The sequence below is a fragment of the Lontra canadensis genome, unplaced genomic scaffold (genome assembly GCF_010015895.1).
Source record: "Lontra canadensis isolate GAN:19392208 unplaced genomic scaffold, GSC_riverotter_1.0 scaffold1, whole genome shotgun sequence".
Lineage (NCBI taxonomy): Eukaryota > Metazoa > Chordata > Mammalia > Carnivora > Mustelidae > Lontra > Lontra canadensis.
Genome location: NW_022630995.1, coordinates 124,361,991 through 124,506,169, shown reverse-complemented (window position 1 = coordinate 124,506,169; position 144,179 = coordinate 124,361,991). Strand labels below are relative to the sequence as shown.

The window sequence follows — 144,179 nt, the reverse complement described above, 5'->3', positions numbered from 1 at the left end:
AGGGAGTCACCAAATGCTAACACATGAACTGAGTGAAGTAGAAGTTATAGATAGTTGTGCAGTGGGGATGTAGTAAGGGGAATACCTTTTTTTTTATTTTAATTTTCAAGTTTTTTGAGTTATAATTAACAAATAAAATTAAGATATTTAGCATGCACAGTGTGGTTACTTGATATATGTTTTCATTTCATTGTTAAAGGATTACTCCAACTAGTTAATTAACATATCTATCACTTCACATATTTATCCTTTTTTTCTTGTGAGAACATTTAAGTTCCACTCTCTTAACATATTTCAATTATACACTACAGTGTTATCAACTACAAGCATCATCTTATACATTAATCCTCAGACCTTGTTTATCTTAAAATTGAATATTTGTATCCCTTTACCAACCTCTCCCTATATTCCCCACCCTCCAGCCCCAGGCAACTACTTTTCTACTCTGTTTCTATGACTATGAGTTTGACTTTTTTTTTTTTAAGATTCCACATATCAGTGATACCATACAGTATTTGTTTTTCTCTGTTTAGCTTATTCCAATTAACACAATGCCCTCCAGATTCATTCATATCAAGGTTGAATAATATTATGTCATCATATATATCATACATAGGATATATATCTCATACATAGCACTTTTTTTTTTAATCCATTCATGCAATGACAGACACTTGGATTTCTTCCATACCTTGGCTAGTATGAATAATGCTGCAATGAACATGGAAGTACTGGTGTCTCTTCAAGATAATGGTTTCATTTCTTCTGCATACACACCCAAAGGTGGGATTGCCAGATCATATGGTAGCTCTATTTTTAATTTCTTGAGAAATTTTCATACTGTTTTCTGTAATAGTTGTATCAGTTTACATTCCCACCAACAGTATACAATGGTTCCCTTTTCTTCACTTCCTTGCCAACATTTGTTATCTCTTATCTTTTTAATACTAGCTGTAACAAAAAATGAGAGGTGATATCTCATCATAGTTTTGATTTACATTTCCCTGATGATTAGTGATATTGCGCACCTTTTCATGTACCTGTTGGCCAAGACCAGCATGTCTTCTTTGGAAAAATGTTTATTCAAAGCCTGTGCCCAGTTTTTAATCAGATTTTTGGGTTTTGCTAGTGTGATGAATAAGTTCTTCGTATGTTTTGGATATTAACCCATTATCAAATATATGATTTACAAATACCTTCTCCCATTTCATAGGTTGCCTTTTCATTTTGTTGATGCTTTCCCTTTGCTGTGCAGTTGCTTTTTAGTTTGATGTAGGCCTACTTATTTATTTTTGCATTTGGTGTCAAAAAAAAATCATTTCAAAATCATTTCAAGACCAATGTCCAAGTCAAGGAACTTACCTCCTGTTTTCTTCAAGGAGTTTTATTTTTCAGGTCTTATGTTCATGTCTTTAATCCATTTTGAGTTCATTTTGCATAATGATGTAATATTGGGGTCCACTTTCATTCTTTTGCATGTGGCAATCTGGTTTTCCAAATACTGTTTATTGCATAAAATATCCTTTCCCTATGGTATATTCTTGACTCCTTTGTCAAAAATTAATTAACCCAATATACATAAATTTATTTCTGGTTCTCTATTCTAATCCATGTGTCTGGTTTTTTGTTCATTTGTTTGTTTTTGTGTTTTTTCTTATGTGTCTGTTTTTAATGTCAACTTCATATGTTTTATGCTTACTAGAGCTTTGTAATATAGTTTGAGATCAGGAAGTATACTGCCTCTACCTAAGTTTTTTCTGAAGATTGTTTTGACTACTCATGGTCTTTTTTGCTTTCATGTAAATTTTAGAATTTTTTTTTCTATTTCTGTGAACAACGCCATTGGAATTTTGATAGGGATTGCACTGAATCTATAGATCACTTTGGATAGTATGAACATTTTAATAATATAAATTCTTCCAATCCATGAGCACAAAATCATTTTCCATTTATTTTATATTCTTCAATTTCTTTCATCAATTCTATAGTATTAAGTGTATGTTATTTTATTCTTTTTGATGCTGTTATAAAGTGGATTATTTTCTTAATTTCTCTTTTTGATAGTTCTTTGTTGATTATAGAAACACAATTTTTATATTGATTTTGAATCCTGCAACTTTACTGAAATTATTAGTTCTAACAGGTTTTTGGTGGGACTTAGTGTTTTCTATATATAATACTATGTCATGTGTGAAGAGGATCAATTATACTTCTTCCTTTCCCATTTTGATTACTTTTCTTTTTCTGTTTTTTTCTCCTTCTTTCCTTCCTTCACTCTCTCCCTTCCTCCCTCCTTTCTCTCTTTCTCCCTTTCTTTCTCCTTTCTTTCTTTCTTTCTTTCTTTCATTCTTTCTTTCTTTCTTTCTTTCTTTCTTTTTCAATTGTGTGGCTAGGACTTCCAGTGCTATGTTGAAAAAAGTGGTGAGAATAGGCAACCTTGTCTTATTCTTGATCTTACTATTGAGTATGCTGCTAGCTCAAGCCTTGTCATTTATGATCTTTGTTATACTGAGGTATGTTCCCCCTAACACCCAGGTTGTTGAGAGTTTGTATCATGAAATGATGATGATTTTTTCAAATGCTTTTTCTGCATCTTTTGAAATGATCATATGATTTTTATTCTTCATTTTGTTACTGTAGTGTTTCCCATTGATTTCTTTGCAGGTGTTGCACCTTGCCTCCTTTCATCCCTAGAACAAGTCACACTTGATTACGGTGTATGACTCTTAATGTACTATTGAATTTGCTTTGCTAATATTTTGTTGAGAATTTTTGCATCTATGCTCACTAGGGATATTGGCAAGAAATTGTTTCTTTCTTGGAGTGTCCTTGTGTGCTTTGGTACCACGATAATCCTGGCTTTTGTAAAATGAGTTTGAAAGTGTTCCCTCCTCTTTTGTTTTGAGGAGGCTTGGTATTGTTCTTTAAATGTTTGGTAGAATTCACCCAAAGAATCCATCTGGTCTTAAACTTTTCTGTGTTGGAAGATTTTTGATTACTAATTCAATCTCTTTAGTAGTAACTGGTCTGTTCATATTTTATATTTCTTCACAATTCAATCTAAATGACCACTATTTTAAACTCTATATCAAGCAAATCCTTTATCTCCCTTTCACTAACTTCTGTTTCTGGAAATTAATCTTGTTCCTTTGTTTGGTATGTATTTCTCTGTTTCTTCATTTTCCTTGAATGTCTGTTTTGGTTTCTGCATGAAATCCAACAGGCACCTCTTTCAGTCTTGAGGAAGTGGTCTTGTGTAGGAGATGAACCTCTTTAATCATCTTGGCCCAAGTTTCTGGTTGTTCCTCAAATCTTTGTGATTGGCCAAACCACCTTCTTCATTCTTAGTGGTTGGTTACAGTAGTTGGGAGCATGCCAAAACCTATCATTGTCTCAAAGGGGAGCATTAGGTTTTGTACCCAGAGGCAAGCTGATTTGAAGATGGGTCCCTAGGCAGCAGTTGGAAAAGCATGTAGTCAAACCCCTTCCAAGGATAAACTGGGAGATGGACATTTTGGCTCTTCTTTCTGTTCTAGACCCTGGTGTACAGCCATAGAGGGCAGGGAATGTGCTTCTGCACCCGTGATGAAATGCTTCTTTCTTTGCTACAGTTCATGGGACTCATAAATTCAAGTCCTCTTGGTTCTCAAAGCCAGGTGATCCGGAGTCCTGCCCCTCAGACAGCAATCACAAAAGTTTGGGACACCAGACATGCATACAAGCTCTTTCTAGGAAAAAAATGGTGGCTGGGAGTGGGCTAGAGCAAGAAAGCAAGGAAAGGGTCCACCAGCTTCCCCAATCTCCAGGGAGGATCTTAGTCAGCCCCTAGATGTGTGCTAAATTAGATGCCTGGCCCTCAAACAGCAGCTTTTAAAATACCCAGATAGACCTTTTTCCTTTTTGCCTACTTCATCCATGCTGAACCCTGAGGGAGATAGTTGCAGGGAGTCCTCACAGGCGCATAATCAACTTCTTCTTCTCCTTCATCATCTCCTCCTTCCTCTCCCCCAACCCCTCCCTCCTCCTCTTCCTTCTGTGGTTCTGAATCTCCTGGATGCAAGCCTCATTTGCTTTCACAACTAGGTATTTTGGAGACCCATCCCTCAAGTGAGAATCCTAAAAGTTAAGGTCCTAAATATGGATTGTGAACACTTCCCTTTTCAGAATGAAGTGGGGAGTTGGGAGTTCCTTCTCAGTAGTACGGCACTGTGATGAGGATGGGTTTATGGCAAAGCATGTCTCAGGCTTTACCAACCTTTTTGATGTGGGTATTTTTCTCATTCACTCAAAGTATAGGAGTTGCTCAGTTTCTGGATTTCTTTTCATGATAATTGCTCCATGTGTAGTTATACATTCAGTATGTTCATGGGAAAAGCGGAGTTAGGTTCTTATTTTGCCGTCTTGGTTGACTTCAAGAATATTTCATTTAAAAGTAAATACATCAGTAAATGCATGTTTGTAGTCGAAGAATTAACAAGTAATGCAGTGTTTCTAGAATAGAAAGTATAAGACAAGGAGTAACAGAAATAAGCTAGATCATAGTAAGAAATAGGTAGTTTATCCTATAGGAAAAGGAAACCATTTGGAAAGTTATAAGTACAAAGATGAGTTCTTAAGATTTGTATTTTAGGTAGAACATTCTGGAGTCTGTGGAGAATGTATTTGTGGGGAAACATATTGAATGTAGGGAGACCAGGTAGAAGGTTGTATTTCTGGTGGGGATGTTGAGAATCTAGATTAAGAGAATAATCATATGGATAGGAAAAAAAAAAAAAGATTGCTTTCATGAAATATTTAGGATGGAAACTTAGTAGAACCTGTTAGTGAACCTGCATGTCATGTAGGTAAAGGATATGAAGAAAAAAAGACAACTCCTGTGCTAGGCAGAGTTTCCAGGACAATGTTGTCTCACCTCAGGATGAAACGTGTCGTACACTAGAAAGCAGACATATAGGCAAATGATGTGTTCACTTTGGTGCATGTTGGATTAGAGGATCTATGGGATAGAAACCCTCAAGCTATTGCGTTAGCACTTGACCCTGATTCTGATACTTAGGGATGAGGCTTCATCTGAAGTTTGACTTTGAGAAGCATCATCAGCGTGTGATGTTTCATATGACAGTTACTATTTCTTGGAAATGTCATTTAAAACAAAAAATTGAGGAAATAGAAGACACACGCATACCTTTAAAATCTCACTTTCACTTAGTACCGATAAATGCATAATCATTTTCCTTCACTTGGAGTGAGACCAGGCCATTACCTTTACCATGGTTTTCCTAAATAGTTTCCCATTTCAGTCTCTCTAAAATTGAATAAGAATTTAGGAATACGTGTGAAGAAATATGAACACTAAATCTTTTTCATTTTTTATGATTTTTTTCATATTTTTTTATAGCCTTGTTCATTCTTAGCTAGAATAAAATTTTTTACCTACTTGCATTTAGCGTCTGTTTCTAGAACACCCAACATGGTTTTCAACAATTCTCTTTTCACAAGTTATGAATTTACAAAGTATTTTAACCAAATTGCATTATCACAGTATCAAATTCAACTGTCATAAAAAGTTTTTTCTCCTAAAATATACTTGACTCTCTCTCAGTGGGCAACAGCAGAAATTAGAAGGGCAAACAGCTAGCCAAACGTATTCAGCAGGACTCCACTAGTGCTTTTCGTATAATGTAAGGGGGGCAAAAGAGAGAAGGAAAGAAATGGATAAATAGCATAAAACATAGCTACAACAATTTTCAAATCTGTAGATGGGTATGAGACATAAATAGGTACTCGCAGTCACTTTTTTCAAGCATGCTTTCCGTATTCACTTACTTTAGTCAGCACTTCAGTGAGACAGAGTTCTTTACTTATTGTACGTGACCCAAATCTTCATTCCTGCAGGGTCTGAGTCCTTGATGTTCTAGTCTTTTTTGGGGCTTCTGTAGTTTTCTTTGGTCTGATTACTGGACAAGAGAATACTAAGAGGAACTGTAGTGAGTAGCAAGCTTTCTCATATATTCCAGGGCATAGCACATTTCTCCTCCAGTCTAGTAGGTACCCTTTCTATTTTATAATAATATGCTGCTGTGCAGGTATGATTTTATGGTGCAATGGACCAGTTGATGTCATTTCTTCTGGATGGGAAACCAGGTTGTAAAATCATGTGGTATCCTCTGGACAGAAGCTTAATATATACCAGGGCCTACTGGCAAGCTAGAAACTACTTTTAAAATGGAAAAGAATTGCCAGCAGAGGGGAGCAAGGTTTTACTTTAAACCTGGGGCACCTGTGCTGAGATTCCTTTACTGGTACTTGCCATGCTTTCTGTATCAACATATTTGTCTGCCCCAGACACTTCAAATACCATTGTGTCTACTGGGTCTCAAGACTTAAATGTCAGCTTGCACTGCAGCCTGAAACTGCCAATGTAGTTTATTTCTTTCAGTCCAACTGGCAACCTTATAGCTTAATACTAATAAATGTGTCAGAGCAGCATGCCCAAATGTGGTACACATTGCCTGCAAAATCCAGACAAGTCTACCAAGCATTGGTTCTTTCTTTGTGGTGGGTGGAAAAAGCACAATTAGCCTCAGGTCACTGGGTGCTTGAGAAATTCACTTATGAGGCTGACCCTTTAATTTCTGAGGAGTTTATCTCCCACACGCTGTCATGCATATTATAACTAAGGCATCTAAGTGGCTTACTACTTCTTGTTCTTCAGGTCCAATTAACATGGTGTCATCAATATAGTGTATCAATGTCAAGTTCTGCTATTACAGAGGTTATATCCAGAGCAGTCCCCATACCTCTCTTGAGGATATAGTGGGATAAATATTATTTGGGATATAATATAGGGATATAATATTTGAATGTAATTATTGGTATGGAGACAATGAGAGATGTTGGAGTGAGAAAGAATTAGCTTCATCTTGGAAATCAACTATTCCATGCAGACATCCCCCTCCAGCCATAGGGGATGGCTCCCTTGCAGAGTTGAAAGGTTGACTTCTGCTTCTGCTTCTGCTTACACAGCAATTCTGAAGAATTCAGAATTTATAGACTCCCAATGTCATCCAAGTTTGTACGAATGTGTTTATTCAATGCACCAGAATTCCAGTCCTTGCTTACCAACACCATTATATTATAGATAATATAGTCTTTATATTGAGACTATAATATATACTTATAGTTATACCATTTAATATAATATCTATACCTAATTGCTAGAACACCTTGTTGTTTACTTCGGTTTCCTCAAGCCATAAATTCCTTGCTACATTAGGAGAGGAAGGACGCATTCAAAACTTCAAAGAGGCTTTTTGATATTGATACATATTCCTAATTGCATGCTCATTGGCTTTAATTTCTCGTATCTCCTCTGTTTGTTCTCTGGGGCCAGAGAAAGAAGCTGGATGACTCCAATATTACAAATTATTACTGTCGTTTCAACAACAAAACGCCACACATACCCAATTTCCCTCCAGTTCCACTTTATCTTATACTGCCAACAGTGAAAATGTTTATAATCATGGTGCCACCATCTTCTATAATCATCAAAGTCCCATTCCCCCTCCCTTGTAAGAAGTATATCTCTGTTCCTCAAAATATGTGAGCAATCTAATGTTTGAATCCCATTGTAAGGTTCTATCTCCTAGGGCCACTTGCAAACATTGTTCTGTATCTGGGTCCCAGCAGAAAAGAGATGACATATACAAAAAGAATTATACAAAGATATTCTACTTATAAAATGTATGTAAGTAAAGGAAACCACAAAATTTGGTATAATAATTTGTACAATATCCAGGGTAGTAGCAGCAGGGCCACTGACATCCTTAGGCTGAAAGGAATGAATGGAGGAATCCAATATCTGAATCTAGAAAGAGAGAGTCAGAAGAAGGCCATCTTGAAAGAAGACCTGATCTTTGACTGGAGACATAGATCACCTGAAGTGACCCATCAAAAGGAAGACAGAGGAAGAAATATTCCAACCTCACTTTGCTTTCTTCCTCCAATCACCCGACCAGGATCCCTGTTGGATAAAGTCAGTTGAGAGTCAGAGTGAGGGAAGTCACCAATGCAGCTCCTATAGGTCAGCCATCAGGAACAGAAAGCAGGACAGAGAAGGAGACAGTATAATTTGAAGAGGAAACAGAAATATGTGCACATTGGCCTTCTTTATTAAACTTAATGAAGATTCAGATAAATGTTAGGATATGAAATGAGTCACTAGGCAGAGACACCAAAAATTGTGTTTCATAGCAGCTATTGATGGGGAAGACATTGTTTCCCATTCCCAATAGTTGGCAACTTGATGGCTTGGGTGACTTTGCAAGTGTACCTAGAGGAAAGGCAGGGAAAAAAAGACAGTATAACGTCCATCTGACCTGAGTTCACATTACACCTTTAAACAAAGAAGATAATGTAGGAGATGCTTTCACAAGAGTTTCTGTGTCATTTTGGATTACACCCCACCCCAAATCTGCTTGGATCATGACATGTCTATGTCAGATGAAGTTCCAAGGAAGTCTATGTGACTTTGGCAGGTTGAGATTTTGTCATTATGGGAACATCATAGAGAGTACATAGATTTTCTCACAATAGCACCAATATCAAACTTGGGGGTGGGGTGGGGGTACATCATCAAATGGCTTCATTAATATCACATATGATGAAGGACCAGATCTGAAGAACTGTGAGGACTTTTTGTGAGATTCCCAGAAGACAGAGCAGGAATCTGTTGGTGGCTCTTACTGTATTCTATAGGAGGAGACAAGAGCCCAGTAAATTTTGAACAAAACAGGGATTTAAGGCACTGGAAGAGAAAAAACAAGTTGCCCAAATGGTCTGTTATCAAAATCAACTAAGATCTCCAAAATAAGGAAGCCTCAGGGGAGGGAGGTGGCTTGGTTCTGTGTCTAGCTGTGTCCCTGGTACTGTATTTATTCAAAATAGGCTTCTTTGAAATAAAATGCCCCTGTAATCAAAGCTTAAGTCAGGGGCTTGCATTAACAAACAAGCAAAACCTGTAGGGGCTTCCACTATAGCAGTTTACATCTTGAGATCAGTTCTTGGGGATTGGTTTGCTTTCCTGCATGACCAAACTTGAAATTAGTCTGATCTGAAACTGCTTTCTTTTATGTAACTTTATGGATAGGAATACAACCCTAATTTAATTCCTAGGAAAGCCACGAATTTGTTATTGTTTTCAACATCGATTAATAAGAAGTGTAAAGAAATTACCCTCTGGTTAAAGCCTCTGCCTTCAGCTCAGGTCGTGATCTCAGGGTCCTGGGATTGAGCCCTGCATCAAGACCCGCATCAAGCCCCGCATCGGGCTCTCTGCTCAGCAGGGGGCCTGCCTTCCCCCACTCTCTCTGCCTGCCTCTCTGCCTACTTGTGATTTCTGTCTGTCAAATAAATTAAAAAAAAATAAAATAAAAAAAAAAAGAGAGAAATTACCCTCTGGTAGTCTGTCTTTCTGGAATATAGCAAACATAATCCATAGAAAACTTTTTTGTTTTTTTAATAAGGGCAATTGTCCTTAAGGAGGTTTTTTTGTTTTGTTTTGAGATTTAATTTATTTATTTGACAGAGAGAGAAACAGCAAGAGGGAACACAAGCAGGGGGAGTGGGAGAGGGAAAAGCAGGCTGCCCCCTGAGCAGGGAGCCCAATTCAGGGCTTGATCCCAGTATCCTGAGATCATGACCTGAGCTGAAGGCAGACGCTAACAACTGCTACCCAGGTGCTCCAGGAGTTTTAAAAAGCCAATTCAAATCAGATAATATTGCAGTACCGAAGGCTAGGGACCTAATCAATACAGACATTGGTAATATGTTAGATCGAGAGTTCAGAAAGACAATTCTCAAGGTTCTAGCCAGGTTCAAAAAAGGCATGGAAGATATTAGAGAAACCCTCTCTGGAGAGATAAAAGCGCTTGCTGGAGAAATAAAAGAACTAAAATCTAACTAAGTTGAAATAAAAAAAATCGATTAGTGAGGTGCAATAAAAAATGGAGGCTCTTACTGCTAGGATAAATGAGGCAGGAGAAAGAATTAGTGATATAAAAGACCAAATGACAGAGAATAAAGAAGCTGAGCAAAAGAGGAACAAACAGCTACTGGACCATGAGGGGAGAATTCGAGAGATAAGTGACACCATAAGACAAAGCAACATTAGAATAATTGGGATTCCAGAAGAAATAGAAAGAGAGAGGGGAGCAGAAGGTATATTGGAGAGAATTATTGTAGAGAATTTCCCTAATATGGCAAAGGGAACAAGCATCAAAATCCAGGAAGAACAGAGAACCTCCCTCAAAAGCAACAAGAATAGGTCCACACACCGTCACCTAATAGTAAAACTTACAAGTCTTAGTGACAAAGAGAAAATCCTGAAAGTAGCCCGGGAAAAGAAGTCTGTAACATACAATGGTAAAAATATTAGATTGGCAGCAGACTTATCCACAGAGACCTAGCAGGCCAGAAAGAGCTGGCACGATATATTCAGAACACTAAATGAGAAAAACGTGCAGCCAAGAATACTATATCCAGGTAGGCTATCATTGAAAATAGAAGGAGAGATAAAAAGCTTCCAGGACAAACAAAAACTGAAAGAATTTGCAAACACCAAACCAGCTCTACAGGAAATATTGAAAGGGGTCATCTAAGCAAAGAGAGACCCAAAAAGTAGTAGATCAGAAAGGAACAGAAACAATATACAGTAACAGTCACCTTACAGGCAATACAATGGCACTAAATTCATATCTCTCAATAGTTACCCTGAATGTTAATGGGCTAAATGCCCCAATAAAAAGACACAGAGTATCAGATTGGATAAAAAAACAAAACCCATCAATATGCTGCCAACAAGAAACTTATTTTAGACCCGAAGACACCTCCAGATTTAAAGTGAGGGGGTGGAAAACAATTTACCATGCTAATGGACGACAGAAGAAAGCAGGAGCGGCAATCCTTAAATCAGATCAATTAGATTTTAAGCCAAAGACTATAATAAGAGATGAAGAAGGACACTATATCATCCTCAAAGGGTCTGTCCAACAAGAAGATCTAACAATTTTAAATATCTATGCCCCTAACATGGGAGCAGCCAACTATATAAACCAATTAATAACAAAATCAAAGAAACACATCGACAATCATACAATAATAGTAGGGGACTTTAACACTCCCCTCACTGAAATGGACAGATCATACAAGCAAAAGATCAACAAGGAAATAAAGGCCTTAAATGACACACTGGACCAGATGGACATCACAGATATATTCAGAACATTCCATCCCAAAGCAACAGAATACACATTCTTCTGGAGTGCACATGAACATTCTCCAGAATAGATCAATCCTGGGTCATAAATCAGGTCTCAGCCAGTATCAAAAGATTGGGATCATTCCCTGCATATTTTCAGACCACAATGCTCTGAAGCTAGAACTCAATCACAAGAGGAAATTTGGAAAGAACACATATACATGGAGACTAAACAGCATCCTTCTAAAGAATGAATGGGTCAACCAGGAAATTAAAGAAGAATTGAAAAAATTCATGGAAACAAATGATAATGAAAACACAATGGTTCAAAATCTGTGGGACACCACAAAGACAGTCCTGAGAGGAAAATATATAGCGGTACAAGCCTTTCTCAAGAAACAAGAAAGGTCTCAAATACACAACCTAACCCTACACCTAAAGGAGCTGGAGAAAGAACAAGAAAGAAACCCTAAACCCAGCAGGAGAAGAGAAATCATAAAGATCAGAGCAGAAATCAATGAAATAGAAACCAAAAAAACAATAGAACAAATCAACGAAACTAGGAGCTGGTTCTTTGAAAGAATTAATAAGATTGATAAACCACTGGCCAGACTTATCCAAAAGAAAAGAGAAAGGACCCAAATAAATAAATTCATGAATGAAAGAGGAGAGATCACAACTAACACCAAAGAAATACAAACCATTATAAGAACAATACTATGAGCAACTCTACACAAACAAATTTGACAATCTGGAAGAAATGGATGCATTCCTAGAGACATATAAACTACCACAACTGAACCAGAAAGAAATAGAAAACCTCAACAGACCCATAACCAGTAAGGAGATTGAAACAGTCATCAAAAATCCCCAAACAAACAAAAGCCCAGGGCCAGACGGCTTCCCAGGGGAATTCTACCAAACATTTAAAGAAGAACTAATTCCTATTCTCCTGAAACTGTTCCAAGAAATAGAAATGGAAGGAAAACTTCCAAACTCATTTTATGATCCCAAAACCAGACAAGGATCCCATCAAAAAAGAGAATTACAGACCAATATTCTTAATGAACACAGATGCAAAAATTCTCACCAAAATACTAGCCAATAGGATTCAACAGTACATTAAAAGGATTATTCACCATGACCAAGTGGGATTTATTCCATGGTTGCAAGGTTGGTTCAACATCTGCTAATCAATCAATGTGATACAACACATTAATAAAAGAAAGAACAAGAACGATATGATACCCTCAATATGTGCTGAAAAAGCATTTGACAAAGTACAGTATCCCTTCCTGCTCAAAACTCTTCAAAGTGTAGGGATAGAGGGCACATACCTCAATATTATCAAAGCCATCTATGAAAAACCCACCGCAAATATCATTCTCAATGGAGAAAAACTGAAAGCTTTTCCGCTAAGGTCAGGAACATGGCAGGGATGTCCATTATCACCACCGCTATTCAACATAGTACTAGAAATCCTAGCCTCAGCAATCAGAAAACAAAAAGAAATTAAAGGCATCCAAATCAGCAAAAGAGAAGTCAAACTATCACTCTTCACAGATGATATGATACAATATATGGAAAACCCAAAAGACTCCACCCCAAAACTGCTAGATCTTGTACAGGAATTTAGTAAGGTGTCAGGATATAAAATCAATGCACAGAAATCAGTTGCATTTCTCTACACCAACAACAAGACAGAAGAAAGAGAAATTAAGGACTCAATCCCATTTACAATTGCACCCTAAACTATAAGATACCTAGGAATAAACCTAACCAAAGAGGCAAAGAATCTATACTCAGAAAACTGTAAAGTACTCATGAAAGAAATTGAGGAAGACACAAAGAAATGGAAAAATGTTCCATGCTCCTGGATTGGAAGAATAAATATTGTGAAAATGTCTATGATACCTAAAGCAATCTACACATTTAATTCAATCCCTATCAAAATCCCACCCTTTTTTTCCCAAAGAAATGGAACAAATAATCCTAAAATTTATATGGAACCAGAAAAGACCTTGAATAGCAAAGGAATATTGAAAAAGAAAGCCAAAGTTGGTGGCATCACAATTCCGGACTTCAAGCTCTATTACAAAGCTGTCATCGTCAAGACAGTATGGTACTGGCACAAAAACAGACACATAGATCAATGGAACAGAATAGAGAGCCCAGAAATAGACCCTCAACTCTATGGTCAACTAATCTTCGACAAAGCAGGAAAGAATGTCCAATGGAAAAAAGACAACCTCTTCAATAAATGGTGTTGGGAAAATTGGACAGCCACATGCAGAAAAATGAAATTGGACCATTTCCTTACACCACACATGAAAATAGACTCAAAATGGATGAAGGACCTCAATGTGAGAAAGGAATCCATCAAAATCCTTGAGGAGAACACAGGCAGCAACCTCTTCGACCTCAGCCGCAGCAACATCTTCCTAGGAACATTGCCAAAGGCAAGGAAAGCAAGGGCAAAAATGATCTATTGAGATTTTATCAAGATCAAAAGCTTTTGCACAGCAAAGGAAACAGTTAACAAAACCAAAAGACAACTGACAGAATGGGAGAAGATATTTGCAAATGACATATCAGATAAAGGGCTAGTGTCCAAAATCTATAAAGAACTTAGCAAACTCAACACTCAAAGAACAAATAATCCAATCAAGAAAAGGGCAGAAGTCATGAACAGACATTTCTGCAAAGAAGACATCCAGATGGCCAACAGACACATGAAAATGTGTTCCACATCACTCAGTCAGGGAAATACAAATAAAAACCATGATGAGATATCACCTCACACCAATCAGATTGGCTAAAATTAATAAGCCAGGAAATGACAGATGCTGGCGAGGATGCGGAGAAAGGAGAACCCTCCTACACTGTTAGTGGGAATGCAAGCTGGTGCAACCACTCTGGAAAACATCATGGAGGTTCCTCAAAATGTTGAAAATAGAACTACCCTATGACCCAGCAATTGCACTACTGGGTATTTACCCTAAAGTTACAAACGTTGTGATCTGAAGGGGCACGTGCACCCGAATTTTTATAGCAGCAATGTCTACAATAGCCAAACTATGGAAAGAACCTAGATGTCCGTCAACAGATGAATGGATAAAGAAGATGTGGTATATATATACAATGGAATACTACGCAGCCATCAAAAGAAATGTAATCTTGCCATTTGTAACGATGTGGATGGAACTAGAGGGTATCATGCTTAGTGAAATAACTCAATTGGAGAAAGACAACTATCATATGATCTCCCTGATATGAGGAAGTGGAGATGCAACATGGGGGGGTTAAGGGGGTAGGAGTAGAATAAATGAAACAAGATGGGATTGGGAGGGAGACAAACCATAAGTGACTCTTAATCTCACAAAACAAACTGAGGGTTGCTGGGGGTAGGGAGAGGGGGATGGGGTTATGGACATTGGGGTTGGGTATGTGCTATGGTGAGTGCTGTGAAGTGTGTAAACCTGGCGATTCACAGACCTGTACCCCTGGGGATAAAAATACATTATATGTTTATAAAATAATTTTTAAAAAATAATAAAAATTTTAAAAAATCCCACAAGAGAAAAAAAATCAGATAATATTAAAGAATGAATAGTCTAAATTCATTACAAGGAGAATAAGTGGGTAGAATATTTGGGTAGTATTGTGCAAATACCTATAATATTTGGTCAACTTAAATTCCTATATACTTATATTTTTATTTTTAGTGTTCAGTTATGTTTTCATCCACTCAACAAATATTTATTGATCACCAAGGTGCTAAGTTCTAGAGAAATCTCGGTAAGTATGACAGATTTTTGCATTCAGAGAGTTCATGTTCTAGTGAGACAGACAATTGCAGTGAAGGGGTAAAGTGTTATATAAAGTTACTTCTTTTTTTTTTTTTTTTAAGAGAAGGGGCATGATTCAAATGACATAGAAAATAATCTTATCTTTCCACAGAGTCTTATGGAAATGCAAAATAAGACTTCAGTTGCAAAGCCTTTGCCAGTTTTCAACTGCAAAAGTTAAGTCTCAGCTTGGTTAATATTTTATTTAATAGAGCATTTCAGTTCTTGGTTTTACAAAGGGGGATCTACAGCTAAGAAGACGCGAGGAAGGATAAATTTTTTTTTTTTTTTAAAGGTGGAGAGTTGAACATCCAGGGGACACCCAACATAAGTGGGCCAGAAAACAGAGAAGCAAGGAAACACAGCATAACAGGAGCCAGGATCTATAGAGAAGATGGTCAGAAATTCCCTGGAAAGAAGACACAAAGCACTTGTTAAAAAATGGAGGTCTGATATTCCATATTAAGGTGTACAGTTGGGATGTGACCCTCTCCTTCAGCCTAACCTCTAGTGAAACTTTCTATGGGGACTGAGCTCTATTTCTGCATCAGCAGAGTAAATTTACTACAAGGATTTTGGATATTCAAGGGAATATCTACAATGCCATCACACATTTTAGAAAACCTGCTTTTTAGCACTGGATGTGGTGCATAAACAATGAATCTTGGAACACTGAAAAAATTATATTAAATAAGATGTTAAAAAAAAGAAAGAAAGAAAATCTGCTTTTCAAGGGGGAAAACCATAGAACTATTATATTACAGCCTGAAGAATAAAGTAAGAATCAACTTTAATGGCAATGCTTAAATTCTTATATCTGAATGAGTTAGGAAGAAATATAAGTTCCCTTTTCTAAAAAGAGTAATTTTGTTGCTAAATCTATGATGTTTTATACAAAAAGGACAACAGAAATTCCAGCACCAGCTGCCTTAAAAATAAGATAAACATAATCATTCATGGAACTGAAATTCCAGAGTTATAATACGATTTAGTTGGTCCAATCACTGATTATCTTTTGACCAGACAAGATTGAGATTATTTCTTCTTATGGTTGTAGCAACTGGTATTTTTTCCTACTGGAAAGAAAGCACTTTGGTGTCTGGTATTCCAACAAGATGTCTTAAAGCTTATCTGGACTGGCTTGCCTAAGGCACATGGCCAGCTTTAACCCAGCAATTTGTCCAGGAAAGAAGGTATGCAGTGGTTGGATTTGGGACTATTCTGCACAAGAGCCAGGAGTTGATACAGTGCATGGATACTCTTAACAACGGCGAGGAGAGAGACAGAAATATGTAAGCTGAGAGACAAACATGTCCATTAGAATAGGCAGACATGGAAAAAAATAAGGCTAATTCTAATAAAGGAGAAATTCTGTGACTTTATACACAAAAATGCTTTCTTTAATCTTAGAAACCTTTAAATTGATTTTATCACTTACATATAATTTGCTATGAGTATAGTATTCTATTTATTTCAAAGGCTATTGCTTGAACATTGCATAAACTCTATAACACTGTAAACTCAATAGAATAACACCATTTGCTACTACATATACTACTTGAGAGAATTTCAAGGTTATGAAAGTAGTTTGAGGCCCAAATAAACTCTAAATGGCACTGAATGCCTGCTCTGTTTTCAGCAGTTTTATAACATCATAAATATTTTTGTGTCTGATACAGCTAATGAGTTCCATAAAAGAATTTTTAGCCCACAAACATCCTTGTTCAGCACTCTCTTTTTGGCAACAATAATTGGGATTTTTACCTGACTGTGCTAAAATACATCATGGTTGGATAGCTATTTTTTAAAAAATTAAAATAAACAAAATTATATTATGTCATAACTAAAAAAGACAAGATTTTTGTTTTAGTTCAGTGGTTTTCTGCTTGTTTGCTTGCTGGTCCCCACTCCTGCCTTAAAATATCAGTGTCTGACTGCCATTCTATATCATGTATGGATAAATGCAAAAATCTCTCACTGATACTATGCCAGAGAGACATGATTATTTTAATCCTGAGGAGGGGGCAAGCAAATAAACAAACATTTTGTCTTTTTTTGTTGTTGTTATGACATAATACAATTTTGTGTGTTTAACTACTTGCTTTCAATTATGATAAAGTCAATGAACTAGAAGAAGGCTAAGGTTAACTGGAATAAAATTTATACAGCTCAACTTTCTCCAGAGATCAGCAAGAAAATTTGGGTTTAAAGGAGCCACATATATCCATGGCATTCTTTAAGTGGTGTTTTTATATTTCCTATTTGATATATTTGGTGTATAAATGTCAAGCAGCTGTTAAAAATTTAGTAATGTCTCAAAACTATTTTATAAGTTGTCCCAAAAATATGAACAATAAATATTAATATTATCTAGTGGAATGATGGGCAGGTTGATCTCCAGACTCTTATATCTCATTTTAGAGCCAGGAGTTTATTATTCAGATAAATATTTTTTGTTTTCACACTAGTGTGTATAATTGTATTACATAAAGGAATTATACCAATTTACTCCATATTTCTTCTTAATACATAAAAAATATTATATGCTCTAAGTTCCAAAATAGTTACCTTTACTAAGTACTTACTATGTGCCAGATACTATATGTTAAACATTTTGCCTCATTTTATCTCCCTTGTAAACCCTACCTGGCACAATATTAAGGAGGAACAAACTGGGCCCTGGATTTTTAAGTAACCCTGAACTAGTAAGTAATAGACCCGGGATGTTAACATAGATTGTGTCTAACTCCAAGAACCATGTGCAATCCACTGTTTTATAAGACAGAATCATAATAAAAATCATAGGAATGGTAATCAGATGTGATTCTCCGTTTCTGCATTGGGTATTCAAGTTCCACACAGACCAGTCCTCACCTGTGCTTCTTCCTACTATTTCATTCGTCATTTACTTGTTCACCTCCTATTGGTTGAATTCCTCCTCGGAGCCAGTCCAATCAACTGTGGGAAATACAATGGTAAACAAGTCAGATAAGGTCCCTGTTCTCAAGAAGACTTTTATTTAAATTTTTCTTATAATTAGAGACACCAACAATAACAAGTTAATATAGAAGTTTACAAAATACTCATAGGTTTGTGACAAGCAACAGTAACAAAACTCACGAGACACAGTATGATAAAGAAAGAACTGTCTTTTAAAGATTGGTGATCAGAGCAGCCAAGTTGAAGCTGTTCTGTGAAGCAGCAGAAGAAACAACTGCATCTTTCAATATATTCACTTCCAAATTCCATTTTCATGAAATTCCATGTTCATGAAATTCAAAAGACTGAGAGGCACACTCCAAGTAAACTGATGATCTTTTCAAGATATCCCAGTGATCACCCATAACAACAAGACAATGCATTCTTTCCCTCTGACCATATAGCTGTATGATCCCTTTAAAACTTCCTAATGAAAATAGAGAAGAAAACATCAGTGTACACCCTCACTTCTAAATACATGATTAGGCAGAGAATATAGCATGGATTTAAGATGATTTATGTGTAAGATTCTCTGGATAGTGAGGGTGGGAGATGGAGTGGTTAAAAGGACGGGCTTGGTATAATTTACTGTTGTTGTTTTATATTGAAGTAAAACACTTAGAACATTTCAGGGTTATCTGCTTTTCTAAAGCATGGTGTAGAGAATTCTGAGCTGGCATCTGAGTTCAGCAGGAAAGGTGCCAGGACATGCACAATGGAAGTAGGAAGTGACAGCAATGAAGTCAGAAGAGAGCCTGGTGACAAAAGACACCCATTTGCCATCCCTTCTCTAAGGCATAAAGGTTACCCAGAGGGATGACAAGAATTGGATATTATTAGTTAGGTATCTTAAGTCAGATTTCCTAGAAGCAGATCCTGGGCCAAGGATTTAAATATAAGTGATTTATGATAAACTCCCAGGAGAAAGTGAGAAGGGAATAAGAAACCAGAGAGGGCAAGGGAACAAACCAAGGTGGATATGCAACTTCAGGTGAATTCCCAGATTCAATTGGATCCCTAGGAGAGCTCAAGAACATGAGTCCCACTTCAGAGTAAAGGATCTAGATTTCTCTTCACCCATATGGTCAGTCCCTGGCATTCGGCTGCCCTGACTCAGGAAACAATGTGAATTACAGGCACTTGTGGCTCCTCAGGGCACCTCAATATTCTAGAACCATCCTCTAAAGAGCCATCATCTTCAGGCACTATCTTTGCTCAGAAAACACATCAAACCCAAATGGTGGGTCCAAGGAACTGGTAAAAAGACCTGAGGGGACCTGGCAAATAAACAAGTAGGATCTGTGATACTACCTCACAAATCCTTCAGTAAATATGAGTGACCAAGAGAGCAATATAGGAGACAGTGTGGAAAATAGTTTAACAATGAAGTAAAGCTTCTGGACTAAGATGTCAGAGCACATGCCAAAGCATCTTTGCCCAGTGCTCAAAGCAGAGTTATCCCTGTGGAGGATATGAATGGCTCTATGGGGGAAAAGGATGTGTTCTCAAGGGCTCAAAGTTGAAACTGGGAGGGTACACTTGCTGAGTGAAAAAAAATTAAGGTAGAGATAGAGCTACAAACTGAAAATTGTGACTAGATTGATTATTCTGTGGCCTCATTGCCTATAACTACACACATAACTGGGATAGGTGTTAACATGTGAATAAGACGACATGGGGATGATTTTCACAAGGGTTATAAATTCAGTCTGCCTTTGGTCCAGTTTAAATTGGCCGTGATAAACAAGAACCTGGGAATTACCTGAGCTCTCCTCAGTAGTTAGCATTAAGCAAGATAAAAATCCAGAAGGGCAGTAAATTATCATTGCTTTGATTAAAGAACTGGTTGAAGTGAGAATCTTGATTCCCACTAACTGCCATTGCAATAACCCTGTCTAGCCAGTATATTAAGTAGGACCTAATGTAAACAGCAGATTATTAAGGACTAAATGTGATGAACCCTCTGATTCACTCAGTTTACTTGCTAGGTAAAGGCAAAATCATCTTTCTCATCTAGGAATCCTGTTGCTTCCTAATCACAAAGTCGCCAGAAGGAAATTTGAATTTGCCTTGGGCTCTGAGCAGAAACAAGCATTAAAAGAGTTACAGAGAGTGGTGTCACAAGCAATCCCATTGAACTCTTAGGACCTGGCTGCTCTCATTACATTAGAGGTATCTGCAATCAGAATAAATTAGACCTTTGGCATAATTTGAATAAGGTTACTCTGCTGAGGCCTCACGGATGTTGGATCTGAGGACCGCCTGACTGCTGCTAATTCTAGCTTACTTGAAAAGAAAGTGTTGGCTTCTTATTGGATATTAATTAAAATTTTACCCATCACAGAAGGGTCAAATAAATCTAAGGACAGAAATACCAGTGATGAATTAGATGATGTCATAGAAGCATTCTGATAGAATTAAGCTTTCTAATAGCATTCTAATAGGGAGAGAGGACCATGGCAAAGTTCACTTATAAAAATGGAAGTTTAAGGGATGCCTGGGTAGTTCAGTTGGTTGAGCATCTGACACTTGGTTTCTGCTCAAGTCATGATCTCAGGGTCATGGTATTGAGCCCCGAGTCAGGTTCTGTGCTCGGCACGGAGTCGGCTTGTCCTTCTCCCTCTGCTCATTCTCTCTCTCTCTCTCTTTCTCTCTCTCTCTCAAATAAATGAATAAAATCTTTTTTTTTTTTAAAAATGGAAGTTTAAGGACAGCACAAGGTTGAGGGGTATTTCAGTGAGGTATGCCACACACATGAGTGGATTGCCTCACTTTCCATAGATCTTAAGATCTCTGAGGAACTCCTTGTTCCCATTGCTGTGCAGTTAGAATCTTGTTCTCTCCCTACTGATGAAAAATAAGCTTGCTGGTCACTAGCAGGAGTTCCCAAATTTAGGGAATTTTCAATGTTAGGGAGTTCCCAATCTTAGAGCCATAATGCTGTTTGGAAATCAGCCACGATATGCCCAGCAGATGGTAAAACTTTGATGGAAGCAAGCAAGGGCAAGTTCACATACGTAATGAATAGAACTGAGAAATGTTTAATTAAAAGCAGAAGAGGAATTAGACTCAGGTCCTCTAGAGGGTGTTTCAGTATTTATAGACTTGGGTTGTAGCCAAAGACCTTTGCTATATGGTCAGGCAAATGGACTCTAGATGACCAAACAATAAAAAAGTACTGCATATGGAGAATTCAGTTACAAAATTATCTGTGGGGATTTAGAGCAAGAATGAAACTGGGTCATGTAGATTCTCACCAATAAAATACTGTTGCCAGCTAAAAGGGAAATTGGAAAATTAGCATAGATGCCTCACTAGCTCCTGACATTATGAACAAGTAGGCATGTGGGTGTTCAGGACATGTACTCATGGACTGAGATGTCATTTCCTCTGGCACCTGAAGAAATGTCTAATGTAATAAGAAACTATGCCTAATGGCAACTGGAAAGGAATCAATACCTTTAAATCTGATTACACTGAATTTCAACCATTAGCTGCAAGGATCTGCAAATGGTTTTGACTGGGATTGACACAGATTCAACTCTAGGGTTTTCTTTTTTCTTTCTTTTTCTTTTCTTCTTTTCTCTTTTCTTTGTTTATCTTTCTTTAGCAAATATCTTTTTTTTACATTTTTTTATTGTGGTAAAATATATGTATCAAAATTTACCATCCTAACCACTGTTAAGTGTCCAGTTCAGTGGTATTAAATACATTCAAAATTTACCATCCTAACCACTGTTAAGTGTCCAGTTCAGTGGTATTAAATACATTCATAATACTATGCTACCATCAGCACTGTAAATTCCCATTCTTTATCTTATAAAGCTGATCCTTTATACTGATTAAACAATAACTCCCCATTCCCTCTCTCTGGCCCCTGGCAACCACCATTCTATTTTCTGTCTCTGATTTTGACTACTCTAAGTACCTCATATAACTGGAATCATACATTATTTGTCTATTGGTGACTGCTTTATTTCACTTAGCATAATGTATCAAGATTCATCCATGTGCTTTAGAAAACATCAGAATTTCCTTCTTTTTAAAGGTTGAATAATATCCCATAGTATGTATGTGTGTGTGTGTGTGTGTGTGTGTGTATCACATTTTGCTTATCTATCCATCTGTCAATGGATACTTGGGCTGCTTCCATGTTGTAGCTGTTGTGAATATTGCTGCTATGAACATGGGTTTACAAATATGTCTTTGTGACCCTGCTTTCAATTCTTTTGGGTACATGCCCAGACACGAAATTACTGCATTATATAGTAATTCTATTTTTAAGTTTTTTGGAGACCTGCCATGCTGTTTTCCACAGTGGCTATACCATTTTATGTTCCCACCAACAGTGTCCAAGGTGCTCAATTTTTCCACATCTTCACACACTTGTTATTTTACTTTAATAATAACCATACTACTGGATGTGAGATATGTCATGGTAGATTTTGATTTATATTTCCATAGTGATTAGAGATATTGAGCATCTTTTCATATGCTTTTTGCCATTTGTGTATCTTCTTTGAATAAAAGTCTATTCAAGTCCTTTGTTGTTTTGGAAAAGTTTTTGTTTCTATTACTGTTGAGTTTTAGAATTCCTCTATCTATTTTAGATTTAATTCCTTTTCAAGTATTTAATTCACAAACATTTTCTCCCATTCTGTGGATTGCCTATTGTAGGCTTTTCTACTCCTGCAGTACAAACAGCCTTGGAGAAAACAATTAAAAGTTTGGAAAAACAAATTTTCTACCATTTTGGCCCTTTTGGATAAGTAAGCACTTGATTGCTACCAATAAGCAAAATTGGAAAAGGAAGCCTAATATTATAAGATCTATCATATTTAAAATTTCTAATTAGAATAGGTAATGAAAATACTTATTATTCAATACAGATAAAGGGAAACACTTTGAAAGGTTGGCTTAGATGTTTAAATAATTTGGTCCTCAGCCCAATGGTTGAACAGGACATTTGAGCTAAACAATGCTGATCATGAGGAGTGGTAAAAGAAAACAAAGGGTAACAATAACAAATGGAATTGGAATTTATAAGTGATTCACAGTCCTAGGAAAGAATGCAGTCATGCTATTTCCACAAGAATGTCTATTCTTCCCAAGTGCTCTAATACATGGTACTGATTAGTGGCTAATACTGGGAGGAAATTCTGAACTTATTTTTTTTAGAGAAGTGGAAGTGGACTCTTGTTAATATATGAGCTCTACCAATGAATTCCACCTGAAAAATTAAGGGAAAATAGGTGATATAATTTGATAACTCAAATTATTAACTCCAGTTATCATTCAGCTTATTGTTTTTAGAATATGACTCTGAATAATTGAATAATGACTCTAATGAGACTCCATACTTGTCATCAATGATGACAGAGGACTTAAATTCTTACCTAGGAATGACTTTTGGATATTCTAATCATATGGAATCTGATGTGTTTAAAGTTTAGAGGGTTAGTGAGCTACATTTACAGGAACACCGTGGCCAGACATTACTAAAGAATTGGTGGCTTTGTTGTTTTCTCTAATTGTTCATTACCACAAGTAAAAAAGATTTTGTCATTTCTGTGATACAACTAATTAGAATTGAAAAGGTAAAGAAGCAATATAAGATTACCCGTAGAGGGGAAAGATGGGCAGTGTTACACATGGTCAGTGTTACACATGGTCATGGCCTTTTATGTCAGGCTCTGTGAAGAGCTATACCATAAATGAGCTATGGTTATGCCCACAAGACAAGCTGGAATCCACAATTTACTGAACAAAGACCTCCAGTCTCCATCCTAGTTGCTGAAATGTGGCTTCTGTTAGGAAGGAATGAGAATGATATGCAAATTTACTGATGTAAATATACCAGATATTTACAAATGACATGCCAAATATACTCTTAATTTATCTGCTAAAATTGTATAGGTAACAAAGGATTTGTAGGCTAATAGGTAGAATCAAATAAAAACCAAACTTACTATAGATGATGACCTCCAGAATGAGAAAATAGTTTCAGAAGCAGATTTGAAAAACTAAGTGATAGATCACTTTCATAAAAATTTACCAGAATAAAATAAGTGAATTTTTCCTTAAAAATTAAAAATGTATAGGCACTTTTTAATTTGAAATTACTACAGCTAATGTAGTTAAAATTGCTGGTAAAAAAAATATCAAAGAACTGTGAAATGATATGGTTACCAATAGCAAGCCTCATAGAGAAAATTCCTCCTACACATTAAGTGGTTTAAAATGCTGATCAAAGGGGCTTATGAATTTTATTATTTAATATAAAATAGTCCATAAAATAAAACATGAAATTTTATGAAAAGTTTCTGAGAAGTATGTGTCAAAAAGATCTTGACCAAGGCTAGAGAATGGACTGAGAAGGAAAGCCGCAGACCTATAACAGATTCTCTCCTCTTTTGGTGAATGTGTAAAAAAGAAAGAAGACTAATCAAATCTCCTCATAAACATATGAGTGGGAAACCACCTGGAAAATACATTAGTAGCAAGAGTTCTTACCTATGGAATCTTTTTTTTTTTTTTTTTAAAGATTTTATTTGTTTATTTGACAGAGATCACAGGTAGGTGGAGAGAGAGAGGTGGAAGCAGGCTCCCTGTGCGGGGCTCGATCCTAGGACCCTGGGATCATGACCTGAGCCGAAGGCAGAGGCTTTCACCCACTGAGCCACCCAGGTGCCTCATCTATAGAATCTTTTTAGGAAGATGTACCTGGTCTGTATAGAAATCATCTTGGTTAACAAATCCAAAATATATGAATTCAATCACTCTCTGGAAAGTATAATGTTAAGCTATTCAACTATTATAAAAGAGAAATGTTTCATCACCAAATAAGCTTCTTTCTGTGTATATTACAGGACCATGTACTTTACTAAGAGATCTCTTTCATTAAAGCTAGTCCAGTGTACATCTTAATGCATCAAAGGACTACCATTTTGATGATATTTGCTTCTTCGTGCTTCTCTGTGTTTGGGGATTACTTCAGTCATTGAAAAAATTAGTAAACTTGACATTGGGTAATTTTAAACACACAGAAATGAAAAGGACTCTAAGAGTTTCAGAAAGAGAGAAGAGAAGATGGTGAAGCTGTAATTTAAAAGAGAGTAAAATTTTCCCCAAACTAAGAAAGCCAAATCCCTCAGTTTAGAAATCCACTAACTGTTGAGAAGAGCTAAAGGAAAAAATGAGATATCTAGTCAAAATTTAGGGAAGGGAAAAGAATATCCTAAAATCTATTAGCAGGAAAAGACAGATTACCTACCAAACCAAACCAAACCAAACAAAAAAAAACAATGACTAAAAACCAAGACCCAGGCTGACATCACATATTTCATCAGAAACATTAGCAGGAAAATAACTTTAAGTTTTATATACTAAGCTAATATTCATGTAAGAATAAAGGAGCAACAGACATTTTCAAACACATATGAGTTCATAAAACTTACCACAGAATTTCATAACTTGCTCAGGAAAAACATTCTAAATAATGTATTACAATGAGAAGATAGAAAATCTTTTAAACCTAAATAAGTATTTGATTCAATAATAAACATTTCTACTTTTACTTGTATTCTAGGATTAAAATTCCAGGCAATTTAATATAGGAGTTGATAAAGAGATAGTGAAAGAAGGAAATACATGTTAATATTATTATCTTGATCAGAGAACAAATAGAAATAGTTAATACACTTAGACATAGGCGGAAAAAACTTAGATATGTGGTTTAAAAATACTACACATAAAGAATTTAATTTAATAGGGGTGCCTGGGTGGCTCAGTTAACGGTCCAACTCTTGATTTTAGTTCAGGTAATGGTCTCAGGGTCATGAGATCAAACCCCGAGTAGGATTCCATGCTAGACATGGAGACTGCTTGGGATTCTCACTCTCCCTCTGCCACCCTCCCCCCAATGCTGCTCTCTCTCTCTTTCTCTCTCCAAAAAACTAAAATAAAAACATTTTAAAAAAGAATGTAATATACATATTTCTATATGATAGAGAAAAAATAGAATTAAGAAAATTTGACCAAAACAACAGTGAGAAGGAAAGAGAATGGTAAGAATATGCTACAGAAAATGGCAGAAGTATATCCATATATATAAAAAATAAATATTAATGAATTAAACATAGTTTTTAATAGAAAAACTCAATATTTATAAACTGTTTATTTTCAAATAATTTTGTTTATACAAAAGAATTACAAGGAAAATAGAGTTCCAAATACCATTTGCCTGGCTTTCACTAATGTTAGCATATTATATAACCTCAGTATGTGTATCAAAACTAATATATTAACATTAGCACAATACTATTACCAGAACTACAGACTTAATTCTGTTTCCCCAATCTTTTTAATTAATGTCCCATTTCCAGAATCTCATCCGGGATACCACACTGTATTTAGTTACCAAAACTTAGTTTCCTCTGACCACTGATAGCTCCCTTGTTTTTCATGATTTTGACATTTTGAAGATTACTGGTCAAGTTTTCCATAGAATGTCCCTTTTTTGACTTTGCCTAATGTTTCATTACAATTAAGACAGTGTTCAAGTTAGATTCTAAAATAGCTCATATGCATAGGTATATGCAGTTCATAATGGACAACACCAAAAAGATGAACAGGTCAGCAAGGAGGAAGTTATGTGACAAAATTAAAATTAGGCAAAATAAGATATGAAATTAAAGAGGAAATGCATGACATTGAATTAAATAGCAAAAATTATTCAAATAAATGCAATAATCCATCAGATTGTCAGTCTTAGGGAGTTATATATCATATATAGATCTTGGAGGAGGAGAAGGATGGAGAAGGGGTAGGAGACCTTAGTTTTGTCTAGTCCCAGGAATTCAGCTAGATAGCTATCAAATCATTCTGATCACCTGGGAACTCAACCAAGGATCTAAAAAAGAATTGCTGCAATTCTACAGATAGAAAAGTGACCACTTTCTGCAAGGTAATAAATGTGAAGAAGTGAATCCAAGGCGATATATGGGAAGATAAAACACGTGGGAGTGGGGGGGGGCTTCATAAGCTGACACCAGAAAGTGATATAGCAGAAGAGCACAAAATTAGAATTTTTATAAGTCTGCTCCAGTGAAAGACATCCCTGCAATGGACAGATCATCTAAACAGAAGAGCAACAAGGAAACAAGGGCTTTATACGACACACTGGACCAGATGGACTTCATAGATATATTCAGAGCATTCTCTTCTAAAGCAACAGAATACACATTCTTCTTGAGTGCACATGGAACATTCTCCAGAGATCACAAACCAGGTTACAAATCAGGTTTCAAATGCTACCAAAAGATTGGAATTAATCCCTGCATATTTTCATACCACGGTGCTTTAAAACTTGAATTTAATCACAAGAGGAAATTTGGAAGGAAATAAATGCATGGAGGTTAAAGAGCATCTTATTAAAGAATGAATGGGTCAGCCAGGAAATTAAAGAATTTTAAAAACTCATGGAAACAAATGAAAATGAAAACAGAACTGTACAAAACATTTGGGATGCAGCAAAGGCAGTCCTAAGAGGGAAGAATGTAGCAATACAAGCCTTTCTTAAGAAATAAGAGAGGTCTCAAATACACACCCCAACGTTATACCCAAAGGAGCTAGAGAAAGAACAGTAAATAAAGCCTAAACCCAGCAGTAGAAGAGAATTAATAAAGATTATAGCAGAAATCAATGAAATAGAAACCAAAAGAACTGTAGAACAGATCAATGAAAATAGGAGCTGGTTCTTTGAAAGAATAAGATCAATAAACCCTTAGCCAGACTTAGCAAAAAGAAGATAAAGGACACAAATTAATAAAATCATGAATGAAAGAGGAGTGATCACAATCAACACTGAAGAAATACAACAATTATATGAATATAATATGAACAACTATATGTCAACAAACTAAGCAGTCTGGAAGAAATAGTGTATTCCTAGAAATATATAAACTACCAAAACTGAATCAAGAAGAAATAGAATACCTGAACAGACCCATAATCAGCAAGGATACTGAAGCATTAATCAAAAATCTCCCAACAAACAAGAGCCCAAGGCCAGATGGTTTCCCTGGGGAATTCTACCAACCACTTAAAGAACTAAGACCTATTCTGAAGCTTTTTCAAAAAATAGAAATGCAAGGAAAACTTCCAAATTCATTCTGAGCCCAGCATTATCTGATCCCCCAAACAGACAAAAATCTCAACATAAAGGAGAATTACTGACCAATAACCCTAATGCACATTCATGCCAAAATTCTCACCAGGATACTAGCCAACAGTGTCCAACAGTACATTAAAAGGATTACTCACCGTGACCAAGTGGGATTTATTCCTGGCCTGCAAGGTGGTTCAATGTACACAAATCAATCAGTGTGATACACTGCATTAATAAAAGAAAGGACAAGAACCACATGATCCTCTCAACAGATGCAGAAAAAGTATTTCACAAAGTACAGCATCTTTTCATGATTAAAACTCTCCACAGCATAGGAATAGAAGGAAGATATATCAATATTATAAAAGCCATATACAAAAAACCCACAGCAAATATCACTCTCAGTGGGGAAAACCTGAAAGCTTTTCCCCTAAGGTTAGGAATATGGCAAGGATGTCCAGTATCACCACTGCTGTTCAAGGTAATACTAGAAGACCTAGTAATAAGAAAAGAGAGAAAGAAAGAACCAGAAAGAAAGAAAGAAGAAAGAAAGAAAGAAAGAAAGATCATCTAAATAGGCAAAGAAGAAGTCAAATTTACACTCTTCACAGATGGCATGATATTGTATGTGGAAAACCCAAGAAACTTGACCCCCAAATCACTAGAACTCAGCAAAGTGGCAGGATATAAAATCAATGCACAGAAATCAGTTGCATTTCTATACACTAACAATGAGACATAAGAAAGAAATATTAAGGAATCAATTCCATTTACAATTGCACCAAGAACATAAGGTAACTAGGCATAAACCCAACCAAAGAGGTAAAGGATCTATACTCAGAAAACTAAAGAGCATTCATGAAAGAAATTGAGGAAGACATGAAGAAATGGAAAAATGTTCTATTCTCATAGATTGGAAGAACAAATATTTTTAAAATGTCTATGCTTCCCAGAGCAATCTACACATTCAATGCAATCCTATCAAAATACCATCAACATTTTTCATAGAGCTGGAACAAATAATCCTAATATTTGTACGGAACCAGAAAAGACCCGAAATATCCAAGGAAAGTTGAAAAAGAAAACTAAATCTTGTGGCATCAACAATTCCAGACTTCATAATCATTAAGACAGTATGGTACTGGCACAAAAACAGACACACAGATCAATGTAAAAGAATGGAGAACCCAGAAATCGATTTTCAACTTTATGGTCAACTAATCTTCAACAAAGCAGGAAAGAATATCCAATGGGAAAAATGCAGTCTCATCAAGAAATGGTGTTGGGAAAATTGGACAGCCACATGCAGAAGAATGAAACTGGACCATTTCCTTATGCCATACACAAAAATAGACTCAAAATGGAAAAAATATCTAAATGCGAGATGGGAATCCATCAAGATCCTAGAGGACAACAAAGGCAACAAACTCTTCGACCTTGGCCGTGGCGACTTCTGGCTAGACACATCTCCAAAGGCAAGGGAAACAAAGGCAAAAATGAGCTATTGGGACTTCATCAAGATTAAAAGCTTTTGGACAGCTCACAAAACCAAAGACATCCTATGGAATGAGAGATTTTTGCAAATGTTTTATCAGATAAAAGGTAGTATCCAAAATCTATTAAAAACTTACCGAACACAACACCCAAAGAACAAATAATACAGTCAAGAAATGGGCAGAAGAGCTAAATAGACATTTCTCCAAAGAATATGTACAAGCAGCCAATAGACACATGAAAAAAAAATGTTCCATATCAGCTCGTCATCAGGGAAATACAAATCAAAACCACAATGAGATACTAATTTACTCCAGTCAGAATGGCTAAAATTGACAAGTCATGAAACAAAAAATGCTGGCAAGGATGTGTAGAATGGGAAACCCTCTTACACTGTGGATGGGAATGCAAGCTGGTACAGCCACTCTGGCAAACAGTATGGAGTTTCCTCAAAAAGTTAAAAATAGAGTTACCCTATAATCCAGCAATTGCCCTACTAGGTATTTACCCCAAAGATACAATGTAGTGAACCAAAGGGACACCTGCACCCTAATGTTTATAGCAATAATGTCCACAATATCCAAACTATGGAAAGAGCCCAGATGTCCATTGACAAATGAATGGATAAAGAAGATGTGTGTGTATAACTACATATATACACAATGGAATATTACTCACTCATCAAAAAAATGAAATCTTGCCATTTGTAAGGATATGGATGAAACTAGAGGGTGTTAAGTGAAATAAGTCAATCAGAGAAAGAAAGTTATCATATTATTTTATTCATATGTGGCATTTAAGAAATAAAACAGAGGAGCATAGAGGAAGGGAGGAGAAAATAAAACAAGATGAAATCAGAGAGGGAGACAAACCAAAAGAGACTCTTAACCATAGTATACAAACCGAGGGTTGTTACAAGGTGAGGGAGTGGGTAAATGGGTGATGGGCATTAAGAAGGACATGTATATAATGAGCACTGGCTGTTATATACAACTTATGAATCACTGAACTCTACCTCTGAAATTAATAATACACTATATGTTAATTTAATATAAGTAAAATATTAAAAATTATATATATATAAAATATATACACACAGGGATTAATAGAGCCTTAAAATATAGAAGGTGAAATCAATAGAATTACATGGTAAAATGTCAGTTTTTAATAATTTTTGTCAAAGATTGTGTTCATCAATCACATTTAGTAAGATAAGAAATCAATAATGAAATGATGGTCAAAACATAGATGTTCCTAAAAAAATGATAACCAAATATCCTGTAAATCTGGATAGTAGAACAATTCTAAATAATTTCATATCACAGAATAAATTAAAAATAGACTTAAAAATACTGATAACTAGACCTCAACAAAAAATGTATAGAAAAATATGTGCCATGCAGCAATGCCTACAGAGGAATTTGTAACTTTAGATGCATCTATTGGAAAATAAGAATAGCTAGGAAAAAAAGGACTGAGCATTTGAATCAAGAACTTTAGGAAATAACGATAAAATAGACCCAAACAAAATTGAAGAAAAGAAATACTGAAGACAAAAGGAGAAATTAGTGAAGGAGTACACACACACATACAAAATAAGTCCAATGGTACTGGTCAAGAAAGAAGTAAACTAAAAAAAAAAAAAAAAGAAAGACATAAACTGATTTTCTGATAAGACTAATAGAATTGAAAATCTGTATAAGTGCAATTAAGAAAAGAGATAACAAAAAAAAAGAGATAACATAAGTAAATATCATTAGGATGAAAAGCGATACAGATTATAATAGCGATTTTTGACACCACAACACATTATTGTATGCATGATCACCAATATTTTAAAAATCTAAATACAACAGATAATTTCCTAGAGAAAATATAAATTATCAAAATTTATCTAACAAGGGAAAAGTGTGAATAGACCAATACTTCTTTTGTTTTCAAATGTCCTCAGATTCATAAATGTCTCCCAATGGACCTTCAACAGCATAAGACTGGATTTGTTTTTCGTGGAGTTCTAGAAAAACTCAACCATTCATTCTGGGTTTATTTAATTTCTTCTAGAGTTTAGAAAGAAACAAAAAGATACTCAACTCATTTTATGAAACCACATAAACAGAATGTGGATGACATAAGAAAATATTATTTTGGCCAATCTCACATATAAAGACAGATACAGCAATTTTACATAACTTTTAAAAGACCATATTAAATATAAAAGGAATATGCTAAAAACAACACATCACAAACAAAAACAGCTCATCTCAGGAATACAGATATTATTTTGAGTTAAAAAAATCTTTTAACACAGTAACTACGTAATAGTTTATAGAAGAAAAAAATACAATATGTCAATAGTTACAAATTAAAACAATGAGTATACTCAGCACCTTAGTTTGGTAAATTTCTTAAAGTTAAATTCTGACTGTATCACTTGCTGAATGGAGGATGGAAATAAGTTCTTTCATACAATCATGGCAGGTGTGTAAATTGATAAAGCTACCCTATAGAAAAATTTTGCTTTATAAGTTAATTTTTTAACACTATAGATGTTCTTTGTATAGTTATCTACTACACAAAATAATTCTCACATAAATACTAGGATATATCCACAAGGATGTTTATTTCAGCATTATTTGAAATAATGAAATTTTTGAATCAAAATAAATATTCTTAATTAAATAAAATGTGATACATGCTTATGAATGAATAATCTGGTTACGTATGAATAGCTTTAAAAAACCCTAAAGTTGTGAGTAAAACATATGGTTACATATCATTTATGTACATTTAAAAACATGAATATTTGTATATTGTTCCTTTAGAATATTAAGCAATAATTTTTGAAAAAAGTACCAACTAACTGATAATCATAACTGCCTCCAGGTATAAGTGCAGAGGATCAAGAGGTGGTGACTATTTCAGTTTTATCCCTTAGGGTCTGTTAGCCTTAAAAATAAAACTGCCAGTTATTTTACCAGCAAAAAATGGGTTCATCTGGAAATAGCAGATACTTGCAATTCAGGACAAACAAGCCATGGCAAGTCATGGACAAGTCTGGAGAACAAAGGAAAAGTATGCTTTTTTATAGAGGAAGGAGATTTCTATAGAAGGCCTGTTATAAACAAAATATAAACAAGTTGTTTATATTATAAAAAGCCCAATGGTGAAAACTGGGTTTGAAATATGGTGGCTTTTCACTGGCTGAGTTGTGACTGTCTCTCATTGGCTGAAATGTTGCTGGGGAGGAACAAAACCTTTCTTCCTCCTGCTGGGTAGTAAAGAAGTAGCTAAAGTATTGTCACTTGCAAGGTATATCTCTTCCTGTTGGCTCTGCAAGTGAAGAAAAGTGGGCCCAAGAGTTTTCCCCTTCTGGCCTCCCAACTCCTTTTAGTGAAGTTTCCTTTCATTAATTTTCATAATTCTAATTAAAAGAACAAATAAGACAAAGTACTTTAATGTTACTTACCAATAAAATGAATAAAAGAATTCAAATCAAATATGCTAGAAAGTTAAAGCGATTTAATTCTTAGTGTTGGAATATAGGTAATTATTATATTTCCTTTTCCATTTTTCTGATTATTTTCTATTCCCACTGATACTTCTCATTCTCAATCTCTCTCATTCATTGATACACACACACATACACATGTTTAAAATCATAAAAAAAAGTTCAAGTTTCAAAAGAAAGAAGTTAAAAAAAAGGAGTTTTGCACAGTGTAGTGGTGTGTAATACTGTGAATGTTTGTGCCCCGCCAAATTCATGTTGAATGTCGAAATCCTAATCCCAGTGTGATGGTGTTTGGAGACTAGGCTTTGGGGAAGTTAATTAGATCATGAAGGTGGAGGCCTCATGAACGGGACTGTTGCTCTTACAGCAAGAGGCCAGACTATTCACTAGCTCTGCTCGCCCTGTGAAGGCACCACGGGAGATGGCCCCCTCTGAACCAAGAAGAGAGCACTTTCCAAGAACAGACATGCTGGCCCCCTAATCTCAAAATCAGACTTGAGAATTGTGAGAGATAAATGTTTGTTGTTAAAGTCACCAAGTCTATGGTTATTTCCTATATTAGCTTCAACAGACTGAGACACATAGGTGGAGAAGGAATCTGCGAAATTATTAGCAAGAAAGATGCTTTATTCAAGTCTCATACCCTATATATGGTGAGAGAAAATAAACAGAGCCCACCTGAAACAGATACAGTCCGACAGCTATTTCACAATTTGATATTGAACTTATACACTTCTCTGAAGAGCTCTGATTAAGTACAGGCAAGGTAGGGGAAGGAATAAAAGAAAGGTTAAGGATGTTCAGGTTTCATTTATAATGGCATGGGCATCCCAGGGACACAGAGAAAACATGTGGAAACATACAGAAAGGTGGGAACTAGAGGAGGTTAAGCCTCGGAAGTGGAGGATTGAGAGAAGAAGAGCTGGGATTTGAGCTGGGATGAATGATGATGGCTCATGAGTAGATACCAAGAAAGGGTATCCTACGAAGTAAGATAAGATACTCTGCAAGTGCCAAAACCCCCTGGAGGACAGGACTGACCTAGCCTATGTGCAAGGAGTTAGATTCAGCCTGAATTATGAGTAAACCCAAAAGAATTGGACAAAGTGAATAGGGAGGCAGCTGGGTGTGTTCCCTTCCTGAACCATTTTGTACACAGAAAACAGAAGTTTTTCTTGAAGTATTCAGTGATGGGGTGGGAGAGGCATATATAGTTCCTTTTATGAGGTGGGGCAGAATGAACCTGGAGTATATACAAGGATGGGAGTGTTTTTTCAATGAATAGCATACAAATAAATAAATGGAACAATCTGTTGAGACTAACTTTTTCTCTCTGGGCCATCTGGTTCATATCAATTAGCACACGCTTGTTTTATTTGATCCTTAAGTAACATTCTCTCAAAGAACTCCTAATGTAACCTTAATGTGAAACTGTTCCCTATATATATAAAATAGGTACCCTTTAGTACTTCTAAATGGGCAAAAAATAGTATGTCTTAATTGCAAATAAAACACCAATTGTTATTATACTGTGTGTGTGTGTATGTGTGTGTGTGTGTGTATTCACATACACCTATACACACACACACACATATACACACACGCATTTTTTACTTTAGTATCTTTCTAGCATTATACTTGTCAGGTGCAAAGTGTTTAACAAGTATCTTTTCATAAATGCATAAATATTATGGCTATAATATACAATATGTTGCCTTAAGAAGATTTAAATATAATTTTGTTACTTAGAGGTTGGCCTCATACATTTTTAATATGAATTCAGAATGCAACACATTATCATTTATACAGAAGTGAGTTAGTTGGATATTTTGATTGAGACTAACCATTATGGTCATTACATATTTGAATTACTGATTTTCAAAGAATTAAAGTACAATAAAATATATTAACACAACAATTCTACTGAATATTATTTAGTATTCCCTCTAAGTTTTAGAAAGAATTTCAGAATCATGCAGTTCTCTAGGAAAATCATTATGAGCATTAATTATCTTTTATTAGATCTTTAATTATCTTTTATTACCATACATGCACGAGTTATTAGAGATTGAGTCTAATTTGAACAATATGGGTAACATATCTAGGAAATCCTTCCTGTATTCTTTTTAAAAAATTCTGAAATATTCTCATTTATCTATTTTTATAGGATAAATGTAGAATATGACCCTTAAATATGTGGATTCTGAATTTTTGGCATTATTGTATTCTGTTGCTCACAACCTAATGTTTAAATTATGGACTTCCAAGTAAATAGTCCAAAGATTCTTTTCATACCTACCAATAATATTTTAATATACAAGTTATAGTTTCTGATATTGTTTCTATCCTTAAATTACTTTTATTTTATATTCAAAATCAATCTCAATGATTATGGATGTTAAAACACCTAACATGCAGAAGTAATATGTGCCTCTTGTCAAAATGTCAGTGTATATTTTAGCCAAACACTCATTATTTTAATTAGGAAATTTTGAAAAAGGGCAACTTCCTTAGTGATAGGTTTAGTGCTAGAAATACTGTAGTCATATTAGTTAGGGGTAAAATCAGATAAAAATAACCAATAATTTTTATTGCATGTACTATGTGCTGGGAACTCTGCTGAGCACTTTACATATAATAATACATTAAATCATCACAATAACATTGTGAGATTGTTATTGTTACCCATGTTTTAGAAATAGGGAAACTGAGGCTCATAAATGTTGAATAACTTGCCAGATATACACTAGTAAATAGAATTCTAGCATAGATTATGTGTTTCCAAATCCTTGCCTATAACGAGCTATAAAAGGCAGACTTACATGTCGTAATTGGTCATTCTTGCATTATTTTTATTCCTTCTTTAAAAATAGAGTACTTAAGAAAAAATTCTTAGACCAGGTTTGCAGGACTGTATATGGCAAACCCAGGTCCTATTACTTCCAATCTAAATGGTCTTTCTAGTACCCATCCCTGCCTCCCTGTAAGTTTCCATACGATGCTGCCTTTTGTCTTAGGACCCTGAGATTACTTTTATATCACGCATGTCCCACACGTAGTCTTCAGGAGATTTCACATTTTCATTTAGACATTTAAATTCATTCATCTAGAAATTTGAACGCTTCTAAGATGCCAGTGGACTGATTGGAAACTCCAGTGATTTTTGAATGAAAGGGCTTTTGAGTATACAAATGAATGAACCAGACAAGTGCAGCTGTGTTTAGAATGAGGCTTTATAATAGTCCAAGGCAGAATTTATTAGGTATTCCCTCTTAATGAGTTCCATATAATTCTTTCAGTTAATAAGTTAAAGATCATCTTTGTAGCTGAGGAGCCTGAAGATTCTGACTTGGATTTATTAAAAATGCTTACGTTTGGCTGGTAAAGTAGGCAGATATGATGCTGCTATTGTGTGCTAACTTCCCGTCCGAAGGAGAAGATCCCTAAAAGCTATATGGCATAGGTTGTAGTCCTTAAAGAGAAGTGAACGGGGTGTTTATTATTGTTAAATGCCATTTTCCTCCTGCTACACTTCCAACTCTAATAAACACTTGAAAGAACATCCCATGGGAACATACAATAAACTGAGCTGAGCTTTTTCAAAAATTAAAATCATTTGCCTCTTCATCTTGTTTACCATTTCACAAAATGGGGTTTCTGTTATGTGTCATCAATGGCATAGGGTGAGGCAATGCTAATTGACTAATAAAATCCCTATTTGATGAGGTAATTGGGAAAGGACCTGTAGTTTGACTGCATTCTTGCTAAACGGGGGCGGAGGGCTCTGATTCCTTTTGACCGCTTTACTGTGAATGATATTAATTGAACTGCAATTGCCTCAGGCTGCAAATTGGGATTTACTGAAAAATGTTTCAAGTTATAGGATTAAGATCAGATGGGAGTTTTAGTTAAGAGGCAAACATTAGGTAAAGGGCATTACATCATCAGCTCAGGAAACTTTCCTTTACTGTTCATTATTTCCTCAGCAATGTTAACTAGGAAATAAAATACAAATAGCACTTTAACATTTTTAATTGCAATGTTTCTACACTTTACATATCATCATTATTTTAGTTAATATCTAGCTTCAAAATTCTACAATCTATGGTAAAAGAGAGTTTACCTAGCTATATTAAACTATTTCTTACTTTTCTTGAAAACAGGTCTTTTTCTTTTAGACAAATGAGGTGGTTCCTTCTCGTGCTTTGGTAATGTGCATAAAGCATTCTGGTTTGTATAACAGTGATCTGTGTATTTAGCATATCTATTTCCTTCTCACACTATTGACTCTCATTTAAGAAGGGGGTCCTGGTCTTTACAGTTTTTGGCTAACACAATACCTTTAGCATATAAAGTACCCAATAAGCATTTACTGATGTACAATTTTTTTTCAGTATTCTATTCTTAGAGGGCTTAGAGAGAATGGTTTGGGCGTGATATGTGAAATTTGAGGAATTTTAAAGTATTTGTGGAAACGTAAATGCATTTATTGTTTAGAATATAGAAATTTCAATTTTCTCATTGTTCTTCTTGGGTAAGAACAAAATATAATAATATATAGGCATGTGTAATAATATAGGTGTAAAAATAGAGAGAAAATATAAAATGTATTAAATATAAAATATAAAGTTTATGCCTATATGTATATATACTCACTAAGGGAGTAACCAATCTTGAATATGGCATCCATATTCCATTAATATTAATCACAAGAAAGTCTGTTTAGTAAATAAGGGGAGGGTAGTGAATGCTAAATTATTGATATGCTGTGTAAACATATGCATTTAATTTGAAAATATAATTGGAAAAAATCTGCTCTTCTAAAGCATAGCATAGCAATAATAGTCTAACAAGAAAGCCTTTAGGGAGCCTGGGTGGCTCAGTTGGTTAATTGCCTGCCTATGGCTCCGGTCTCTAATCTCAGGGTCTGGGACCTACGTAGGCCCACATCAGGCTCCCTGCTTGGTAGGGAGCCTGCTTCTCCCTCACCCTGCTGCTCCCACTGCTTGTGCTCCCTCTCTCTCTGACAAATAAATAAAATCTTAAGGAAAAAATGTCGATTAAAAGTTATAAAAAATACTTTATTTCTCATCTTAGGCTTGGTACTTTAAAATTTTATATGCAACTATTTATGTAAACAAACTTTCAGTAAATAGGGATGATAAACTGAGTTGTTTTTAGAGCACCTTAATTTGAACACTGAATATGTAATAGGAAATATTTTAACATCGTTTTTCAATAGAGATGCAGCCATATGACTAATAAACAATATTGGAGGAAAAAATTTTAGTTAAAATGAGTAAAGACATGACATCCAAGAGTGGCACACTTAAAATAGTGAAAGATAAACCATTTCCCTAAAAGGTAAGTTACCTGGCTGAACTTAGCACTCTAATCAGTGCTAAACAGGACACATAAAGGTCAAAATCAGTTTGGTTGGAGTTTAAGATGTGAGGAGAGGGGTGGTATGAGAAATAGCTGCCGAGACTAGCTAAACATTTAAAAGGAGAAAATTTCATGTCAGAGAGAGGACTTTTTACTTAGTTCACTGGGCAGCACAAGATACACCAAAGATGTTTGAGCAGAATGCCATGATCAAGCTTTATTTTGAAGAATTTAATGTCATGATAATTAAGTGAAATTTGTGATACTGGATTGGATCTTGAAACAAACCAAAAAAAGTGGGGCAAATGGTAAATTTGAATAAGGTCTCTAGATTATAGACTTGGATTAATGTTTATTTCTTGATATGGATAACTGGTAGTACTGTGGTACCGTCTCCTTGTTTAGGAAATATACACTAAACTGTATAAAGGTAAAGAGACATCATATCTGCAAATTTATTTTAAATGTTTCAGAAAAAAATGTCTCAAGTGCACACACACATACACACATACAGTAGGAGGGGAATAAGTAAGTATGGTGACATATTAACATTTGGGGAATCTGTATAAGTGGTAAACAGGAATTCTTTGGAATATTTTCACAAGCTTTCTAAAAGTCTGAAACAATCTCAAGAAAGCTTTTAAAAAGAAAAGTAGTGTGTCAGTGACATAAAGTAGGTTTAGAGATGACTAGGTTGTGAGAGTTGGATATATCATCATGAAAATCAATATTAGTAATTTTTTGGAGGGAAATCTGGGAGAACACCCCCAAATTTAAAATGTACACATCTTTAAACTCAGCAACTCCATTTCTGACATACGACTCATGGAAGTATACTCATGTGTGCACAAAGATACTTAGTGCAATACTATTTTGATTAGAAAAGTAAACCAATCAAAACTTTTGCTTAAGAAGCAGCTACATTCAAGCACATTCATGCTTTAGAATAATCAGGAGACAGAGGATAGATTTATAAATGTCCAATATGTCCTCAGACAGAAAGATCTCCAAGACACAGTAAATAAAAAATAAAGAAGTTGCAAAACTATACATATGGTAAAATCCCCATCATGTTAAATCCCATTGAATTAAACTATCTTTTATACTTAAACCTGGATAGAGTTGTAAATTTACCTAGAGTAAGGCGATAACCTCTGGGGAAAAGAGAGAAGAGCTTGAAGAAAGATGGCCATGACACCAATGTTTAGTGCTCACTCTAAATACATCTTGCTTTCTAATATATCAGGTGTTCATATCTTACTTGGATAATTTAAAAAATTAATATCTCACAGTTAGTTCAAAATAAGCTGAGTTGGGGCACCTGGTTGGCTCAGTCTGAGCGGGACACAATGCTTCATTTCAAGGTCATGAGTTCAAGCCCCACATTGGGTATGGAAATTACTTAATCAAAATAATAATAATAATAATGATAATGATAGTAATAATTAGCTGAGATAGAGTGGAGAGAGATTAAAAACTGCTGTAGCAGTCTGAAAAAGAATGGGAAAGGCAACTGAATTAAGGTTGTGTCAGCCGAAATGGAGAGGAGGCAGTGGTAGGGGTGAGAGGGAAAATCTCTATTCCTCCTGAAAGGGTGAAAAACGAGAGAAGGAAGGAAGATTTAATATGGCTGACTACAATAGCGACATCTTTAACAAGAACAGGAAATAAGGAAACCTACTGATTTGTGAAGAGAAGATCATTTTTATTTTGGAGACACTGAATCTAAGATACTGATATCCAGGTAGATATACTGCAAGTCTCCCAGAAAGACATAATATTTAGAGACACAGACCAGAACTACCATGGGGTTAAGCAACTAAATCTTTGAGGTAACAATTATAAAACAACTGTAAGTGGACACAGATTGTACTTCTTTGTTATGATCACGGTCTAATGTTCCATTTGATGTTCATAACACACTTAGTCCTGGAACAGGACATATTTATAGTTGGATATTAAAATTAATCTTAAGAGGTGACAAGACTATATTACATAAAGGAATTCATTCACATTTCTTTTTTCAATAAATTCTTGCATAATGAAACCTGTCTTCCATTTGGTACATTTCCCACTTAAAACTCTGTATCTAAATCAAACTGAATATGAATGAAATTTGCAACATAGAAAATGTATTATAATCAAATCTAATTTTTATAAGTAAAAATTTTAAATGGTTTAAGTCCTACTCAAAGCATTTTTTTTTTTTTTTTTTTTCCATCACAGTTCCATTAAAACGTTACTGCCCTGGGTCCCTGCAGGATATGCAAGTCCATTGGTGGGGTTACTTGTGGCATTTTATAACTACTCAGATGGTTAAGTTTTGCAGCTAGGGGGTGCTGAAGGACTACAGAGAATTAGATTACATCTTATTTTTTAAAAATTTGGTAATCAGTGAAAATCTTTAAAAAATTAAACTCTTTAATGAAATAGCATTGAATTACATATATCAATTTGCATAAACAATATTTAAACACATTTTATCATTGAATTGACCATATAAACTCTCAGCTCCAACAAAACTCTCTCAATAATGTAAATATACTTACTTGGTCTTATGCTTGTGTTATATGAATTATGGATAATTCCAATTTCAGCTATGGAGAAATGAAAAAGTTAACACTGGATTGATATCACTAAGAAACGGGAGACTTATAGATCATCAAGTGCCTATTTTCAGGTTCAAACAAGATCAATGTAAATAAATCTAAAAAGTCTAGACTTCTGACAAGAAAGAAAATACAACTAGCAGTAAGACCGAACTTAAACAAAGATATTACATACTCAATCTTTAAATGTTTTATAACAAATCCAAAAAGTATTCAAATAAAAAAAGAAATGAATTCAGAAAAAAAGTCAATTTTACTTAAAAAATATGTAAGCATTTTAATAAAGAAGTTAAAATCCTCCCATGATTTTTCCCCCCAAACTCATTTCCAGTAATAGTGTATTTTCCCCTTCGTTTCTTAAAAATTATGTGAAATCACATATCCATTATTATATTCCAATTTAAAATATTTATGATTCTCTAAGGCACAATGATTTTGTATATTCTGTATCAACAAAATGAAATCCATGAAAATATATTTAGGCTTTAAGGTGGATTAAATAGACTTTCTTTTGCCAGAAATATTTAATCAATGTATCTATCCTTTATTTTTATCAGAAGTCAGAATTCAGTATGAATTTATGTAAATCTAGATTTCCCTTTGTTTCAAAAATGCTCACTGTGTTTCATAAACTGGCATTTTGACAACACAGGCACACTTTAAAATGAGCTGATTTTACAAATTAGTAATTTTTTGAACTTTATTTCTCCACAGAGCCCACATAATTATAGTTGATATGTTTCTACTTACAAAGTTTAAACAATATGTAATATAATTTTGCTTAATCTGTGATAATACCATCTAAAATTATACAAGATTAAGATGGTTTTTTCTGAAAGTTACAAGGAAGGAAATTTGAAATACTACATACATTAGAATGGTGATCATAACAGGCTCCAGCGTGCACATCATTTTATTATGAGAATTATCTGAAGTATCTGCAATTTACACTAACTGAAGAGAATTGTTTGGATTTTATTTTATGTAGTATGCTTATCCTTCATTTATTCTTAAAGCAATGTGTTCACTATACATATATACATCATTAGTAGAGCACAGAAGTAACAAGATCATGCTGCCATTCAAAAGTAAGGTGCCACATTTTTATTACAATCAAATGGCATCCAAAATGCAATATATTGCTATGAAAATGCAAAATTTCTCAGATTGGCATTTATGAGTGAGGCCAGTCACAATGAAATGGCATTTTATTTTACACAAATCAAAAAGATTTATCATAAATATATAGACCAATATATAACATTGAAGAACAAGAAGCAGAAAGGAAACAATGCTCTCGCATAAAGATCAATTCGCTTTGCTGCTGTTGGAATAACAGGTTTGGCAGGCGGCGGCTTCTTGTTGTTCTTCGCCTGAGATTTCCCAAGCCCATTGTTGACTTCAATAGGTTTTCCATAGCAGTCATAATTGGATAATTCAAAATCTCTTGGTAAGCTTCCAACAATGCTGAAGTCATTAGACCTCAGGTCAGACTTGGAAGTGCACACCTTTTTGCATCTCGTCTCTCCTACCTGAGAATAAAAGTTGAGGACAGAGTACATTTAGAATTGTTCTATTCATAAAACATCTCTTCAAAAGGATATTTTAAAAATCTGCTACTTTAGTCAGTTGACTATTATCTCGGTTTGACAAAAAAATCCAATAGTAACTGAAGAGGCCGTCAGACTACTTGAATATTTAGGGTTCTAAAATGTTGCTCATATGACAAGGCTTATGTCATGGAATAAACTTTTGATTGGTTATTTTATGTCAAGGGAACTCAAAGCGCAAATCAACATTTATCTTAGGTACTCCCAGGCTTGTGAGAGTTCTCATTTGAAATACCAATAAACTATAATCCAATATTTAACCATTATACAGACTATATCACTACAATACATGGATAAGAGAAATCTTCTGGTACTTCTAACCTTTGACTTCCCCATGGATTCTATTTCTGGAGATGGTGGTTTTTAAATGACTGAGGAATTTATCTCTTCAATGAGACAGACTCTGTCTCTAAACTGCATTCACAACTAGGAACTAAAAATGGGTCATAGTGATCATGAACCAAAAATGAACTGGTGAAAGGCAATCATTCCTAATTTGTGACTAAAGTGAATTAGCCAACCACACTCAGAGAATCCAAAGAAATTATGTATATTACAGCCAGGTCATATGTCACAGTGATTATTCAGTTGATAATCTCTAAACTATTACATTTATAACATTCCCTATAACATACAGAATAATTATTTCACATTGAACTCACTCTAGCAATCAGAAATGCTCTCAGAAAATATAGATGCTGGGGTGTCTGTGTGGCTCAGTGGGTTAAAGCCTCTGCCTTAGGCTCAGGTCATGGTCTCAGGGTCCTGGGATCGAGCCCCACATCGGGCTCTCTGCTCAGTGGGGAGCCTGCTTCCCCCTCTCTCTCTGACTGCCTCTCTGATTACTTGTGATCTCTCTCTGTCAAATAAATAAATAAAATATTTTTTCTAAAAAAAGAAAATATAGATGCCAACCCCAACATCTTAAAATAACACTGATATTACAAAAGTCCACAGAAGAGTTAACTCTTGACTCTACTGCTTAATTTCCTACTGTTCTTAATCCTGAGTTCCACAGTTTGCCTTTGGAATCTCCATTATTGATATTTACTGCTTTTACTAAAAAAGGAAACCTGTCCTTATATACTCTTAGTACACTATAGCCATTCTAGTTTTTGCCTTTTTCATAATACAATGACTAGTTATATAGATTCCATTCACCTTTACCAGATTATGGCTGGATAAAACTCATGCTTAATATAAGAATTAACACAAATTATTTCCCAGCAGTACTTTAGGTAGCAGGACCCTATCCTTTATCTGGACAAACACTGAGTCATATCTTCTGGGCAAGAGCCAGATGGCAGTGTTTAGAAGAATACAGCACATAAAATTAAGATGTAGTGGGTGAAAAACAAAAACAAAAACAAAACAAGTTAAGATGCGTTTGTGTATCTCCTATCATTATACATGTAGATTACTTCCATTTTTTCTTCAATTATGAACATGTCCTGGTAATGTTATTTTTTAAGCTCGTATATAAGTGTTGGCTTTAATTGTATATACTTTATACCACATAGATATGTGTACAATCCTGCTGAGTAAGAATTGTTAAAAATATGTTTATATAAATATAACTATATAAAAATACACAAGAAGCTACTGATAAGTAGGAATGGGAATTGTGGAGCTGGAAATTTACCTATTTATTGTATGATTTTGGGGGGGGGATTTTACCCTTCTTAGTGTTTCATACTAAGAAAAAAAAAGATGTGAAATGCCAATATATTAACATATTTAGAGAAGGTTTGGGATGTAAAATAGCTCAAAGTGGAAACATAGTTCCATACTGCTTTGATGGAACTTTGTTTTAGCTAACAGAGGCAAACCTTAAGAGGATTCTCCCTCCCCTTTCCTAATGTGTAGTTACAATTTACCAATTGTAACTACAATTGTAGTTTGTACAAGTAACTACAATTGTAACTACCAATTTTGAGAACTCAACTGACTTTAAAAGAGTATGGCTTGATTGACTATTTTTGATTGAGCAACCACAAGTTCAGGGTCTAGTCCATATCAATTTATGCAGTGTGTCTAGGAAAATACCTGGCAAAAAATAGGGACTGGTCAGTGGAATGAGAACAAAGGCAGCAACTGAAATTGAAATTATTTAAATACGACTTTGGGAAATCACATATATATAATTATGAATATATATATTATAAATATATGAACATAAACACAAATATGTGAACATTGTAAATTATGATTATATAATAGAAAATATAGTTTCTATATATAAAACTTACTCTTATACCTTCCATTTAAATTCCCCAATTTAAAATTTTAAAAGGCCATTTTCAGCAAGCATTCTGTGATTTAAATTCCACCACCACACACATGCGCACACAGACTCACATTCATACTCCTACACATTTCCTATAAGTGTACCAGAAAGAAGACCACATTTAAAGCTCTAATTTTCCAGTCCTATTTGAAGAGTAAGTCTTAGCATTATCAGTGAACTTTTGTGAAGAGTAAAATTGCTACCTTGTTTGGAACAGAGGTTGAGAACAGTCTCTACATATCATATCTTTGTATTATCCCCAGACTCTCAGAGCAGTCATCAAAATCTGGGACTCTGTGGATATCCCATCTTGCTTTCTCCCTTTAGAATTCTCTACTCCAAAAGTTTTATTTACTAACTGTGCTTTAGAATCCGCTTATCAAAACAAAGGGATATTCTAGCTTCTGCCAATGGACTCAATTCTTATCATTTACTTTATTTTCTCACAAAGAAAGCCATGCATATTTACTACAGAAATGCATTTACTTTAAATCATATTTTATACACAGCTCTAGGTATAGTTTTAGTATCTATAAATAACTAAATAAGTAATCAAATTTATATGATATTATAACCTAAGTCACACATAAATACTTGAAACTTTCTAATCTGTTTTATTTACATTTTTTTAAATAAACATATAATGCATTTTTATCCCCAGGGGTACAGGTATTTTATTTATTTATTTATTTATTTTTAAATAAACATATAATATATTTTAATCTGTTTTATTTACAAAAACATATTCTTGGGTTCTGCTAGACATTTCAGTAATTTTAGAATTTTATCCACACAGTTTATTCAAAATGTAGACATAGGATGTTATATTTAGTCAGAGAGATTATTTAAATATAGTATATATGTCAGTAAGAGAAGAATAATTTCTTCAATGTTAAAGTAATAACAGAAAAGTACTCCAAAGAGCTTCAGTTTGGTTGTACTAAATCTTCACTCATTTAATTTATTAAAACCTCTTCTAGAAAGGTATTTGAAGGTTCTCTTATTTGAAAAGAGTTGTGTGTGTGTGTGTGTACTGAAGGAGAGAACCTCTACTATAGAAATATCTTTTAATTATGTGACACAACTAAATAAGAAATAAGAAGTCCTCAGCTTCCTTAAATAGGCAATGATTCATTAACTAGTTGGCTGGGCTCAGCTTTTATCATTCATCGGAGATTTTACACAAACAACTTTTTTGGCTAATACTCTCCACACATAGTTATCATACCAAATACGTACTTAAAAGTACAAAAATATTTAAAATGTAATATTATTTAAAGCAATTATAATATCACATCAAGAGGGATTCAATACGCTCCTAATTAATAAGAAAGTAGTCCTACATAACACATTCTTAAAAGTGATCTTGGTTATATTAATCTCCAATTTATTATTTCTCAATTTTTCCTCATATAAATATGTGTCTCATTTACTTTCATCATATAAACTTGTCATTCCTGAAAATTACTGGTAGCAAAAATGAGCTAGTATGGTAATGAAACTGTCAAGAATAAAAAATGACGCAGATAAGAACTTCCTAATGCTTCAAATTACAACCTTTAGATTGTGTGTGTGTGTGTATGTGTGCGTGTGTGTGTGAGTGTGTGTGTGGTTTTCAGTTTGAGTCACACATTTAAAAGGAAATCACCATATGCAATATTTCTTGACCAGAAAACTTACATATGATTTCATGGGGATAATATTATCTTTTGCAGTTAACAAAAATATGTTCAAAAGGGAATAATTTCTATATATTTTACCCAATTTAAGTCATTCCTTATTTTTAAAAACCCATCATTACTATAGGAAACAACTATCTCATTCATACTTAAACAACAGGCTTTATGTTTTTAATTGTTCAAATCATAAGGCAAAGACACTATTTTGTCTTTTATTCACAACATCTTTCTTATGAATAGCACATGGTACACACCAGGCATTGGGGGCAGGATGATATTAACAACAGTAGGTCCTCAACTAAATTTAAGGGGGAAATAACCCAGATAATTATGTGTGTATGATGACAGATTTATGTATGCAGGCAAAATTTTAAAACATGCTAAAAGCTAGATTATATTATCATTGCTGTTTCTTATTACACTTTTTAAAATTATTCCTTTCCTTAGCAAACACACTATAATTTTAAAAATCAGCATCAAAAATTCCCTATAATCCAAATTTCATTGTGCTTTCATTAATAACTATTGTTATTCTGTCTAAAAATAAATGACATATCCTTTTGAAACTGTGCACCACAGGGTTCATGAGGCTGAAACTAGCAGAATGTTGAAAGCTTGTTTTTCAGAGAATCGTTTCTCCCTAATCAGCTATTGTGTCTTTTCAGACCCTACTAACAAATCCACTAGCTGTTTCTGTAGAAGACTGAACTCAAGGTCAACCGACATGGTGCCAGCCTATGAACAAGCAAGGCCCTGCATTCTTTCACAGAGATAACAAGACTAAGACCCCATTACAGTTTATACCAGCTCTCTGAGAATGCCCACAGCCCCTTCTCCCTGTCCTAATATAACCTCCTGATGTGAGGGGCTGAATTTTTCCTCTTTCTGGCGTTAAGTCCCTACCCCAAAGTGAAATGAGATTTATGTTACTTATATGTTTGCTCAGTATGTGTGGTCCATCTTTCCTCATGAATAGTCATAAGTTTCTCTGCCCTTTTCATCAATATGTATGTAATCTCCTACACTGAATTTCCCCTTTAAAAACCCCACTTCTTCACCTGGAACCTCAGAGATGGTCCTTGGACACCAATCCACCATCTTCCCAGGTTGCCAGCCTCCTAAACAAAGCATTCTTTCCTTTCCAACCAACACTTGTCTCTTGAGTATTGTCTTTTGAGTGGCAAGCAGCCAAACTTGGGTTTCAATAACAATTTCATAGAAATTACTTTGCAAAAGTTTGTGCTTTGAAAGCAAAGTATACTGGAAAAAATGCATTTTGAAACTAGAAAGTGTATTTTTTCATAGCAAAACCACTAAATTAAAAAGACAACAAATTTTAATTTCTCTTTTTTATATTTTTTATGTCAATGTGCAACAGTCTTATGAATTTATCAAGCTCACATATTTTCTCTAAGTTTGACATATATATTAAAGATGTTAGTTTTTTTACTAATTCTCATTTTGAAGTCTATCTCAGGATACAAATGTTACATGGGTACAATGTTCATTTTAGAAGTTGCGTTTGGCCTGTAAACAATAAAAATAACTCATATTTGGGCGCGTGGGTGGCTCAGTGGGTTAAAGCCTCTGCCTTCGGGTCAGGTCATGGTCCCAGGGTTCTGGGATCGAGCCCCACATCAGGCTCTCTGCTCAACAGGGAGCCTGCTTCCTCCTCTCTCTCTGCCTGTCTCTCTGCCTACTTGCGATCTCTATCTGTCAAATAAATAAATAAAATCTTAAAAAAAAAACCCTCATATTTATTTCTGGAGATGAAAATTTCTGGTCAACTTTTAAACTCTGTAAATACCATTCTATGACTTTTGTAGCAAAACGTAACAGTTTCAGAAACCAAACACGTTTTTCTATTAGTAAGCTCAAACACAAAGAATTAAAATATAGATGTTCTTAAATATGTTCAACTTTCCTTCATTGGGTAATTACTTTAATGTCTGAAAGCTAAATTTTAAAATAACACAATTCTGTGGAGAATTCAAGATGGCATTGGGAGAACCTGATCTCCTCCCTCCCATGGACCTAACTAATCTACAACCATATATGGAAAAATTCCCTCTGAAGGGGATCAAGAAAGTGGATGAACAGAGCCTCTGTACTAAGAGACATCAACAAAATGTGTAGAAGAGGCAGAGATACGGTCTCACTAAGGGAAAGAAAAACACACCTCAGGCGCAGCACTCCATGTTTAGGAGGGATCTCAAAGTTACACAGCTTTACCCTGAGGAGGGAAAGACGTGAGCTCCAGGTCTTTCAACTTAACCCTTAGATTCTGCACAGGAGACATGAGTCCTCAAAATACCTAACTCTGAAAACTGATAAGGAATATGTTCAGGAAAACTACAGAACCATAGTAATTGAAAAACCCACTCTTAAAAGGCTCAGGTGCTGACTCACTTGACATGGAAACCAGTGCAAGAACAGGAGGCAGCTGAGCCTCTTTTCCCCCAGGAACTTAGACAGTGGAGGCAGCCAGTTTTACTACCTTTTTCTTCCATGCTGATCCTGGCACTGGTGAGTTCCATTTTAGAATCCTTCCTCTAGACTGCTAAGGTCAGAGGGCATGCTCCATAAAGGGCATCAAACAACCTTCTGCCTTGGTCAGGCCTTGCAGCTGACAAGACAATAACCCCATCCACCATGCCCCTGCAGCAGTCACAGCCAGGCATCCCAGCCAGCTGGGCCAGAGCCCACTCCCACCTATCACATGTCCATAAAAGTCATGTATCCACAATAAGAGGAGGGTGCACACAGCCTACACAAGGGATACTCCTGGAACACCTGGCTCCTGTGGCCAGGAAGATTTGCACTTCTGGGCCCCCCAAGACAACACCTACATAAGGCCACTCCTTCCAGACCAGGAAAAAAAGCTGGACTACCTAATACTTAGTAACACACACAGAGAGTCAGGCAAATGAAGAGATGGAGGAATATGTTCTAAATGAATGAATAAGACAAAATCTTGGTAAAAGAACTAAATGAAATGGAGTAAACAATCTACCTGATAAAGAGTTCATAGTAAAGGTTATAAAAATGCTCACCAAACTCAGGAGAAGAATGGATGAAAACAGTGAGAATTTCAACAAAGAGATAGAAAATATAAGAAAGCACCAACCAGAGCTGAAGAATGCAATAACAAAATGTTAAATACGCCAGAGGGAATAAACAGCAGATTAGATGATACAGAAAAATGGATCAGCAATCTGGAAGTCAGAACAGTGAAAATAACCCAAACCGAACAGCGAAGAGAAAAATAATTTTAAAACTGGGTAGTTTAAGGGACTTTGGGACAACATTAAGTATACTAATATTCACATTAGAACTCATACCACTCAATATCAAAAAACACAGTCCAGTTAAAAACTGGGCACCTGGGTGGCTCGGATGGTTAAATAAGTGTCTGCCTTCAGCTCAGGTCATGATCTCCAGGTCCTGGGATCCAGCCCCATATCAGGCTACCAGTTCAGCAGGGAGTCTGCTTTTCCCTCCCTCTCTGCCTCTCCCCTTGCCTGTGCTCTTTCTGTCTTTCTCTCTCAGATGAATAAATAAAATCTTAAAAAAAAAAAAAAAAACTGGGAAGAAGACCTGAAAAGACATTTTGTCAAAGTATATATATATCTGATCAACAGGCATATGGAAAGATGTTCCACATCACTAACCATCAGGAAAATGAAAATCAAAACCACACTGAGATATCGCATCACATCAATCAGAATGGCTAGTATCAAAAGAAATGACGTGTTGGTGAAGATGCAGACAGAAGGCAACCGCTGTGTACTGTTGGCAGGAATGTAAACTGGTACAGCCACTCTGGAAAATAGAATGAAGTTTCCTCAAAAAATTAAAAATAGAATTACCATTTGACCCAGCAATTCTGCTTCTGTGTATTTATCTGATGAAAATAAAAACACTAATTCAAAAAGACACAGGTATCCCAATTTTTGCTACAGCATATTTATAATAGGCGAGATACAAAAGCAACCTAAGTATCCACTGATAGATGGATGAATAAAGAAGATGTGGTAAATACATATAATGGAATATTACTAAACCACAAGAGAGAATGAAATCTTGTCATTTGTGACAAGAGGGGTAGACCTACAGAGTATTATGTTAAGTGAGAAAAGAAAGATAAATACTGTATTATTTGCCTTATACTTGGACTCAAAAACAAAACAAACAAGACTCACAGATACAGAGAACAAACTGATGGTTGTTTCAGGGGAGGGGGGTAGGAGATGGATAAAAATAAATGAAAGGAATTAAAAGGTACAATCTTCCATTAATAAAATAAGTAAAGATATAGTATGTAAATTACAGCATAGGGAATATAGTCAATAATTTTGCAACAATTTTGTATGGTGAAAGATTGTGACTTGTCTTACTGTGCTGATTATTTCCTAATGCATATAAATATCAAATAACTATATTTTCCATCTGAAACTAATATAATATTGTGTGTAATTACTCCAATAGAAAATAACATAATTCAGTCTAATGTTCTAGATCTTATTTATCCTTTATATCTATTGTCATAAAAATCTTGATATATTCTATGGTACTCTGAAAATCTCCTCCATCTATAAAATAAATCGCACCTATTCTGTAGAACTTCTTTGCTTTCTGTCTTGAGATCACTAGCCAGGGTTCAAGTTAGTGAGTAGAGGGATTAGTAGGTTGGAAAAAGGAGAAACTGACAAAAGACTAGGAGATATAAATGGAGATCAGCTGGGCACCTTCACTTGGTGGTGAGTTCTTGTGTGTCCTTTTTGCCTTATATATCCCAGATTTGAAGCTGAAGGAGCTGAAATTAATATACAAGTGGGCACAGATAAAAATAGCCCCAATAAAAGCCTGCCTCCTCTAGTCACAGAACAAAGAAGAAAGCAGCTTAGCAAGATGAAAACCCTTTTGGCTAATAATCTCTCTACTTGAGCCAAACACCACACACACAAAAAAGTGTAACCCCATCTCCATTCATGCAGCAAAGGCTGAGTGGGGAACTGAGCCTTCCACCTTTAAGAGGCTGTAACAAGGTACCCAATACTTTCATTACAGTGGTATTGGAGAAGGCCAGACAGGAAGCTGGGACTTCTAGACTTCCATCTCCATAGACCACTAACAAGGGTCTGCTTCTCCCACTGCATCAGTGGAGACTGTGTAAGCAACAAGGACGTTCACCCCCACCCAGCAGAAACAAACTGCTTCCCCTCTTTTACACTGAGGATGATGTCATAGGAGGCCTAGCAGAGAGGCAGGACTTTTATCACCACAGAGTGGCAACAAGGGCATTCCCCCTGTCATATCAGTGGAGACCACATGGGGTATTAAAAATTCCCAATCCCACCCTGAAATAATGAAGAGACCCACACAGTGTGAGGATCTGAACTTCTACTTCTGGAAGTACTGATGCAGCACCCTTCCTTATCCTGGAAGGACACAGTAAGAAAAAGCCCACTAAAACAAGAAAGGCAAGTTTAAACAAGATTCAGAGTCTCATAAAATAATATGAAAATGTTCAGGTTTCAACAGAAATCACTCATCATATGAAGAACCAGAGAAGATCTCAAATAAATTTTTTTTTAAAAATATGATCAGTAGATACCAACACCAAGATGAAAAATGTATTAGAATTATCTGAGAAAGGTTTTAAAATATGAATGATAAAAATGCTTCAATTAGGTATGGTGAACAATTGTTTGAAATATTTTGAAAAATAGAGAGCCTGAGCAAAGAAATACAAAATCTAAGCAAAGAAAGAATGAAAGAAAGATCGAATGGAGATTTTATTACTATAAAATATATTAAGCAAAATATAAATTTCAGCAGATGAGTTCAACAGAAAAATGGAAGGGGCAGAGGAAAAAATCAGTGGATTAGAAGATATAACCAAAGAAATTATCCCATCCCAATAAAACAGAGAAAGTCAACTAGAAAAAATGAAAAGCCTCAGGGATCTGTGGGACTATAACAAAGAATCTAACAGTTGTGTCATCAGAGACTCAGAAAGTTGGGAGAAAGATAGCAGATACTCAAGAAAATAATAGCTGAGGAAAGCATGGGTGGCTCAGTGGGTTGAATGTCTGACTTTGGCCCAATCATAATCCCAGGGTCATGCGATCAAGTCCCATATCAGCCTCCTTTCTCTGCAGGAGCTGAACACATGCAAAGAAATCCACACCAAAACATAGAGTTTAACTTCCAAATAATAAAGACCAAAAGAAGTCTTAAAGGTGGCCAGAGAAAAACGAAAGTTTACCCTCAGGTGGAAAAACAATACAAATGAAGTGGAGTTCTCATCAGAAGCCACAGAGGTCAGAAGGAGGTAGCACAATTATTTTTTATGTGCTAAAAGAACTGTCAACCCAGAATCCTATAACTAGTGAAAATATCCTTCAGAAATGAAGTGGAAATCAAAACTTCCTCAGATGGAGGAAAACTAGAACAATTTGTTACCAACAGCATTATCCAAAATAATGGATAAAGGAAATTCTCTAAAAGTAAACAATGAAAGACATCAGAAAAAAAGAACATGGTAAGCAAAAAGATATATAAATATAATAAGCTTTCCTTCTCCCTCTCAGTTTTTCTAAACTATATTTGATAACGAAACAAAAATTTTAACACTTTCTAATTGGGTTCTAAGAAATATTTACAATTCTATCATAAACAGAAAGTTAAAGGGATGTTAAAGAATATAACATCACACAAACTGGCAAAATGATGACACTAGTAGACCATAACAAGTTATGTACATGTAATTAGTATCTAGAACAACCACTAAACAAGATAGACAAAGAAATATACTTAAAAACAATATAGAAAACTCAAAATGTCATTCTAAGAAATGTTAAAGTAACCTTCATGAAAACAAGAAACAGAAAAGAGGGAGATTAAAAAAAAATGAAACATAAAAGAAAACATGAAACAATAGAATGAAATCCTAACATATCAATACTTACATTAAATTTAAATGATCTAAATATACCAATCAAAACATGAGAGTGGTGGAGCAGATTAAAAGCCATAAATCAACAATATATGTCGTCTGCAAGAAACTTACTTCAAATACAGTGATACAGACATGCTGTGTGGAAAAGGCTTGAAAAGACATGTCAAACATATGACCTCTCTAAGGTCATGACAACTCTGCAGTAATGAAAATAGTATACTTATTCTTCATATTCTTCATAAAGAGAGTTTAATGACTTAACTATAAATTTTTTTTAATTTTTCTAAAAATTCTAGCTTCAGGCAGCACCACATAGAAACAGTTTGCCTCCTTTTGTATTTAAAAAAGAGTCTGTAGCATACTTGTCTAACATTCTAGGTAAGGGATATGGCTGTAATTAACAAACTAATAGACTAATAGCCCATGTTAATGGAGCTATAATATAGAAGGAAGAGGTAAGGTTTTCAAGGTTGTAGGACAGTATGAACCTATTAGTCTCTTATGGAATTTATCATGTCACGCTCAATGGACATAGTCTCCTGGTTTACTACTCTTCCCATACAGAAGATATCAATCAGGTACACTGGGGTAAGTGGATAGCTATATTTAATCCATGAAATAGCCTACTGCTCCAGAATTTATCAGAATCTAAAGGCATTGCCTATTATTCTTAAATCTATGATCAAGTGATAAGGCAATGTCCAATTCTGTAAGCACTCCCCACTAAGCTGGACAGATCCTAAACCATGGGTATAGTGGGAAACAGTCAGAAGGTCTATACTTTGGCAAGATCTCCACATTCAAAGGTAGCCATCAAAGCAGAAATGTACCATGAAACTCCATGGAAAGTCTTCTAGAAATTTGATACAGTGTGGATTCCTGTTTCTTAATTAGTATTTAACCTAAGTGTTTTTTTATTTTTTTTTTCCAAAAAGTATGCTGTGTACAGTTCCTTTTTTTCTGTGAGAGAAAAATGAGTGAGCACCAATTCTATCAAACCTTCATACCCACAGAAAAGTATCTTTCTCCTGATACTTCAGAGAGGATGGGGGAAAGAATTTCCTTGGACAGTTTCAAACTTACCTGCAAAGTGCTAATGTGAACAGGAGTGCCTGTACCGTTAACAGTATTCTTTTTAGCAGCATTTCCACCTTTCCCATCTGCTTGCTCAGCCTTAGCAATTCTGGCTTTTTCTGCTTCAACTCTTTTGGGGTTATTCAGCATCACCTGGACAACAGCATACTCCACCAGGGAAGCAAACCCAAAGAGAAGACAAGCAATGAGCCATACATCAAGAGCTTTAACGTAGGATACTTTGGGAAGTTCGGCAGCAAGGGTTGTACACTCAGAGGCCAAGCTGAGTACCGAGAAGATACCTACAGAAATAGAAATGGGAGTTAAAGTTGTTTTTTACCCCTGTGAAATGTTCTGCAAACATTACTTTTGGACAATATCCCTCTCCAGTAAGTTGCAATGCTTCTCAGGTCTCTTTCAAGCTCAAAAAGTAGAAAAAACAATACTAACATACTTTTTATCTTAGGATTTGTGAACGTAGTTGGAGATGTTTATAAATATTTAATACTTAAAAGTAAACAGAAATTTAAACCAAGGTGTAAAAACACAATTTAGACCGGGTTTAAATACTACAAATGTCTAAAAACTATTCTGTAGTATCTCAGAGAAAGCCACAAAGCTCTCTAATTAGTTATTTCATTTTCCACTTTATTTTAGACAGTTACAGAACTGAATTTTACCCAATGAAGAACTAAACCTGAGCAAGAATGGAACATATAAAACAATTTTCTGATAAGGTTCACCATTAGAAAACAAAATCTAATAGAAAAGATAAAGATAGAGTATTCCTGATTATTTCAGGGAAACAAATGATTTCAGCTTTTCAAGGAAAGAATAATATTCTGCTACATGTAATATTAACCACTTATGGAAAGCTTACTAGTTATATATCAATTTAAGTCAAATAATTATAAGATCCCAAAGGAAAATTGCATTAATTTATATCCCTCCTTTTCTTTCCACTTGCCATATTCCCAGCCTTTCCCTTTAGTCTTTGTCTCCCTTCCTTCATATTTTCAGAAGAGGGCATGGGCAAATATGACCCACTGGCACTAACTACCAATAATACACGGATCAGAAAAAATCTTATATGATGTAAAGGGAGACTCACTTTCAGCCATGTAGGAAATAGGTTTACCTTGACTCTGTGAGTCCATTTCACTTATGGGGCAAAGTACACTTTTTAATTCTTAGATTTGACCACCCCTGAGAGTTAATGATACGTTATCCTAATAAAGATGTACTTGGCTCTCTTTTCTCTTGCTTTGGAAATATGGTAAGTACTATATTAGTATTAATAATCAGTTAAAACATTGAAAAATATATTCCATCAGTTAAATTCTGAGGCTCTTGAAAGTTACAGAATTTGTTGGTTTGCTTTTTTATAAGTATGCAAGAGTTTAAAGAGTCTCTACTAGAAAGAAAGGTTTCTAGCAGATGGAAACAATATTACTTAGAATATAAAGACTTGATAAACATCTAATATGCTATTAAACTAATTATCCTTAGTCCTGAGGAAAACTAAGAACTAATTAATAGGACTATATTTTAAAAGCTAATATAGGTCTTAATGTTTCTAACCTGAAGTGGAAAATAACATAAAAATCCAAGGTCCTATCACTTATTTCTTGAAGCTACAGTGAGTTATACCTATGGGCATTAATTTGGCAAATGATATTTCCAAGTCAATTTTTCTATTCTTAATCAAATGTTATCTGTCAACCTATCAATCAAAAATAAGCCTTACTTAATTCCTTGAGACAGAATATATTGACACACCATTCTCCATGTTTCCATAGCATTTCATGTTCATCAATAACAGATAATATATCAAACTTAGTATTATACCTGAATATTTTTTGATATATTAGAAACTTCATGAGAAAATGGAGAATAATGTCAGATTATAGAGGGTCTTAAAAACCCTTTAATGAATTTACCATATTTGGTAGAAAATATTAAGAAATTGTAAGCTGAGGGAAGAGAAATGACATTATCAAAAGAATGTCAAAAACATTACTTTGGTAAGGATATACAAAACAGACTAAGGAAGGAAAAAAAATAGCAGTTTCAGAAAGAAAGCATGAGAAAAGAAGGATAGGACTAATATAAAAAGGATTTTGAAAAGAACATTTTAAAAGACTTGGTTATTGATTGAAGGAAGAAGGAAAAGATTGAGAAAATTTTCTGAAAAAAAGAATAACTAGAAAAGTACCCATATAAGATGGGAAGAAGAGACTTAGAAAAGATAATGACTTTGGTAATGAAAATACTGACTTAGGTTAGATAAAGGCCAAGAAACTGATGACCATGACAGAGCACAAAGCACGTGAGAGTTTTGTAAAAGGAAAGAAAGATCAGCCAATATGAAGCTGGAGGTCACGCTGAAAATGCAGAAAGCTTTGTGAGGAAAAGATGCTGGAGTGTCAGAGAAAGGAAACCAAAGAAAGAGAGAAGGGACTGCCTTTTAAAAGGAATGATATGACATTAATAGATGTGGGGTGGTGGGGGAGAAAGGAGGTATTTATAATTTCAGGTATTAAGTTAGAAACCATGATAGTCAATTCTATTAGGATTTTTATCCTTTCAAAGACAAAAGAATAGAAATGGAGATGAGTTCTGGAGGAGGAGAATGTGAATATCATTGTATGCCTTCTCTTTAGGAAATCATATTAAAACAGGAAATATTCTTTTTTATTTTTAATCCTAAAATAGGAAGTCATGGGGCACCTGGGTGGTTCAGTCATTAAAGTGGTCAATTCTTTATTTCACCTCAGGTCATGATCTTGGGGTGTGAAATTGAGCCCCGTCTCAGGCTCTGCCCTCAGCGCAGAGTCTGCTTCAGATTTTTCTCTCTCTCTCTCTCCCTCCATCCCAACCACCCTCATGTACTCTCTCTCTCTTTCTCTCAACAAATAAATAAAATCTTTTTTAAAAAGAAAATCTGAGCAAATAATATTCCTTTAGACAAACATTGTGACTTTATCTTAATACATTCTTCAAATAAAATTACTTCATTATTAAATAATGCATAGTGAATTTCTATCTGCATTTTAATAAATCATAAGCCAATCAAAGGAAATTCCACTGCTGGGTATCTACTCAAAGCAAATGAAAACTCTAATTTGAAAAGATATGTGTACCCTTAAGTTGACTGCAGGATTATTTACAATAGCAAGATATGAAAGCAACCAAGTGCCCAATGATAGATGAATGGATAAAGAATATGTGGTATGTGTGTGTGTGTGTGTGTGTGTGTACAGTATAATATTATTCAGCCATAAAAAAATGAGATTTTGCCATTTGCGGCAATAAGGATGGAGCCAGAGAGTAGAATAGAATGCTAATGTAATAACAAATGCCATGAACTAGTCAAGGAGTAACTTCAAGTGTTCATATATCTATCTAAACTCCAAATAATTTTTATACCATTAAGTGATAAGCTATTTATCAAATTCATAGATGTGGAATTGTGATTAATAAAATGAAAATTCATTTAGAAGTACTACTGAATTATATTGGGATGTTATCATTTCATAATGCCTTAATCAAAGGATACTAAAGGAAAACCATTATTAATATCATGTCCAAATTAAAATCCAAAAAGACTTTTTGACATTTCTGAAAGAGGTCCTGCTCCAGATGAAAAGAGTATAAGAAAGAAATGTATATATGTGTGGTCTGCTAGAGGTCTGAGTTGTAACCTAAATTATCAAATCTTTTTGAATGGAAGTTATTTGTTAAAAAAATTCCTTTTTAGCAGCAGTTCAAGTGTTTTATGCACCAGAGAAAGGGAATGTTCTGTATAATTTTTAACAGTTAGTTCCATAGTTGTTTGCATAGTTATTTCCATACTTAAAGAAGTAACTAAGGACAAAAGTCTTCACCTAAAATTTATAGAGGGAGCTTTCATGTTTGTTAACAATGGAAAAGGTAAATCAAAACGAGATTGGGAGAATATCCAGTGTCTTTTCATGTGTTTATTGGCCCTCTGTAAATCTCCTGGAAAAACATCTATTCAAGTCTTCTGCCCGTTTCTTAACTGGACTTTTATTTTGTTTTGTTTTTTTTGCTATTGAGTTGTATGTCTTTGTTTATTTTGAATATTAGCAAATCATATCATATGATAACATATCATATCATATGATAACATATCAGATATATGATTTACAATTATTTTCTCCAATTCAGTAGGTTATTTTTTCATTTTAATTAATGGTTTCCTTTGCTGTGCAGAAGTTTTTTAGTTTGATACAGTCCCATTTGTTTATTTTTGCTTTTGATGTCAGACTCAAAAAATCATCACCAAGACCTATGTCAGGGAGCTTACCACCTGTTTTCTGTTAGGAGATTTATGGTTTCGGGTCTAATACTTAGTCTTTAATCCATTTGGCATTAATTTTTGCACATGTATAAGATAGTGGTCCAGTTTCATTCTTTTGCAGGTGACTGTCCAATTTTCCCAGCACTATTGAAGAGACTGTCCTTCCCCAACTGTATATTTTTGGCTCCACCATTATAAATTAATTGACCATATATGCATGGGTTTATTTCTAGGCTCTCTATTTTGTTTCATTAAACTGTGTGTCTATTTTTCATGTCAATACCATACTGCTTTAACTGCTATAGCTTTGTAGTGTAGCTTGAAATCAGGGTGTGTGGATACCTCCAGTTTTGCTTTTCTTTGTCAGGACTGGTCTGGCTATTCAGGATTTTTTTGTAACTACATACAAATTTTAGGATTGTTCTATTTCTGAGAAAAATGCTATTGGAATTTTGATAGAGATTCCACTGAATTTATATACTGCTTGGAGTAATATAGACATTTTAACAATATTAATCTTCTAATCCATGGGTATGGAATATCTTTCCATTTATTTGCATTGTCTTCAATTTATTTAATGACATGTAGTTTTCAATACATAGCTCATTTATATCCTTGGTTAAATTTATTCCTAAATATTTTATACTTTTTAATGCAATTGCAAATAGGATTTTCTAAATCTCTCTTATCGTTCATAATTAGTATAAAGAAACACAACAGATTTTTATGTGTTGATTTTGTACCTTGCAACTATACTGAATTCATTTATTAATTCTAGCCATTTTTTGATGGAGTGTACAGGGTTTTCTGTATATAATATGTCATCTGCAAAGAGTGACAGTTTAATTCTTCCTTTCCAATTTAGATGCTTTTTATTTCTTTTTCTTGCCTAATTGCTCTGTCTAGGACTTCCAATACTATGTTAAATAAAAATAGCAAGAGTGGGTATCCTTGTCTTATTCCTTATCTTAGATAAAAAGCTTTCAGCTTTTCATTGTTGAGTATAATATGTTGACTGTGGGCTTGTTACATATGGGTTTTATTATGGTGAGGTACAATCTCTCTATATCTACTTTCTTGAGAATATATTTTTAATCATAAATGGATGTTAAATGTATCAAATGCTTTTTCTGTATCTACAGAGGTGATCATAGGGGTGTCATCATTCATTTTGTTAATGTGGTATATCACACTGACCAGTGTACAGATGTTGAATCATTCTTGCATCTCCGGAAAAAAATTCACTTGATCATGGTGTATGCTCGTTTTAATTACTCTTAAATTAGATTTGCTAGTATTTTGTTGAGGATTTTTGCATGTGTATTCACCAGGAATATTGGCCTGTAATCTTTTTAGTGTGTGGCATTTTTGTCTGTTTTTGGTACCAAAGTAATGCTGACCTTGTAAAAAGTTTGGAAGAATTCTCCTGTTTTCTATTTTTAGGAAGAGTTTGAGAAAAATTGTTAAATGTTTGATATAATTCGCCAGTGATGCTGACCAGTCTAGGACTTTTGCTTTTTGGGAGGTTTATGATTACTGATTCAACGTCCCTGTTGGTAATCCATCTGTTTGAATTTGCTATTTTATTATGATTTGGGATTGGTAGGTTGTATATTTATCCATTTCCTCTAGGCTGTTTATTGGTGTATAAATGTTCCTAAAAGTCTCTTGTGACCCTTCATTTTTGTTGATATCAGTTGTAACATCTTTTTTTTTATTTTAATGATCTGAGAATTTTCTCTTTCTACGTGAATCTAGCTAAATTTGTTTGTTTTCAAAGAGACAGCTTTTAGTTTCATTGATCTTTTCTCTTGTCCTTTTAATCTCCACTTATTTCTACTATCATCTTTATTTCCTTCCATCTACTTACTTCTGACTTCATTTGTTCTTCTTTTTTATAGTTCCTACAGGCATAAAGTTAGGTTGTTTATATGTGATTTCTCTTGTTTCTTGAGGTAAGCATTTATCACTATGAACTTCCCTCTTAAAACTACATTTGTTACATCTATAAATTTTAGTATGTTACATTTTCATTTTTATTTGTCTCAGGTATTTTTAATTTCTCTTTTGATTTTTTGACCCATTGGTTGTTCAGTTGCATGCTGTTTAATCTCCAGAAATGTGTCAATTTTGAAGTTTTCTTTGTGTAATTAATTTCTAATTTCAGGGACACCTGGGGGGCTCAGTTGGTTAAACTTCCAACACTTGGTTTGGGCTCAGGTCATGACCAGAGCCATGGGACTGAGCCCTGTGTCAGGTTCTGTGCTCAGTAGGGAATATGCTTGAGATTCTCTCTCCCCCTCTCCCTCTGCCCCTTCCCCCCACTCACATGCACATGCACTCTCTCTTTCAAATAAAGAAATCTTTGTAATTTCTGGTTTAATACCATTGTGGTTTGAAAAACTGCTTGATGTGACTTTGATCCTCTTAAATTTATTAAAACTTGTTTTTCAGCCTAACATATGACCTGTCTTGGAAAATGCTCTATGTACACTTGAGAATATATATTCTGCTGCTCTTAGATGTAATATTCTGTATCTGTTAAGTCCATATGTTCTAACATGCTGCTTAAGGCTGATGTTTATTGATCTTCTGTCTGGATGGTCTCTCCATTGGTATAAATGGGGTATTAGAGTCTCCTTCTATTATGTATTGCTGTCTATTTCTCCCTTTAAGTCTTTATATATTTATGTGCTCCTATGCTTGGTGCATAAATATTTACAAATGTTATGTTCTCTTCTTGGGTTGACCTCTTTGTCATCATGTAATGCCCTTCTTTGTCTCATTATAGTCTCCTTTTTTTAAAAAAAGAATTTATTTATTGGAGAGATAGTGAGAGAGAGCATGAGTGGGATGAGAGGCAGAGGGAGAAGCAGACTCCCCACTGAACAGGGGGCCTGAAGCAGTGCTTGATCCTAGGATTCTGGAATCATGACCTGAGCCAAAGGCGGACACTTAACCGACTGAGCCACCCAGGTGCCCCTACAGTCTGTATTTAAAAGTCTATTTTGTTAATATAAGTATAGCTACTCCAGTTTTGTTTCCATCTGAATGGAATATCTTTTTATTAAAGTAACATGATACATTAAATCATACATTAAAGTAATAAGATTTCCTTTTTAGATAAAATCACAAATATGTAATGGTTTAATAACAGAGCTTCCAAATACATGAAGCATAATTTTTATAGTATAAGATATTTAATAACTCTCTCACCAATAGCTATAAAAATAACTAGACAAAAGACATAAAAGACTTCAAAAGTACTATCAACCAACTTGACTCCATTGATATTTATAGAACACTACACCCAACGATGACAAATATACTTTGAAAGTGAACATGGTATAGTTACCAGGAGACATATACTGGTCTGGGCCATAAAAAATAGTCTGATAAACAAAAGTTTGAAATCATATTCTGACAAAATCAAAAAGCATTAAAATAAAATTAAAATCATGTTCCAGTACTTACTAAAACTCTAAATATTTGGAAATCAAACAAAATCCATGGGCCAAAGAAGAAATCACAAAAGAAATCACAAGATATTTTTAACTGAAAGAAGATGAAAATATTTATATCAAAATTTTGTGAATAGTAGCTAAAGTAGTGCTTATAGGGATATTTATAACTTTAAATGCTCATATTAGAAAAAAAAAGATCTAAAATCAATGATCTGAGTTCCCACTTTAAGAATCAAAAATATCCAATTAAATTCAAACTAATTAAAAAGAAAAATTTAATAAAGAGCTAAAAATCAACAAAAAGGAAAATAGAAAAGATAAATGAAACAAAATCTGAGAGTTTGAAAATGTCAAGAAATGGGCAAGGCTTTAGCTAAAATGATTAAGAATAAAGAGAATTCACAATTTAACAATATCAGGAACAAAATCTGGAATACCACTACAGCCAGACATTAAAGGGATAAAGAAATATTATCAACATATTTTTGTGCTAATAATTTTTGCAACTCATGTAACATCTAGAAATTAATCAATATAATTCACCAAAATAAATATGAAAACCCATCTAATTACTTAAATACATGCAGAAAAAGTATTTGGCAAAATTCAATCAAATTTAAACTCAATCCAAATTCAATCAAATTTTATCATACATGATTAAAAAAAAAACTCTGAGCCAACTAGAGAGAAAATGGAATCTATGCAACCCAATTAAGACAGCTGCAAAAACTCTACAGCTACTACCACACCCAATAATGAATGGCTCAGTTATTTCTACCTAGAATCAGGAATAACCCCTGTCTCAACAATTCTATTCAACATTACACTAGAGATCTACAATAAGGTAAGAAAATTAAATGTTAGGGAGTATGTGAAGTAACTGGTAAATGTTAGGGAGTATGTGAAGCAAATGGTACCATCTTTTTGATAAACTCTATAGTAGTATTTTATAAAAGTAAAACATATTTTGATATCATCTCACACCTGTCAGAATGGCTAAAATCCAAAACACAAGAAACAACAAGTGAGGTTGTGGTGAGGATGCGGAGAAAAAAGAGCTCCTGTATACTGTTGGTGGGAATGCAAACTGGTGCAACCACTGTTGAAAACATTAAGGAGGTTCCTCAAAAAATTAAAAATAGAACTACCCAGAATTACATCCAGTAGTTGCAGTACCAGGTATTTACTGTAAAAATACAGGAAACACTACTTCAAAGGGATATATGGTCCTCATGTTTATTACAGCATTATTTGCAATAACCAAATTATGGAAGCAGTCCAAGTATCCATCCGCAGATGAATAAAGAAAATGTGGTATGTATGTGTGTGTGTATACCACATATATACCCATACATACACACATGTAAACATACCATGGAATATTATTCAGACATAAAAATTATGAAATTGCCATTTACAACAACATGGATAGAGCCAGAAATTCTAATGTTAAGCAAAATAAGTCAGAGAAGGACAAATGCTATACATATATATATATATATACTAGTCACATGTGGAATTTAAGAAATTTAAGAAACAAAACAAATGAGCAAAATAAAAAAAAAAGACAACAGAGAGAGACAAATTAAAAAACAGACTCTTAACTATAGAGAACAAAGTGATGATTACCAGAGGCAACAAGGATGGGGGGATGGGTGAAATAGGGTGAAGGAGATTAAGAGTACACTTATGATTAGCACTGAGTAATGTATAGAATGTCTGAATCACTACATTGTACACTTGAAACTAAAACATGGAATATTTACTATCAGTCCTTTTACAGGAATTTGCTGTTCCCTGGAACAAATCCACTTTGTCCTAGCAAAGTTCAGTCTGTCCACCAGATCTCATCCCCTCTCACTTCTCAAGGATTCTGCTCCTGCACTTCTTCCGGCTATCATTTTTTCCTTTGTTAATGCTTGTTTTCCACTAAAAATAAACATAATATGATTTTGTCCATCTTAAAAACAAAACCCCAAAACCTGTCAACTCCTATTCCCACCCCAGCTATTTCCCTATTCTTTTTCTTTTCACAGTTAACAATCTCCAATGGGTTGTTTATACTGGATGCCAATAGTTCCTCCCCTCCAATTCTCACTTGAAATCACTCCAACCAAGCTTTCCTCTTGTCACTCTATGGAAACTGTCCTTATCATGGACACCAGTGACTTCCTCAGGCTGCTGAATCCAATGACAATATTTAGCCCCAAACTTACTTGATTTACAAGCAGCTTAACTGATCACTCCCTTCACCTAGAAATGCTTTCTCCATTTGGCTCCCAGGAAGCTACATCATGTTGGTTGTCACTCATCTTCTCATCTTCTCAGTCTCAGGGATTGAGTTCTGAGACATCTTCTCTACCCATACTCCAGTCTCACTTTAAAGATCATCTATATTCTGATAAATCTGAAGTTCTTACCACCAGCCTTAATCTTTCCTAGAAATCCCAGTCTTGTATATCCAGTTGAATACCTGATAACTCTACCTAAAAGATATCTCAGACTTAACATGTCCAAAAAGAAGCTCCTGATCTGTGCTTCTTCTCAAACATACTTTGCCCACAGCTTTTCCCATCTAATTTAGTGGCAGCTTCATCTTCCTGGCTTTTCAGCCAGAAAAACCCTTGAAGTCAGCCTTGAATCTGCTTTCTTAAATCTGACATACAACACATCTGCAAATCTCATTATGTCTACCGTAACTATCATCTATTTATAAGCGTCTCTACCCCCTGGCAATACTGTGATTGTTTCACCTGGATTACTAGAGCTTCCTTATAATTGCCTTCCCTGCTCCCGTCCAAACCCCCTTTTAATGGGTTCTACACAAAGCAGACAAAGAGAATCTATTAAAATTTAAAGCAGATCACATGTAAAAGCCCTCAAAGTCTTCCCATTTCAGCCAAAATCATCAGAATGCCTTAGGAGATGTTACATGGTCTCCTCAATACTGCTGTCTTTCTGACCTCATCTACTAATCACACTTTCACTCATTCTGCTCCAGCCACATTGGCCTTGGCATTCCCAAAATATTCCAAGCATGCTCCTGCCTCAGGAATGCTGGACTTAATGATCACTATCCCAGCTCATTCTTTGCTAGATACACACAGTGATTCATTTCTTCACCTCTGTCACATTTTTATCCAATATCATTTCCTTCTGAGCAGTTCCTGACAAGCAGGCTGCTGTCCCTGAACTCTCTGTCCCTACATCATCCTTCTACCACTCCCTGGGCATTAGGATTATTCAATTGAAGCAGAGCTGACATACAATGCTATATTAGTTTTAGGTGTACAACATAGTGATTTGACAATTCTATAGTGTGTTCAATGCTCACCATGATTAAATGTATTCCGCCATCATACCTTGTTATTATAGTATTATGGACTATATTCCCTATGCTGTACTTCTCATCTCTAGGACTTATTTGTTCTATAACTGGAAGTTATATGTCAACATCTTAGAGATTACATATTGTGCTTATTTGGTGTCTCTTTCTTTCCAAGAAAAAGTACACTCATTGAGGCTCAGTGTTTTTCTTTTGTTTTATCTATTTTATCTATTTTCTATTTACTTTAACTATATGCCCATCTTCTTGAACATTGCTTAGGACATAGTTGGTGCACAATAAATACTTGCTAAATGAATCAAATATGTAAAAGTGCTTTATAAACTGTAATGTATAAATGAGACATATTATTAACTCCTGAATGGGTAATAAGCACTTTCCACTCATATTTTCAATCTTCCAATTAACCTTTGAGTATTTTTTCATCCCTATCGACATTTTAACAGAGTAGGCTTAAAGAGATTAGATCTGCTTGTTGTCTAAACTGTCACAGCTAGTAAGAAGAGAGCAGGAATTCAAATCCAGATTTAACAGAAGAGACTGACTTTCAACCATTAAGCATGTTTACTTCATACAACAGTTCCACTGGATGTTAACTGGAAAGTTAAGGGACTTCATGACAGAAGTCCCGTAATAGATGGGGATTTACAGAGAAGAATCCTTCAAGAATATGTCAGGGATTGAAATGTCTCCAGAGTACTCTTGGAAGCCTGACATTTCAATTTATATCACTGCATGATATTCCTAATAAGCAAAAAATTAACTATTTGGAGGAAATGCATGATATTTTTGACAAGTCTGACACAAATCTAGTTTTTTAGGAGTTTTATTCTCAGGACAGTATACTACATAGTTCATTCTCATCCCCTAAAGGAGTTAATCTGGGTTGTCACTGTCTTCATTCCAGATACATAACCAGTAGGATGAAATTTCCCACATTTCTGGTTATTAAGATATAGATATGGTCTCTGTGGCTCTTATTAAATACAAACCATCACATTTCTTATCCAGGTAAAACTGTCACTTTCATTGCTTCTTTCCTGGTTGCCTACTCTTTAAAATCTGTATTTCATTTAATTCCCCTACTATGTCAGGAGGGAGATTTGCACAAGGTCTTTTCAATGGAAAAAAAAATGCTGCAACCAGTCCCTAAGAGGCCAGATATACCACAGTCTTACCTATATAAATTCCAGCTGATATTCGGAAAACACACACACATACACACACACAGTAATGAAACATCTTAAAACACTATAAACAATCAAAATTTGTTGTAACAATGTCCTTCTTTTTAAGTTTAATCACTTCATCCATTAGGAGAGCTCTTGATTATTTCATGAAGCAAAGACTTTTTCACCCCTGTATAGACACAGTTTTCAAGACTGGCTGATGCTGTTTCTGTGTGGCAAAGCATTAAAAATAACAAACGGGGGAGCCTGGATAATCAGCTCGTCTTCTCCCTAGCCAGCCCTGATGATGGAGCACACAATAACTGATTTAAGAAAATGACCTGAAGTCATGTTTAAAAAGATACACTGTACCACACATTCCTGGCTGAAGAGTACGAGACGGTATACAATACAACTTAGAAAGAGTCCCGTCAGAATAGTTTTATGTTTAGTTTGGCACTCTTGGGGAGTTTATATTTTAGTTATCTGTGAAAATTACTTAATAATTATTGCATGAAAGTCAAAGTAGGATAGATTAACCGTTTAAAATATCCAAATACATGAAAAGAAAAAAAAAACTTGGTTTAATTATGGAGTTCATAAACATTGAGAAGTTCGAGTTAAAGGTCAAGTTTGGTTTTTTTTTAAGGTTTTATTTATTTATTTGACAGAGAGAGAGAGATCACAAGTAGGCAGAGAGAGAGGGGGAAGCAGGCTCCCCGCTGAGCAGAGAGCCCGATGCGGGACTTGATCCCAGGATCCTGGGATCATGACCTGAGCTGAAGGCAGAGGCTTAACCCACTCAGCCACCCAGGTAACCTCAAGGTCGAGTTTTGAGGGAAGTCTAAAAACAGATGAGAATAAGGTTGCCTTCAATTCTAAAAGTCTATTTTAAAAGTGTTGAGTATATAGTGAGTTATGCAAGGACATAGCACGTTCCTGACACGAGAGAAAAGCACAGAATACTTTACCCAGGGGCACTCGGGCAGCACTTGCATCCGGGTTGATCCAGAAGGAGAGCCAGGAGAGAACCACTATCAGCAGGGTTGGGGCATAAACACCCATCATGTAAAAGCCGACCTGTCTCCTCAGGGTGAAGATGACTTCCACACAGGTGTAGTACCCTTTCGGAAACAAACTTTATGTTAGAAATCAGAGGGGCCCACCTACCTACAACAGCAAAAAGCAATAATGTACCTGTAAATTCTAAGTCACTTCTATTTGAGACAGTTTCACAAAGTAAATTCCACAAAGAGAGTTTTCTCTTATAAATATATAATTTATTTGGTGTAAAGGTTGACATGATGGGACCCGTCTCACCTGACCTTTCACAACCTTATTATGATGTTGAGAAATAGATACCACATGCTGTTCCACTATGTCAGGGCACAGCTTTTAAGTCTTTGTTCAGGGAATTGGCAATGAACTTAAACTTTTCATTACCCATGGGCACTGTCAGAGCAACTGATCTGAAGGAGTCATATAGGGAGCAGTAAATCAAAGTGGAACAAGTCTAAAAAGAAACATTCCACGACTATGTATTGTCAGTATAATTTTTCGGCTACGTGTACCACTTCTTATCTAGAAAGCATAGCAATCTACATTAACTCCTATGCATACTTAAACCTTAAAAAATTAAGCATATTGTAAGTAAATCTTAGCAAGGATAAGAAATACATGTTTTCAGGCTATAGAGATAAAATATTATACAGGGTAGTTATCTGATATTCCTCTCAATTCTGTCCCATCTGCCACTCCAGGGGCTCAAACATGCTTTATGAGGGAAAGGACTTCATTGTCAGAAGCTGAGACAAATGCAGAAATTGCCTTCCAACATAATTCTAGGGATACCATGATACCAACTAGTCCCCCAAATTAATCACAAATTATGGGCAGCCTCATCAGAGCCTTTGCTGACTTGAGAAAATAAGTGACAAGATATTCTTCTAGCACTGGAATAGAAGAGAGACTTCTAGATGTTTGAGACTTTTTTTAAAAAATGCTTTAGTCCTTTCAGTTAGCAATTTAAATATAATAGTTAACGCTTGAAGTGCTTAATTTTGATAAAAATCTCCTTTACCATTCAGAAAAAAGCAAGGCTATGTGCAAATAACAGAAAGTTAATATGTCTCCAATTGTGTTTAGCTTAAACACCAGTATTTCAAAATGCTAAAGTAAATAAATGAATAAATAAATAAAATAATTATGGGGAAAGGACAATATTATTGTTTTTTGCTATTTTATATTTTAAAAGTAACATTTACTTAGTTTTCCTAGTTAGGAAGAATATACACACTTCTAGCACTAGAGCAATCTTCAAATTCATTCATTAATGATACCTATGGTGGTACTGGCACACAATAGGATCTTTAAAAATGTTAAATAAAAGAACAGCTATTCACATCTTCTTATTGAGTAGCTTAGACCAGAAATCTATCCTTTTCTCCATGTGAATTATAATCATTGCTAACTCTGAGAGATTAGAAGAATATTGGGGCTAACGTAACAAAAATAAAGAACTGACTGGAACTGAAGTAAATTCTAATTATGCCAAATGTTTTCAAATTATATAAAACAAAACAAAACAAACAAAAAAACAGCATGTTTGTCTTTTTTTTATTTTAAGTACATTAAAAGTAAAAAATCAATTTAAATTATTCACAGGTTTTTAAAAGATACAAGAGGTCAAACAATGAAAGCTCCCTCCCTTGTGTCTTCCCACCACTCATCTTAACTTCCTGCCTGCATAAACAAGAACATGTTTCTAACTGAAAATCATGTGCAAAATTTCCAAAATAGAATCTTTTATAATTCCAATTTTCCACAATTAAAAGATTCACGGTACCTCCTAAAAGTGGTTCTGAAGTACCTGGCTTTGCAATAGTATCACTTACTCAAGTTCATTTTATGTGTACCTAGTGCCTGTGAGATAGAGAACAACATGTTATGTGTTTACTGCATATTTTTAGGTAGCCTAAATTGTCACAAATATTACAACAACTTACTATAGGGTTGCTCACTTTAAAATGAATTTTGCATTCCATCCCACCACGTTTAAATAACAGCCTAAATAACAGGACTCCTATAGTCTGAAGCCGGTTTCCACCCCCTCCTTTTATGAAGGCACCCACTAGGGGAGCTTCCCAGGACTGGGATGAATTTGGCAATAAAATATATGCTTGGATATAATAGTGATTTGCTCCATAAACTTTTATGAGAAACATTTCTTGGTCTTTTTTGATCTTTTCCTAGTACTGTTACATTTATGAGAGGCAGGTGGGCAGCTAATTGATATAAATGTTCATTGGCAAATTCAATTTACTTTCTATTTCCTGTGAGGTTTTATTTCACTATTATTCACTTAGGCTTTCAATTTAAGTATTTCTGTATACTTGTTTTCCTATCCATCTCTTCACCTTTGTAACATCTATAATTATAAAAAAACTGTAATTTTTTATTAAGTTAAAGCCAAATCATCATTTCTGATTACTTCTGTACTAGTTAAAGAAAATACTGTCCATCATTTTATAAATGTTGCTGTCTGTATCTTTTTCACTATTTTACCTATTAGGCATTCATATATTTAGAAGTTTCCAAATTTATAAATACATATCTAAATATTATCCAAATATTAAAATGTTTTACTTATATTCATATGATGATTCATGTAAACGCTGATAACATGCTTACTGAAACACAGTACATGACAATTATCGTTATGTCAGAAATAAGTTCTTTTATCGTTATTTTCTGTAGCTAATGACAGATCAGCAACTTACTTAAAATATCTCAAAAAGGACCGCAAAAAAGTTTCATGTTTATAATCTTGAGTAACCTCTCAAGCACAAAAATGAACCTTATTTATTTTATGTGTGTACCATATTAGAATATAGATCTATAAAAAGGCAGAGATGTCTCCTTTATTCCTTGTTGCTCCCAATGAAGGTTTTTAGATGTAGGGCTTAAAGGTAAAAAAATAAGCACCCCCAGGATTTTCAATGCTATCTCATAATTTTATGCTATTACATAAAATCAGAAATAAAATTACTAGCTTTATTTTCATCTTTAGACAAAGTTTAAAACTTCAATAGGGTCATTTCAAAGTTCTCAAAACAATTTTGAGCCTATTCATTTTGAAATATAACCATATAATCTAGATGTGGAAACTATTTGCAAAGTGTAGGAGGACTGACTTCACAGGTAGGACAGCAATGTCAGACTCACTATTCCAGTCATCACTCAGTAACAGTATGACTTGGGTAAGTGTCTTTTGTCTATTATCCTAACATGTAAAAAAGGAAAAATAAAAGTACTGAATACATAGGGTAGTTGTGAGAATTTAAATACAGAGTTCCTGCAGAGCACTTAAAATAATGCCTAAGGAACAGCAAGAAATCCAAAAGCTATCTACTAAATATGTGTTTCTACACAACAATCCCAAAAGGATTGTCCTTGGCTTTCAAGCTTTTTTTTTTTTTTTCATTACTAGGTGACCTGTCAAAGTTTCTAAACACTGTAGTGCATTTCCTTAATTTGAGTGAGTACAGAGAAAAGGAGTACAGTTCTTCGTGTAGCAGCTGACACTGATTTTTGCCTGCAACATTCCATAAGTCCCTCAATCACTCTGCTCCTCAGTTATTTTCTGTGTTAAATAAAGGAACTGGTTCAGAACTGTCAATAAGATCACTTTAAAAGCCCATGTATCTGTATGATACATGAGTGTTTTGATGGTCAAATTTTTTAAGAGTTCTCAGGTTTTCCTTTTTAAAAAAACTTTTTAATTTCTTTTAGCAGTGTATTTGTTTTTTATCTCTCTTGTTCTAATATACTATAAACTCTATAACAGAAGGAGCTATTTGTATATAAATGCTATATAATCCATTAAATTATGTGAATGTCAATGACAACAGATGCTTAAACTAACTTTATCTCCAAGTTGCCTAAGTGTTGCATTTACTGTAGCACTGTAAATGTGTCAAAGTTCACTCTGCCTTTTTTCATATTATATTTTGTCTTTGATGATGCCATGATGGCAGCATTATAAACTCAAACATCTGATCTCCCCAAATTCTATACAATTACACTATACATTTTTATTTTGCAAGTCAACATAAATGTTACAATACATTAAATTATATCTATTTCTCTCTCTCACTTTTTAAGATTTATTTATTTATTTAAGAGAGAGCAAAAGTGAAAGAGCAGCCTTGGGTTGTGGGGGTTGGGCAGAGAGAGTCTCCCTCCTGAGTACAGAGTTCTATACCACCTTGATCTCAGGATCCTAGCCAAAATCAACTGTTCGGCGCTTAACCAACTGAACCACCCAGATGCTCCTAATTATATCTATTTCTGAACACCTTTGTCATATCTTTGTTTACTTCCTCATAGAAAATTAGAATTGCATAATCCAAAATTGAAATAATTAGTTTGAAAATAATGAGCAAAATTCAATCAGCCTTTTATGCATATTACTATAGGGAAAACCATTATATTTAATAACAAAAACCCTCAATAACTCTGTCAGTTGTGACTCAAATGTTGAATATGAATCATATTATTAAAGTATTGATTAGTGGGTATATTTTCATTTCTGCAAAGCTCGAGGTAATGTAGTGAATGAGGTTAATTTGTTGTGCTTTTCACAATTAGCTGTTCCATAACCCAGGCCAACAATATTATACAGGGAATATTAACCGATGCCCAGTTATTCTCCACACTTACCACTTCCTGCGCAGCATAAAGATCAGTGCTTTCTGCAACTAAGAATATGGGTCAACCAACATCTAAACCTGCCTGAAAGACAGGCGACAAGTGTGTATGGACTACATTCATTAAATCCATGATGTTTGGTCCCAAACTGAAACTCGCCAGAAAAAAAGTTTCTTGCCAACACCTAAGAAAACTATTGCCTGGGAGAGTTTGTATTACTAAAATAAAAAATTGAAAACCTCTTGTTATGTAGAGTTACATAAAAGCAAAACTATGTAGTAATAAACATTTTTAAGAACTTTGGTGAATGTCATTTTATGAAAGATTTAAATATATGAAGGTAAAGATAAACTACCTATAAATACTGAACTCACTTTTTAAATAATTTTCTTCTATTCTGCTCCTGGCATATGTTAAAATTGAAACAAACCTTTGAAGCAGGACTTAGTTTTGTTTAATTCAAAGAATATTACTTACCAGTGCCTTTATAGTATTTTGTACAGTTGCCATATTCGATATCTTCCTTTTTTATATCAAACTGAGGCAAGGCGATTTTTTCTAACTGAACAGGATCCCCTGACTGCCAGATAAATCGTAAATCATCAGTTGTATAGCCAACTATAAACAAAAGCAAATAAATAAAAATATTAGTTTGAAATGTAATTGATATTTTCTTAATATTTTAAGAATCTAATTATTACACACATAAATGGTAAATAACAGGTCATTCTTCTTTGAAACTCTTGTTAAAAATGCAGAGATAAAATCTATGGCTATCAATGAAAACAGTAGCACAAATTTACAGATAATTGGCTTAAAGAAAGAACAAGCTAAAACAATGAGCATATGGTACACAGTTACAATCTCACTGCCTCCTATATAGTAGCATACTTTGCTATGTCAGATTTCAGAGCTGTCATCAATAAAAAGTAATAAATAAGTTATATTAGCTTTCTGAATATATGCAGAATAGACTCATTCACAATTATACAATATGCTAACATGAAAATTAAAAAAAAAACAACCTTAAGCACAAATCACTTATATTTTTGAAGAAATAACTACAAACTTCCCTAAGGGAGTTGCATTGCACAGGAAAGCAGGAAAACAGTCTCTTGAGTGGACATCATTATTAAATGCGAAAGCACATATTTTGGGTTTAGGTAATACTGCTACAACTCAAGGATCCTATAGGGTTTTACAGCCTACCATTCAACTATAAGTACTTGGATTTTTCAAAGCAATACTTCAGTGCATCTGACAATAGATTTGAATATAAATACCCAGTTGGAATTTCTTACACAAATACATATTAACACAGGCATAAATAGATACTACACACAAAAACGTACATACATACATACACTTATATCTGCAAAATCTCAATTTATACTTAGAAAGCAGTTGAGATTGTTCAAATTTAGGTTCCAGCTTCAGTGATTTTTTTTTAAACAGCAGATAACCACAAAGTAACTTTAAAGCATATCATCTAGCAAGTATATATATAAGATATTTTACAAGGCTATTCTTTATTTTTTTGCTGAAAGAGGTCATTGAATATAGGTCTTCAGGCTAAGGCTTCTTTATTTTAGTGTTAGTTTTTCAAGTTTTATGTCCTACCTTTATTTTCAAAAGATAAGCATGATTAGCAAATTAATTTATATATTTTAAAGATAATTATTTCAATAATTATTTCAGTTAATATACCTTATACCTTAATGTGGTATATCTTTCATGAAGTGAAAAACATATGATCATAGAAACACAAAAATCCCAATTTTGTAAAAAAAAAAAAAACTTTTTAGACAATCCACAGAAAATGACTACTTGGTAGGATTTAGGTGCTGTTTTTTAATATTTTCAAATTTTCTGATCTGAACATGTGGCTTTAACAGTAGAACAGTTATTAAGATATGGTTTTCTCCTTTATTTATATTATCAACCCAAATGATGATGGCAGTTGGAACAATTTAGAAGTGTACACCTACATAAACTGAAAGCAAAACCTAGCACCCAAAAGATGTATCTATCTTAGTAATTATTACAGTAAAAGAATAACTATTTTCCTAAATAAATTATTCTACTATTTGTAATAAAAAGCATTAGTTTGACCATTGTTATCTAAGAGATTAGTAGAATGTACTGCTTAGAGATTTTAAGAATTTGTACTCCTATAGTCACTTAGGGTCTCATTTACATACAGCTCTCCAGTTGCATCTTGCAACGTTGTGTATCCATGGGAAACAAAGTCAAGTCCAAAGGGCATGAAAGAGTAATAGATAACCTGAAAATAGAAACAGAGGTCTTAGATGTCACTTAATGTTTTTGTCTGTGACAATCTGAATTTATACATATATATATATATATATATATATATATATACACACATATACACATACACACACACACACACACACGTAGGGCTGTACAAATATTATTAAAGAGTACCTCATGCTGACAAGAACATCTCCATCACGAAAAATAAAAAGAAGGATATTTTCCTGGGTCACATCATGAAAATTGGCACTTTTTTCATTTGCGAAAAATAAGTCAGGTTTCCATAGACATTTGTACATTGTGGGATCCACTGTCAGTGCGTCCGAGCCCCGAAAATCACTAGGGAGCTTCAGCCTGGGATCATTCCATTTCTGTCTCAAGAAGATGTTAACTCTATAGTCCTGGAAAAAATTGTGTGCATGTGTGTGTTTACTGCTATTTGAAAGAATATATTCAGCACCAGAATAAAAAGAGTTTCAGTGATAAGCAGCACAGATATTTTTATTCTCCCTCCATCAAACAGGATCAAAACAGCTTGGTCACTAAATATAAAGACACCATTGTATCTATTTAATAACTTTACAGAAATTACCTTAGCACTTGCTAGCTCCAATATCAAAATATAACTTTACCAATAATTGCTTCACCTTTTTACAAATACCAGTTATGCCAGTTGGTTAAGTGGTATTATCATAAAAACATGAGATTACTAAATATTGTCATTCTTCACCCAAAAAATTAGAATAAAATTAAAAATAGATAAGCCAAGGGAAAATATTTCTACTGCCTTTTACTAAGTAGCAAGCTATAAAAACAATATATAACATGTATATATGTCTATAACACATACTTACCTACATATATGTAAGAAGGAAAAGATAAACTATTCTTGACTACTCATATGTGTATATGATTGTAGAGAGAATGTGAGAAAGTTAAATGAGACTTGCATCATGCAAAACAGATTAAGTATATCAAAATTTGAGTTACATTTATTTAAATAAGAAGAAAAATGTTTTGAAATCCACTAAATAGCTGGCCATTTTACTTCAGTATTTTGTCTATCTTCAAAAATACTCATTTTAAAACTTTGTAAAAATTGAATTATGTCAAGACATAGATCTTAATATGTGAACCTAGAAACATGTTTAGTAGCTTAATACATTTTATATCGCCAGTGAAATGGGGGTCTGCCACAAATCAGATTATTAGCATATACGTACTTAGCACTGAGCATGGTGCTCAGGCCTTTTGATATTAATTTTACATACTGTACTCAGAACATGCACAGAAGTGCTCAAGGTAAAAATTGTTTTGGACTTCAGCTTCCTTGCTTTCAGTCATTCAAAATTCACAAAATGCTGTCTATCCATAGCCTTTCAACATGATGAAAATGAATTAAAATCTTAGACTTCAAATCAAAATCCAAATAAGTAACTAGAAGAGGTTATAGATCATCTTTTATTAAGTTATAAGAATAGATTTCTACGAAATCTAAGTGCACGTGTTTTATATATGTATAACATATAAAATAAAACATAAGGAGCAGTAACTGTCCCAGTAAAAATGCTTGGAAAATTTACTTTCTTACATGATCTTCAGACTCTGTGTAATAATTGTAGAAGGGTAAGGTATGTAGTAATGACATCCACATATTGATGTATAGATAGTGAAATAAAATTTAAACTACCTACATCTCATAGCTACTCTAAACTTAAGATTTATAAAAAAAATTTCAACATGTATAATACAAATCGATTCTTAAAAATCATATGCAGATGATGCTAGAGGACCAAAGTCAAATAAATTAAAGATTATATAAGCTGGCACTGAACATATCTGCAGCACTGATAAAAAAAGATAACATCTTTCTAATCAAATGAACATGGAATTAAGGAGGGAATAAAGGAGGCCTAGAACTCTGGAAAATAAAGAGCTGCATTGTACAACTACATGAACTGTCAAAATATACAACTATCTTAAAACTCATAATGGGACTTAATTGCTTCACATCTGACAGTGATTATGACAAAAAGAACTAACTCAGACGCGTCCAAGACAAAGGCTTATCTACATCACATGGTGAGACTTCCAGAAGACCTCATCTTGCTTCCTGATGCAAGCTTTTTCCATTCCAGGCAAACATGCATGGCCCTCCCCTTTAAAAAGAATACACATTAGGTTCAATTATTTTCTTTTTTCGAAAAAAGATTGATTTGAGAGTCAGAGAAAGAGCACACAAGGAGGGGCAAGGGGAAGAAGAGAGAGAATCTCAAGTGGACTCCCTGCTGAGCATAGAGTCTGATGTGGGGCTCCATCCCACGACCCTGAGATCATGACCTGAGCCAAAACCAAACCTCCAACACTGAACCCACTGGGCCACCCAGGTGCCCTGGGGTTTAATTTTCTAATAAGACACCAGTTACATTACCTTAGCTAAAGCACATGGCTGACATACATTTGACATTACTTTGAACACTTAACACTATTCAACTTTAAATTATTTGCTAAAAAGCTTCCTTGGAATGACCTGCTTAAATTATCAGCGTTCTAAAATTAGGTACACTGAAGCTATTTTATTACCTTCTCTATGTACTGTGTCTTATCAAAAGGTATATCATCAAAAACTACATCTTTAAACTTCCATATTTAAAATGTGCATTCACAATGTCATGGTAAAATATACATCCTTAACTTGTTTGCAAGGGTTAGTATGAAAAATAACCAGATGACTTTGCTATGTATCTGTAAACACGTTATTAAAGCCATGACTCCTTATTTTGGTCAATGACCATCACATTAAAATACACAAGGTAAGTTCTTCTTTATGTAATTTCTCATTTGTTTATACATATATAACTATAATACAACTATTTAGGTATTTACTATGTGCTAGGTGTATTTAGTCTAAGGCTTTGCAAAAATAAATCTATTCCTCAGTTTATACTAAAAATACTTTCCTGATTCTCTTATATGCTTCCTATTACAGGAAGCAAGACTGAACTACTGTATCATGTTTTTCTTTTTGCCTGGCAGCTATGGCACTGAAGACTAAATTCTATAGCCAGTTGAATTAATAATTTCTCTCCCATATCCTTGTATAACTATCACTGCATGGCCCTTGCATATTTAGTCCTATTTCAATTATTACCTTGCATTTTTTTGTTATTATGATACACCTAAAACACTTGACAGAAATACAGATGAATCAAAAGTAAAATAACAGTTGAGGGACTGTCATTTTTTTTAAAGAATATTTATTTATTTGACACAGAGAGAAAGAGAGAGAGAGAGCGCACAAGCGGATGGAGTAGCAGGGAGAGGGAGAGGGAGAAGCAGGCTCCGCACCAAGTAAGGAGCCTGATGCGGGACTCTATCCCAGGACTGTGGGATCATGACCTGAGCCGAAGACAGACCCTTAAACAACTGAGCCACCCAGGCATCCTGGATTGTCATATTCTTGACAAGAGTCTGTCAGCATTGTTTGGATGCCACTTCCCAGAAACTTTGTCAATGTGGCTTTTAGAATCAGGATGCTTTATTTTAGTCTAAAATTAGGTTTTCATATTTTAATAGAATGTTAGCTCTATGTTTAGAGATACAGATACTAAGACCTATTGGTATTCTTTAAATGAAATTTGGAATGTATGCTAGTTTTCATCGTAGTAATTAATTTCCAATGACATATCGATATTTTATAACAATACTCAAGATATCTGACAGGAGTTAAAGCAATTCTAAGCTTTAACTTGGGCATATTTTGCATAATTAAAAATAAGCCACCTTGTAATGTCTGGGGTAGAAATTTAGAAATTACCCCAGAATTACTACTGAATTCTCCATAAAAATCTCCATACATACACACATTCTTTGGGGGACACTCTTCTGTATTCCACAATTCTATCTCCAAAAATTGTATGGATAACTCATCTAAAATTATACAGCAAAGTTATTTTTCTTTTAAAATTTTAAACTAATTCAAATGGTGCTTCCCCATGTGAAGTTCATTCTTCTAAATCCTTCTAATCAGTGTTTCCATCAATCCAAGAATAACTTTATAACACTTATATCTTTATATCAGTTATTAAGTTCAAAACATTTTAACCAGCCAAAAGCTGATTAAAGCCCAGCGTGGTCCTACATAGTATCAAAGGTTTTGACAAAACAAAACCTATCTGTGGGAAAAATTACAAAATTACAAATTATATAAGAATGTTTTAATGTCACCCCTTTTAAAATTCTATTATCATCATAAGTAATTTTTTGTAATTATATTAATCAAATTATAGAGTCTAATATAATGGAGTCAACATGGACTTGGAAATACAAAGTTTCTCAAGTTTCAGCTCTGTATCTTATAGCTTTGACTCTGAGCAAGTTTCTTAAACTGTCCAAGCCCAATTTTTAACATAAAAAAATAAGAATCTTAATTCCTAATGTGATAATTCAATAAAATGCTCAATATAAAAGATTAATATAGTACCTGCTATATAAATGTCAGTTTCCTTTCCATTAAACATCCATGAGAATCTAGCTACAGAGTATATCATTTACTTCCCAAAAATGTTTATTTAAATTCCTAATAAATCTCTAGTTGATGGGTTGGCTCACTCATTCAATTCAAAAATTATTTATTAACCATATATTCCTTTCCATGCTCTAGGTACTAAGGACACACTGTGAGTACTCTCAGACTTCAAAGAAATAATTGTCAGTTACATTGACAATCAGTCAAATATAAAACAATTTGAAAAAGACTCTGAAAATGGAAATAGATTGCTATGGGGCATGTAGACTCAGGATTAGTTAAAAGTAACAAAGTGAACTGACACCTACACTGAGACTTGAAGACAGGACAATTAGACAAATGTAGGTCTGAATTATGTCCTATTATGTGCCCTAAGGCTAGTCACTTAACTTCTCTGAGCTTTAAATTCATCAATAAAATTAATCCTGTTATTCACAAGAATCAAATGAAAGGTTGTACCTAAAGCATGAAACCTGGAACAAAGAGGGTATTCAAAAGTTAACTAATTTATTATATGCATTATTAACTTTATTACCATTATAGTTATTATCACCACTTTGAAATGGTTCACAACTACCATTGACAGCATTCCTTTTCTATAGTTACAAAGATACCACCTGAAAGTTTCAATTGGTTACTGAACATCAAAACTGACTTTAATTCTATTCTTTAAAAGATTTTAAACAATATTTTTTGGGTAACAGATGTGAAGACTATGTTAGTAGCTGATTATAAAAAGATGAATATAATATAGTACTAGAAAACAAGGCAATTTCTGATTATTAATATGATTATTAATATCTGATCAATCTAATATTATTCAGATTTTAAAGACTTAAGATACATCGACTAACAATGGCAAGTTTGTTTTATGGACTAACAAAATAAAACATCTATTGGTTTTTATGTTCAAGACTAAATTCAATGGTTACAAAAGAGACTCAGTTAACAATCAGTTTTACTTTGCTAGGTTAAACATTCATTTCTTCCTTCATTTTCTCATTCATTAAATAGTAATTCATTAAGGGCTTTCTATGTTTGAACGTCTGAGCTACCAGTCTGAGAGAGATAAAAATTTGAGAGCCATACCCTCAGGAAGTGATTTTTTAAAAATTGTGTTATGTTAGTCACCATACGGTACATCATTAGTTTTTGATGTGGTGTTCCATGATTCATCGTTTGTGTATAACACCCAGGGTTCCAGGAAATCCATGCCCTCCTTAATACCTATCACCATGCTCACTCATCCTCCTACCCACCCTCCCTTCTAAAATTCTCCATTTGTTTCCCGGAGTTCATAGTCTCTCATGGTTTTTCTCCTACTCTGATTTCTCCCCCTTCGTTTTTCCTTCCTCTTAGTGTCCACCATGCTATTCCTTATGTTCCACAAATAAGTGAAACCATATGATAAGTCAAACAGGAAGTGATGATTAAACAAGAAGGGAATAAATGATAAGGATTCTAGGGGTGACAGCACTTACTGAGAGAATAAATGATCACTACAGACACAGGTCAGGAAAGCCTGCAGAAAGTGAGTCTGAGGAGTTGTCTAAGAGTTGGCAGAATTTTGACAGGTGGTGATATTAGGGAACGGCAGGACTAAAGTAGCAGGCAAAAGTCACTGTTTCTCAAGTGTTTCATAAGCAATACAAAAGAATCACTGAATAAACATAAAGTAGCAGAAATAATCAAAATCAGTACTAAAAGGAAGCCAGAGCATGAGACAGAGGTTTGGGAGTGGCCAGGAGAAAGACACTAGTTAAAGTCAAAACCAAGAAGAAATACACAAAGGACTCTTAAAATGTAACAATAAGAATACAAACAACCCCATTAAAAAAAATGGGCCAAAGATCTTAACAGACACTTCACCAAAGAAGATATACTGATGACAAATAAACCTATGAAAACACGTTCCACTTCATATGTCATTAGAGAGATGCAAATGAAACAATTAAAACAATAAGATACCGGGGGGGGGGGGGGGGGGCCAAAATGGCGGAGAAGAAACAGGCTGAGACTACTTCAGGTTGGGGGAGATCAGCTAGATAGCTTATCTAAAGATTGCAAACACCTACAAATCCAACGGGAGATCAAAGAGAAGAAGAACAGCAATTCTAGAAACAGAAAATCAACCACTTTCTGAAAGGTAGGACTGGCGGAGACGTGAATCCAAAGCGACGGGAAGATAGACCGCGGGGGTAGGGGCCGGCTCCCGGCAAGCGGTGGAGCAACGGAGCACAAAATCAGGACTTTCAAAAGTCTGTTCCGCTGAGGGACATCGCTCCAGAGGCTTAACCAGGGTGAAGCCCACGCGGGGCCAGTGTGGCCTCAGGTAGCGCAGGGTCACAGAAGGATCAGGGGTGTCTGAGTGTCGTGGAGCTTGCAGGTATTAGAACGGGGAAGCTGGCTACAGAGACAGAGCCGAGGAGTGACTCTCAGCTCGGGGTTACCTTGAACTGGTCGCAGGCTCGGTCAGCTCGGAGGGCGGCTAGAGGCCAGGGTGACAGGAATAAGTGGGCGCTGTTCTCTGAGGGCGCACTGAGGAGTGGGGCCCCGGGCTCTCGGCTCCTCCGGGCCAGAGACTAGGAGGCTGCCATCTTCATTCCCGTCCTCCGGAACTCTACGGAAAGCGCTCAGGGAACAAAAGCTCCCGAAAGCAAACCCGAGCGTATTACTCAGCCCAGCCCCTGGTAAGGGCGGTGCAACTCCGCCTGGGGCAAAGATACTTGAGAATCACTACAACAGGCCCCTCCCCCCAGAAGATCAACAAGAAACCCAGCCAGGACCAAGTTCACTTACGAGGAGTGCAGTTTCAATACCAAGGAGAGCAGCGGAATTCCAGAGGAGGAGAAAGCAAAGCACGGAACTCATGGCTTTCTCCCCATGATTCTTTAGCCTGGCAGTTAATTTATTTTTTTTTTTCTTTTTCAATTATTTTTCTCTTCTTCTGCTAAATTTTTTTAACTTTTACCCTTTTCTTTTTTAACGTTTTTTAACTAGTTTATCTAATATATATATATTTTTTCCTTTTTATATTTTTTCATTATTGGTTTTCTTTTTTTGTTTCTTTTTTCTTTTCTTTTTTTTTTCTTTCTGAACCTCTTTTTATCCCCTTCCCCCCACCCTCATGATTTGGGATCTCTTCTGATTTGGCTAAAGCATATTTTCCTGGGGTTGTTGCCACCCTTTTAGTATTTTACTTTTCCTTCATATACTCTTATCTGGACAAAATGACAAGGCGGAAAAATTCACCACAAAAAAAAAGAACAAGAGGCAGTACCAAAGGCTAGGGACCTAATCAATACAGACATTGGTAATATGTCAGATCTAGAGTTCAGAATGACTATTCACAAGGTTCTAGGTGGGCTCGAAAAAGGCATGGAAGATATTAGAGAAACCCTCTCGGGAGATATAAAAGCCCTTTCTGGAGAAATAAAAGAACTAAAATCTAATCAAGTTGAAATCAAAAAAGCTATTAATGAGGTGCAATAAAAAATGGAGGCTCTCACTGCTAGATTAAATGAGGCAGAAGAAAGAATTAGCGATATAGAAGACCAAATGACAGAGAATAAAGAAGCTGAGCAAAAGAGGGACAAACAGCTACTGGATCACAAGGGCAGAATTCGAGAGATAAGTGACACCATAAGATGAAACAACATTAGAATAATTGGGATTCCAGAAGAAGAAGAAAGAGAGAGGGGAGCAGAAGGTATATTGGAATTATTGGAGAGAATTTCCCCAATATGGCAAAGGGAACAAGCATCAAAATCCAGGAGGTTCAGATAACCCCCCTCAAAATCAAAAAATATAGGTCCACACCCCATCACCTAATAGTAAAATTTACAAGTCTTAGTGACAAAGAGAAAATCCTGAAAGCAGCCCGGGAAAAGAAGTCTGTAACATACAATGGTAAAAATATTAGATTGGCAGCAGACTTATCCACAGAGACCTGGCAGGCCAGAAAGAGCTGGCATGATATATTCAGAGTACTAAACGAGAAAAACATTCAGCCAAGAATACTATATCCAGCTAGGCTATCATTGAAAATAGAAGGAGAGATTAAAAGCTTCCAGGACAAACAAAAACTGAAAAAGAATTTGCAAACAACAAGCCAGCTCTACAGGAAATACTGAAAGGGGTCCTCTAAGCAAAGATAGATCCTAAAAGTAGTAGATCAGAAAGGAACAGAAACAATATATAATAACAGTCACCTTACAGGCAATACAATGGCACTAAATTCATATCTCTCAATAGTTACCCTGAATGTTAATGGGCTAAATGCCCCAATCAAAAGACACAGGGTATCAGAATGGATAAAAAAACAAAATCCATCTATATGTTGCCTACAAAAAAACTCATTTTAAACCCAAAGACACCTTCAGATTTAAAGTGAGGGGGTGGAAAAGAATTTACCATGCTAATGGACATCAGAAGAAAGCTGGAGTGGCAATCCTTATATCAGATCAATTAGATTTTAAGCCAAAGACTATAATAAGAGATGAAGAAGGACACTATATCATACTCAAAGGATCTGTCCAACAAGAAGATCTAACAATTGTAAATATCTATGCCCCAACGTGGGAGCAGCCAACTATATAAACCAATTAATAACAAAATCAAAGAAACACATCGAAAATAATACAATAATAGTAGGGGACTTTAACACTCCCCTCACTGAAATGGACAGATCATCCAAGCAAAAGATCAACAAGGAAATAAAGGCCTTAAATGACACACTGGACCAGATGGACATCACAGATATATTCAGAACATTTCATCCCAAAGCAACAGAATACACATTCTTCTCTAGTGCACATGGAACATTCTCCAGAATAGATCACATCATCGGTCTTAAATCAGGTCTCAACCGGTATCAAAAGATTGGGATCATTCGCTGCATATTTTCAGACCACAATGCTCTGAAGCTAGAACTCAATCACAAGAGGAAATTTGGAAAGAACACAAATACATGGAGACTAAATAGCATCCTTCTAAAGAATGAATGGGTCAACCAGGAAATTAAAGAAGAATTGAAAGAATTCGTGGAAACAAATGATAATGAAAATACAACGGTTCAAAATCTGTGGGACACAACAAAGGCAGTCCTGAGAGGAAAATATATAGCGGTACAAGCCTTTCTCAAGAAACAAGAAAGGTCTCAAATACACAACCTAACCCTACACCTAAAGGAGCTGGAGAAAGAACAAGAAAGAAACCCTAAACCCAGCAGGAGAAGAGAAATCATAAAGATCAGAGCAGAAATCAATGAAATACAAACCAAAAAAACAATAGAACAAATCAACGAAACTAGGAGCTGGTTCTTTGAAAGAATTAATAAGATTGATAAACCCCTGGCCAGACTTATCAAAAAGAAAAGAGAAAGGACCCAAATAAATAAAATCATGAATGAAAGAGGAGAGATCACAACTAACACCAAAGAAATACAGACAATTATAAGAACATATTATGAGCAACTCTATGCCAACAAATTTGACAATCTGGAGGAAATGGATGCATTTCTAGAGACATATAAACTACCACAACTGAACCAGGAAGAAATAGAAAGCCTGAACAGACCCATAACCAGTAAGGAGATTGAAACAGTCATCAAAAATCTCCAAACAAACAAAAGCCCAGGGCCAGACGGCTTCCCGGGGAAATTCTACCAAACATTTAAAGAAGAACTAATTCCTATTCTCCTGAGACTGTGCCAAAAAATAGAAATGGAAGGAAAACTTCCAAACTCATTTTATGAGGCCAGCATCACCTTGATCCCAAAATCAGACAAGGATCCCATCAAAAAAGAGAACAACAGACCAATATCCTTGATGAACACAGATGCAAAAATTCTCACCAAAATACTAGCCAATAGGATTCAACAGTACATTAAAAGGATTATTCACCCCGACCAAGTGGGATTTATTCCAGAGCTGCAAGGTTGGTTCAACATCCGCAAATCAATCAATGTGATAAAACACATTAATAAAAGAAAGAACAGGAACCATATGATACTCTCAATAGATGCTGAAAAAGCATTTGACAAAGTACAGCATCCCTTCCTGATCAAAACTCTTCAAAGTGTAGGGATAGAGGGCACATACCTCAATATTATCAAAGCCATCTATGAAAAACCCATAGCAAATATCATTCTCAATGGAGAAAAACTGAAAGCTTTTCCACTAAGGTCAGGAACACGGCAGGGATGTCCGTTATCACCACCGCTATTCAACATAGTACTAGAAGTTCTAGCCTCAGCAATCAGACAACAAAAAGAAATTAAAGGCATCCAAATCGGCAAAGAAGAATTCAAACTATCACTCTTCGCAGATGATAGGATACTATATGTGGAAAACCCAAAAGACTCCACTCCAAAACTGCTAGAACTTGTACAGTAATTCAGTAAAGTGTCAGGATATAAAATCAATGCACAGAAATCAGTTGCATTTCTCTACACCAACAACAAGACAGAAGAAAGAGAAATTAAGGAGTCCATACCATTTACAATTGCACCCAAAACTATAAGATACCTAGGAATAAACCTAACCAAAGAGACTAAGAATCTATACACAGAAAACTATAAAGTACTCATGAAAGAAATTGAGGAAGACACAAAGAAATGGAAAAATGTTCCATGATCCTGGATTGGAAGAATAAATATTGTGAAAATGTCTATGATACCTAAAGCAATCTACACACTTAATGTAATTCCTATCAAAGTACCATCCATTTTTTTCAAAGAAATGGAACAAATAATCCTAAAATTTATATGAAACCAGAAAAGACCACGAATAGCCAAAGGAATATTGAAGAAGAAAGCCAAAGTTGGTGGCGTCACAATTCCGGACTTCAAGCTCTATTACAAAGTTGTCATCATCAAGACAGCATGGTACTGGCACAAAAACAGACACATAGATCAGTGGAACAGAATAGAGAGCCCAGAAATAGACCCTCAACTCTATGGTCAACTAATCTTCGACAAAGCAGGAAAGAATGTCCAATGGAAAAAAGACAGCCTCTTCAATAAATGGTGTTGGGAAAATTGGACAGCCACATGCAGAAAAATGAAACTGGATCATTTCCTTACACCACACACGAAAATAGACTCAAAATGGATGAAGGACCTCAATGTGAGAAAGGAATCCATCAAAATCCTAGAGGAGAACACAGGCAGCAACCTCTTCGACCTCAGCCGCAGCAACATCTTCCTAGGAACATCGCCAAAGGCAAGGGAAGCAAGGGCAAAAATGAACTATTGGGATTTTATCAATATCAAAAGCTTTTGCACAGCAAAGGAAACAGTTAACAAAACCAAAAGACAAATGACAGAATGGGAGAAGATATTTGCAAACAACATATCAGATAAAGGGCTAGTGTCCAAAATCTATAAAGAACTTAGCAAACTCAACACCCAAAGAACAAATAATCCAATCAAGAAATGGACAGAAGACATGAACAGACATTTCTGCAAGAAGACATCCAGATGGCCAACAGACACATGAAAAAGTGCTCCATATCACTCGGCATCAGGGAAATACAAATCAAAACCACAATGAGATACCACCTCACACCAGTCAGAATGGCTAAAATTAACAAGTCCGGAAATGACAAATGCTGGCGAGGATGCGGAGAAAGGGGAACCCTCCTACACTGTTAGTGGGAATGCAAGCTGGTGCAACCACTCTGGAAAACAGCATGGAGGTTCCTCAAAATGTTGAAAATAGAACTACCCTATGATCCAGCAATTGCACTGCTGGGTATTTACCCTAAAGATACAAACGTAGTGATCCGAAGGGGCACGTGCACCCGAATGTTTATAGCAGCAATGTCTACATTAGCCAAACTATGGAAAGAACCTAGATGTCCATCAACAGACGAATGGATAAAGAAGATGTGGTATATATACACAATGGAATACTATGCAGCCATCAAAAGAAATGAAATCTTGCCATTTGCGACGACATGGATGGAACTAGAGGGTATCATGCTTAGCGAAATAAGTCAATCAGAGAAAGACAACTATCATATGATCTCCCTGATATGAGGGAGAGGAGATGCAACATGGGGGGTTAAGGGGGTAGGAGAAGAGTAAATGAAGCAAGATGGGATTGGGAGGGAGACAAACCATAAGTGACTCTTAATCTCACAAAACAAACTGAGGGTTGCTGGGGGGAGGGGGTTTGGGAGAGGGGGGGTGGGGTTATGGACATTGGGTAGGGTAGGTGCTATGGTGAGTGCTGTGAAGTATATAAACCTGGCGATTCACAGACCTGTACCCCTGGGGAAAAAAATATATGTTTATAAAAAAAAAATTAAGAAAAATGCACAAAAAACCAAAAACAAAACAAACAAACAAAAAAAAACAATAAGATACCAATTACACAATGATCAGAAATGGCAAAATCCATCACACTGACAACACCAAATGCAATAGAGGATATGGAGCAAAAGGCAGTCTCATTCACTGATGGTGGAAATGAAAATGGTACATCCACTTTGGAAGACAGTTTGGAAGTTTCTTACAAAACTAAATATATTCTTACGACACTGCACTCCTTGGTTTTTACCCAAAGGGACTAAAACCTTACACAAAAACCAGCACGTCCATGTTTATAGCAGTTGTATTCATAATCGCCTAAACTTAGAAGCAACCAAGATGTCCTTCAGTGGATGAATGGGTAAACTGTGGTACATCCAGACAAAAGAATATTAGTCAGCAAGAAAAAGAAAGGAGCTATCAAGCCATAAAAATACATGCAGGAAACTTAAATACATGCCAGTAAGTAAAAGAAGCAAATCTGAAAAGGCTATATGCTGCATGATTCCAACTACATGACATTCTGGAAAAGGCAAAACTTGGATACAGTAAAAATCAATCAGTGGTTGCCAAGGATTATAGGGGACGGAGAGATGAACAGGCAGAACACAGAGGACTTTTAGGGTACTGAAATTCTTCTATATGAAATTATAACTGGATACATATGTTCAAACATTTGTCAAAACTCATAAAATGAACAACAAGAGCAATCCCTAATGTAATCTACAGACTTTGGTTGATGATGTGCTATTGTAAGTTCACTGATTGCAACAAATACACCCCTTTGGTGCAAAGGTTGATAGTGGGGGAGGTCGTGGGTAGGGGGCGTAGGGAGTATATGAGAACTCTCTGTATTTTCTGCTCCATTTTGCTGTGAAGATAAAACTGCTCTCAAAAAAAAGTCCAGTTTTAAAAGTAAGGTACTTGGTACATAAATACATTTCAAAGATGTCTACTGCATACAACTACGTAATAGGCAAAAACCAAACCAAAACAAACTAACAAACAAACAAAAAACCCAGAAACAATCTAAAATCCATCAGGGAGGACAGATTAGTAAAATGTGCTATTTTCATATGAAAGAATGATATTTAACATTAAAAATATGAACATGATTTATATAAAACAATCTGATAGTTCTCTCAAAAACAGAGGGGTACTGCAAGTTTCTTTTGAGAAAGTACTCTCATGGAAAACTCTATAGCAAAATTTGCTATGAAGAACCAATAAACATGAAGATATGTTCTGCCCCACTACAAAAGGAAAACAATGAAAAACAAGATTTTATTTTTCCCTTTGCCCATGAAGTTAGAAATGATGATGAGTAATCCTACTTATCACTGGTAAGGCATAGAGAGTTGGCACATTCATACACCACCAAAAGCAACATAAATGCATAAAATTTCCTGGAGTATAAGCTAATCTGGACAGTTATTTGGCAATATGTATCAAAATTTAAAGAAAAGTAAATAAATTTCAACAAAGTAATACATTCTAAGAAAGATATGTACAAAAGTTACAAAGGGTGGATGCAAAATATAGTATAAACAAAAGGAAAGGGAATAGACATGAAGGTAAGAAAAATCAAAATATGGAAATAAAGAAAAAAGATTATTATTCACCCTTTCAATATCCTGCTGAAACAATTCATAACAAGCCCACCTAAGGGTTGTGGGGTTCTCTAGGAAAGTGTATCTTTGTCTGACTTGCCATCTTCTATTAGTTAGGGCCTAGATTCTGCAAAAGCAGATAAGATACAGAAGATTCATAAATTGCAAATGGTATCTGCCTGGTACAGATGTAAATGTTCTATGTCAGGGAGAAAAGATATCCCCAAAGATTACACCTTTATTGCCCTGTGAGACATTAACAAGCCTGTGTCTAATTTAGCAATCTAATTTCAGCATTCATTCTTTCACTTCAAGCTCCTGAATTTTCCATTGAGGCAGCTTTACTATCCCACTGGGTTCCTCACTAATGAGTTAAATAAATTACTAACATGTCCATACTTCCTCACTAAATGTACATTTCTCACTTTTAAGTAATTATACTTTGTCCTCAAAAACATAATAGAAATACCATATGATCCAGCAATTCCACTCCTAGGTATAAATCCAAAAGAACGGAAATCAGAGACTCCAACAAATACTTACACACCATGCTCATTGCAGCATTATTCACAAGAGCCAAAAGGTGGAAACAACCCAAGCATCCATCAAGAGATAAATGAATAAATGAAATGGGGTATACAGGCATACCTTGGAGAAATTGTGGGTTTAGTTCCAGATCACTGCAATAAAGTGAATATTGCAATGAAGCAAATCAAATGAATTGTCTGATTTTCTAGTGCATATAAAAGTTATATTTACATTGTACTATATATAATCTATTAATGTGTGATATAGCACTATGTCTAAAAAATGTACATACCTTAATTAAAAAATACTTTATTATTAAAAAAATACTAACACTCACCTAATCTTTCAATGAGTCATAGTATTTTTTTACTGGTGGAGCGTCTGGCCTCAATGCTGACGGCTACTGACTGACCAGGCTGGTGGCTGCTGAAGATCAAAGTGGTTGGCAATTTCGGGGCTGCCTGGGTGGCTCGGTGGGTTAAGCCTCTGCGTTCAGCTCAGGTCCTGATCTCAGGGTTCTGGGATCGAGTCCCACATCAGGCTCTCTGCTAGGCAAGGAGCCTGCTTCCTCCTCTCTCTCTCTCTCTCTCTACTTGTGATCTTTCTCTCTGTCAAATAAATAAAATCTTTAAAAAAAAAAAAGTGGTTGGCAATTTCTTACAAGAAGACAACAGTGAAGTTTGCCACACCCATTGATTCTTCCTTTCATGAACAATTTCTCTGTAGCATGTGATGCTGTTTGATAGCATTTTATCCACAGCAAAACTTCTTTCAAAACTGGAGTCTGTCCTCTCAAACCCTGCTGCTGCTTTATCAACCAAGTTTATGTCCAATTCTGAATCCCTTGTTGTCATTTCAACAATCTACACAATGTCTTCATGGAGTGGATTGCATCTCAAGAAAACACTTTGTTTGCTCAATGAAAAGAAACAACTCTTCATCCATTCATGCTTGATCATGAACTTGCAGCCGTTCAGTCACATCCTCAGGCTCTATATCTAATTCTAGTTCTCTCACTATTTCCACTGTATCTTCAGCAACCTCCTCTACTGCAGGTCTTGAACCCCTCAAAGTCATCCATGAGGTTTGGAATCAGCTTCCAAACTCCTGTTCATTTTGGTATTTTGACTACTTCCCACAAATCACAAATGTTCTTAATAGTATCTAAAATGCTGTATCCCTTCCAAAAGCTTTCAATTTACTTTGCCCAGATCCATCAGAGGAATAACTATCTATGGCAATGATAGCCTTGCAGAATGCTTTTCTTAATAATAAGACTTGAAGGTCAAAATTACTTCTTAATCTCTGGGCTGCAGAATGGATGCTGTATTAGCAGGTATGGAGACAACATTAATATTGTTGCCCATCTCCATCAAAACGGTTGGATGACCAAAAGTATTGTGAAGAAGCAGTCATACTTTTAAAGGAATCTTTTTTTAGAGCACTAGGTCTCAGCAGTGGGCCTAAAATATTCAGTAAACCATGCTGTAAACAGACGGTTGTGATGCCGGCTTTGCTGTGCCACTGACAGAGCACAGAATAGATTTACCTTCTTAAGAGCCTGGGGTTTTCAGAATGGTAAATGAACACTGGCTTCCATTTCAGGTTGTCAGCTGCACTAGTCCCCAACAAGAGAGTCAGTCTGTCTTTTGCAGCTCTGAAACCAGGCACTGGCTTCTCCTCTCAGACTATGATTGTCCTTGATGGCATCTTCTTCCAATAGAAGGCTGTTTTATGTACAGTGAAAATCCATTGTTCAGTGTAGCCGCCTTCATGAATGCTCTCAGGTGATCTTCTGGAGAACTTGCTGTAGCTTCTCTATCGGCACGTGCTGCTTCACTTTGCACATCGATGTTATGGAGATGGCTTCTTTCCTTAAGCTTCATGAACCAACCTTTGTTAGCTTGAAACTTGTCTTCTGCAGCTTCCTCACCTCTCTTAGCCTTCATAAAACTGAAAAGACTTAGAGCCTTGCTCTGGATTAGGCTCTGGCTTAAGGGAATGTTGTAGCTGGTTTGACCTTCTATCCAGACCACTAAACAAGGTTGCTTTGCTTTCTTATCATTCATGTGTTCACTGGTGTAGCATTTTTAATTTTCTTCCAGAACTTTTCCTTTGCATCCACAATGCAGCTCTTTGGTGCAAGAGACCTAGCCTTTGGCCTATCTTGGCTTTTGACATGCCTTCCTCACTAAGCTTGATCATTTCTACCTTTGATTTAAAGTGAGGTATGTGATTCTTCCTTTCACTTGAACACTTAGAGGCCATTGTCTTGTTATTAACTGGCCTAATTTCAGTATTGTGTATCTCAGCGGAGGGAGCCCCACGGACAGGGAAAGAGACAGAAAATGGCTGGTTGGTAGAATAGTCAGAACACACACAACGTTTATCGATTAAGTTTACCATCTTACATGACCTTGGTTCTTGATGCCCTAAAACAATCATAAGACTAACATCAAAGATCACAGATCACAGATCATCATAACAAATATAATATTAATAATAGAGTTTGAAATATTGTGTGAATTACCAAATGTGACAAGGAGACAGCAAGTAAGCAAATGCTGTTGGAAAAATGACACCAATAAACTTGCTCATTGCAGGATGCCACAAATCTCCAGTCTGTAAAAAAAACACAGTATCTACAAAGCACAATAAAACAAGGTATGCCTGTATATGCATACGCCCTAAGGAATATTATTTGGCTGTAAAAAAAGAATGAAATTCTGATACCTGTTATGACATAAATGAATCTTGAAAACATAACCAAAGGAAAAAAAAAAGAAGAAGAAGATTAATGAAGAGTTTGTCCATAAGTATTAGTAAGAGTAGGAATCCAAAGCAAAAAAATAGATAATAAATAACCCTGGGAAGGACATGCATTCAAAGGGCAGGCTAGAAGACTGAGGAAAAAAGAAAACCTTGAAAATGTGATTTCACCAAACCAAATAGTCGAAAGCTTTGAGAAGGTCAACAGCAGCAGGTACCATAGAGTGTCAAGCACAGTCATACTGAATACTCTTAGCAAATGAGAAAACCACTGAAAATTTTAGCAAAAGCATTTTTGGTAGAGTGGCATATTAAAAGCAAGATTATGGAGGATTAAGAAGTGAACAAAGGACAAAATTCCTATCTATAATATGGGGATAGTAATAACTTACCCACAAAGATAGGGTTTTTATAGAGATTAAATGAGATAGTATACCAAGTATATGAACTGCACTTGGTCATATTAAAGGCTAGACAAGTATACTGTCTTATTAGGATATACCTTTTCTGCTGCTGTTATCCTTCTATAATGTTGGTAACACAGTTTAATAAGTTTTTTTTTTTTGCTTCAAAAAAATTCTGCATCTAATGTAACTCATTTAGTTTGTTCTGTACTGTGTTGATCAACCAATTATTTTTTTGTTTGTTTATCTTAAAGGTTTTATTATTTATCTGAGAGAAAGAGAGAGAAAGAAAGAAAGCATGAGTGGGAAGGGCAGAGGGAGAAGCAGGCTCCCTGCTCAGCAGGGAGCCCAATGCAGGGCTTGATCCCAGGACCCCGAGATCATGACCTGAGCTGAAGGTAGATGCTTAACCGACTGAGGCACCCAGTGCCCCCAACCAACAATTATTCTTAACAGTAATCTACTTCAAAGTCACAACTCTTGACACAGTGCTAAAATCTGCTTCTGAGCATCTCCTGAATTATTCTTTGTGCTTTCAACTGCTCCACTGTAAGCTTAACACACCATATAACTTCAAGTCTCCACTGTAATCCTTTTCTTAATTTTTTAGTAGAACTCCAGAGTTGTATTATAATGAGCATCACCAAAAATCTGGAAATTGCTTATTTCACTGTATCAGTCTTGGCCATTATATCTTATTATTTCCTTATAAAAGTACTTCAAAGATGCTTTTCTATTAGCTGTGTAGTCACATATCATTATGATTCAATCCAAGTTGTAGCAAGTTTATATATCTTTTAAGAGTGTTTTAAAATTTTATAGTTTAAATTAATAGTTTGAGTTTAACATTCATTAAAAGATAAAAGCTCATTAGTTGCTTTGGTTAATGTTTTATGAGCATTTCTAAATAATTACTAGTTATTGGCATTTCAAATGTTCTATATTAAGATAACTATCTTTGAAACCTATTTATTTTCATTTTCAATTAGTCAATCACAGTAATTACAGCTTTATCGTTTATTTTGCAATGAACAAATTCCCATCAGAAACAGACTTCTTTTATCAGTGGGAAATTACTTAATTGTTTTTAAAGAACTTGGTGACAAATACTACGCATTGTTCATTCCAAAGAGCACACTATTAGTCATTATCTGGAAAATGGATGTTCTCCAAAATTTTCAGTCCCAATTAAGACCCAAATTCAACTATTTCTTCAAGGCAATAAAACATTTCACAACAAGACATTAAAACTGATTAAGTTGTATTATTGATATTTTAATATTTTAAAAATATTTATACTTTCTATTATTGTTAGGATAACTATTCTGGTTAGTTATAATTTTTACCTGCCTCTCACACAGGGAATCTCTAACTCATCTGTAGTGTTAAGTAATAAAAATATTAACATTCAAGGCAATGAGGGAGATCAGCATTATAATTAAAGTTCTGTCAAAGAGCTGTTATAAGCCTGGTTTGAAAAGATTTAAATTTAGTCATTAGTGAGGTTAGATATTTCATGTAAGAATTACGAGTTAACAAAATGCCACTAAAATTTTTTAGGTTATATTTCAGCAATTATTCCCAATATGTCATTTTATTAAAAAAAATTAGTTAAATATTGTTTAGTAACACCTATAAATATTTAAAAATTCTAGACATATTCCAATATTCCATGTGTATTAAGAGTGCCTGCTAGGTGGTACAGTGGTGCCTCCCTGATCTATGAACTCCATAGGAGTGGCAGTCTGTTGGGCTGAATAGAAAGTACCCAGCATGATTCTATTTAATACATATTACTGTCACATTTTGACAGGTTAGGATATTTGTCTAGTATTATTAATACCATTAATTTAATTTCTCCTATATCAATTGATAACAATGACAAATTACTGGAAGAAGAAAATAAAACTTGAGCATTTCTCATCCTTCCTTATTGCCTAATATGATGTTTAATCACCAATACTTCTAAATAATACAGCTAGGAGAAAAAAGGGAAGAGGAAAGTATCCGTGACAAATCATATTATTCTTCATTTTAAAGCAGATACTAAAAAAGTAATTTTGACAAAAAGAGAATGAAATACATTTTTAACAACTAAAAATATATTCTCTTTCAAATTATGTCCTTATTATAATTAACAAGTGAGAATATTTAGTAATCACTGAATTCAAAACCATTGATTATTTTCCCATATTCATATATGAAAAAGTTATATATATAATCAGATAACTCTCCAGTAGCATTTAGAATGAAGTTATATGCAATTAGATAATCTTCCAATAGAATTTGGGAGGAAAAAAATGCATTAACAAAGTGTTCATCAGCACATGTATGAGTTTCCCATTGCTGCTGTAACAAAATTATCAAAATTTAGTGATTTAAAACATCATAAATTATTATTTACAGTTCTGGAATTCGAAACATCACAATTAGTTTCATGGGACTAAAGTCACAGTATCTGTAAGGCTGACTCCCTCTTGAGGAGCTGAAGAGAGACTCCATTTTTTTGCATTTTCAGCATCTAGAGGCCGCCTACATTCCTTGACGGATACATCACTTCCTTGTGTCACTCCACGTTCACACTGTCTTGATCACATCTACCACTATTGACTCTGATCTTCCTGCCTCCTGCTTAGAAGGACCCTGTGATGATAGTGGGCCCACTTGGATAACCAGAATAATCTCCCCAACTCAAGATCCTTACTTTAATTATAAACACACAGTTTCTTTTATCGTGTAAAATACCTTATTCACAGGCTCTGAGATTAGGACATGGACAGTTTGAGGGAACATTATTTAGACTACCACAGGGTACAGACCTGAATATTGATCATATGAGAAAAAATAAATATAAAAACCTTTTGAAACTTTGTGTATCTAAGATGCAAAATAGAGAAAAATGGGGAAAATATGTCTAATATTATTCTACAGTGAAATAATGCTGGAAAGTTAATAATAAAAGCAACAAGATAAAAAGAATAGTAAGCTAAGACAAGTTTTAAGGAAAGAAACAAGTTTATATAAAGGGAAATACATAAAATTGTTTCTAAAACAACAGAGATAAATAATTGCCAAGAACCATAATTCAGCTCTTTTAACAGTTCCCAAATGTGACTTCTTCTTTTTTTTTTTTTTTTTTTTTCCTGACAGGCACACTGGGTTGCTCAAAAAGAGTCGAAGTCTACTGAGACAAATAATAAGTCGTGCAGTAGAAAGGCTTTGAAAGTCTGATGGGACCATGAATTGTAGTGTAATCATAATTCAGTATAATCATGAAGCATGCCTCAACCAAAGAAAGAACATGGATTACACAAACAGGCTCCTATTTCCATGAAATAGCTCTTACGTGTTTCTGATGAAGTTGGTGCATTAATTATTATAATAAAACATACTACCTAATTTTTCCTCACAAATGCAATAGTTCACATTTTTATTTATGACCAGTGATTTAAGCCAAAGATAAGAACCGAATGGAAAAATCAACATATATTACAATCATAACCACAGAGCAGATGCCCCCTGACCTCTAAAAAACCATTCTTCTCACTGTTCTGAATATTTGTTTCAGTTGCCACAGGCAGTAGCATACAAACTGATAAAATCAGAACTTGAAATTAGGATGATTATATTTATTAAATAATTTTGGTGATGTTACTATTAATGTCAGTAAATACCACGTATAGTATTTATAATGATACTTTACAAAAATATAAGTTAGTGGAATGTAAATAAACACAGATATGAGAAAAAGGAATTATAATGCTATAAAATGAGATAATAAAACAAGCTGAAGGGGCCTATAACCATGGAAGTGTAGAAGATCTTAAGGAATACTAATATGGCTATAATTTCTCCTTCACTACACAATTATGGCTTCTGAATAAGTGTGAGATTACTTTTAATTTAGTCGCCAATAGTTAGCATCTGAATTAAGGAAAAAATAAAAAAAACAAATAAGCACAAAGATATGGTTTCCAAATGGAATTGGTTCAAATTTCCTAACAACAATGTGAATTCCTATAAACTTGATTGCTTCTTTGATAATCAGCATTATCTGTTGGAAAAATGGAATGGTCGCCCTCCCCTTTCAGAAACTGACCTACATCTGTCCACCACCTGACTTGCAGCTACTGAAGTCACAGTCACCCCCAAGCTCTGTGTTCTGCATATGCCTTCTGGAATAAGCAACTTCCAGTTGAGAAAGAAAGGTCTGAATGGGAGAGAAAAGTTTGGGGCAGTATCAAATCTTCCCAGATTTTATGAGTTCCTTTATTTCAGCAGAACTTTGTAGGGGAAATTTCTAGTGGGCTATTAATAAACAAACCCCCAACTGTATAATGGTGCTACTAACAAGCTTATAAATGGTTCATTTTCTTTAGCATTTTCTTTGGATTGAAATTCTATTGTGAAATACTAAATGAATTTGAGAATGCATAACAACCCAAGAATCACCATCACTGAAAGCTACTGTCGCTTTATTTTTGTAATTTTCACAACAGATTCAAGCACAAGCCAGTCTAATATTGCAACTTACTCACTGGTCACCATATTGTTTCCCTGAACATATATCCTTTATTTACACAAATCTAATACTCTCTATTTTCCCAACCTCTTGTTTTGGGGGACTTTTTTGTTTGCTTTGTTTTTAAGAAATATGCTCTTGGGCTATTAGCAAAATAAATGAATAAGAAAGAGAGAGAGAGAGATAAAAATAAAGCTATCAGATTTAAGTAACAAGTGATAGAGATGAAAGACCTGGATTGAAAAGAAGGCACAAAGTGAGTCAGAGCAGCCAGAAAAGCTTCTAATTAGAAGAAATGGAAATCAGGGATAAATAGCAGGGACAGAATAGGCAGAATCTGGTCCCAGCAATAAGTACCCCAGGCTAGCTACTATATTGAATCCCTGGAGGAGGACAGTATGAGAATATGTTAAAAATATGCAATATTTTATTATAATCCTCAAATAATCTGTAGGAAAGTTCCTTTCCCTTTTCTAGCATACCCTTTCCCCAGGTGTTTTCAGCCGGATATCATCAAGTAACTACAGACAGGGCCTGGAGAAGTTGAAGTGTCTAACATTTGGAAGGCGTTCAATGATGACTGAAGTAGAGATACATTAATGATATCTACTGAGCTGGACACATGTGTGGCTTTTATGCAAATGAGAAAAAACATCCTTGCATTAACTGTCCTAAAATGCAAGACAGAGTAGGAGTGTTTCCAACAGGCCAGAACATCTTTCAGGGATGATTTAGTATTAGTGTAGTGATGCCAAGAAATACAAGAGGGCACAGAGAAGAGTATCCAGACAAAATGGATTCCTTTGAAGTTTCACCTTGAAAAAAGGACATCTCTTATTCTTACAAAGTGAAGTGCTTAGCTAGACTAATCACATTTTCGGTTAACAAGTGCTACACTTGTCTCCTGAGTGCTATACGGCAGTCTGTATCTTATTCTGTAGCTGTCTTCTGGTGATCTGTACTCTGTTTCTGTCATTTAAGTAAACTAAAAAGTCACCAGAAATAAATGAATTTGATTCCAAAATCTACTTTTGAATAATTCTCTAAAAATATTTACACACTAAGAAAATAACCAATTATTCAGGGGCTAAATACATGCTTCTACAAAAAATAAATAACATTCTTATTGCAATTAGATACAAAAATGGGTGTCATAAATTAAATGCAGTATATAGTTGCTTTGATAACACATTATGCTGCCATGAGGAATAAAGGAATAAATATTTTAAATAATTCTTTCTCTAGCCTGAGGTAGTCCCTGAAAAATTGTACTGTGCCCTATCCATTACTGGCCTTTCGATCCACAGTATATATTATTAATAAAATATAAGTATCTCAAAAAAATACAAAAAACTTGGGCCTTCTTTCTCCCACTTGAAGTATCATTTCAGCACGTCGTCTTTCAAAAAGGCAGAAAACCTAATATTCTAGAACATCAAAGAGCAAGTAGACTTTATTGAATGCCTTTTAAGAAGCAGAAGTAATTACATTACACATCATTCAGAAAATCTGCTAATGTAATCCACTAATTAGTAACCTACTAACAAAACTACTACTTTATAGAAGACTTTGTCCCTGTAGTCAACTCATCATGGATAGCAGCCACTCCTTCAAACCCTTCTTTTCCATTCAAGACAGGAGCCTGCCTGTCACCTCTTTCTTGCTCCTCTTTTGCCCTTCCTTGATCTTTCCTCTTATTACATAATTTTTTCACAGAGCTCTGTTGCCTTATCTTATAAAAATTAATTTTCCTCTTTGTTTTTTACAATTCTCTGATCCAAGCACCACAATATTAGCACAAGAGAGGAAACAAAGATTCTCCTCAGGAAACTAGGAGAAAAATAAACAATTACAAAAATTAAAATAAAATTTAAAAAAGAAAGAAAAATAAACCATGAACACTTAAGTATTTTTTAATGTTCATACATACATGTATACTAGGAAATAAACATTGCTCCAGAATATTCATAAATGCTTTTCCCAGGTGGTATCCAACTAGTAGTTCAAAGTGAGTCAATTAATTCTTCCAAGTCTGTAAGTTTTAATTAGCATTAAGGCTACATTTGAATTGCAAAATTATATAGGCACTGAAATCACTGATGTAACACACCTTGGAATTTGGATATTTCATACTAGAAGGAAGCATGTATTTTTCCATAGAGTTACTCCTTATTTTCAGTTTTACTATATCTTTCACTATCTTCTAGTTAAAATTTGGATGATTAAAAATATTAAATTGCCTGTAATCTTACCATTGTTGTCTCTTGAATAGATCCAAAACTGTTGATAAAAATGTTGACTACGACATCAACAGGAATGCCTATAAATAAAAATTAAGAACATACTCAGTAACTATAAGAATTTGGTTAGATTATCATATTTTTATGGTTTATGTACTTGATTTTATATTTTTTCCAATCCACTTGAGATACAAAACTTTAAAACTATGGTCTTAGTATTCCATGTTCACAATTGCTATTAACTGATTTTCCCAAGTAAGGCATCATAATAAAAATTTAAAAAATGAGTTAAGTTGTATTAACTCATGTTATTATTCAGAAATATTTATTTCTTAAATTGTTAAGACTGAGTAAATATGTTAACCTTTAAAGAAGTTTTTAAATGGCTAATGCACTTACCTTAAGAAAATATAAAACATTCTTTAAAAAAAACATTTTTTAATGTTTTAGTTTTTTGCATTTTTATAATCATTTCAAGTCTTATTTTCATTAGTAAAGTAGTGTTCAATACATATTACTTATAATGACTATATTTTGATTTTTAATTCATAAACATACAAAGTAAATCAGACATATAACAGAATCATTATAAAGATTTTTGCCTGACATGTTGGAAAATAATTTGAAAGTTCATGGAGTGAGAATTAAGGTATAATGTTGCAAATTTCTTGCTTGCTTGCTTTTTTGTTTTTTTCTTTTTTCTTTTTATTCATTGTGGGCTGCTGGTTGGGTTAACAAAGGGAAAATGTGAATTTAGCCTTTTAGCCACATAACCACTGACTGATGGAAAACAGGTGGTGAATCAATATATGGTAGACATGTGACAACCCAGACCAAGGCTGTTGTTGAAAGTAACTGAATAGGTTCTGGTAATGAACAAAAAACCCTGTTTTTACAACATAGTTGTATAACTTCAGTTGACTAGAAACAGCTGCAGACTTTTTTTTTTTCTGTAAAGGAAGAAGAAAAAAATATCAAGCCTTATAATATTAATCTGATCTACATTAATACCTGTCCTTAGCCAGCAATAAGGATTATAGTTTTCCAGAGGATACTTTTTTTCAGATAGCTTTTCCCAGCTCGTCAAGAGGACAAAAAAAGAAAATAAGAAAGAAAGAAAGTTTGCACAACTATATAATCTTCTCGTGACTTTTATTGCAAGTATGGTTTTAGTTCTTGAAAGGTGTGATAAATAGTAATATTCTGTTGGGGTAGAAACAATCTGTTGTAGAAAACACAGTTGCTTTTATTCACAAAGTTAGCATGTTTTTAAAAACCATATGGCCATCTTTTTTTTTTTTCAGCAAAAGCGTAGAAGGATATTTTTATCAATGTGAAATGCTAGCAAAAATTTTAAAAGAATCTAAAAACATATCAGAACTATTGTCTATCCCTAACAAGTGTAGGCTATTCTACAAATTATAACTTTGGTGTCTGTGAATGAAAGCCAGATCTGTGTCCAGAGCTTGAAATTTAAATCACTAAGCTTTGGAATACTAAGTGCTCAGCAAACCGATGATGGAGGTTAGTCTAATCCACAATATACTTATTTTGTTCTTTTAACTGGGAACCATATGAAACTATCAGAACTAGTATTCTTCTTGTCTTTGAATATTTTTGTCACTAAATTGCTCGAAACCTAAGCAACATCACAGGACAGTGCCAATTTGAAACCTTATTGTTTTGAATATCACAACTGAATGATTAAACACATAAAATTAATTTTTAAACTGCACAGATTGAAGGTTTTGGAGGGGGTAAGAAACAAACCTTTAAAATTTGGTCTTATCCTGGGATCATAACTGACCAATAGCCTATTCAAGATATTGCTAGTGGAGTTGGCGGGTACTCGGGCAAGGTCCTCGGCTGACTGCTGGCTATAGGAGAAGGAAACAAAACAAAACTCTGATAAGCATTTAGACATAGCCAGCAATAGAAATATGTAATTCTCCATGGAAAAGAGATGCTTTTTGAGACACAGTCACAACTACAGCATGGCTTTTCCAAATAGAAGTAAATAAAAATAGTAGGTATTGTCAAATGCCCAAAAGATAGTTGTCATGAGAAATAAAAGATGAAGAAAGTATTTTAGCACTTAATTTCCTAAATTCATGCAACACTGCCCCAAGTACTCAATGTTGTTTTCTTTTAAATAAAATTAAGTAGATATATTACTAGTTCAGAAGCAATCTGCGATCAAAATCTAGAGATGCACAAAGGGAGTACAGACAATGAGATAAAGGGAAAAAGAAAAGAGCAAAAAATAGTTTAATAATGTATATTAACCTTCTGCCTAAGCAAAGGAGTATGTACATACCCTAAGAGTTTATAGCCAGAGAGACAGTCTAACAATTCAGAAAACTATCACGCTGACATTTATAAAATGGTATTCCCCAAGAAATAACCGATGAATGTCCCCATAAGGAAGTTTAAAATTATACTTGGAGTATCTACCCCTATCTAGTCTATTCTGTATTGATATGGTGAAAGTTTCAATTTCAAAAAATGATAGTAATTTATACAAAGCAAACTTAGAAGTAAGGGGCATGGTTTTGTTTTGAAATCCAACCTCTCATGTATCAGGCAATTCTGTTCTGAGTTTAATTACATACAGTCTGCTGATAAGATATAACCCCTAGAGGTGGGATGGATCTGATACTAAGAAGTTTATAAAATTCAAAAAACACTACAAACTGATACAGACATTCTCTTCAAGTAGATATCAGAGTCCAAAATATTAAAGAAAAATATGCTAATCAGTTAGTTAAACCTCCTAAAGGTTCAGGAGATGATGTAGATTTTTTAAAATTGCTTCTCGTGGCCTTATCAGTGCCAACACTGTAGCTGCAGGGACTTGGAGGTTAGTAATGAGATTTCCCATTTCATTGCAGGTGAAATTGTAACCTCCCTAGAGCCAATTGTCATCCCTTATCAAAAGATTGAAAACTCTGAAGAAAATGAAGGTATGTGGGAAAATTGGATATTAGGATGCAAATTAGTATTCAAACCCATCCACAAGGTTTCCATTCAGGGGAGGAAAACAGAATTGATAGATTACAAAATACACTTGTATTGGATCAATTAAGGACTGCATTATTGTGTCTCTTGACGCAAAATCCTTTACAAGTACAACCCTTTTAACCAATGAAATGACCAGACAACATAAAAAAAAATTAACACTAATTTTAATAATGAGAACTTTCCAGCCTGATTTTTTTCTTCCAACTGTGGAAGATGTCTCTTTGGCATACGGATTATTTGAGCTAAAGCCCTTGAAAAAGAGCAAATGCAGAGGAGGCTTTCTCTGAACTCCTATCTGCCTACAGACCGATTCCCCCAAAAGAATTTACCATCATAAATCCCCTCCCTCGGAGTTTCATCAACTAAATAAGACTGACTCTTATCAGAGGACAGGACACCGAAACAAACTTTGTCATATTCGATCATACCTCCCAACTATTCTTCTAAAGGCTCATTCATCTTTCCTAAAAATCTGATATTTTCCCCTAAGAGGAACATATCCTCCTCCCCTTTCTCTATGAAGACACAATATAAGCTCTCAAATCTCACCACTCTGTGGGTATTCACTATTGTTTTTTAGCTCTGATGCACCCATGAATATGATATTAAAAATTAATAATTTTTATACCTTTTCTCCTGTTAATATGCCTGTTGTCATTTATTTCATAGACCTAGCTATTGAGGATAGAAGGAAAAAAATCTTTCCTCCCTTACCACTGTAAGTTGTATCAATCAAACTTACAAACTTACTTTCTGGTCCTTGGAACTCACTACCAAATTTTTTCCTTCCTCCCTTCACTGGTTCAGCATAAATCTCCCTTCCTGGAATATTGTAACTTCCACTTCTCAATGTACCACTCTAACGCCAACCTGTCCTTTAAACCTGCTGTCCTAAAATCTTGTTTCAATCATCCCATCTTATTCTAACAAACACAAACATAAACAGACTGTTTGGCAATTATATTATAGTTTTTTTTTTCATATCTGTGTATTTATTACCAACTAGACTGTATGATTCTTGAGGGAATCACGGCTTCTGTATTTTTGTAGTTCAATATACTTCCTGTATAGTATGAAATACACACTCTCTCAAGCACTTTCCATCTGCCAGCTCTTTTTTTTTTTTTTTTTTTAGATTTATCTATTTGAGAGAGAGAGAGAGAGAGAGAGACAACAGGTATGGGGAGTTGCACAGGGAGAGGGAGAGAGCATCTCAAGCAAGCTCCATCCTCAGCACTAAGCCCATCAGCAGGGCTCTATCTCACCACCCCGAAATCTTGACCTGAGTCAAAAATCAAAAGTCAAATGCTCAGCCCACTGAGACACCCAGGCATCTACTATCTGCCAGTCCTCTAAGCTAACTGCAGCCTCAGGAAGCCTGCGTGCACTAAAGCAAGGGCATTTCCACACATCACAATCAGGTAAAGAGCATTTCCTCCTGAGATGTCTTCTCAGAATAAGGGTTACTTTTGTTCTTTTGTTTTCTTCAGAAGTTTTCCAGCATTGGCCACTGCTGAACCAATCACTGTCAAGGAGAAAAAAACAACCATGATTGGCTCAGAGCAATAGTCCAGAATGAAACACTGAGAAATCAACTATCATGTCTATTACATTCTTTCATTTGATAATCACAAACATTCCCTTGATGAAACAGGAGAGATTATTAACCACCCAGAGAGCTGTTCTTCAGTGAAAGAGGAAAACCCTGACTGGTAAAAGAGTACACACTAGGTGAGTTAATGGAGCAACAGAGGATGCACCCACAGGAACTAAGACAGCAAGGCTAAGAGGGTATCCTAAGGTGGGAGAGTTATGAAATCTGGTAATCCTGATTCCTACTTGTCATTTCACAATAAACCTGCCATAATGGGAGTGAAATAGTATTTATCTTATCACCATCCACCCATATATTGCTTTAGGATATATTATATAAATGTATATGTATAGATGTGTGTGTGTGTGTATGTGTGTGTGTGTGTGTGAGAGAGAGAGAGATAAATTCTTAGTTTCTATTAGCCTTACTTATCATTAGTCCTGGAAAATCTGAATCTGCTCTTTCTATAATTTATCAGAGTCACTCTTCCATCCAGACATCCCCAAATGTTTTTCTTTCTTTCCACAGCTAAAAACAAACAAAAACAAAAAACAAAACAAAACAACAAAAATTCTTGTTTATTAACAATAAAAAAATCAATGTCAGCTAAGAAAAATCTCTTCAAATTAATAAAAAAGGAATATATCAAATACATTACAGCTCCTTTCTTTTATTCTTATTTGTATAAATATATATTCTCATGTCTGTTGTAGTTAATCTTATATGAATATTCAGTTGATAGTTCACCTTTCCTTGTACTAGAAATTCAAAGTTATTTTAAAATTTAAGTGAATCCCATGTAGTTCATATTCACATGCATGAATTCAGGGTTTTTTCCTACCTGAAAATAATAGAAATCTTTTGTTTAGCTCACTCAATACTAAAATAACGTTAAAGTCATCTCTACATGTTAAGATATATTTTAAGAGTCTAGAAGCTAAAGCACTTTCTGCCAAAGAGCTGAAATAATCTGCAATTTTTCTCTGCACTTTAGTATATAAACCCTGTAATTTGGGAAAATGTCTACTACTATTTACATAAAACAAGCAAAAAAAAAGAAGAGTTAAATGCATTTAATTAAGTCATACACTACATGTTTCATTGTTAGTCATTATATTCTGCAACTCAGTCCAACATTTTATCCATTTTGACTATGCCATTTTATTTCAAAAAATCTATCAATAATTCTGTTATTATGACAAAACAGGATTTATTCCACAGAAATATGATATTAATTTAAGAAAATAACTTACTTTACTCAGGCAAAGTGATCAAATGACTAGAGAAAATAATGTTTTATATCAAAAGCCTTTTTACAACCAGTCTTCTTTTGTTCACTTGCCTAAACTTGAACCAATGTCATTACTAATATGTGAAGCTATGCAAGGAATGTATCAGGCTGTATAGTTGGATGATGTAATGTTTTCCAGAACTAAAGGACAAATCCAGAAATTTCTTTCCAAAGGGGAAACTCAGTTTTCCATCAACTGTAGAACACTCTTATTTTTACATGACCCTTTAGTGACCATACTGCACAATTCAATATCAAAACTGGTGTGTATGAGCATATTAACTGAATATCTTCCCTCCAGTCAAGAGTCTGAGTCCAAAGTGATGCTTATGTTTTTACAGAGTTATAACTGTAACAACAACGGTCAAAGTTCTTTTTGGACCTGAAAGCAGTCTGGCATATGCTGGAGGAGGAATCTGGGTGTGGGAGCTATAAAGCTTCCAGCTGGACATGAACTGAGGCAAGCACAAAGCAGTTAGGAAAGAGCAAGGTATGTAAAATGTGTAGGTTGTGTTATTTCTCCTCTTTACACTGGGGCAGTGATTCTTTACCTCTTTTTAGGTTATGGACAACATTAAGAATCTAGCAAAATCTATGTTCTTCCCTGAAAAATTCACACAAAATTTACAATGCTGAGGGATCCTGGGCCTGAACACCTAAGGTTGTAGAAACTTTCTTTTGTGGAAACAAATGCTGGTATCCTCATCTAAAATGAGAGGAAAAGAAAAACATTTAAAAAAAAAATTCCAAGCAGAATTCCAAATAACTGGAATTTCAAATATATCCTCTATTCTCAACTGGTGGGGCATAACTCCTGATCATGTGCTGTGCATAGTGACTTTCTTTCAAAGAATATAAAATGGGAAGGGGAAAAAAGTGACTTTACAGCAAAGAAACCTGACACATACTACCTTAGCCAGATGATCAAAGTTAACCTCAATAATTTTGAGTCATGTTGATTTTACGTACCCTTAATAAAATGTGATGAGAATGGCATTGTATCCTGTGACCTTCCTCCTAAAAATACATACCTCCAGTCTAATCCTGAGAAAAACATAGACCAATCCCAGTAGAGTGACATTTTACAAAATACCAGACTAGTACTCCTCAAAACCATCATGTAAAAAAAGGAAGGTCTGAGAAACTTTCACAAGAAACTGAGAAACTTTCACAGCCAACAGGAGCCTAAGGAAACATGAATACTAGATGTAATGTACTAAATGGGATTCTGGAACAGAAAAAGGATATTGGGTAAAAACTAAGGAAACTTGAGTAAAGAATGGACTTTATTTAATAACAGTGTAGCAACAGTGGTTCTTTAATTATAAAAAAAAAATGTATCCTACAAATGCAAAAGGCTAATAATAGGAGAAATTAGGAGCAGAGTATTTGTGAACTCTGTATTTGGCAAATTTTCTGTAAATCTAAAGTTGTTCTAAAATAAAATTTATTTGAGGGGGGAAAAAGAGCAGAGTGCCAAAGACCTTAATAGATACCTCACCAAAGAAGACACACAGATGGCAAATAAGTCTATGGAAAGAAGCTCTACATCATATGGCATCAGGGAAATGCAAATTAAAACAACAATGAGACACCATTATACCTATTACAATGGTCAGAATCTACAACACTGATACCACCAAATGCAAATGAAGATATGGAACAATGGGAACTCTGATGCATTTCTGATGGGAATGCAAAATGGTGCAGCCACTTTGAAAGACAGGGTGACAATTTCTTACAAAACTAAACATAACTGTTACCAGATGATCCAGCAATCTCACTCCTTGGTATTTACCCAAAGGATATAAAAACTTAAGGTCTACATGAACAAATCTGCACACAAATATTTATAACAGCTTTATTCATAATTGCTAAATCTGGAAGCAACCAAGATGTTTTTTAGTACATGAATGGATAAGTAAATTGTGGTACATCCAGACAATGGAATACTATTTAGCACTAAAAACAAATGATCTGTTGAGCCATGAAAAGATATAGAGCATCCACAAATACATATTACAATATGTAAAGGCTACTATGTGATGATTCCAACTATACGATATTGTGGAAAAAGGCAAAACTATGGAGAGAGTAAAAAGGGTTGCCAGGGACTGGGGTGGTGGGGGATCGATAGGCAGAGCATAGAGGATTTTTAGAGCAGTGAAAATACTCTTCTAGATAACCAGACAGATAGACATACAAAGACAGAGAAACACCTTATATATTCAGGTAATAAATTGAGTCTGTAGTTATGTATGAGTCCAGGGAACTGCAAGGTTATTATAGAGGAGTTTTGTTTGTTTTGTATTTTCCTAATTACAGTAAAACTTATTATTACCTCTCTTGACAGCTTCTATATTTATTTTCTGTTCTGTTTCTGGATGAAACTATGAACAGAAGGTTTATGAATACAGTGAGTGGTAACTTTTACATGATTGATTTAGTTTAATTAGTTTATATTTACTTGAAAAGAATGTGTTTATGGGTATGTGTGCCTGTGTGTGGCAAAGTCTACTGTGTCATTACAGGCCAAGAATCATAATTAAGAACAGTGTTTCACAGCAATCCTTCTGTTTATCCCTCAATGGGCCTCAGGAACTGTTGGGTCCTGTGGAAATACTTCCAGACCTTGTCTACCTTCAGTTATGCACTTACATCATCTGTGGCTCAAAGAAAAACATTTTTCACAGAGTAGAAACATCTATCTGCAGAGATGCTGGATTCTGGAGACCAGCAACTTCCCAGTCTCATCAGAGGCTGTGGTCTCTTTTAATTTCCAATCACATGTGAGATTCCTCATCATATGAATACTTCAAGGGTCGCCTACTGACAGGGTATGTTTCTCAGTGGTAAAACATTATACATTCTCGCTACTTCTTATTGGTTTACTAAGTTGATATAAACCTCATAACCAAAGGACGCACATATAAACCTCAAAACATTCACTCAGCAATTACATTCCATGCTCTGCAGAAAGAGTACTACATCCTCACCAAGCAAAGGTGAATCCAGAGTAATACTTCTAACTCTGCTTCTAACTGCTGCTACAACTATAATTATCTTTTCTCAATTTTCTATTTCCCTGCAGAGATAAATATAAAATGTTTCCCTTCTGGCCTAACAGAAATGGTGATAGGATAAATCCCACACTCACACACAGTGGGTATAACTGAAGAAACACTTGTCTAAGAGTAAGGAGACTAGCATTCTAGACCCCGACAGACTCTAAGGTTACTACATAATATGGGGCAAATCCCTCTCTGAGCCTCAGTAAAGTCACCTTTAAATCAAAGGTCTAAATAAGATGATCGGTAAGATCCCATTTGGTTGTTAATCTGGTTCTACTTGTAGCAGATGCCGAGGTGCCAGATCCTCCCCATCACCCCTTCGGATCTGAGGCTTCTGACAGGAATGCTGGCTGCTTAAGGCTCTGAGCTGGGTCCCTTTTGAAATAGCCTTCAGCTGAAGGAAGGTGTCCTGCTCTGGAGACAACTCAAACCCAAAGGCTTCAACATGGGGACACAAAAGTGTTCAAGTCTCTTCTTACTGATTGAGATAACTTTGAAGGACCATCCCAGCTTCAGCACTCCCTGTAGCATCGAACCCATGCTGCAGGTGCAATTGCACCGTTCCTGTGTTTGAACCTGCTTCCCAAGAAGTGTTTTTCCAAAAGCAAGCTCTTTCTGCATGGAAATCTTTATCTCAGAGACCGTCTTAGAGACAACTCAACCCACAACATCAACTAAATAATACAATTCCTTAACAAACAACCAAAATGTAATATCACTCAATTATCTATACACCAAATATTTCCCTGACTTTAGTAATTCCTTGAATTCATTTAACAAAGTTTTTGAGCATTTTCTATATGCCATGCACGATACCATGTATTTACGAATCAAACACGAGTGTTGGTTATTCTGAAGAAAAAGTAGTATTTAAAGATTGTGGGTTCAGATGGATTTGTCTAGTGAGTCTCAGCTTTGCTGTGCACTAAATTCACCTGAGAAGCTCTGCAAACAACTAATGCCTAGTCCCACCCCAGCTTTAATTAGTTTGGGATGAAGTCCAAGCATCAGGATTTTAGAAGCTCCTCAGATGATTCTAACAGTCTAATGAACCACTTGCTAGAAAAGAGAGTTTACAGTGAAAGAATATGGAATTAAAAACTGGAAAGTCCAACACTTAATGAGCAGATGGAGGATGATAAGCCAACAATTAGGACAACGAATAAAGTGCAAAAGAAGATGAAATGCAGAAGCATGTGGTAGCAACAGAATTAAGGAGAAAGAATATTTTATGCAAGGGTTGGTTAATGGGACCAAATGCCACTGAGAGGTTAAGGTGAAGAATGAAATCTCACCCATGGGATTTAGCAAAAGAATAGCTGTTCCTCAGGTGAGAGAGACAGGAGCCAGACTGGAGTGGGCATAGTACTGAGGGGCAGGGAAGGAAATCGACACTCCTTCCCCTTGTGGGCATACCAACTCAACAGCACTACACAGATGAATTCTCTTGTCATAAATCCAAAAGCTAGTTGACAGGCTTCTACACCCAAGCAGGTTCAATGAAATTAGTAGGAAAAGTGGAAACACCCTCTTGCCCTAATCCCCACCCTAGCACAGCACAGCACAGCACAGTGTAATCTCATCCAAACGTGTCCTCAGCTTGCAGCTTCTCCCTGAAGAGGGAAAGACTCAGACCTCATATCCAATACACCAGCTTTGCCAGGTGCTACCCTAGGGACCAGCTCCTATCTCATCTGGGGCACTGAGGGAACCCAGCACAAATGCTAGTCCCTGGGGACGACAGAGAACAGAGCAGCTGTGCCAACAAGCAGCACTCACCACAGCTCTACCCCCACCACCACTGCAGCACAGTGACTGGGCTAGAAACACAGCTCTTCTCTGTGTCTGCACCACCGGAGTCAGGGCACCACAGTAGCCACAATACAGAAATAAGCTAAATGTCCACTGACAGAGAAATGGATAAAAAGTCCTGCATATACATACAATCAACTACTATCCAGTCTTCACTTTTTTAAGATTTTATTTATTTATTTGTCAGAGAGAAAGATAGAGAGTACAAGCAGGGAACGCCGCAGGCAGAGGGAGAATGCAGAGCAATGAGCCCAATGCAGGGACTCATTCTCATATAACGACCTGACCAAATGCAGACGCTTAATCCACTGAGCCACCCAGGCGTTTTCCCCTACCCAGCCATTAAACAGAAGGACATCCTGCAACATGCAACAGGAATGAATCTTGAGGTCATTACACGAAGTGAAATAAGCCAGTCACAGAAGCATAAATACCGCATGATCGATTCCACTCATATGAAGTATCTAGAGTAGTCACACTCAGAGAAGCAAAGAAGAAAATAATGATTGGCAGTGAGAAGAAAAGAGCAGTGGCTAATCAAAAGGTAAAATTCAGTTATGCAAAATGAGAAAGTTCTAGAGGTTTGTTGTTTAACACTGTCTATACCTAATAATACCATATTACCACAAAAATTTGTTAAGAGGGCTACATGTTATTTAAGTGTTCTTACCACAATAAGATGGAAAAAATTTAAAAACACAATTTCGAGTGACAACCCCCCAAAAGAAAATCTATACTGTATGTATACATATAATAAGTGTTTTTTTTTTTAAGATTTTATTTATTTATTTGACAGATCACAAGCAGGCAGAGAGGCAGAGAAAAAGGGGAAGCAGGATCCCTGCCTGAGCAGGGAGCCCGACACGAGGCTTGATCCCATGACCCTGGGATCATGACCTGAGCTGAAGGCAGAGGCCTTAACCCACTGAGCCACCCAGGCGCACTATAATAAGTTTTGAATGAGTTATTGCTCAATTGAGTGTAAGAAAAAAGTCAAAAATAAGTTCACTTTTTTTTTAACTGAATCAAATGGCTGATTATTGAACTATTTGTACAGCTATTACTTGGAAATCGGGGAAAGGATAGCCTCTTCAATAAATGTGCTGTGTTAACCAATATGCCTATTTTAGAAATGAGTCTTGACCTACCCCACATCATATATGAGAAATGAACTGAAGTAGATTACACAACTAAATGTGAAATATAAAACAATAAGGCTCTCAGAAAAAAAAAAAAAAAGACTATCTACATGACCCTGGAACAAAGAAAGATGTAAAAAAAAAAAAAAACACAAAAGCATTAAGAATAACTAATAAATCAGAACTCATTCAAAATAGGTACTTCAACTCATCAAAAGTTACCATTAAGAAATTGAATCAGAGAATGGAGAAGAGATTTGCTGTACATGCTTGTGACAAGGAATCCTGTCTAGGATGTATGAAGAATTTCTGCATACCAACCAGGAAAAAAAAAAAAACAAACACACACTTAAGTGAGCAAACACTTGAAACAGCACTTCGCAAGAGTACAGCTAAAAATCCAATATATGCATGAAAAGATGCTCAAACAATAGTAATCATTGGAGAAATACAAATTAAAATCACATTGCAGTATCATTGTACCTACACCAAATGGCTAAAATTCAAGTTAATGCTAATAATATCAACTTTGGACATGAGCATGGAGCAGCTGGAACTCTCATATATTAATGATGACGTCTAATTGGAAAACTGTCCATATCTTCCAAAGTTCAGTGTACACATAGCCTCTGAAACAGAAATTTCACTCTTAGGTATATGCTTATGTCCACCAAAACGTGTGTATAAAAATGTTTATAACACCTTTAATAAACCCAAATAATAATGACCCCAAACTGGAAGCATTATGAATATTCATCAAGAGTAATAACAGTAATATTCAAACTTCACTTGAATTCCCAGAACACTGGGACATTAAGAAATACCCTTGCCTTTTAGCATTCTGGGAAGCACCTTACTGCAAAGATCCTATCCCCAGATAACCTGGTAAGACTCGTGGTTAACCCCTTGCTTGCCTATCACAAGACCAGAAATCCCCTAAACTTCCCTTTTTTGTCTCATAAGTGAGTACCTGAACTGTTTGTCCCCACTAACCAACCTGAACTAGATGCCTGGCCACTTCACTTGAACAAACTTGGGTTAAGCTTCTCTTCTCCCCACAGAATCCTCAATTTTCTCATGCCCCTGAGATTAAGCAGTCACTTGGAGAGCAGAACAAACCCTCCTTAATGGACTTTCCCAAGAACTGGCTTGTGGCAAAGAAAAATTGTCCAACTTTGCCACCTGCTCACTGCACTCCCCAACGCCTGGTTCTTTCTAGCCTCAATTACTCATATAAAAGAGAAGCCCCTTCTGCCTGACCTTTGAGATGCTTACATAACTTAAAGTCAGAGAATTCAGTCTATTGCAATAATCCTTTCAAATCGAACCTCTACCTATGTTCAGATGTATTTTTCATTTGACGTGTAAAGTGGACAAATATACAAAGATAGTATATTCAAGACAATTAAGTACAACACAGCAATGAGGAGGAAAGTACTATTGCTATACCCACAACATGGATGAAACCTTGCAAATATGATGATGTTGAGTGAAGTGATTTCCTAAGGTTATTAGCCCTGTTTACAGATGAGCTAACTGATGCACAGAAGGTAAAATCCTGGAAAACCATTTCTTCATAAAAGACCTGTTTTCAGGGTTAGACAATTTAAATAAAGACCTTTGAACAAGGTCTATTTATATTCTTTGTGTTACATATCACTTCACAGTAAGCTATTTTGTGTCCTAGGCAAAGGAAGAGAAATCAGTTACAAAATAAGATAAACCAGTCAGGGGAGGAAAAAAAAAAGTGGAGTCTAAACCAGTTGAAACTTATCAATTATGTGGTTTGGTTAAGCAAATATGTAAAATATTCTCATTTCTTACATATATACATATTGTGAGTTCATTTTCCAAAGCAATACTCTAGTTCTACTGCTTTCTAGAAAATTATGGTATTGAGCTAACAAAAGGAAGTAGTTTTCTTGCTAATACAAACCAAAACTTAAAAACAAGCTATTGAGAGACCAGAGCAGAAATTGGGAACTGAGACAAACAATTTAAGCCTCACAGCCCTTTAGAGTAAAGAGCTCCAAGAGATACTGCCGAGCTTTTGGATAAAGGGGCTTCTGCTGCTCAGGAGTGAGCTGAGTGAGCCGGGGAAAAGCTGTCACTATTGACCCTGTTTCTGCTATAACTGCTCTTTGTAGCTTCTCTTTGCAGCATTTCTAAGGTATAAGATTATTTGTGAGATAGAGATCAGAAAACTCTCTCTTCTGAATGATATCTTCATTAAAACATCCACAGTCACACATGTCTGAACAATGATTAAGTGTCTCAGACAAACATCCCACTAAAAGATACAAAGGCAACAAGTATGAATGTCATTCAGTGAGATGAACTGCTTCCTTGCAGTACATGGTGGCATCTGGATAATGAAAGATAAGCCTTTTGTTGTTGTTGTTCTTATCAGCCACTGTTTGGAAACCAATGTAACTTTTTATTGAATGAGCTAGAGTCTAGAAGTCTCTCTCTCTCTCTCTCTCTCTCTCTCTATATATATATATATATATATATATACACAAACATACTCTGCTGTTCCCTCTATACCCATCCAAATTCACTTTGTGAGCTAGTACTTGCATGAAATCTCCAGCAGATCTCATAATATTTACAGTCACTCTCAGATAATAAAAGATCTCCATGGCACTTTAAGTCCCTCTAGAATTGTCACTTTTATAATTCAGTTGCCCAGTCCCTGGTAATAATAAAAATCCTCAGCTTGATTCAAAAATGATATGCCCTCCCTCCCCTAGACAAGCCTTCCTCAGAAAGGTGCTGCGGGCCAGACTAGCTTTTGTTCTGTTCTCCTGCCTTATTAGTTTACAGCATATTTGTGGGTTTCTCAAAATCCTCTCTTTGAGAACCTCTCATTTCAATGACCATGAAATGGCCATGGCTTTTCTTTAGCCGACAGCTCCTGATTCTAACCTTCACCCCAGGTATTCTGCAGTCCACACCTCACAGACACACTACTGGGTTCCAACACACTCCTAGGCCCTTTGGAGCAAAGTTCCTTGGTTTTAAACATCAAGTGGGCACGTTCTTGCTCACTCTGCTCTCGCTGTCACTGTCTACTTCTCTTGGTCTCTATCATAGAGTCAAGCGACTACTCAAGTATTCTTTTTCCTGACAAACAGAAAGTGAATCTCCATGTTGTGGTAGCCCTCTTCTCTCTGCTATATCTCCTCTAACCCATGGTCACAGCCATGCCTTTGACTTCTCTGATGTGAGTCAGAAACCAGTCTACTTTGAGCCCCCCAAAATACAAGGGACAGACATGGTTCTGCCTCTCACTAGGATTTGAGAATGAGGAAATACATTTCCCTCCCATCTCCAGTGGCAAAGGGTATGGAAAATGCCACTGGGCTCCAGCAATTTCTCCAAAGAACTTCTCCTACTTGGTCTCGGTCTTAACCCAGTAAGGCCATCGAGGCACCTAACATTTTGTTTGTGGCCTTTGGCACTTCATCCAAGACTGAGTCAGAAAGAATCCTACTTCAACTTCCTGATAAACTAAATTAAATTTTAACTGCTCTTAGTGGTCCTTTATAACAGAAAAGGTAAGTAATTATAGACTATTTATTTAATTAATAAAGTAAATGTTAATATTTACTTAAAATTAAATACAAGTAATTACATTTTTGAAGTTTAAAGTAGCAAGATGCTCCTTAATACCAAATAATCAATTATGATTTCTATAATTTGGATTCTGGTAGGACATCACATAGGCATAAAAGACTTTCAAATATAGAAGGTGATTATGAATTGAAACAGGCAGACTTACTGAAGTAGAGATTTAAGAATTTTCATGAGCTAAGATTAAAGAATTATGAAATTACAAATTAGAATTTTAATAACTTGCCTCTCTATTTAAATAAAAGTGCTTTGTCCTAATTAATAGGTGAATAAGCAATCAGTCATTTCTATGGGAAGAGCTCAAAAAAACTTCTATTTCAAAAATACCACCTCTATTTTATTTAAATATGAAGAGTTTAGATTAATATGTAAAAATAAGAACAGTTCATGTCTTATAAATTCTATTTCTTCCTCTACAAGATCACTGCTATCCAAAGAAAGTCTTAACTATAAATTCTGGAGAATAAAGGCAGTAACCTCTTTGACATCAGCCATAGCAATTTCTTTCAAGATATGTCTCCAAAGTCAAAGGAAACAAAAGTGGAAATGAACTTTTGGAACTTCATCAAGTTCAAAAGTTTCTGCACAGCAAAGGAAACAGTCAACAAAACAAAGAGGCAACCCACAGAATGGGAGAGGATATTCACAAATGACACTACAGACAAAGGGCTGATATCCAAGATCAATAAAGAACTCCTCAAACTCAACATACACAAAACAGATAATCACGTCAATAAATGGGCAAAAGACATGAACAGACACTTCTCCAAAGACATACAAATGGCTAACAGACACATGAAAAAATGTTCATCATCACTAGCAATCAGAGAGATTCAAATCAAAACCACATTGAGATACCACCTTACACCAGTTAGAATGGCCAAAATTAACAAGACAGTAAACAACATGTGTTGGAGAGGATGTGGAGAAAGGGGAACCCTCTTACACTGTTGGTGGGAATGCAAGTTGGTGCAGCCACTTTGGAAAACAGTGTGGAGATTCCTCAAGAAATTAAAAATAGAGCTTCCCTATGACCCTGCAATTGCACTACTAGGTATTTACCCCAAAGATACTGATGTAGTGAAAAGAAGGGCCATCTGTACACCAATGTTCATAGCACCAATGGCCCCAGTCACCGAACTGTGGAAAGAACGAAGATGCCCTTCAACGGACAAATGGATAAAGAAGATATGGTCCATATATACAATGGAATATTATGCCTCCATCAGAAAGGATGAATACCCAACTTTTGTATCAACATGGATGGGATTGGAAGAGATTACACTGTGTGAAATTAGTCAAGCAGAGAGAGTCAATTATTATATGGTTTCACTTATTTGTGCAGCGTAAGGAATAACACGGAGGACATTGGGAGATGGAGAGGAGAAGTGAGTTGAGGGAAATCGGAGGAGGAGACAAACCATGAAAGAATGTGGACTCTGAGAAACAAACTGAGGGTTTTGGAGGGGAGAGGGTGGGGAGTTGGGTGAGCCTGGTGGTGGATAGTATGGAGGGCATGTATTGCATGGAGCACTGGCTGTGGTGCATAAACAGTGAATTCTGGAACACTGAAAGAAATAAAAGAAAACAAAAGAATTGGGAAAAAAAGGAAAGCCTTAATTAATATTCCTGTTCAAGCGTTTTTTTTTTCCTAAAATTTCACACACTGTTGAAAGGCAATTTGTGCAATATGGCTTAGAAACGGGACTCCAAAAACAAACAAGTATATGGAAAAAATAACAATCTGCAGCTCTGTAAACTAATCTTCTGGAGCCCACAGAGACAGACCAATGAACCATAACCAGTTATCTACTGCATGGTATAGAAGTATCAGTCCATTAAAACCTGTGTGGGTTGTACAGATCCTGCATGGTTATGTAATGGAGACTTAAGAGAAATATAGTTGATGCCCTGGTGTATATCAGAAGATTTTGTTTTGGCATCTGTGTTCTAGCCCAGAATAAGTAGCAAGGATAGTAAGTGCAACATACTGTTACCAGATGAAGTCCCTTTTTATGTTTCCCATGTAATAAGACTCTTAAACAAAACAATTGTCTACTTTTCTTCTATCATTGTGAACCTTGTAGACAAGCTGGAAAAAAAAAAAGATAAAAATGCTACTGAAGGTTACATTTTCTACTTCTTTGTGAGTTTCTGCCATTGTGGAATCACTCCAGCAACTGTCCCTGCTCTCCTGCATCACGAGCTTTCTCTTTTTACCAGAAACTTTTCACCACCTTGTAAATATCCTTTATTATCCCCCATCTGTAAAAACTTTCCTCTTGACCCTAAGTTCTTTCTGACTATAGCTCATTACTACTCTGCTTCCTTTTGCATCAAAATTCCTCGGAAGAATTTTAATACTTTCAGCCTCCATTTCTTCACTAATGTCTATTAAATCCAATATAGCGAGATTTTGTAACCATCTATAGAAAAAAGTCTTATCAAGGTCAATGATGTTGTCAAATGTAATGACCTATTCTCAATGTTCACCTCTCTCCAGCTAACAGCAGTATCTGACATTATTATTCCTTACCCACCTTCTTAAAAGATTTTCTTAATTTGACTTGAGTTCAAGTAAAAGACACGCCCTTTAATTCCAGTCTTTCTTTCGCTAGCTGCTCCTTCCCATTCACCTTTGCCTGCTGTTCTTCATTTCTTCAACGTCATCTCCAGTCATTTCTCAGATGTTTTTACTTTCCTAAGACACTTTCTACACGACCTCATCCACATCATTAATTTATAACTTGCAAATTATACCTCCAGACTGCACCATTCCCTGGAATTTCTGATCTATATTCAACAGCTTAGGAGACCTTTCCTCTTTAAAGTCTAATAGAGACCCCCAAATGATTGGACCAAAACCAAACTCCTGATTCTTCCCTCACTTCCTATCTATCTACTCTTAATGTAATCTTTGATAGACCTCTCAGCAAATGAAAAAACTTCATGCTTTCTGTTGCTCAGACACAAAGCATGGGAATCACCCTTACAGTGACCTATAAGCTTTCTGACTCTTCCATCATCACTCTGTTCTTGGACTCCAGACTGTTGTTTGAACACATAAAGCCTGCTTCAGGACTTTGGTATTGGGTGTCTTTCCCTTAATCAATGTTCCTCTAGAGATTGCCATGGCTTTCTTCTTTACTTCTTTTAGCTCTCTATTCAAATCTTACCTTATCAAAAAGATATTTTTAACTAACATGCATAAAATAGCAACTCCCTCATACCCCTGATTCTCCTTATCCTGCTCTATTTTTCCCCACAGCACTGATTGCTGGTATTGTGGAGGGCACGTATTGCATGGAGCACTGGGTATGTTGCAGAAACAATGAATTTTAGAACACTGAAAAAAAAATTTAATTTTTAAAAAAATTCATGTTTATATGTTCATGTTCTGTCTCTTAATAGAATCAAACTTCCTGAGGGCAAAGAACTTTGTTTTGGTCTCAGCTATATCCCAAGCACCTGGGTCAGTGCCTGGCACAAACTAAATGCTCAATAAAGAGTAAGTGAATAAGTGATTAATTTTTAAGACATGAAATGAGAAGTAGACAGTATGTTCATTAAGGGTCAGAAAGAGATTGTTTATTCTAAGTTGAAAATTTGCATTAAGAATTGTGAAATAATATAGATGTATTCAAAAGAGTAATGATTTTTCCATTTGTCTGTTTGTTTGTTTTTAAAGATTCACTTGAGAGAGAGAGAAAGCACAAGTAGAGAGAATCCCAAGCAGACTCCCGGCCAAGCATGGAGCCTAACACAGGGCTTGATCTCACAACCTGAAGTCAACACCTGAGCCGAAACCAAGAGTCAGTCGCTTAACTGACTGTGCCACCCAGGGGCCCTTGAGCCTTTTATTTAAAGCTACCTTTAAAACTATTCTCTTTGAGGGGTGCCTGGGTGGCTGAGTGGTTTCAGCCTCTGTCTTCGGCTCGGGTCATGATCTCAGGGTCTTGGGATCGAGCTCCACATTGGGCTCTCTGCTCAACGGAATCCTGCTTCCCCCTTTCTCTCTGCCTACCTCTCTGCCTACTTCTAATTTCTCTCTGTCAAATAAATAAAGTCTTAAAAAAAATACTTTAAAAAAAAAAAAAACTACTCTCCTCCATTCCGATGATAAGCCAGCATTGACTATACCTACCTAATTTTGATAAGCAAGAAGACGCACACTTCCAGAAATAACTTACAGGAGTCCATCTTTATCCTGAATATTTTAACCACAGCTCCAAATGGCTATTTCACCTTTTTCATATAATTCTCATTCTAGACATCTATATGAGTACTACCAAAGTTGTAATTCTTGATGCAATGCCAAATATTATTTTAGTCTAAAAATTTGTATTTTTTGAATCAAAAAAACACATCCAAAAACTTTTAAAAAAATGAATCATATTTTTGGTAATTACATATAGTGTTTCTAAGAATATTCTTGTACATATCTTTGAGTAAATATGTACACATTGCCACTGAGTGTGTGTATATATATATATATAGAGGGAGAGAGAGAAACAGAATGGCTGAATGATAGGGAATATGAATTTTCAGGGGTTTTTTAGATGCTGTCAATTTACCTAGTGTTATGCCAATCTGAAGTTTCACCAGCAGTGTTTGAGAGCTGTAGTTCACATTCTGACTAACACTTGGTATTCCCCCCACTTTTTTTTTTAATTTTAGCCATTCTGGCAGATGTGTAATAGTATCCCATTGTGATTTTAATTCACATTTCCTTAATCACAAGTGAAGATGCTTATGGCCTTTTGTCTATAGACTTTTTAGTCATTTTCAATTAGGTTGCCTGCCTTTTTCTCAATAATCTCTAGTTTTTCATATGTCCTTAAGAAAAGTCTTTATTTTTGTGTATGTCCATGTATTTGGAAACAACCCAAAGTCTCCAAAGTAGACTAGAAAAATAAAGTGTAGTGGTTCATAGAATACTATGCAGTAATGAGCTACTGAATATTGCAGATGAATCTCATAGATAAAATGAACAAAATAAGGTACTCATTAAAGATATTTACTGGACTATTCCATTTATATGTAGTTGAAAGGCAAGTTTAATATACTGTATGGTAATCTTCAGGAAGGCAATGAATAATTGGAAGAGGACATGAAGTGGCTTCTAAGCTTTTGAGTAATGTGCTATCTCTAGGTCTCAAGTGCTAGTTACATGGTTAAATGTGAACTTAAGCTGTATACTTATGATTAGTGCATTTTTTGTATGCATATTGGGATTCAGAATGTTTAAAACAATACACACAAAAACAACTTTTGTGTTTAACTGTACGTGTGTGTACACCTACATAGACACAAACACCTGCATATATACACACGAAAAGAGAGACAGATTGACTGTATAAAGCAACTAAAAGATGACACTAGAATTACTGGTCAAAACTAGAATTCTCTAATATTCTATATGAAAGGGAGTAAATGCATGTGTCCAAATTTATTATGGTCACTAAATGATAATTCCCTTTCTTATCTCTGAAGAATTGGACTATTGCTTTTTATCTCTTAAAAACATAGCCAGGGGTGCCTGGGTGGCTCAGTGGGTTAGGCCTCTGCCTTCGGCTCAGGTCATGATCCCAGGGTCCTGGGATCAAGCCCCGCATCGGGCTCTCTGCTCGGTGGAAGGCCTGTTCCCCCTCTCTCTCTCTGCCTGCCTCTGCCTACTTGTGATCTCTGTCTGTCAAATAAATAAATAAAATCTTTAAAAAAAAAAATAGCCAAAGAGAACTGTGTGTTTTACACTTAATTTCCTTTGTAGTTATGCCTTTGTAGATCTTACAGATACAGAATATATGCAGTTTGAAGAAAGAATGCATCATATACTGTTTCCTACAATAGTAGCTCAGAATGACTTATTTACACAACTCTATTGGTAACTAACATTCAAATTGAATACCATTAATCAAACTAATGACTAGTTTTTATGTGGTGGAACACACATCAATGAACAGGAAGACTGTAAGACTGTGCACTCAGAAACTGACATTCTGTTATTTAGATAGAACTTCAATGGGTTATCAATCTCAGTAAAAGACTGTAAGTAAACCTGTTATGTTATTTGAAAATTATAAAAATATAAAAAAGGATATATGAAATCAAGATAAAGAAAAATGAGTTCTTATTGGTGAAAGTAACAACTAAATAAATACAAACTGGAAAGAAAGCTAATTAAAAAAAACTCGGACTGAGAATCAGAAGACCTAAGTTTTACTCCAGCTCCTAGCCAGTGGTATGCCTTAAGAAAGCCATTTGACCTTGGTTTTATTACCTTCCAAATAAACAGAATAGGCTATGATGTGCTTTATGAGGAAAAAATTAGTCTAAAATACCCATCTGGATTAGATATCTAGAATATTGTTAACCTTATGACCTTAAAAAAGCTACATAAATGTGCTCCACAATACAAACTTTTCATATATAAAGGTGAATGATGTTGCCTGCTAGATTCATTGTATTGAATGGGGCCATATGTCAAGCATATGGTGCCCACCCTTGCATTGAAAGAGTGCGCCACAAATGTATTCAACCAAGTCCTAGTACGGAATCTATGAAAAACCTATGCCTAATCAAGCTACCCAGATATTTCCTTCCTGATTAGTTTTTCTGCCTATGAAAATTAGCCTAATAATAGAAAAATGAGATCAAGAACAATATAAAATATGCAAAATTCCTTTGAACCCCTTAAAAGGGTTCCATAATACACTACCATAGGTAGTCCACTTCGAAAAACTTTTACAGTTCAGAAAATACGTTCACATAAATTTCAAATTATACCTTCAGAGAAGCTCTATGAAATAGGTAGAGATTATTATTTCCAATTTACAGATGAGAAAATTGAGGACTGGAAAGGAAAAACAATTGTTCATTCAAGGTCACAAATGTATTAATGTGTTCTAGAATAGAACTAAGGTCTTCTGACTCAGGACAACATTGCTTCCACATGTCAAAATTCCAAATAATCTTTTGTCCCAATTACTGTGAGAAATTCATAAATCATATTGCTATTCCTTCATTTTACAGATCAGAATTTTTAAGATCCAAGATGACTTATCTTGGAGGACATACCGTGAGTTAGTAACAAAGTGAATCCAATTCCTCTCTGGAACTTCAATCCAATTCTTCTTCCTTTTTAATTCAACTAATTTCACTTCGAATTTGTCATTATTGATTGTATTTCTTAATCATTTAATTGTGTATAGAGTTCGGCTTTCTTAGAGTCAGTGACTTTTGAGCTGGCGCTGAAGGGATAAGGAAGCATGTAAAAGGGAGAGGGTGAGGGCAAATTTGAGGAGGTGGTGACAGTATGAACAACAGTACAGACTCAGGGAAGGATCTGGATCAGTGAGAAGTTCAGCAACCAGAAGGCATGACAGTGGTGGGAAGCAAAAGTGGAAAGAGAAAGGGGCGCCTGGGTGGCTCAGTCAGTTAAGCATCTGACTCCTGATTTTGGCTCAGGTCATAATCTTACGGTCCTGGCTGGGGTCAAGTGCTCCCCATGGGGCTCCTCACTTAGCAGGCAGTCTGCTGAAGATTCTCTTTCTCCCTTTCTCTGCACCTCCCTCCGACACTCTTTTTTTTTTTTTAAGATTTTATTTATTTATTTGATGGAATGAGATCACAAGTAGGCAGAGAGGCAGGCAGAGAAAGAGGAGGAAGTAGGCTCCCTGCTAAGCAGAGAGCCCAATGCGGGGCTTGATCCCAGTACCCTGAGATCATGACCTGAGCCTAAGGCAGAGGCTTAACCCGCTGAGCCACCCAGGCGCCCCTCCCCACAACACTCTTAATCAAATAAATACATCTTTCAAAAAAGAGAGAGAAATAAATGCTTGGATATACATTGAGCATCACAAATCTGTTGACACTATAAAACAGTAGGTCTCAAAGTGTAGTCCACAAGGATCTGAAGGTACCCAAGACCTTTTCTAGTGGTCCACAGAGTCAAAACTATTTTCATAATAATAATAATTATTTTAAAATACTATTTACTTTGTTTCACAATACTGACATTTGCACTGATGGTGCAAAAGCAATAGTGGATAAAACTGCCGCTGCACAAATCAAGAAAATAATATTAATATGCATTAATAGTCATTGTATTCTTTACTACTGCATGCTAGCAGTAATTAAATAAATAAATAATTTAAAAATAGTGTTCATAAGTGATGTTCTTGAAGGAGCAATAAAAAATTTCTAAGTTTATTGAATTTTAAAATTTTAGTCCACATTTTCTTAATATTGTGTGAAAAAATGGGAAGTATCCATACAGCACTTCTGCTGCATACCAAACTATGTTAACTTTTCCTATGAAAAGCACTCAGGTGACTGATGTTCTTAGCTAAACTAGGTATTTTTATGGAACACCATTTTCATGGAACACCACAGAAAAGCTATGGGCATTTAGTCTTAAGATACTTAACAAATAACTTTTCAACAGCAAATCAAGACAGCTTACAACTTCAACAAAAACTAAAAAGGGCATAGCATTTGTTGCCAATAAAATAATGTAAATTTTCACACAAAATGTGGAATTTTGGGAAACTTAATATTCATCACCATGACCCTGACAGCTTTTCAATACTTAATAAACTTTCCAATGAGATCAGAAGTGACATTAAATGGATGTGACTTTTTGATATTCTATAAGGAAATGTGTCAACATTTGCAAATTCCAGCATGTCTATATTTTCCTAATGACCAATGCAGGATGTTATAAAATCAGGTTTGGGGAGACTAGCCATTCACTGTAGCTATAGTTAATAAGACTACACTGTATATTTGAAAATTGCTGAGAGAGTGAATCTTAAAAGTTCTCATCACAAGAAAAAAAATGTGTAACTTTGTGAGGTTTAATGGATATTAACTAAACTTAATTATAATCCATTCACCATATTTACATATATCAAATAACTATGTTGTACACCTTAGACGAATACAATGTTATAAGTCAAGGACATCTCAATAAAACTGGAAAAAAAGCGGAAATTAAATTGTTTGAAAATAATTAAGACACCAAAAAAATGTGAACAGTAATAAAGTAAGAAACTCTAAGAAAAAGTGTAAAACGAGTGGATTTTATTGCAACAGAAAATAGAGTGTTCACTAATCTGATTTCAGAATTTACACTGCAACTATCACTTGTTAAATTTTGACATGGCATTAAAGAATATTCAGTTATGAAAAGGCTATTAAAATACTCTTCCCTTTTCTAATTACATGTCTGAGGTCATATTTTCTTTACCTATTTCAATCAAAGCAATATATCACAAGGACGATATGAGAATCTGGCTGTTTTCCCTTAAGCCAGCCTGAAAGAGATATGCAACAACGTTAAACAATGGTTACTCTCCCTACTATTTTTATTTTTGAAAATATAGTTATTTTCATAAGAATTAAGTTGTTTAGGTTAACGTGTAATGAGTAGGCTTATTTTAAGTGACTTAATAAATTTTTAAAAAATTTGTCTCAATTTATAATAAGGCTGTATGAGTAGCTATAACTCACATAAACTAAAGCTCTTTGTGTCCTTAACAATGTTTCAGATTATAAAGGGGTGCCCAGACCAACAATTTGAGAGCCACTGCCATGCAATATGAACTAAAGTGGAGAAGACAGGACAGAATTCAGGCTTCCAGGTAAGTAATTGCAATAAGAGATTGCAGGTGAAATGATGAGAGCCTGGTGAAGACCATACTAGTGGGGATGGGGACAAACAGCCAGATGCAAGAGTCATTTCTAAACAAGAATCGACAGGATAAGTAACTGATGAGATAATCAGAGAGACATCTCATGGAAGAAAGTTGCTTCAGCTATTTCTCACGAATGGCTGCATACAAAGCTGGGAAATGCATATGGAAGGGCTAGTTCCATACATTAATTCTGGGGTCCAGTAAGATACTGAAAATAATTATCGGGAACTCACAGGGGTATTTACACCTAGAGGTAAAGATGTGGAAAGAGCTACAGATAAAGCAGAAATTACTCAGGGGAAAATTGATGAGTAAGAAACTAAAAGGACCAAGAATGAATATCTGGTAAAAGCCAGTATTTCAGGACAGACAAAAAAAGAATAGCAAGTGAAGATGGCTAATCAGTTGTAGTCAGAGAGGTAGAAAAATAGCTCCAGGAGTGGGTCAAGCACTACTAGCCAAAAGCTGGGTGGGTCAGGCAGAAGACTGTGTCAGGATTTAGCATACAATCATTAGTTCTTACCAAGTAATAGAAGGACTCAAAGGAAAGTCAGTAGATTTGGTTAAAAGGAATAAAGTATCTTTACCAAAAAGTACAATGGAGCAGGAGATAACATCAACAGGAGAGTAAGTATTCAGAATACTAAGTGGTACATATTGTTTCATGCGTTACCCCAATAGTGTATGGCTTTCATAATTTAAAGAAATTCAAGGAAAGGAAAGGAAAGGAAAGGAAAGGAAAAAAAAGGGAAGGGAAAAATAAATAATGAATATCCCTGAGAAAGTATAGACCATTGTAGTCAATTAGTTTGACATATGGCAGTGAACACAGGGAAAACAAAAAAAAGTTAATGCAACAGGACTATAAACACTTGCCTTTTTTCTCAACTGAGAGACCCTTCTGTAATTTTGTAAGCCCTCAGTGGAAAAAAAAAAGAGCCAAAGAAGAAAAGCATACTGAAAAGTTGGGACAACAAAGGTAAGATAATAGAGATAGGTGTCAGAAAGGGGTGGAAGAGATGGGAGAGGGACTAAACAAAAGAAGTCACTTCCTGTTAAGTCAGAAGCAAAGGAGAAAAGAAAGGATAATGTTATAGGTAGCTTTAGCGTGAAGACCGGGAGACACTGGGCAAGTTCCTGCCCAATGCCTTCTATTTTTTTTTTTTTTAAGCAAAAGCTAAGAGTGTATGCTAAGACTCAGGATAAAGGATGAAACAATTATTAGAGAGACAGAGAGAAAAACAGAGCACTAAGGGCCAAGTACAAGGATTATTGGAAACATAGTGAGGACCCAGCCACGACTAGATCACCACACAAAATAAATCAATACAGATTCTTAATAACTGAAAACATCTACATCTGTAGAATTAAGCCAAAAATATTATAATCAAATGAGTACGAAACTTCTGGATGATATTAAAGAGTGTTACAGTTAGACCCCTGGATCGTTTTGCCATCCACCCCCATGGTATAACGGAAAGCTAACTATCAGTGGAGAAGAATACTCACTACACATCCAGTCATTAATAAGTTGGCCTTTTTATTAGGTTATTCTCAAGAAGCAGAATAGTAACCTTCCCTAAATATCACAAATTCATACTATTATTCTCTCACAAGAGGACTAATAAAGGTCAGATGTTTCAAGTTACCCAACATATTCTATTAGTGATTTAATCAGTGTTTTGCTGTTATTCCAATCAGAGCTCTAGAAATATTATTTTGTATTTACATCATCTCTCAGAGGAGCTATTTGCATGTACATAAATTTGAATAATTTGCTTCATGAATTCTAAGTGTAAATTTCCATGAAATATCTATGGTAAAGGAACTCATTTAAAAAGGTTCTCTGCTTTCTGGAACACAGAAGCGATGTGCCTCTTTTAGGTAGTAGCACAAAGAGAATAGAGGAGAGTTCTGCAAATATATTCTGAAAAGACTTTACTATATTATTGTATTATTCATCTCCAAAAGGGAAAAAAAAGTACATTTTTATAAGTTAAACTCTTTAATTTGTGAAAAATTGGTAAGCTAAGAAAGCAAACAGTTCACCTTCCGCATACATTATACTACTTTGGGATTCAGTTAAATGCTTACATTTTGATAAATCAAGTTCAAAATTTAGATCTCTTTGTAATTAACTTGGTCAAGAAACAGAGTTTTGTGTATTTTTCTGTTGGTTTGGCTTGACTGGTTTTGAATCTGAAAGCAAAACAGTGATAAAAACAAAAATAGTTAACACAGGATATAAAGAATCATGAATAAAATCATGAATAAAACTTGATAAAGTCTTACAAGATATAGCTGTCATGAATGAATGAATGAGTGAAATTAGGAGACCACTGGGATCAAACCTCCTTATACAAATGAGATGCCCCCTAAAATTAGTGAATTACTGAAAGTCATAAAGCCACTCAACAACAGTTCTAATTGAGATACAGCAGTGTTCTTTCTCCTATACTACCATGCCATCATGAGTTAGCAGACATACAAAGGAAACTTTAAACAATACAGGTTTAGAAGTGCTACCTTTAATCACAGTTCCAGTGAGCCACTGACCAATCAAAAGACTTGTTTTTTCTGTAGAGTCAGTGACCCATTTTATTCCGCTTGATTTAGCAAGCATAAGTGAGGCTCTTAAGGAAAGAATTTTGAAGTAAGCAGAATATAAAACTATGTATGTATCTGTGTATACACACACACACACACACACACACTTTCACATATAGGTTAAACATACATGCGTGAATATATATATATATATATATACACACACACTTTTATATTTTGCCCACTTCAAGATTCTTTGCATAAGAGTCTCATTTATGTATGCTACATAATAAGTGTGTATGAACACACTTGTTATATATGGTTAGAGTTAATACATTGTGTTAACAATCTAAATAAATTGTAAATATTTGAGATGAGATGGATGTATGTGTATATATACACATATATATATTAGATAAGATGTGTATATATACATGTATTAGAGTTAATACATACATAATACAGTTCAACTAGAAAATAAAAGATATCATATAAAGAATATTTGTATTAAATAAAATCAAATGTCAAAACATACAGTATGGGTAGCCTGGGTGGCTCAGTCATTAAGTGTCTGCCTTCAGCTCAGGTCATGATCCCAGGGTCGTGGGATCGAGCCCCACACCGGGATATCTGCTTGGCTAGAAGCCTGCTTCTCCCTCTCCCAATCCCCCTGCTTGTGTTCCCTCTCTCGCTGTCTCTCTCTCTGTCAAATAAATAAATAAAATATTTTTTAAAAATACAGTATGGTCAAAAGGAATTCAAAAGATCAAGAAGAGGGAGTGAAGTGGCACCTGGGTGGCTCAGTGGGTTAAAGCCTCTGCCTTCGGCTCGGGTCGTGATCCCAGGGTCCTGGGATCGAGCCCCGCATCGGGCTCTCTGCTCTGCAGAGAGCCTTCTTCCTCCTCTCTCTCCCTGCCGCCTCTCTGACTACTTGTGATCTCTGTCTCTCAAATAAATAAATAAATATTTTTTTAAAAAATTTTTTAAAAATAAATAAAAAAGAAGAGGGAGTGAACATAAGTTCTAATCATAGACTCATGAAATTTTGAGGACAAAAAGAACTTTCACATTCTGTAACTTTCCAGTGATGCTTGACTTGGGTAATACCCCTACCCAAACTATGTTTAATCACTGTAGCAACAAAGAACCACCCAAAGAAATTCATTTTATTTTTGGACAGTTCTATCATATCCTTTAAAATTGAACTCGTCTTCCTCAATGTTTCTCTTTGGTCTTGGTTCTGTAACTTGACATCATAAAAAAGAAGTCAAGTTTACCTCATGTGATAATTCCTCAAGCCCCAAGTAATTATTCTTCTATTCTTCAAGAAAAACAACCCACAGTGCAATTGATCAAACAACAAATTTTCATGTTCCTTCAAACCCTGATCATGATTCCCTGAACAAACTCTGATGTAATTCTAACCACCACACACAATGGCAACCAGAATTTATACCCACCATATTAACTTTTTTTTCCTTTCTAAACATAGTATTTCTATCAGTGTCCAAGACCAAGGTATTAAATAGCCATCACATGCTATCAATTTATATTAACCTTATTCTCAACTGAAACTTCTAATTATTTTAAAACTTTCATAAGACAAGGTACTACTTGAGATGAGTCCTGAAGGACTATGTGGGAAGTTGTCATTCTACACATAAAGAAGTCTAAGCATAAACAATGGCAAAAGAAGTTTAGGAGCGAGGACAGATCAGCCTTTCTAAAATAAGTGAGTTGGGAAAAATTGGAGGGGGAGAGAAACCATGAGAGACTGGACTCTGAGAAACACGCTGAGGGTTTTGGAGCGGACGGGGGTAGAGGGTTGGGTAAGCCTAACGGAGGGTATTAAGGAGGGCACGTATTGCATGGAGCACTGGGTGTGGTACATAATGAATTTTGGAACACTGAAAAAACTTAAATTAAATTTAAAACAACAACAACAACAACAAAACAGATGAGAAAAAAATCTACCAAAGGAAAAATAAAATAAAATAGGGTAGTTTCACATAAAGTTTGGGATGCAAATTAGAGAGGCCCTTGAAAGTCAAAGTAAAGAGTCTGCACTGGGACCCATCAGGCAATAAGAAGACACTGTGGGTCTTGAATATAATATTAACAAGATGAAAATGGAAACCATATGCAAAATGAATGATAATGAACAGAAAAAATAGGGTAAATAATTAGAAAAATATTGATGAAAACTGTTCAAAATGATGGTAAGTGGAGATGCAATGAACATGACAGATATAGGAAATCATTCTAAGAGAAAGAAAGACAGGTTCCATTTAAATTTCATGCCTGAGTAGCTAGAGTAATGAGGATGCCAGTTTTAAAACCTGGGAAATTATTTGGAAAGGGGAGATCATTAATTCAGCTGATGGCAAAAGAAAAGCATGCCACTCAGCTGGGACTGATAAATAGGTAGTAAGAAAATATATAACTAAACATCAGTGAAATATTCAACCTAAATATGTTATAGTAAGAATAATGTAGGCAATTTCCAACCATATTCATTACCAAGATTACCCATACCCTTTTGCAATTTCCTTTCATCTTTTGGCCAATGCAGTTATCGTCAACATTTCCACTAGGAAGAAACTAGAACTAAACTAAAATCAACCTATTCTATAAATCAATAGTACGTAAGTAAATTAGAATAGGAAGAAAATGGCTAATAGTATACTTACACAACACAGAGTAGCTTTTTGATTATTCAGTATTCCTACCCTTCTACCACATAAAACTGATGGGTACAAATATTATTATCAAGTGGTACAGTATCTCTCTAAAGCAGACAAAAAAATTTCTCGTAACAGAGAGCAACACTTTAACCCACATTTTTTTTAGTATATGAACAAACTAATATAAATAAATCATAATTTTTCTATTAGTGCACACAGAATCACAGTAAAAATTTCCTTGTCATGATTTTAAAGGTAGAGTACCAATGGTCTGGAGGAAAGATCATGAAGAAGACAGGATAAATTCATGTTAACATGACCACAAACTAATGTAAGTAATAGCAGCCCTCACCTAGTATTAATTTAGGGCTTATTATTAAGCTTCTCCATACCTAAGATACAAGTTTGGGCCAAGTAGGAGAAAAGAGATTTTAAATTTAACTTGTAAACATATTAGTGCAGTTACTATAAGCTATCAGACACTTGAAATTCAAATAGTCCTCAACAAATGGTGGAGGGTTCCCTAAGCTCAATGATAGTAAACTATGGTAGCACGTGCCAAGAGGTTACAGCCTGGTCAAATTCAGTATGTATGTATGTATGAATTTTAAAGATTTGTTTATTTACTTGAGAGAAGAGCATGGGAGAGAGCACATGTGAGTGGGGGAGGGTAGAGGGAGAGGGAGAATCTCAAGCAGACTTCCAGCAGAGCATAGAGTCCAATATGGGGCTGGATCTCATAACCCTGAGATCACGACCTGAGCCAAAATCAAGAGTTCAAAATCAAGAGTTCACCAACTGAGCGGCCCACGTGCCCCTAAATTCAGTATTTAGAAGTGTTATTATATCTGCTGGGAGCACAAATAGAAATGACAAGTAATGTTTTTACTGAGATAATTCTGTCTTGTTTTATTTTTGTTTATTCAAACAAAAATTCTACAAGTGTATTTTATTTTATTTTTTGAAAGGTTTTATTTATTTATTTGACAGAGAGAGAGCAGCAGAAGGAGAAGCAGACTCCCCACTGAGCAGGGAGCCTGATGTGTGGCTCCATCCCAGGACCCCAGAATAACGACCTGAGCTGAAAGTAGATGCTTAACTGACTGAGCCACTCAGGCAACACTGAAAGTATATTTTAACATGTTCTGGTTTCATATATAATACACATATAAATATAAGTTTGCAAACCTACACCTGCTCATAAATTATGGTAAGCATTAATTGGATCACTTATGTCTGCCATCCCCCAATCACTATGTAAGACATATTTCTGCCTATTGGTTTAGACCAGAAAAGAGAAGTATTTTCTGGGTTTGAAAGAGATACTTTTAAAATACGATTATTCATGAAATTCCAAGATGCAATTCTATTACTGAAGCTTTATAAATCCTTATTATTAATATAGGACCAAGCTAATATTTACTTTATATGGTAGAGCATCCCAAGGCAATGCACCAAAAATAAAGGCAGATCTGTCTAAACATATATTGAGATAAAAATTTCAAATTATTCTATCTCATTCTATTAGACAATAGTAAGGCCATAATCAAATACAATATATTAGAATCAAAGAATCTTAAAAATCTGACAAATTGAAATGACCTTAAGTATCACCATCTGGTCTAACCACCCAACCAATGTTCAAACTTTCTATAAAATGTCTGCCAAATAATTACCCCTCAATGCCAAGTGACACCAGTCATATAGAACTCTACTACTTCCCTTCCTGGTCAATTATATTTAGGCAGAACTCTTATCAGAAAGTTCTTCCTGAGAGCTAAAAATATCCTACCCATAGCTTCAGCTCATTAATCCTGGTTTTCATTATTGGTGCCAAATGCCAAGTCTACTTTCTCATCTACATCATAGTTTTTCAACGATTTGAAAACAACTTTAAATATCTCTGTTTTTTTCAGTCTCCCTAATATGATAATGATTTTAATGATCTCAATTGTTCTTATTTCTCTCCCCTGAAAAGACTAGCACAATGAAGAAATCTCTGTCTTGCTTTAAATATCACCCTATTAAGTGAAGTAATAGAGTAAACATAAAATTGGTAAAATAAAAATATTAAGTATGTACACTCATTTGTATCATATATATTATTTACATGTAATACATATATATGTATATAAATCATTACTGTATTATCTATTTTTTTCCCTCAAATGATCTCTACCATACTGTGTTTCCCCCATCCTATACTTGCACAGATGATTTCTGGGCAAAAGTGCAATTTATACTTCCACCTATCTTTTTTAGTTTCAGTCCATTACTTTGACCCTTCAAGATCATAGTGGATACTAATGTATCCACTGAGACTTCTGTCTCAGATATTCATTATATGTCCCTAAGTCACACGATTCTCAGTTTGGATAAGTATCTCCTCCATACAGTCTTATTTTAGTCATTGATAAAATGTTAAACATGATAAGGCCAAAATTTCATCAGGAAACATCATCCAGGTTGGAAATGTTTCACTAATTACCCAGTTGTTAACTTATCTAGTTATCCCTATACTGAGACCATACTTCTAAATATGGTCCATAGGGACTATATAAGTTATATTCAAGTTCCTTAACAAAATCTAAATATAAGATTTATAAGAGCCAAAAATCTTTGTATTTTTATTCACTCTTTAAGCAAATTTTTATTGTATGTATACTTTGTGTCACGCACTAAATTGATATCGTCTCTGGTGATTGAGTCAATTAGATGCTACTCCCAAGAAGCTTACAATCAGGTGGGGAAAACAAAAATTATAATTGATGATTGCCATAGTATTATAAACATGATAGACAATTAGGGAAATATGGAAGTATAGAGTATAATTATCTAAATCAAACTATCAGATTAGGAAAGATTTCCCAAAGAAGATAGCCAAGGTTTGAGTTTGATGTCACTGTGGGTCAGTCAGATTAAAATCTGGTTATATGGGTGTGCTGCTCTTCAGAGAGAGGTCTGGGCCAGGCATACAGATTTAGGTGTCTTAAAAAGAAAACCACTGGCTCAAAATGGTGTCACTTCAGTCAAGTGACCAAATATGGACCTAATACCTTACCTGACTACATTTCAACCTACCCTAAAAATGTAGTGTTAACTGGTCAGTCAGGAATTTCCTGACCAGCATCAATGAGGAATCTGTCACATGTGCCCTCTCCAAAGCCCAAAAGATGAGGTAATCCACCCAATAAAATCCCTTGCCCTTCCCCTTAAGAGAAGGTAGCCTTGCCTGAAGCAATCCTTTCTTTTGCTAATAACTTCTTACCACATTGTCCTTCCCATAAAAACCTTCCATTTTGTATAACTCTTCAGAGCATCTCTCTACTTGCTAGATGGAATACTGCCCAATTCTTGAATTTCTTAATAAACCAATTAGATCTTCCAGTTTACTCAGCTGAATATTGTTTTCTAAGAAGAGTCAACGGTGAAAGATGATATTTATAGCCACAGATTTGGACAAGACCACTGGGTTGGAATTAACTAAAGATAAAAGGAAAGCATTGGCATTTCAGGTAAAGGAAAGCATACTTCCAAGAGGGGTGAAAGATCAGGTGTATATGAGACCTGACTCATATGTGTTGGGTGGGAGGGGAGCTGGATAAAAAGACACAGATGGAGGTGTCAGAGGCCAGTTCAGCAAGAGCTGTGTGTGTGGAGCCAAGAAATGTGCAACCAATAAATGAGCCAGAGGCCAGTTCAGCAAGAGCTTTTTCTATGGAGCCACAGAAAGCTATGGAGGCCCTTGAAGGGTTCTAAGCATTAGAATTACTTGCCTAGATTGAAGATTTAGAACACATCCTCTAGGGTCAGGTCCAATATGAATTGATGGAGGAAGACAAGAAGAAGGGAGACTAATAAAGAGTTCATGAAAATGGGTGAAGAGAAGTAATTAACGCAGTACCCACAGGGAAGTGAAAATGAAGGACATATTCTGGAGGTGAGAAAGATGGAATTGAGAAGTCTTGGACACTACTGAATTTGAGACGCTTCAGTAGAAAGAGAAGGTCTCAGGAGATGCCCAGCATTTTGGTTGGTAAAAGAGATAATGGTATCATTTCCTAGATAATGCATTTCCTAGATAAGGAATGCATTACTCCTACATCAGGAGTGATGGGGAGGATTTCTGAACTCAGGTGTTATCATCTGAAGTTGAGTTTGAGGTCAAAATAGGATAGCCAGGTAGAAAATATTGGATGTATGGATAAGGCATTCTTCAAAGAAGTCTGAGATGGACATAGAGCCTTAGGAGCTAACAGTGAATACATGGTAGTTACAGCCATAGATTTGGATGGAATCACTCAGGCCGACTGTATAGAAAGAGGAGAGACCAATAAATGAAGGTTAACATCAAATTCAAGCTGTAAATGAAAAGCTTACCGTATCCAAGGACGTAATCAATTTTTTTCTCATTTATAGTTTATTTCTTATGTCTTAATGTGTTTTAAATTTCTAAAGGTTTTGAAAGGAAATTTATCAGAAAGCTTGGGGGGAAGGGAAGCTCTGCAGGGAAAGCAGAGCCTTCAGCTCAGGTCATGATCTCAGGGTCCTGGGATCAAGCCCCGAATCAGGCTCTCTGCTTAGCGGGGAGCCTGCTTCCCCCTTTCTCTCTGTCTGCCTCTCTGCCTACTTGTGCTCTCTCTCTCTCTCTCTCTCTCTGTCAAATAAATAAATAAAATCTTAAAATCTTTAAAATCTTAAAAAAAAAAAAAAAGATACATGGTAGTTCTAAGACTTGTGTGCCATCTTCCGAACTCTTTGATTCATGACATTTGATTGGGAGTTGGGGGTGGGAGACAGGCAAGAGGTAGTGGAAGAGAGTTCTATCAGCTTCCACATATAGAGAAACCTGACTGATTGAAGCTGGCCTGACCCACACATAGAGTCACCATGACTGTAACATGTATGCAACAGTTTTTATCAATATGCTAACATTCATCAAGTAAAAAATACAAAAAGAGCTAAACATGAGAATGTGTCTTTTCCTTTGGGAGGAGTAAGGCCTGACAATGTCCATTTTCCTAACAGGCTTATCTCCTGGTTGTGACACAAAAACTCTGAACACTGAAGAATAGTAATAATTGCAGATGGTGATTATTCCTAAATCTACCCCACCAGATACTTCATATCCAACTGGGCAGACAGCTAAGGAGGGACAACATGAATGTAACTCAGGGCCATCCCGTAATACACACAGAAATCTGGCCCTGACATCAGGCTCTGCAGCACTGAAATAAGTAGGACTAATAAACTTGAAAACCAAGAGATACTTCTAAATCAGGAACTTTATTTAATGCTAACCTATATGTACATGATACTGACTCTAGACTTCCAGTCTCACATGGTCAGACAGATATCCATCCCAAAATACCAATTTTAATATCCTTTCTTAACAAAATAAACTTCCCAAAGTGTTCCTATCTCATACGGAATATCTACAAAACTATCATGGTCTACCTTAAAATAATGTTGATTCTGAGATGTCACCCATGATCAATATGACATTTAAAACATCTTAATTAAAAAATGACCTGTAACAGCAAATTAATTTTTATTCCAGATTGTTGCGTATGTGATCTTATTACCTAAAGATCCCTTATATTTATGAAAGTTATTTACTTACAAACTCTTCAATTGCTCTAACCATTAGGTATTAAAAAAGAAAAAATGCTGTTATTTTCCAGTAATATTAACCATTCCTATTAAAAAAAAAAAAGTCCAAACCACAAAAGGAGGAGTTGGTGTTTCAGATTTAGATTTTGTTTTTACAAGTAACTTCAAATTTAGTGACATATTTTTTGAAAAATATCCTTTTCTGAAAAATATTTGAAATATTTGAAAAAATATTCCTTTTTTGAAAAGGAAAAATATCTTTTTTGAAAAATATCCAATTTTGAAAAAAATAATTTTCCAATCTAAGCCCTTTGCAGAAAAATATTGAAATAGAAAACTTATCTACCATGTGAATTTTCTTCTTCCATGCATCAACATAAATGAAATATACCTTAAAAATAATACTTTAGCTAATTTTTAAATTGATATTCATTTTTAGGAATTTTTAAAACCATCTTTTTGAACTGTTGTTGCTCAAAACATGGAATTCCAGTATCCAATTATAGCTCCATATTTAGGGTAAGAAAGAAATAGTAATTTTTTTCCTAATTTTATAAAATATGTACATAAATTATGTAATCCTAGAGCATGAACAAAACTTTATAAAACTTTATCTTAAGCACTAGGTATTAGCTATCACATCTCTCTTGTGAAACCAATGGGTACATATTCTGATATGAAAAGTTCTGCTGATATGTTTCAACAAACCACCTTACTTTGATAAAAAATGCAATAACATTTCTCCATATAATAATATAAGACATGAAGGACGTACGATGGGCATAGATACTGCTTCTTTTTCCCCTTCCCTTTCTTTGAAGACTTCTCTTTAGAATAAGCTTCTTCAACCCACAAGGAAATTAAAATAAAAAAGGCAATCGCCAATAAAAACTTCATCTTGAAAGTTAAGTTTCAGGAGATCAATCTACAAGAAAGAACAAGAAAAGGTTTACATAACATGATAACAATACGACTCTAAGGAGTATGACCATTACTACCCAAAGGACAAGTACATTTGTACATGAAATTCTCATTGCTCAAAACTATGTGGTTGCCCTTCATTATATATTTGTGAGTAAAGGTTAAATGGAATAACGGTTCTTAGAAAATACAACCCCAAGGAGGTATAAAAGATAAGTATGCAAAATTTCTGATTTTATAGTTAGAGAAAATCGTAAATTGACATTGAATTGCACAATATTCAATATATGCTTAGAAAACTACCTGCAAGGATGATTAACACAGTGTTAAAATGGTTTCCTTCTTCTCGTACATTTGGATTTTTTATTTCCTTTTTCAATTTCTATATTTTTGAACTTTGCATGTATATTTTTTCAAAAATAATAAAACTATTCTAATCACAAAGATTAAAGAATTGACAGAGATAAAAGAAAAATATTAGCATCAAAATTTCACACTTTAAATTCATTGTTTTTATTTATACACATTAAATTTGCAAGTTATCTTTTCCCCAAAAAGGGTGCATATTGATTTAAGGTATTTTGTTGGCTTTCCCACTTTCATGATATTAAGATTGATCGAAGATGATTTTTGACTCTACATTCTAGGTAACATAATATGAAAAAAAAAACTAGCAAGTATGGTCAGACTCTTTAAAATAATCTTCTTAGACCTATTTTAATAACACTTTCTATGCTCAAATTATAATTATATTCTTGCCGGTCCGATGCATCAAGAAAAAAAAAAAAAAGAAGAAGAAGAAGAAGAAGACGACGACGAAGAAGAACTTTAAGCATCTAGTAACACCGGAATATATATTGAAGTCCTTCATTTCCAAACCATAATATTTTTCTCCATCATTGTTTTCTGCAGACTAAGATCTATCAGACTCCTCACCATTCTCTTAATTCCTATCTCACCCTTATAATTTTGCTTCTGTGTCATATTTTTCACCTCCCTTTCTCCCAGGAATTCTTATTTTCTCCCATGTATCCTTTACAGCACCTATGGCAAGCCAGAGGGCTTCTTCCCAGGCCCCCTCTCCGAGGACAACAGAGGGGACTTATCATGCCCAGAGCAACAACAGAAGGTTCTCTTCTGTCAACTTCCCACTGGACGTTCCCTTCCCCCATCCTACGGTGGCATAGGCTTCCACACACCTCTGCCCACAGCAGCAGGTACTTCTCCCACCTCTACATTCTTCCCCAGGAAAACAGGAGGGCCGTCCCAATGGTTTGAAGGGTCCAGAGAAATCCAACCCTATGCTCCCGGTCTTCACCTCCAACCTTTCAAGGGGACAACTGCAATGACTGAAGGAGCTTCACAAAACAACGCAAGGAGCCCTCCCCGCAAATCCTGCGTTCTCCCAGTTTCCCCCCAGCTCTCAGCATCCTTCCATCCGGAGCGTATCCGCGGACGCCACCGGATCGGTGCATCCCTGACTCGGCTGTCCGGCGCCCCGCGCCCCTTTACCCACGCAGGGCAGCACTCGCCTCCTCCCCCTGCACGCCGCAGTGCTCCCCGCGCCTCCACCACCCCAGGCTTGACCCGGTCCTTCCGCAGAGCGTTTATTCCCGTCCCCAGACCACCGCCGCCTCCTACTGCGGGTCCTCTCCTGCCCTCCTCCCCCACCCCAGCCAAGAGCCCCCGACACCTACCCGAGGCGCCCCCGCCCGCAGCCGCCAGGCGAGGACGCGGCGGCTCGGGGCCCAGACGGCTGTGGCTTCTGGGGGTGCGGCGGGCGCAGAGCGGGGGCAGCTGCGTCCCCGCCGCCCGCGCCACCGCCGAGCTCGGCTGACGCGCCTGCTCGGGCCGCGGAGCCTGCGCCGTGGCGCCCCGCCGCCGGGCGTCCGCAGCCGCGCTCCGGGCCGCTGCGGGTCCGCGGGCCACGCTGCCGGGAACCAGGGACGGAGGGCTGGCGGGACGGCGGTCTGGCGGGACGGCGGGCCGGAGGAGGGCAAAGGTGTTCCGACCGCGCGTGGAAGGACGTCACAGCACCTTCCCCTCCGGGCACTGGAGGGGTTTCTGTGAAATGTAGTCCCTCTGCAAGGGACTAGAAAAGACGGGCGCGGGGAATGGGGGTTGAGGACCGTTTTGATACAGAAGGGGGGGGTGCTTTTCAAGGGGCTGGAATTCGTTTAGGTCAACTTTGAATCACTAGTAACAGAAACAGGAGAATAACAGATGACCTTCTTGGACCAGGGCGGACCACACTCAGTTTCTGTAATTTAATCATCAGACTCCTGACATCTAACGTAATCTCTGAGTCTTACCAGCAATTTCTAAAAGCCTGACCTTTCTAAGCAAACGTAAACTAGTCAAAATCACTGAAATCATGTAATCCTGCACTTGGCAGTTTCAAAACCCTTGCCCTGCATTGTCTCCTTTGGCCCTCACAAGGTTCATTCCTGGGCAAGTTTTATGTCGTCATTCCCGTTTTGCAGATGAAGAAAGTGAAGTTCAAATACATTAAGGGATTATTTAGTGTTACATATTTTGAATGGAATTTACCAGAGACTCAGTCTGATTTTTACAGTTTTGAGTCAGGTATGACCTTTGCCTTCTGGTAGCCAAGTGTTGGTTGTGGTCGTTTTCTAAGATGAAGGCTTTCATTTGACAAAGCACCTTTGGGTGGCAAACCTTTCCCATTACCTCTTGATGCTAGGGCTAATTGACTTTTTTTTTTTTATTAAGAAAGCATTGTCTCGGGGGCACTTGAGTGGCTCAGTCAGTTAATTGTGGGACTCTTGATTTTGGCTCAGGTCATGATCTCATGGTGGTGGGATGGAGTCCTGTGTTGGACTTTGGGCTCAGCAGGGAGTCTGCTTGAAATTCTCTCTCCTCTCTCTTCCCCTCTGCTACTCCCCCTCTGTGGGTGCTCTCTGTCTCTCAAATAAATAAACGTTAAAAAAAAAAAAATCATTGTCTCAGGTGAGCACCACTTTGCATCATACATTTGGACCTACACATGTATTCACTAATAAATACTTCAACCCGTATCTATGCCAGGAAGGGAATATTTCCTATGTATAACCATGTTCTATAAGCTCACAAGGTGCTCTGCTGCCTAAGGTTAGCATTTGATCATTATTTTATTTAAAGAGCTATCCTGGGCACCTGGGTGGCTCAGTGAGTTAAAACCTCTGCCTTTGGCTCAGGTCATGATCCTAGGATCCTGGGATCAAGTCCGGCATCAGGCTCTCTGCTCAGCAGGGAGCCTGCTTCTCCAACTGTCAAATAAATAAATGAAATCTTAAAAAAAATAAATAAATAAAGAGCTATCCTATTGGAGTCTTCAAATTGGATCAGGATAGGATCTTGGATTTTACCAGTGTATAAAGGAGAATTTCATTGATCATATAAGTTTAATAATATATAAGTTTTGGCGAACAAGTCATGTAAGAAAATGAACGGGAACAGAATTTGCTACCCCAAGATACATGTCTTTGGAATAAGAATTACTTTGAGCTGATTATTTTTACAAAACAGCAGACATAAGAGAAGCTCTGAAAACTGGGGAAAAAGGTACCCTTTTGTAAAAAAACAATAATAATAATAAAATTTACATTTACAAGGGAAGTCTCCATTTGCAAAGGTGTTTCTCTTTCTCTGTTTCTGTCTCTGTCTCACTCTCTTTCTCCCTTTCTCTCTTTCTCTATACCAGGGAGAGGAGGAGGGTGACTAAATCTCTAGAAACTCTTGTTGATGGAGAAGTTACTGACTTAAATCTGTATAACAACATACCCTTAGTTACTGTGCTATTCCAGGTAACCTCCACAAGTGGCCTTCCTGACAACCTCTTGCCCCCCAATATCTTCTTTTGTCTTTAGCAGTAAATGGTATTTAAGACCATGGCTTGGACCATTTTAGAGAGTTACTCAGTTTTCCAGGATGCCTCCCAAGTATATAAGAAGTATACATGTTATTAAACTTTTGTTTGTTTTTCTCCTGTTAATCTTTTATTAGGGGAGAGGACAGGGGGAGGTGGTTCTTAACCAAGAACCTAGAAGGGTAAAGGGAAATTTTTTTTCATCCCCTACAGAAGGACAAAAGAAAAGTTTCATGGAACCAAGGGAGTTCAGAGGTCAAAGAAAACCATAAACTTTGTTTTCTCATAATCAAGGTATCACTAAAAGTTTGGAATAATAGGATATTCAGATTCCTGTAATGAAATATACCCACCTTCTGCTTACAAAAATCGTAGGAACACATTTAGAAGAGCTTATGTGTGCAAATACCTAAAACTGACTGGTTTACCTCCCCTAGTATTATTTTGTAATTATGTCATTTATGGATGTATTATTAGAGAATTAGTTATCTATAAGAAAAGCATGTCCAACTGTTTAGATATGTTTGGGTTCATTTTCTCTTGCCCAAAGTTTAGAAAGAACAGTTGGTGACCTAGAAAGACCTCTTCCAGGCTTGTGAAGCCATGAAGTTCAGAATTTTTAATATTTTCTATGAAGATGATAAAGTCACCTGTATTTATATAGCTTTTTTTTGTATTATGTTGTCAAAGGGAAACCTTCCCAATAATGTCATGAAATAATCTGATTTTCCCCAATCCTATCAAGAGTTAGCCAACTTTCTCTATTTTTCTTTAAATCTTCCTTCACTGTTTTAGTAATTTCATCCAGGTATGTAGCTTTCAGTATCATTGTTGATGACTCCCAAATTTATTTCTCCAAACTAGACTTCTTTCCAGAACTCTAGACTCAAATATCCAATTGCCTTCTCAATGTCTCAGCTTGCACATTTAATAAACACTTTGTACTCAACACGTCCAAAATGGAGCTAATGTTCTTCTCCCCCAAATCTGCTCCAACTCAGTCTTCTTCTTAATTGATGACGACCACTTCCTTCCAGTTGCTTAGGCCAAAAATTCTTAAAAGTTTTTCTTGATTCCTCTCTTAGTCTCCCTCCTTACATCCAAACTATGAGGAAACTGTTTCTCACTACTTTTACTATAACAAACATGGACTGAGTCTCCTTCATCTCTAGGTTGGATTATTGTAATAGCTTCCTGTTTGCTCTCCTTTCCTCTGCCATTGGTCTCCCCTATCCTCTAATATTCTCAGCACAGCAACCAGAAACGTTTAAAACAAGTCATATGTCAGATGATGTCATTCCTCAACCCAGAACCCAGCAATGGCTCCTCATTTTATTTGGATTCTAAACCAAAGTGTTCACAGTAGTTCACAAGGTTCCTAATGTCATGTACCCTCTCCAAATACTGTCTTCTCTCCCTCTTCCCCTTGATCCCTTGGTTTCATCCATACTGATCTTGCTGCTTCTCCAACTTGCCAATGCCACACGGAGCCCATCTTAGGCAGTTGGCTACCGCTGTTCTCTTTGCTTAAAATGCTCTTCCTCCAGACAATCATGTCTAGTTCCCTAATTTCTTCAGTTGTTTCTGAGATGTAACCCTCTCAAGGACATTTATCTAATATTTTTTTAAAGTGAAAACTGTCCCATCTCCAAGGATTTCTGATCCCGTTTTTCCTGCTTTTCTTTTTCTTTTTCATAGTACTTATTGCCTTTTAATATATTACATGGCTTATTAATGTATGTGTTGCTTCTCTTTCCACACTAAAATGTAAGCTCAATGAAGGGAGAGGTTTGTGTCTGTTTTTGTCAATTGATACTGCCCAAGCACCTAAAACAAGGTTGAGTAAATGAGTAAATCTTGGCCTACTTGCTTAATCTCTTTAAATGTTGTGTTTTCTTATCAGTAAAATGAAAAGAACAGTACATAAGTTTCAGATTGTTCTAAGAACTAAACAGAATTTTATTTGCTTAACGGAATGATACTTTTTTTTTATTAATAAGATCCTGTTTTACATTTCTTTCTGCTTGTTTGTTCCTTTACTTACATCTACCTGGAATCATTTTAGGAAACCTAGCTCAACATATCCATTAAGAACCCTATTTATTATGTACCCAGCTTTATGTGGCTTATAATATCTATTTTACTTGAAAATCAAATGTAAATGCTGTCCTAAATATCTTGTGTTAGACTGAGTAGCCAAACATTAGGAAAAAAGACAAGTTTCTTGCCATATTATTTGTTTATATGACATAAGCACTTAACACTCTTGCTATGGCCTTAAGTAGCTTTAAAAACATTAGTCTGGAATACATACATTTATTCCCTTTTTATTTTTTCTCTATACAGGTCATGCTGATTTATTAACATTAGTCCAAATTGTAAGTCATAATGAGATTTTTCATCATAACTTCAGTCCAAATTCTATTATTACCACCACAGATTTTTAAGAAAAGCATGTCCAGCTCCTTTATTTTTCCCCATTTTATTGAGATACAATTGACCTACAATACTGTATAGGTTTCAGGTGTATAACATAATAATTTGATATCTGTATATATTGCAAAATGATTATTACTATATCCATCACCACGCATACTTCACACATTGTTTTTCTTATGAGGAGAACTTTTAACTTTCAAATATACAATATACTATGTTAACTATAGACATCGTGTTGTGCTTTCCATCCCCAGAACTTACTTACCTTAAAACTGAAAGTTTGTACCCTTTGACGCCTTTATCCAGTTCTTCCACTATGTCCAGCTTTCTTATTAGTTTTTAAATCAATTTATTTTAAGTAGGCTCCACACCCAATGTGGGGCTTGAACTCACAACTCTGAGGTCAAGAGTAGCAGGCTCTACCCACTGAGCTAGCCAGGCACCCCCATGTCCAGCTACTTTAGATGTGTTTTTCCCCAATTCATCATCTTTAAAAATGATTCAAAAATAGATAATGGGACTAAAATATAAAGGGAAGATTACAACAGAGAATAATTAGATAATGTGTCAGTTATTCAGAATCTTTTAAGTACTATTCACGATTTCAAAAAGAGAACAAAATTTGTATTAGGAAATTTCAATGAGCAGTCAATTTTAACATACTGGAATAACAAAAACAATACTTGATAGCCCAAGATCACTTCCATGTTTTTTCAAATAGTGTATTATCCTTAAAATGTTCTCCAATCTCCTAATTATTTTAAAACTAACTTTTAAAT

General features: G+C 35.4%; 1 protein-coding gene across 2 annotated transcripts; it reads right to left on the bottom strand.

Annotated features, from left to right (window-relative positions):
• Positions 1 to 41,607: 41,607 nt before the first annotated feature.
• Positions 41,608 to 139,014, bottom strand: GLRB (glycine receptor beta). Of its 2 annotated transcripts, XM_032863008.1 has the most exons (10): positions 138,791 to 139,014; positions 136,948 to 137,097; positions 101,837 to 101,943; positions 100,079 to 100,146; positions 75,323 to 75,552; positions 75,076 to 75,158; positions 73,352 to 73,492; positions 68,137 to 68,289; positions 54,872 to 55,164; positions 41,608 to 42,780 (listed from the first exon to the last, which is right to left on the bottom strand). In XM_032863008.1, the coding sequence occupies exons 2-10, from the start codon at positions 137,067 to 137,069 to the stop codon at positions 42,484 to 42,486; spliced, it is 1,494 nt and encodes a 497-aa protein (XP_032718899.1). In that variant the 5' UTR covers positions 137,070 to 137,097; positions 138,791 to 139,014; the 3' UTR covers positions 41,608 to 42,483. The 2 variants fall into 2 exon arrangements, with proteins under 2 accessions (XP_032718899.1, XP_032718907.1); XM_032863016.1 differs by lacking the exons at positions 100,079 to 100,146; positions 101,837 to 101,943; positions 138,791 to 139,014 and having other exon boundaries at positions 136,948 to 136,971.
• Positions 139,015 to 144,179: the final 5,165 nt, after the last annotated feature.

Bases quoted from the DNA above. Each gene is read 5' to 3' on its own strand.
- GLRB (XM_032863008.1), bottom strand. From the start codon at position 137,069: ATGAAGTTTTTATTGGCGATTGCCTTTTTTATTTTAATTTCCTTGTGG. The intron at 75,159-75,322 runs GTACTCTTTAAT...TTCTATTTTCAG, and splicing joins GATGTTCTTGTCAGCATGAG to GTTATCTATTACTCTTTCAT. The intron at 68,290-73,351 runs GTAAGTAATATT...TGTTTCCGAAAG, and splicing joins AAAATACTATAAAGGCACTG to GGTACTACACCTGTGTGGAA.